The sequence below is a fragment of the Mixophyes fleayi genome, chromosome 3 (assembly GCF_038048845.1).
Source record: "Mixophyes fleayi isolate aMixFle1 chromosome 3, aMixFle1.hap1, whole genome shotgun sequence".
Lineage (NCBI taxonomy): Eukaryota > Metazoa > Chordata > Amphibia > Anura > Limnodynastidae > Mixophyes > Mixophyes fleayi.
The window spans coordinates 104,529,718-104,673,896 of NC_134404.1; the positions used below are offsets into that span (position 1 = coordinate 104,529,718).

General features: G+C 39.9%; 1 protein-coding gene across 4 annotated transcripts; it reads right to left on the reverse strand.

The window, feature by feature from the left end:
• Positions 1-3,147: 3,147 nt before the first annotated feature.
• GOLIM4 (golgi integral membrane protein 4) lies at positions 3,148-92,559 on the reverse strand. 4 transcript variants are annotated; one of them, XM_075202087.1, is made up of 16 exons: positions 92,016-92,559; positions 41,553-41,627; positions 38,511-38,560; positions 36,295-36,348; positions 33,874-34,024; positions 29,856-29,938; positions 25,011-25,094; positions 23,703-23,855; positions 21,434-21,802; positions 18,980-19,218; positions 17,326-17,405; positions 13,738-13,829; positions 11,629-11,784; positions 11,052-11,120; positions 9,945-10,010; positions 3,148-8,289 (listed from the first exon to the last, which is right to left on the reverse strand). In XM_075202087.1, the coding sequence occupies exons 1-16, from the start codon at positions 92,200-92,202 to the stop codon at positions 8,140-8,142; spliced, it is 2,058 nt and encodes a 685-aa protein (XP_075058188.1). In that variant the 5' UTR covers positions 92,203-92,559; the 3' UTR covers positions 3,148-8,139. The 4 variants fall into 4 exon arrangements, with proteins under 4 accessions (XP_075058188.1, XP_075058187.1, XP_075058189.1 ...); XM_075202086.1 differs by having other exon boundaries at positions 13,717-13,829; XM_075202088.1 differs by lacking the exon at positions 25,011-25,094 and having other exon boundaries at positions 13,717-13,829.
• Between the last annotated feature and the right edge of the window lie 51,620 nt (positions 92,560-144,179).

Genomic DNA, 144,179 nt, shown 5'->3' on the forward strand with positions numbered 1-144,179 from the left:
ATTTGCCCAATTCCCACTAACTATAGACTGATCAATAACTATAGACAAATGTTTGATTTGCTGCTATGGGTTAAAACCCATTTTTGCCATTAATATACATAGTACACCGGCTATTAAAATATTTAACCAGAAGATGAATAAAGTTATTTTTATATAATAAATAATAATACAAATCATACTACAGATGAAAAATATTAATAGGTTTTTTCTATACTTTAAGATGATTGGATTTAAACACCAGATAGAAAAATTAAAATGTTTACAAGTGAATGCACAACGCAAGACAGTTATCAGATACAGAATGGCAAGACATATATTCTCTCAAAGCAGTACGGTTTAAATATTTAAAAAATTCGATGGGAAGAGGAAAAATACCCTTTTGTAGGCTGGATTAAGTAGGCATAGTAAATACTTCCACAAGCCAATCTTTTAATATGGCTTATATAGGATAATATAAAATCCACAATGATTGTTTTGTTATAACGGATGCAAACATGAAATTTACTGAAAGTAAATATAATGTTTCAGACCGTAAATCCTGAACATATATATTTTGTGGCAATGAGATTTATAGCGGATCCTCTATCCTAGGAAAGTCACTGCTTATAGCAACTTTATATGTTTTTTCATTATATCTTTTTATACCTTTATATATTTGTCCACGGACAATTTATTGCTTTACACTGGGTCAGCAAATTACCTGCGCTGTCTTTTTCTTTCTCGATTGTTAACTTTTAGTAAGGTCACAGACTACCAATACAGTTGTGAAATTGTAGCATCCTAATCCCCTGCGCCGTGATTTTTAGATTGTGGCAGATACTTCCATATGTAAAGCAGAACAATAGGTACAGCCAGGGCCGGATTTACCGCTAGGCAACCTAGGCACCTGCCTAGGGCCTAGCGGCTCTCGGGGGGCACAGCTGGAGGGGACAGGAGCAATTTAAAAAAAAATAAAAATCCCCCCCCCCCACGACTCGTGCGGGGGGGGGGGGGGCTGTGCCGCGAATTGGGGGAGGGGGGTGTCGGGTGCCGCAAATCGGGTCCCGGCAGCCTCTTCTCCTCTCAGTGTCTCAGTGATAGAGAGAGGAGGAGAGGCTGCCGGGACCCGACGAGCCATCACGTGACTCTTTTTTTTTTTCCCCATCATCTGGACTGACGGAGGAGGAGCAGCGCGCAATAGAAAGGTAAGTAAAACAAGTGACAGAAGCGGTGATGGTGAAGGGGCACAGAAGTGGTGATGGTGATGGGCACAGAGGTGGTGATGGTGACGAGGCACAGAGGTGGTGATGGGCACAGAGGTGGTGATGGTGAAGAGGCACAGAGGTGGTGATGGTGAAGGGCACAGAGGTGGTAATGGGCACAGAGGTGGTGATGGTGAAGGGCACAGAGGTGGTGGTGGTGAAGGGGCACAGAATTGGTGATGGTGATTGGCACAGAGGTGGTGATGGTGAAGGGCACAGAGGTGGTGATGGTACAGAGGTGGTGATTGGCACAGAAGTGGTGATGGTGAAGGGCACAGAGGTGGTGATTGGCACAGAAGTGGTGATGGTGAAGGGCACAGAGGTGGTGATGGTGATTGGCACAGAGGTGGTGATGGTGATGGGCACAGAGGTGATGGTGAAAGGGCACATGTGATATTGTGAAGGGGCAAAAGTGACAATGAAGGGGCACAGTGTGATGATAGAGGGACAAAAGTGACAAGAGCACATACTTGGATTTATGCGTATTATTTTTGCAAACAACTTAAGTAAGTATTTCTGCCCTGACTTCAATATTTATTAAGTTGTTTTGACCCAACTACTTAAAAAAACGGGACTGCTTGGTAATTATTTAGTGTTGCCTTTTTCTGCAGCAGGGTGGCCTTGCTCTTTTCACATGTTAGGTACGCCCCCAAAGATGCAAGCCACGCCCTCACCTCCTTTTGCGGCACATGCTTTCATATCTACTTAACTATAGGGGTATATGGTAGGCTGCAAAAATATAGTGCTATGGATTGTTTCAGGGAGGGGGCCCAAAAAACAGTATCCTGCCTAGGGCCCTATGAGGTCTAAATCCGGCTCTGGGTACAGCTTCCTTATAAATTAAATATCTAACTGGGAAGATCCTTATTTAAACCTGAAATACAGCTTATCCCCTTCTCAATAATGTGTTGTTTCTCTTACTACCAGTCATCATGTATAGAATTGCCATCCGTTAATATAAATGAGTAATGTCATTGAAGTAAAGCAGCTTTACAACTTTCCCATCAATCACGGTGTCTTACAAAGTGATGTGTAAATAAGGAAACCGTTTATAAAACGGATATGTTTTGAAAACACATTGTTGGCAGTGTTATTGTGTAAGACATTACACTGTATTGACTCATTTCCTTGAACAGCTTTCAAACACTTAAGGGCATATTTAATTGTTGGTGAATACGCCACAAATCTCACAGCGCTCACTATTATCATTATTACGGTAACAGTGAGTGGTAATACCATTATTATGGTAATAGTGAGTGGTAATACCGTTATTACGGTAATAGTGAGTGGTAATACCGTTATTACGGTATTAGTGAGTGGTAATACCATTATTACGGTAATAGTGAGTGGTAATACCGTTATTACGGTAATAGTGAGTGGTAATATCATTATTACGGTAATAGTGAGTGGTAATACCGTTATTACGGTAGTTTTCTCGCTGGATTTCAGCTCGCAGCTCCCTGAGCCGCAAGCCGAAACCCAGCTTACTATTACCGTAATAACGGTAGTAGTTTTAACGCCGCGGGGAATTCAAAAGAATTGAATATGCCCCTTAGTTTCTTAGATTGAGAACCATAGAAAATCAAAGTGGCTAGAATAAATTAAGTTTTCCTTCCTGAACATATCAGACTGGGGGGTTGGTGAAACTTTGTGCCCACAGTAATGATAATTCTAACCATCCGTATCTAAAACCCTGTTTATCTGTGTTTCCCTGACGTTCCCGTTTTACCCAGATATTTTAAACAATCCCCAGGGAGCCACAAGTTGTCTGCCTCAATGTACTGTGGTATAGGTGATGCAGGCTTACAATCTGTCAGTCTTCTGGACAGTACTTCTACCTCTGCGACTATACAGTATGCTGGGAGGTATACAGATATGTAGGCTGAGAAAGGAGAATCCACAGCAGTTTTATGGTAACCTGATAAACATTTTATTGTTGGAAGTCCATCTATTGCTTCCTGTATAGGAAGCAACATTGTTGGGAGTTAGACTGCAGAACCATTTTAATGCCAGAAATATCAATGAAAATACAAACTAAACATAAAAAAATCTTTGTTTTCTGAAACACTTATGTACATATTATACATTTTACAAAACAAAGAAACAACCTTTACTTCTTATTTAAATATAAAATGATGACAATTTATTTCTTGCCTGCCAATGTAAAAACAGATGCGACTTTCCTATGTTTAATCAGCAGCACCTAAAGAAACACATAAAACCTCACACATTATAAAATAGAATAAAGAACAGTAACGTTGCATAGGTGCGATAAGCTTCCCAATGCCGCATAGAGCTTGGAGGTACAAGGAGACTATTACAAGAGATAAACCAGTCTGCAGCACTTCAGTTTGCTGAATTATTTGCAATATTAGGGCTGTGTCAATTTTCCAAACTTTTATACCTGGGTCAACCAAATTTAGGGTTTTTTTTATAATAAAAAAAATACTTAAAAACGTAAGTTGTTATTTTTGTTTTAAAAAAAAAAAGGTACAAAAAGACATTATTAACCACAATTGTAAAAATAACAAATAATTCCCTCTGAATAAAGTTACTGTATTTTGGTTCACAAATTAATTTGTGAGCTCTGAAAGAGCCAAAATATAATGGCTTTCGAACTGTTTTTGTTTAGCACTAATTACAAGGATGATTGCACAGTTCATTTTCCTATCTTGCTTGTTCTCTAGCATCATAGTTCCTTCATATATGTAATTCAAATAAATGAAAGTCATGTGAAAAGACATACAATGCCTAAAAGTATAATAGGCAGATCAAACTAATCAACTACATTGCAAATAGTTTTGCTTAATATTTTTAATGTACAAAAAACAGCAATTGCTTTGTTTTTAAAGCTTGATGGGAATAAATCAAATCCTGCACGTTATGTAAATATTGAATCAAACCATTTTAAAAAAACAAACAAAAAAAATCCCCAAAGATTTGTTCTACTTATGTAGAGTATTGTTTTGTTCCCACAACCTATGACTCACTTCAGCTATATCCCTTATATTAAAGTGTTTACATAAGGTAGTAGTGAAATGTATATTATTGATCCCCGATTGTGACAGTTTTTGTTCTTGATACCTGTGTTCGTCTAGAATGAAGGCTATAAATTGTTGTTTTACAGAACAACTAAATGAGAATTATGGCAACAGGTTGAAACTCAGTAAGGCATTTATGGTGTAACACTGTTCCTCAGTTTTTGGTAAATTATTCAATATAAATAATGTATTCTTTGCAATATATTTGGGCACAATGTATTACATATGTTTAGAAGAAACGTAGGCAAGATGTGGAAATTTGGATACTGAGGGAGTACAAGTCCCAGCATGTACTGCTAGGATCTTTTAGTTTCCAAGCTGATGAGACGTTACTTAATGTTTGGTTAATTAGAGATCTTAAGTATGCCTGCTCTTTTTAGATAATTTTACAGCAGTTTAATACAAAAGATTTAGAGTACAGTTATTTACCAACAAGTCAAATGTTCATAGAATATATATATATGAGGGATCAGAGAAAGTATACATCGGTGTTCTATGTGTTTATGCTCCTCAGTCTGAACCCAATGACATCCAATTATCTATAAATATATATTAAAATAATTATGTGCAATCCAACTCCAGTTTAGTACCATTTTAGAGACTGTTGATTTGCGCACAACAGTAATCAAGATCTGAGGTAAAGAGTATTATTTTAGAATTACCATCAACCGTTTAAGATGGTGTCATACAGTATGTAAATACACTTGCATAACCTGAATTGCTGCTGATTAGAAAGCACTACAGGCAACAAGATATAGCACATTCATTACCATTCTAAACTGTACCATAAGATGAGCTACAGGCACAGTGCAGATCATTTCCAACAAGGACACAGTTAATGGTGGTACAAGAGAAAATCACTGACAAAGTCAAAGCGCTATGTGGAAAAAGGTGATCTATCTGTATCATCAGCTTTAAGACTCAAAGTGGTATAACGTTCCACACTTTAGGGGAACATTAGTATTTAGGACTGAAGATGACTGCTTATTACAGTGCAGGGGCAAGAAACACAGAATGCCAGTCACGTATCCCGTGCTGCCTAGCTTTCTTCACTAGTGCCAAATTTGACTATGTTAAGAATTTGTTCTACTGCTTTGGGGTCATTTAAAAAATGTACATCTCTTCTAGAAGAAGGTTATTAACCGCATAGTGACACCAATACTCCTGACTGCTAAGGTAGAAAGCTGTGCAAGGTCTAGTTCTAAGGTGACTCACCTATGCATTTGTAAATAACTCCGTGCACTACTTAGAACAATCTCAGTGCATTATACAAAATTGTAAAAACGCATGCAAGTAAAAGATATAACTCGCATGTAATGTGTAATTCCAACCATTATGCACTGAGGGTAAACACCCATCTAGCTAACAACACTGCTGAAGATTCAAAATATTAAAAGTGTCCACTTTCACTTTCTCCATAAATGCTCAGTAAAATAACTTGTATTCTACTCATATATACTAATGCTAACATGGGGAGCAGGGATTACCATGTGAAAAAAAAAGAATAAAAAAAGTACCAAGTGTTGAAATTACTTTCAAAATAATATAACACTCACTTGGCTACACACAATCCAACATGGAAGTACCTTTACTTTCTCATAAAGACGAGATAAAAGAACAAAACTTTTTCATTAAAATGTCCATTTAAAATAGACAATTAAAGTCTATGAGCAGTGGGTTGTGACCTACTAATGTGAAACACCTGGGGGTAAATGTATGAATCTCCGGATTCTTCATCTCCGGCGTGTTCAGCGCTTAAATTTAAAGCAGCGCTGCATTGTAAAGGGAAACTTCCCTTTACAATGCAGCGCAGCTTTAAATTTAAGCGCTGAAGAGGCTGAACACGCCTGAGATGAAGAATCCGGAGATTCATACATTTACCCCCTGATCTGAAATATAATCAAATTTCAAACTGAAAAACAATTTACTTTCTATAAGTTTCACATAACTTACTCTGGCAACCTTTGTACAGTAAGAAAATGCTTCCAATCATCTCACATTCAGCAGTGCCAAGGAGACTAACAATGTTTTATATGTCAGAGTAACATAAGAGACACTTTGTAGTAATACTACAGCCTTTCAGTGCACAACTCCACACTCTATAACTGTACAGTCCTGGATTTGAGGAATGATCATGGTTAATTAAGATTCCGTGAACAAATATTTCAAATAAGTCATTTTCTAGTGAGACTGTCATAAGGAAAAAAGATCTAATATTAACCATACTTGCCAACTTTTAAAACCTGTTCTCCGGAAGCAAGTGTAGGGGGGATGTGGTGACGCTGTCGCTTCACCATAGCCCTGCCCCCTCTACTATTAAAAAACCGAAATTTGCATCATTGCATTGCGAGGGCGTGACTTAATATGCGCAATTGCATGACATGATTAAGCCTCGCCACCACAAGTGTCCGGGAGGCTGTCTACTCTTCCGGGAGGATTCCCCGAAATTCGGAAGCCTCCTGGAAATTCCGGGAGAGTAGGCAACTCTTTTGACAGGACTATAAAGTCTGTGAAGTAACCCATACGTTTTGCTTTGGTAATATTACACAGCATGCTGTCTGTACTATCCACCAGAAAAAGAAGACTGTCTTAGGAGAGGGGTGCTACTCTGTCTAGAACTGGCAAGCCAGAACTTCTATGGCTGCTTGGTTGCAAGTCTCCAAGGGCACAGAAATGTTCTTTACAGACTGCAGACCGGTGGATTCCTACACAAGGACTGAGGCATCCACGTAAGAATAACTAGGTATTATGAATTATAATTAACGTTATCATATACCTTAATCATTTAGGACAGTGTCCTAAATATGTGCAATCTGGCTTCATCTAAATGGTGAAAGGATTGCACCATCCTGCTGTACCCTAAAAGAGCTGCAGTTTAATGTCAGGGTAGGAATAAACAATGAATCTTACCTTCCTAATTTGTGGTTTAGTTTTCTTTTCAGTAACAGATAACAATTAACCAAAATGTCTCCATGTGCTAGGGTCTATTAGACAGAATAGCAGACTCAGGGCTATATTTTCTGAACACCTCAATCACCTTTCTGCATGATACATTTTAGAGTCTCAATTTATGCTATTGCTGCCCTTTGGCAATGGAAACTGCTCTTCCATGAATAGAATGAAGTAATGGTCATATTAATGTACAATGTAACAGAGAAGCTGAATATAACTAAAACTATGTATTTTGAGTGAAGAAGGCATTGCTTAGACAGCAGAGACCTTTGTTGTATGGACTATGCACATACAGGTCCTGCTTCTCAGTTATAATGAGTGCTATTGTCATAGCAGAAGAGGTACTCACAGGGGCCCTAAGGATATATTATGACACATTATTTTATCATTCTGCGTATGGTTTAAGTCATTTGCAACAGCGTTGCTCCTCTTGACGTACTTTCATTCCCCTAAAGGTTTATTTAGATCATGATTGCATAATTGTTTCAAGAAGACCTTGATTACTGGATATATTACAAATAATAAATATAGCAGGTACATGTCTGAACTCCCTCTAATAAAAGGGACGTAAGGCACAGAACTACACTGTCCTAAAACAGAGTGCAAGTCACTGATCTATAAGATGGTAGTACTCAATACTACTATATACTGCATTGTTGTGCGTAGGAGGACGTCCTCTCCTACATATTTCCACTCCACTCACCAAAAGGATTGCTAATAACAGCCTTCTGCAAGCCTTTGCATTCAGAAGTTTTAGGTAAAGCCTAGAGTTAATAAAAAGAAGCATCATGTAATAAAATACAGCTTTTCTATAAATGATTCATGTGATCTAATACAAAAATATAAAAGGAATAGGACAGAAAAAGGCCAGCTTGGAATTTGTAATGTGTGGGTTTTACAGGACATCACATTTCTGCCCGACGCTTGCTTTTTGCTCCAGCACCTACATCTTCCTCTTCTTCCTCCTCTTCTTCATAGTTATCCTCATGGTTTTCTTTCTGCTCTTCATGTAGAGCTTCATGTTTCCTCTCTGCGCCAATCTGCTTTCCCCCATCCTGCCAGGAAGCAAAATTAGAGATCAGTAGGTGAAATCGCCTGCACAGTGTATGAAAATGCAACCTATTCGAACCAGTGACACTCATCTGTGTCAAACAATAGAGGTTAGTGTATTAGTATAGTACCTAGATATCATCACCATATAGCACCACTAATTCTGCAGCGCTGTACAGAGAATTCACTCACATCAGTCCCTGCCCCATTGGGGCTTACAGTCTAAATTCCCTAACACACACACACACACACACACACACACACACACAGACACAGACTAGGGTCAATTTGTTAGCAGCCAAATAACCTACCAGTATGTTTTTGGAGTGTGAGAGGAAACCGGGGAACCCGGAGGAAACCCACGCAAACACAGGGAGAGCATACAAACTCCACACAGATAAGGCCATGGTTGGGAATTGAACTCATGACCCCAGTGCTGTGAGGCAGAAGTGCTAACCACTTAGCCACCAAGCTGTCCCAAGATATGACAATGACAATCATTAGGACATTTAGCTGATTCTGTTACATAAAGAAAAATGTCTTTGGATGCTATAATCTTTATCATCTGCCCTCTTTCTACCTCTCCAGTGTTCCCCCCAGCACCTATTTCCCGAGTGCTCCACCCGGCTGTTTTACTTACCACCCGGCTCTTGGAGCCCAATAGAGGCCTATTATAATAGAATAAACCATTGTTTATCCTCTTAGAACAGGTAATATGTGAGTACTACAGCCAGCAGTGTGTGTTACACCACTGACCACCAGTCTGACCAGTCCTGGCAGGTGTGGGCAATAATCTCCAACAGTTTTCAATATTATTGCAACGTACTACACTGCCCTCACCCGGCAACTTCTTAATGCCACCCGGCTGGCAACATTTTCTGGGGAGAACACTGCTCTCACAAAGAGGAAGTGATACTGAAGGAAAGAAACTCCACAGAAAGTGGCCACAGGTGGTTCCTTGTGAGGTGGTCATGTGACTGTCTGCCATATGTGACATATGCAAAGTATTAAACACCCAAGAAAGTTACGTACTAACTGTGCTAGATGAAGAACTCCCAGCAGTGTTTAGGTTCAGAGACAATGTAAGGAAACTGGGTTACTGGGTATCTGCCTTGTAATATGCCAATCACTCGGAGTTAAAGCAAACAGATTTTATTATGAGTTGTGTTTTTTTCTAATTAACAATGTTTAAATTGTAACTTGTGCATTATAGGACTTTGGTCAAGGTCACTACATAAATACAAAAAGAGAAATATTTTGCCAATACACCCTATTAGTACCCAATTAGTAGAACTACGAAGTCTCGGGCAAGGATGCTCCAAGGAACAGCAAATACTAGTACCTGCTGATGCTGCACCCAATGCTTTTCCTCGGCTAATAGCTAGAAGTTTGACTGTACATTGCCTATATTGAAGGGTTGTCATTGGAATTAACTAGACAAGTGGGAGCAGCTGTCATATCCGCTACAGCCTCAATGCAGACAACTTACATTCAAACTTCCTTGTTGCTGTTAGCAAAGAAGTAGTATCTGGTGCAGTAGCGGTGGTGAACACGGGCAGCGGGCACTTTATTGGCAAAAATATTACTGTTATCTGGACTTTTCTTTTAAGATTTCATATAAAACTTGACACCAAGTTATGTTTCTCCCCATGGTCCTTACATTTTCCCCATATGGTTCTTCAGCATTTTGTTCTCTTTTTCTTTCTTCTGTCAGATCTTCTTGGACCTAAATACATATAGGTAACCATTAAATACGTCAGTCTAATTTAAGATTAAGGATTTAATTATTTTCATATATCCAATGCCAACTAATGTCTGTAAATATTCACCTGACAATGCTGTAACTACTAACATGTTTTGCTTAGTATTCAACACGGGGTCCAGTGCTAGATGACAAACAAAATCAATACAGGGCTCCCAAGAGTACAGGGGTGATGGGCAGCAAACATAGTCCAGTACAGTAAGGACGTGGTTATGTAATCCCGACTTAGGTAGACCTTGACGTAGACTCATGGACACCTGTCAGGTGGCATATATCTTGCAGGTGCAGCTAGACACACTAATGATGATGACAATTAGCAGTATCAGCTAGTTGCTTCTGATTGGCGTCTTATTTCACTTAATTTAATTATATTTTATATGGTAAACAGGAGTATCACATTTATTAATAACACTGTCAATACACTATTCTCTGTTGTGTATATCACACTTAATTACATTATTATATTGCACAAATAGGGCAATGTAACTTTTGCATTGGCTACTGAAAGAGTTAATTACCTACAGGTTGTATTTTACGATTCCCGGCTCTGAACAGAGCAGGGATCAGAATAAGTGAAGCACTATGGTTGAACGGTGCATGTGCAGTGCAAGTTCTGGCAGGGCCTGCTACTACCACTGTCAAGCCACATATGCGTGTTGTAGAGCTGGACTAACATACAGTGTACAAGTGCGTCCAACTCTACATGAGCCCCTTTGTGAGTAAGTTATGTGTAGTTTGGACACAAGTGCTGTTAATTCTGAACAGAATCTATGCAACCGGGACTTCAGTCTCACAAACAATGAATACACTTATTCCTAGTAATCTTAGATGAACCATAAATTACGCTGCCAGTCATCAAATTAGCTGCAGTCACTTGACTCTTGTACACGTTGGTTTCATGTAAACAGGGAGCATCATATCTGGATTATTGCATTTTGAATTTCAAATCACTTTGCTGGTGTTAATTTGTGTGGTGTTAATAAAATAATTATAATTTATGTATACCTCCTCCTCTCCTTCCTCCTGATACTGTTCGTCAACATTATCCTCTTGCTGGTCAGGATTCCCAGCCATCTTTAACAACAAAGAACATGACATAAGAATGTTATGAAACCACATGAAATGCATGCTTCAAATGGCATTACAGTCGGTGCGCTTGGTCGTTTAAACAAAACTAACAGGTGAGATTGCCACACACTTAATTTACTCTTTCAATTCTCTGAAGTGTTTGCACATTTAATATACTGCTGCAAACTGCGCACTTCCAGCATTAGTTAGACTTCTTGCTGTTAAGACCATAAGCTGAAATTATTTTCATTGTATTATTATTTGTGATGCAGAGTAAACAGGAGAATGTCATTAAAATAATTACAGTGTCTTGCGGTAATATACAAAAAAAAAGTCGCTAGCCATTTGATTTGCAAGTGAAGCATAACACTGTATTTTCCTGGAGTATCTGCTTGGAAAGCAGGATGAAGTCTGTGGGTTTCCTGGCTTTCTCTTAGGCTCTTGTTTTGTGGAGTTCTTCTGCCTCCAAGTGCCTTCCACTGGCACTTTACTTAGTAATGCCAAAACTTATTACCACTAAATGCTCTTGTTTCTCTGCCTGGCTCTGCTTCTGCCTCTGCTCTTCATTTTCATCTGGCAGGTTCTCCTCTCGCTCTTGTTCTGCCTCCTCAAATTCATCTTCCCCTTGGTTATTGGGATCATCTGCCGGGTTGACATCCTCTGCCGCAGCCTGGCGTATGGGCATAAATCATGTTACCATCACGTTGGAAACGCATTTATTACACTAGCTTAATCTCCTTTGTCTCCTATGTTCCATTCACACAAAGGAAATATTCATTGTTTACACTAAATAAAGCACCAAGCTTTAATTACCACTGAGATCACAGTAAACAAAAAGACTTATCACATACTATGTTCCTAAAAATTCTCATTGCAGATGACATTTCCTAATTGAAATATGATTTTATTGCCAAGGAGCTGGCTGTACTAATTCATATTATATTTACATAAGTAACTGCATGATTTATGTTTCATCGTCCTTACAGGTCTCTTCTAAATTGGGGTTATTTGTAGTATAAAATATCAGTTTAAACATTTTGAGAATGTTTTGTCTAACAGAACCAATCTGTCAAGAGAGCAAAACAAAAAAAAAAAGAATATACCCCATTGTTCCTGTTGGACATGAAGTGAGATTGTATGGATCTGCAGGGAATATCATGAAAATAGTTTGTTTTCTGTTGTATGCTTTTAAATATATAGTAGTGTTCCGTACTTAACGTTACAAGAGATAAAATTGTAGACACAACAGTCAGTCCCTACTTGTATCTCTTCTTCTAGGTACTCAAGGCTCACCTCTCCCTACGCTATGGACATACATTATTGGTTAATGTACTTCAATACAGCTACCTACTGCTTTCCAGTACAGTGAGAAGTGGCAAGACAATAAAGACAAGGGCGTAGAGCTACAGATATCACAATCAAAGCTCCATCACGCTGGATCATTTATTCCCAACAATAAGCAGTAAAAATAAGAACCTTTGCACAAACCTGTTTTTATAGAAGACACTTATGACTGTGCTCTCTAACTGGCCTATTCATCGCTCTGCAGTGATACGGCTCATTTTCTAGCACCACTTATTGCATCAATAAAGAATAAATTATTGCCACAATTTATTAATAAGATATTGATACTCGCCAGTCCGGCGACACAGGCCAGGAGCGGTAAGGTTTAACTTACCACTACGCTGGGCCAGTCTCAGCGACTAGCTGGTTCACACATGCACAGTGGAACTGAAAGCCCAGGCTTGGACTTTCAGTTTCACGAAGATAAAAAATAAATTCTAAAATAAAATATTAAAAATATTGTAAAGTTATTAACTATTGAAAAGAATGCTTTATTGAAATAATAAGGCATTTTTTTATTTTATTCTTTTGCTATCACAATCCTGAGACAGCGGAGTGCAGAAGCAGGATTGCACCAGGAAAGCTTCCACAGACGAGATTTGGCAAATCTTTTCTCCGTTGGGGGCCACCGCCAGCGATGGCACTGCTTTCATAGCATAGACAGAGAGAATTCCTACTATCCCTAACACCCTTTTTGCGCTGGAAATAGTGTTTTTCTCCTTTTGATAAATAGCCACATAAATCTAACCTACATACAGATGAAGCAAAGATAACAGCAATGAAAGGTTTACAATGGCGCAGGACTAGCTGGAGGATCATATGAAAGTATAGTTTAGCTGTGAAAATCTCAGGGAATTTCATTGCATTGAAAAAAACGTAATGTGCCATGGCACCATAATAAACCCTGCTCCATCTGTATATTATTCATCATTTTGATGATGGTGTCTGTTTAATGGCTATACTTACAGCTGCTCTGCACAGCCTCGGTAATAGGGTTAAACTGTCTGAAACCAATCAATGAACAAGATTAAAATGCTTCATTAGACCTCTGTGCGTGCTATCATCAGACACACAGTCAGGGTTACTGCCACCTGCATTTAAGGCATAGTGACATTCCATCTGTTGTATTTCACAACATTCCGCTTGCTGCTAAGCTTTTCATTAACTTAGTTTGACCAATATGAAAAGGTTCTCTCATCTCACTGATCTCCATATATCATCATGCCTTCTACTTACAGCACTGCAATATATCACACACCTCATGTCGCTCTCTGCTCACAGCCTCTGGATCCATGGCTTGATCCTCATTTGCATCTTTTGCTGCATCATCTACGTCTTCTGCTTCATCGTGGTGATTGTCCCTTTCATAGGCTGGAATAAAATGCCACGACATTAGGTGTATATATTATATGAAGAAAATAATGTGGGTCTGATGGTGTATGTGGTGTGACCAGCCAAGTGATCATGATGCTTTATCCTCAATTCTGTTCCTGTCAGTGTGATCACTTAACTATCAGCCCCCAGCACTATGCAAATTAGAAATGGTGATGGAGCAAGTTATTAGATGAATGGCCTCTGACACTATTTAACTGGATGTAACTGAGACAAGAGGACCATTGTATAGGATTACCTTTCTAAATGGGTTTTACTATGGAGAACTTGTGTATTAACATTTACAGAAATCACCTGCTTCTGCAGTGAAATAATAAAATGATAAAGCCATAGCCCAGGTTAATAAGATGTAGAGTATACTACATTGTATAAACCCTAGGTGCAATAAATATATGCACAACCTAAATTAATACCATGACATACGATAACATATAAACTGGGGGTTATTTATGATGTTGCAAACTTAGGTTTCCGCTTTGAATATGCAAACAATATGCCCTTTTGTCTAGATCATTTTGAACCATTGCAGCTCCTGAGTAGCAGTTTCCCTGTACATGAAGGTTCAAAGATGAAAAGTCAATGTACAACTTCCTCATTTACAGCGTTGTTCACTTGCATGGCACTATAAAAGAAAGTCGCACAGTCAGAGATATAGTTACCATCCCTCTACGTGAAAGGGCAACACCCCATGAGGATACAAACTAACATTATTGGACAACCACTAAATTCATATTTTATATATTAACCTTGCTTACTTTCATTCATTTTCAGTGCTTAAAGGCTGCTACCTTCATCCCACTGAAGGGTCATTCTCGGTTAGCAGAGTATTTCAATAGAACCTTGGATGGAATTATACAGCAACATCCAGGAGTCTATATCCCGCTCTCCATTACGTAATTGTATTTCAGTTATTGCCTTTGCTGCACATGGAGTAATAAAGGTGAGACAATCTCTTTTTCTGAGCTTTTGCTTTGCTGCATTGTGAGCGATAAATACAGCCTGCAGCTCTGCACTGCAGTGATCTTACATTTGTAACCAGAGGACACAACCAAATGTTTCATTGTCAATAATTAAAAACTGTTCTAATACAAAACAAAACACTTCTACAACCAGTTGTCTGTGCTTAACCAGGATTGGCAAGTCAAATTATTTCTTAAATGCTTATATTTTTAATTTCTGAAATAAAACCGTGATAAAAATAGAAATGGCCGTATATTCCAATCAAAACCTAAAATGTCCCAAGTGAGCAGAAAAGATATATAGATGTAATAGGCTAGTATATAACACCTACAATACCTGCTGGTGGACCTACTGTTGTCTGGCTCCACATTAGACACACTAAGGGGTATATTTACTAAACTGTGGGTTTGAAAAAATGGAGATGTTGCCTATAGCAACCAATCAGATTCTAGCTGTCAAATTGTAGAAGGTACTAAATAAATGATAACAAGAATCTGATTGGCTGCTATAGGCAACATCTCCACTTTTCCAAACCCACAGTTTAGTAAATATACCCCTAAGATTGTGTAAAAACTACACTGGGCAAAGGTGTTCTTCTACCCTCTATGACCAGGTCAATAGTTGGATATCATCATCATCAACAGCTATTTATAGAGCGCCACTAATTCCGCAGCGATGTACAGAGAACTCATTCACTGCCTCATTGGAGCTTACAGTCTAAATTCCCTAAGATACACACAGACACACACACACACACACACACACAGTGACTAGGGTCAATTTTGATAGCAGCCAATTAACCTATTAGTATGTTTTTGGATATGAGCCTGTTTAACTGGGAATTTAATTTGTTGTCTTTAACAGCAGTATTTTGGGAACAGATAAAGCATTATTTTAGTACCATATTGGAATGAATATTTTTTATTTTATTTTATGGGCTTTAAAAATAGATAAAAAAAAGGACATAAATCATAATAATAAACATATTTGTCATGATAATTCCAAAAATTACTTTTAAGTAAGTTACAAAACTGCATAAAATGTAACCAGCCAGTTCTCCAGAGAGAAGAGATACCACATATATGTACATTTTTACACCATATGATTGAGTTATAGGGATTAGAATTGGTTGAAGCAATTTTCGAAGCTTATTTTTTACTTGAAAGTATATTGTAACTGAAATCTTTGTGGAGACATTCTTAGCATGGGAGTTAGTGGAGATATTGCTGATAGTTGGAAGACAAATATTAAGGCAATATTCCTAATTTTGCAGGATTGGGGCTATATGTAATCTGCATAATTTTTATGCATTTGTGCATGCAAAATCCTTTAGTGTCATGGGAAATGGTTGACATCTTTTTGGATGGATAAAAAGCGACCTGGGTGGAGAGGGGACCATTTTTTATTTATTTAAGCTTTATTAATCTATTTGCTACCATGACAAGGTCACCTAAAACTAGTAAAGTAAGGGGGACACGATCAATGCCCACCCTGTATCTCTGCAGAAATAGATCACTCGCTAATGCTAGCTGACATCGCATCCAAAAATAGGTCACTACTATCTGTGATATTGCAAATCAAAAGTGGGAAGCTGGATTAGATCTTCTCTGCCCTGACATGACTGGGCACAGATAGGTGTTAGGAAGGTATGGTGATGTAAGGGAAATAATAGTAAGACAATCATTCTTTTTAACCCTCCCAAAACACTAGCTGAAATGGTTGTCCCAAAAGACAGAGGGAAATGCACATTTTGTACAAGTATACCAAACATAGAACATAGATTTTAGAGTTTACACATCTGAATTCCATTTGCCAATGTGGCTGTGACCCCACTCTGTATAACACGGGTGACAGTAATACACTGTGGGCTATAAGTGGTCTAGTGAATGTCAGGAGCAAAAGTGTACTGTGGCCATGGTCGTAGCAGTGTATACTGGAAGCATGAGAGCTGGACTTCACCTGACATCACAGTGACTTGTGTCTGTTATGTATTCACATCGGAAGATGAAAGATGCATATAAAAATGCGTGTTTTTATAATGCTTTTTTTTACATTACTTTTAAGATTTGATTTAATTCAGTTGACAGAATGGGAACAGATTAAAAATACAACTTGCTACACTGGAAATAGGAAAATACAATATACCGTCAAGACATAAAGGGGAATTGTGCCATAAAAGGCATTTTTTTTTCTATTTTACAGCATTTTTCATCTTGTTTTCATGTGTCCAAATGCCTGGAAACCAGATAGAAATGGCATACGTATGGCTTCAAGCCAAAGACACTGCACATTTGACCATTTATTTGTGTTAGTTTACCATACAAAATTTTCCCATCCCTCCACTTGTATTGATGTATATTAAATAAGCTTTCTGCTGATTTCTGCGCACAAGAAACTCTCCTCCTCGTACAATATACTGTGGTTCTGGCATTGGGGCCTTGGTAAAACAATGGGACAAGTGGTTCTTAGTTTGGTCACATTAAGTTTTTACAGCAGGCAGGAAGGCAAAACCTACCTCCCCCTTCTTCCTGCAAATGCTGCTCCTCCTCTCCTTGTACAATGTCATGGTCCATATTATCGTAATGTGCTTGTTCCCTAGAATTGCAGGAAAAGATTTTTCAGACATAGCTGCTTAACAAAATCTAATATAATTTGTTCAGAGATGTATTTACCACATAAAGCAAAATGATCAGATGTGGTGCGTTTCCATCTAGCTACAGTATATATATCAGTTTATTTTAGTTCATCTGTAGGGAGCCACAGCGCTCCACAGCACCGGACAATAGGGAAAAAGGACAAATAAAATATCCCTATACAAGGTTAATATATAAATGCATACATGAAAGCAACTTTGCACGACAAAGCTTACACTCTAATTGCAAGAACTGAAACAAGAGGAATAAGTGTGGCTCAGAGTGAAGATTAGGCCAGCTATCAGTGTGGACTGGTGAAGCAGCCTAGGCGGCAGTATGGCAACCGCAAAAAAGAGATGGGTTTTCAGGGAGCATTTAAAGATTTGACAGCTGTGGGAGAGTCTGATCGGGCTTGGTGGGCAATTCCATAAAGGGGTAGCAGCACGGGAGAAGTCGTTTAGAGTTGGTTATCGGAGGCAAGGGACAGGTCAGAGGTAGATCTAACAGGGTTGGTGTAGAGATTTGGAGCATTGTGCATCACGTGTTGGAGCATTATTTACAGCAGCATTTATAATGGATTGTGTGGGGATAGATGGGGGGGAATTCCAGATAGGCGGTGGTTGCAGTAGTCAAGGTGGGAGATGATGAGAGAATGAAAAAGAGTATTTTGGTAGCCTAATTTGAAGATTGAGACAAGAGGACTGTGAGAATGACTGGATTTGAAAAGTAACCGTGTGTAGAGTCAAATTAGAAAATAAAGTAGCGGGCTTGGGAGACAAGAGAAAATTATGGTGTTAACTAACTGTGAGGGAGATTTGAGGGGAAGTGATGATTTAGAACATGACAAGCTCTGTTTTGGACATGTTAAGCTATGGACAGCTGTGCGGTGAAAGAAGAGAGGCAGTTGGTCACACAAGAGAGTAAGGAAGGGGAGAGGGTCATGGGGGGGGATGTCAGTGGAGGAGAGATTTGACGTTGTCATAGTAGAGGTGGTACCAGTTTTGATATATTGTTTGGTTTGAAAAAAAAATAACTGCAATAACTTGCACCAGAGTAATAAATAGATAGTAATAAAGGAGCGAACAGATCAATTGTGTAGTTCAAACTCCAAAGTTGGGGATGATTTGTGTAAAAGATGGGTCTGAAAACATGATCAACCAATAACCACATCCACATATTTTATCATCTGTAAAAAGAGTGGACCTCCTGTGATGCAGTCATTCAGCAAGCCTGCCGAATACATATTTGTGGCCACTTAGAAGATACGCAGATGCAAAAATCAGATGCAAAGATCCAACAGTTTCAAAATAAGCAAAAAAAAAACCCCCAACAGTTTTCTAAGTCTGCAAAAAAATTGTAATAACCTAATAAAAAAAACCTCCACTCGAAAACCCTCCAAAATCAAAACAAAAAAGCTTCACATTTTCAAGAGAGTCTCTTTAAAAGTATATTGCACTTTTCTTGTACATAACTCTTTTACTATAAGCTAGTAGATTGCTACCAATAGCACATATAATTAAAGGCATTATTCCAAACCTTAGCTTCTCTGCAATGTGGGTTTCTTTGTACTTGTTTTGCCTCTCCATCTCCAGGTCATTTTCATGCATTTGCTGCTGTCGTAGGATGTGTTCTTTCAGCCTGTGCTGGTACAGTGAGTCCTGCTTCTCTTTGAGGATTCTGGCTTGTTCCTCTTGCTGGGCTGCCAGCTTCTGCTGCAGCAACTGTTCCTTGTAGGCAGCTTTATACTTGCTTTGAGGCTTAGGTGTTTGATCTCTCTGTCCCATAAGACCAACAATGAAGAGAAAAAAAAAATAGAAATGACATGGGTTGTTGAAATAGTTTAATTGTACATTTCATAATAGTAGTGAACTACTGTGTTGTCTACAAACACAAAGGGATTATACAAAGGTAATTTCTAAAGTACAAAAATACGTCCCTGCAGTGCAAATGCTGTTTTGTGATGTACATTTTCTTGCAGAATTTAGGCCGTTTTACAGGAAGTAATGTGGGACAAGACCTTTAAATGAGATTCCAGGACTGGAGAGGGGGCATTTACATTGGAATTCCCTGGTAAGAGGGGTTGTACGGTATACTTTCCCTCCAAGGGATGACTTTTATGTGTGTTTAAGAGGTGCTAGTAATTGGGAATTGTTATATGCTGTCAATGGGATAGCCTTTGAACCATCCAGGCGCACATGTGACATTCCTAATAAAGGCAGTGCAGAGGTCTGATCACTCTCGATTGGCATAAGATATAAGTAGAACAAGCAATATTTTGGATGTAATGAACGGGGTGGTATTAAGGTGCTAGTAGGCAGGACTTTAAAGTTACTTTTCTGTTTTCACAATTACTAACATGTACACCAGGCCTGTCCAACCTGCGGCCCTCCAGATGTTTGTGAAACTACAAGTCCCAGCATGCCCTTCCAGCTATCAACAGGTTGTCTACTGGCAAAGCATGCTGGGGCTTGTAGTTTCACAACACCTGGAGGGCCGCAGGTTGGACAGGCCTGATGTACACTTTATATGCACCTGCAATATTACAAAAGTAAGCTCATTCCTACTCTCTGGTTCTTGAAGGTGAAGTGAGGGAGTTTACTCACGTATGCGCTAGGCACACCTGCTTATGAAAAAAATGCACTGCATTTTAGCCTTTTAATCTATCAAAAACTCATTAGCAAAGACTCTCTCTTCAGTAAGTTAAAAATACAGTATATGGGCCTGATTCATCAACAAACGCAAAGAACGTAATGTACTTTTTTTAATCAATGCATGTACAACAGGCATACGCACGTCTGTATTCAACAAGGAGCGGATGTAAAGATACGCCTGTTGCTGAATAAAAAGCCTCAAAAGAACGCACAGAAATAAACAAAACATTTTCACTTAATGTTACCTGTTAATAATATAGTCATTAATGATGAAATATAAAAATAAAAAAAAAATTCTTCATAAAATACATTAGGATGTTATTGATGTGTACAGTACATAAAATTATTTTTTACCGCTGTTCCTGACTGGAAACACATGTTCTTACTTAAATACGCAACAATCATCACCTGTAATCACAACTTACACCAGACTTGTAGCTGGTGCAAGTGATGCGACTGAAAATCACGTACCTTAGAGATGCCCAAAGCTTAAATCAGACGCTGCTGCGTGTGCTAGAGATTGTCACACCCTTTCTGTACATTGACTACATGCATACGCCCAGTCCCCTCCCTGTTACATCCCTTAAATCGTAGGCTGTAGTAAGGGTCCTTGACATGCTCGAAGATTAATTGAACGTTGCTGCGTTCTCTGGCATATGCTTGGTTTCTGGGCATAAGCAGTGTTACACAAAATATGGCACATATCAGCATTTACATGCCTTAATGAATCAGGCACCATGTCTTTTCTTCCTGGTTTTTCTTCCATCTCAGAATCCTCCCTTTGATGTTATAAGGACTCTACATTGTCAACCACATGGGCATGTGGTTGACAATTTGCCTGCTTTTGTTCCAATTCATAACGTCATATAAATAATATACATTTGCAGTTCATTAAATCTGCCCACAATGTGCAATAGTCACTCCAATGCCTATACAGATACTTTGAACCTGAAAATAATGATATCTTGTTTGAAAAGTGGTGTAATTCTCTAAAACAAATATACGCTGGTGATATCTGATCCATCACTACTATCTATCTAAGTGACACTCTGCCTTCATTTATACCCCTAAATGGACAAATACTGCTTTATTGTACATTATTTGAGGTCACTGTACTTCTAAACAGATCAAATTTTCCTCTGACAAACGTAAATTAGACTGTTCCTATTTTCACTCACTAATGTGTGAAGATGTATATAAATTAATCCATGAAAACAGTTGTGATAAAATAGGTAAATATATGGAACAGAGAAGTCTAACTATGAAAATATGCTGTTATTTCTGCGCTACTCGTTAGATATAACTCTGGCCCAAATAGTGCAATAGTTCTGTTCCTCACCTCAGCATGTTCCTGTTTTTGCATCATGTTGGTCTCTTCATCTTCTTCTTCATTTCCTACAGGTCTCTGATCATGTTCTGGCAGCCTTTGCTGCTCCTGTTCCTCTTGCACCTGATCCTGTTCTTCCACCAAGCGTTCCGGCTTCCCCACCTGCTCCATCTCTTCCTCCTCCAGCTCCTTTTTATGTTCCTCTTCTACCTCCACAGGACGCTCTGTGACTGGCCCAGTATCCTGCAGTGGACCCGTGTCCTCATCTGCCTTATGACGTTCAATCTTCTCTGTGTCCTGATGTTCAACCTTTTCATTAGCAGCCTTTCTCTGTGTGACTGTACCTTCATGTTCAGTCTCTTGCTGTGCCTGAATGTTTGTCTGCAGACGTGAGCCCCACACACATTCATTAGCAAGCAATATGCTCATATCTGTGTAATCCCATGCTAAACAGATTCAGATTTAGTGTTACTCAAATTTTATTTTTACTCTTTTAAATATAAAACTTCAGCTGGCACAGTGTATGTGCTTCTTAACTCCTGGACAGATGATCTGGACAGTCATGACTAATCTACAGTATCGCAGAACCCAAGAAACATTTTTGTGATTGCACCTGATAAGAAATACACTTTTATTTCTATACATTTCCAAGTCAGATTATGTTTCTTGTATTTGAAGAAGTAAAACATACTGAGTGTTATTTACCAACCAAGTACAAATGAGCTGGTGCAAGATCCTGTAAAAAGTAAGGTAAGCATCTAATACTATTGCAATAGGTTTTGCAGATTTGCACTTTGTTGAAAATAATTCTCAGTGACTGCTTTTCCAATTCTTCAGCAAAACTGCATATATTTACATAACAGTAGTATACAAGGGGATAGGAGGAAAATGACTGATACAATCATTTCATTTAAAAAAACATTTAATGATATACTATTAACAAATTCTTTCTATGTATTACAGTGAATATTTGAAGAAGTCACAATTATAGATCAGTATGTGGTCTACATATATATGGAGTAATGTCACAGTCTACTTGACATATTTATTATTAATCGAGCGGTGGCCACCGTACTGTAACTAAGCAGTGGTTCACACTATTTAGTGGCCATGGTATGGTAATAATTAGAGATGGCAAATAGACTAATGCTGACCTGACTGGATCAGGAGTGTGAGAAAGAGAATGATCCTGGAGATCATTGTTGCCTGTACATTTTTATATTTAATTTTAAATTTGTTCTGGAGGAGCTCAGAAACCAGAGCGTGGCTGCTCAGTGCCAAACGTGGTCAGGGACAGTAATGACATAACGGACATACCATGCTTTGTCATTTCTGCTTTGTCATATAGCAGTACCAGTTTAGACACAGTTGCGGCTGCAGCTCTGGTAGTGAGGGAAGGAAATATTTAAATGTTAACAAATCTGCATTAGAACATCAGAGTAAAACTGAGAAAAGCGTTTTACTTTTATATTTCATATGTGAACTGTTAATTTTTAGGGCCTAATGCGGAATTGAACTTACGCCAGTTTGTGCAATGTAAACTAAGCAAATTTGCACTCCGCATGCCCCCAAAGAAAACGGGTGCATATGTGCCGCTGCAGACTTGCGTGCCACTGACACCTGCGCCTCCTTACGACTGGAGTGACGGGACTGGGGAAGGAAGGGCTAGACATAGGCCAAGAACAGTAAGGGTGTGTTCACGCAAATGAGGCTCATGCAGAAACACACATCTATGCCTCTTAGGAGTTCTACAGGGCAGGTCCAAATACACGTTGACGATAACTTGGCGTAAACCAGACACATATGCTCCTGATGGGGAGCCCGACGCATCTTGAGATGTATACCGCTTTGCATATGGGTTGAAATATGTTATTTTTACATGCATAGTTTTTTTGTTGCATAATTTACGGCCATTTTGCAAGGAACCCAGCATCAGAGTTCGTGTGTCTTTTCAGCCTTTAAAAAAGATGGAAATTGAAGGGGATTAACCTGCACATGCATTATCATTTAAATAGCTCAAAAAGGAGGGAAATCTCCAGCTACATATTAAGAGGTACTCAGTAAAAGTGGGCATACCGGGTTGAAGAGGGCATCCCAGGGTAGGGTGTGGGCTGATAATGTAACACATTGCCATCATCGGCCAGGAATACCCCACAGCAACCGCATTAAATGGATACTTGGATTTTTACTTGAAACAAATTATTGCCAGTTTACTAAAACTAGTGTTTGAGGTCTCTCTGTCTTCAGCATGGCAAGCCCATCCATCCCCAGTAGCACTTACCTCTGCTATCTTATTGTGTATGACAACTTCTTGTATACTTGAAACTGATGGTACGATTCTAGGCATTGTGGCTTTTGTACTAATTTCTGCTTGTCGAAGACTTGAAACTTTATTCAAAGCATGCTTAAGCTGCACAAATTCTTCTACTTGTTTCTGAAAAATAAATAGTAGTAGAAGAGCTGTTTTTTAATGTCATTACACTAGAGTCCAATAGCGAAGTTAATCAATGCCATAACATTATTTGCACATCCAAGTATGGCTGACTCCATTCAGCAGGTTTGGCATCAGTGAGAAGAGGAGAGTGCTGATCGGAGGTACTGTAACTGTTCCCTTAAACATCAGAATTGTAAAAGAATGAAAGATACACCAGACCGACAGATGAGCATTGTACGTTCAGGCAAAGCAGCAAAGGAACAACTGTCAAAGGGATTTCTTGGTTTAGGATTTATCGAAAATAAATTAAAGTCATGTAATCCTGCGGCCTGATGCAGGGAAGGTTAAATCTTTTTCAAATGTCGACAGACTGTAAGTTGACATAGAGTTAGGGCTGTTTCTCAGCATTCAAGAGCGGGCTGAGCAGTAGCTTCCAAAAAGAGACAAATTTCTCCAAAGCATCTATTCTGAAATGAGGAATATAAATCCAAACTGAGTGCCATAATCCCTTTAACATTTCCTTCCACTTGCTAGAAAGATGTGTTATGCAGAAGAACAAAAGACAAATGATTAGATCAAATTAGTATTGCATATTTGAGTAATACATTTTACACATTTATTAGCAATGTAACACAATAGAGCATTGTCTGGTAATGAGTATCTTTGGAGTTATATTTTTGTAATAATTAATAAGCCTAAATGTACAGACTAGTGGACATCCTTGAACCTTCTGAATTGTAGCTTATATTACAACAGGCTGATATTCACCTCCTCCACCCATGCAGTGTGGATGTCTTCTTCACTGTTGCTACTTGGATAGAGACAAATATAATGCGATCTTCTATAACAGTCAAACGAGTGTATACAATTAATCACACTCAAATTAAAACTCTGCTTCCGTTAGTTTACATACAGTGTTAACCCTCTCCCACAGTCACGTGCATTTAATACAGAGGGGTGAAGTAAAAGGAAAGAATCTTTTGCATTTCCCCATGCTTGTTTAGTGTTATCTATGCATAGATCCCCTGTTACTACAGCAGAGGACACTGCAGCCAGGATTCCAAAGGTTAGAGGAGGCCAATTCCACATGCAAGCTGAGCAGTGAGGCGACTGAACTGCCAGAAAGGGAAAAAATAATTGTCATTTTCTTCTGACCTGTGCAGCAGCCAGTGCACTCTTGTGGTTGTCCAAGCTCATTGCAACTTGTTCGTGTTGAGAAAGCAAGTTCATATGTTGCTGCTACATTGAAAGAAGAAGGCTTCCATGATGTATGTAGCTACATAATTATGAATGAGCATTGCAAGATAAGGGAAAGGCAACATTTTAGAAACTTGCAAAGCTTACCTGTCATGACTTTAGAGAACAAATAAACAATCTTGTAGTTATTTTTTCCCCGTTTCATGTGGAAAAGGGAATTACAAGATTAATTTATATTTTCAGTTAGCTTACCAGAAAAGATTAAATACTGCCACTCTTGTGAAAAATCCTATAGGCTTTAAAACAGGGCCACTCTTCAGCTATTAAATTCTAAACATAATATGCTCTGTCTCGACCTTGAGCTGGTGCACAACATTTATTAACCCTTAAAACCCACAGTAGAGATAAAAAAAATATTTTGTGCTTCAATTTACTTCTTAGAACTATTTGTTTTATGTTTTAGGGGTTTATATATTATAAATTTACATATATTAGAGGTTATATTACGGTTGCCACATTTTGCTAGGTCAAGACCGGACAAGTTTAAGAAAGCAAACGCCAAGCCCAGTTCTGCCCCAAAAACTGAGAAATCAGCTCAATTTGTAGAACAGGACAGATGGACTATAAAAAGCAGAAGTGTTGCATTATTCCAGCACTAAATGGTAAAAACTACTAATATACGCAGTGCTGTGGACGATCTTTTCAAGTATAATCCTGATTGTTAAGATTGTGTTAGGGAAAATAAAAAGCAATCCAGATATAAACCTGCTTGTTCTGGGCATGTCCAATGCTTCCTTTTGGATCAAAATTTGTAAGAGATGAAATGTATTTGCTCTAACTGCACAAGAAGATGTTGTGAAGTGATGATTAAGATATGAAAATAAAATGTCATCTTAGCAAATTAAAACGTCTCCACATAGCAAAAATATTGACCAGCTACAAAGTATCACCAATAAAAGTATCTTTGCAGCAAGGACACAAACTGTATACCTTTTAACATATGTGGATTCAGACCTGGAAAGCTGCCTGTGACTCCTCCATAGTTCTTAACACTAGCCCAGTTCATACTTGCCTACTTCTGAAAAGCAATTTCAGGGAAAATGTGCAAAGAACACTTATGAGAGGAGCATAGCGCTGAAGGGGGCTTCTCCTGCCCGGTCTAGCTCCACCCATGGGTATATCTTACGCAAATGGGTATAATACTCCCCTCTCCTCCTCAACTCCTCTCACCCCACCATCCTTCCTCTTGCTATCTCTTAGCCCCCTCCCCTCATCCCTTCACTCTCACACCTCGTCTTCTCCACTGATCATCCAATCAGCATCCAGCGCATACATCATTTGAGTGACGTTGCGGTGCCTCTTAGCAGTGCAGGAGGCATCTGGGAGAGTAGGCAACTATGATATAACAGTGAGTTCAGCTCTAGGTCTACACTGTATACAGGACAGTGACATTGAAGGGTCACTTAAGATTTTTATGTATAAAACAGCAGGTGGTAAGGACAAAATTATACCCCTGATAAGGTTCAGGAGGACGAAGCATGTAAGGGTTTTGTCCTCATTTATTTGATATCTGTTAGAGATCTTTCACTGGCAGCGTGGCTTCTGTGGAACATTATTACCTGCTGGTCCGGATCACCTCCCTGAAGTCAAAAACATTGCGGACACAGATAAGCCCTGTTTTAGTTTATTTTTGGAAGAGTTTATTGTTTGAAATATAACCTGTCAAAAGCTTTTACACATGGGCGGTTGTTTTCGACCTTTATTTTCTTCATAGTGAATGAAGTGATCTTAGGTGAGGAGTGAGGATTCTGTTAACAGCAACTTTCATCAAGCGTTTGACACAAACGCCATTTTTATTTGAAAAACGTACGCTGATTCCTTAGTTCTATATATATTTCCTTAATCACTACAACATGAGCGCCCTTTTTCCAATATATATATATATATATATATATATGCGCACACACACACACGGAAAGCAATATATATTGGGTTCACTTACATACAGGTCTGAGACATACGTGTCACAAAGTTGACGTAAGGAATGTAATTTAACGTACATGCTTTCAGTTGTCTCTTCCACAGCAACAAGAAGGCTGACAAGGAGGTAGAGAGAGAGGGAGGGAGAGAGAGAGAGGGAGAGAGAGAGATCCAACTATACATAAGGTCCTCTACCCCAGAAGACAGTAACCCGGTCTGATTATCTGACATATGGCGAAGAATACAAGTAATTGCACTTTAATTTCAGTCAAAAAGAGACTGTGTGAAAATCTAAAGGGACAGGCAAGCAATTTTTGGAAAATACTGCATATCTCAAAACGTTATGAATTCTGATATGGGATCTTGTCCACTGATTAAGGAAGCTACATTCTGCCCATCTCCTGCACCAGGAGGAAATATGGAGGATATAATCAAAAGCTCTGCTACAAGCCACTGCGGCTCAGTAGAAAGCTACCAGTGCAGTGCAGCAACTTGCTCCCTTCCTATCCAGGGAATCGCAAAAGAATATTTTGACCTAAGCCTGGTCGATGCTAAGGATTATGATAAGCCAATACTGAAATCCTGACTTGTTTGGGCGTCACAGTGTCGGTCCAGACACAAGGGGCTAGATTTACTAAGCTGCGGGTTTGAAAAAGTGGGGATGTTGCCTATAGCAACCAATCAGATTCTAGCTTTCATTTATTTAGTACCTTCTACAAAATGACAGCTAGAATCTGATTGGTTGCCATAGGCAACATCCCCACTTTCTCAAACCCGCAGCTTAGTAAATCTAGCCCAAAGTGTTTATCGATTTCCATGTATTTTGCATATGCTGTGAGATCCAGAAGGAAGATTCCGTATATCAACATGATGTCTACATGTTATGAGCTCTGATCAAACTTCTATCTGGTACACATATTACCACACAGAATCATCTTGCTTTATTTTAATAATAGTACACTATGAGGCGCCTTGTTGTTTCATTGTCCTAGTGATAGATAGATAGAGATTATATATATATATATATATATATATATATATATATATATATATATACACACACACACACACACACACACACATAAGTGCTGGGAAATAGATTGAATACAGATATGTATCTCAGAGGCTTCTGCCTTGTACGTTAAAACCCCAGGGAGATTGTCGTGTTTGGGAAAACTTGCTCACAGTGTGTTTTCAGCGTTAGGAAAAACTGGTGAGGATTCCTGGGGTTGTAAATGGATAGAGAAGTGTGGGCTCCATTCACATGGCCCATTTTGGGTTCTCCAGAGAGCTAGCAAGTTGCTGGCTAATCAGGGATTGCACCAGATGAGGTACAGTTAAAAGGCTGCTAGGCAGTTCATTGAGTCTCTCATTTCCTGGGGAGAAGGTCAGATGCTTCCTGAGAGACACTGCAATGTATGACCAGTAAGTGCTGTTGTTTTGTGTGGGTGAGTGAGACATAGGGCTAGATTTACTAAGCTGCGGGTTTAAAAAAGTGGGGATGTCGCCTATAGCAACCAGATTCTAGCTTTCATTTATTTAGTACTTTCTACATAATGACAGCTAGAATCTGATTGGATGCTATAGGTAACATCCCCACTTTTCAAATCCACAGCTTAGTAAATCTAGTCCATAAAGTCTTACACTAAGCTAAGATTTTGCTTTAAGCTTTAACTGAGGCTAGTTATACCATAACACAGGAATGGTGAGCTTTACCTGGATGAAGGGCAGCCATCTAACCCCAGGAGAGGGTAACCCCAATAAGATCCTATGTAGAATATACACACAGGCAGAATATGTGTAAAAAGTGATAAATCTCAGAGGATCTATTAACTTGTAAACTGTCAGCATTCTGTGTGCGCGTGTGTGTGTGCATGGTGGCAGGCAAAGCAGTCCCCAGGAGAGTTATTCTAAAAATAGAAAAATCTTTATTGAGATGTAAAAAATGGGCCTGTGGGTTTGACAGCAGTGTCATGTCCCAAAAGAGCAACTGTAAGTTGCATATGAACATATGCTGTGTGGAGATTTCTATTTAATACAAGATGCAATGAATAGTCAGCTGCAGTACAAGGAAACTGCCATTAACAAGACATTTCCTGGTAGTTAATAGATGTGGACTACATATCTGTTACATGTCATGGACATAGTCAATTCACTGGAATTAGGATCTCATACAGAATTTGCACAGTCAGCAGCCAAATGTTACTTTCATGGCAAATAAAAATAATTGCATTTGTGTCAAACTCATAACATTGCTCCCTATGCAATAAAAGTGACCCAGTATTCTAATTTAAATAGGAAACCGAACTTAACTGATAAAATCAGTTTATTTTTACAATTGTTTTTTATTCATTTGTTGTGGTCATACAAAAATAAAACCGTACATTCACAACCTGAAACAATAACCTATTAATAGAAGATCTACAATGTATGGAATATACTTTAGATAAACAAATAACTAGTTCTATCTAAATTAATTTTATAAGAACTATTACATTAATTGATATACACTTTCCATGCAGTGTTTTCCAACATATGAGCATTACTTTTAGTAAGTTGTCTTGCTAGTTTTTCATTATTATATCCGTTAGTGATAAAAAAAAAAATAGGTATCTTCTTTTGAAGACATCCTGAATAGTTGAAATCTACATACACATTAAGATACAGGACAAAAATAATGTTTTAGTTACTTTACACAAATAAAGCTTTAACCTTAGACATAAGGACTATGTTAAACAACTGTACTGTCCATTATAATTATTTATTTTGTTTGTTGCTAGTGACATATTCTGTTTGAAAATCATGAAGAGTCAGAATTCTTACCTTGACATCATGTAGCTGAGTGTGGACATCTTGGTGGGCTTTCCTCAGCTGTTTATTCTCTTCTCTCAGGTTGTAGATGCTTTCTGTCATATGCAATACAGACAGCATGAATACAGCTGATCTTTACATACAGCCCCCTGGATTGCTCTCACTGGCTCTGCCATCATCTATACGGCCATACTACAAGGGGTCTCTTGGTCAATCATTGGTAGACCACATTTGTTAGTCAGGCTGGTTGTTTTGGGATCACCCAGAGTGGTGCCTGGTCAAAACCTACCACCAAAGTGGGTGACTAATTTGGAGCTTGGACCGTAAGGTCCTAGTTAAGGGATAGATGTAGGCAACTAGTAGTTCAATAGAAACTAGACTCAAGACATTAGGCAGGATCTTGCTGGACATATATACGGGTTCATTTAGAGTTGGCATCAAGGCCCATCTTTGGACCTTGATTCTAGCGAGGCGGTACAGAGGAGGGGGTGCGTCAGCATAGGTGAAGCACAGAAAAGGTGTGTTTATGAACTTGCACTCTACCTAGAGGTAGAGACAGACGCAGATAAACCTGTCAGGAGGTATATCTGTTGCAGGTGCTCTACTCCAGCAGCGAAATGTTTTAAATAAACAAAAAAATTGTGCTCCCCCAGAGTGCTCCCAGCACCAGCGCACAGAGCCTAGGCTGGTATCGGCAATTGTCCTGCGCTGAACAGGCTATGGCTGGTTGACATTATGACAGGGGGACTCCACACTGCAGGTTTCCTTGTTCTAATGTCACCAGCCTAGACTGTCATAGCCTAGTGCAAGTAGGGGCATTTGCAGGGAACCAAAGTGCTGTTTGTTCTCGTGCTGCTTTGAAAAGCATGCACACTCCTTTACGGGTTTATTGTGAATTGCACATGCTTCTGGCGTACATACAGGCAACTCTCAATGAGCCCCATAATTACACAATTGGGGAGCAATAGGTTGGCTGCATCTGCTTTATAAGGTACTAAATTATAGAATGTTAGGTCTGTACAGAAATAATAAAAATGCAGCATTTAAACTCTTTAATTACAGAAATCATGCAAATCTTTCCATTTTACAAAGATCGTTGAACACTCTCTTACGTAAAATATCACTGCATTTTTGTAGACCGCAATAAAAAAAAACCTGACACTTCTCACTTTAGTAACAACTGTTAAATTGGTTAAGAAGCAAATTATTATGATCAGTACAAAAGGTAAATGTGGTTTCAGTGAAACATCACAATAAATGGGTATACCTGACAAGTGAAATGGCTGGTGCACAATTGCTTATCTAAACGTCAAACGTAAAAGACGCTGTAGAGAATCTCAAGTGTACACATGTACTTATTGATTTAGAATACAATTAATTTGCTGTAATCTGTCACAATGATGTGACAGATTATAGCTCATGTTATACAAGTCAGTGTGTGTGGCGATGCAGTGACATATATTGACATTTTTGACCACGTAATAATAGAAGCCAAAAGAGAAAACCTAAAAGTCTGAAAATCATAGCCATAACTACCAGTGGCATATAGTACAACTCACTATAATTATATAATAAAAGTCTTCAAAAGCTGCAATACATTTTTGTTAAAGCTTAACCTTCCCAAACAGAATATTTGCATGTATGTATAGTTTATTTATGCAGTGCTTGCAAAGACAATGAAAAATAAGGGTATTTATTCAACAGTAACAAAAAGAAATTTGAGTCGCCTGTCCTAAAGAGCTTACACTCGAAAGGGAAAACATACTGACAACCGAAAGAACTATGAGTGCAATATTTCTTACCTAGGGAGGATGTCGGATACATTTAACAACTGAGAAAATTCTATGTGGGTTTAACAAAGTACATGTGTAGTTGTCCCAAGAGCTTGCACTTCAAGCAATGCACTTTTATGAATCACAGACTTGGTTCTGGTAAAATTAAATGGGTTTTTCACTTCATATCTGAATGTTGACATACTTGCTACAAGAGTAATCAGCAGTCGGCATTCATTAAGAGCTGTAGCGTCTGATCTCTTCTGCTCAGGAGAGACCCGAACAGCGGCAAGGGCGATCAGCAGAAGTGTCAGCAGCATGTCAGTACAACAAATGGTTGGGGTCCCAGGGGAGAGAGCCCATCAAATTACATTTATAGGGAAGTGTAAATTTTTGCTAACATTTAAATATAAAGTGGAAAGCCCTTTTAAAGTCTTTAGTTGAAAGCAAATTGTCAATTGCCAATTCATATTTTTGCATTACAATAGTTAATGACCTAAATTAATGGAAAGATGTAAACTCTGGAACAGATAGAACTTGAAAAAGCCAAATATAGTGTGTATTGTTCTAGTCAATACGTCTTTAAATAAATGCCAAAAACTCAAACTCGTCTATTATAGGTGAAACTGGGGCTTCAATATAAACAAATATTGTTCCTCTGTGCTTCAACACTTTCTTTTCCTGAGGAAGCGTGGAGGTTCCACGTGGAATGGGCAGAGAAGCTTGGTCTATCCGTCCGTGGTGAGATTAAAGAATCACCACCACAGATATCAATTGGGGCCCCTAGTCCACACAGCCAGAAGCCCAGATTTAATTACACAACGATCAGTTTAATTGGTTTCCAAATAAAATCATTCTTGATGTAACTTTCCTGACTTTGGAGGACTTTTCCATCCACACAGAGTTCTATAAAATATTCACCTTAACCTGCATAGGAAAGTAGAATATTTATTTCTTTAGGGGCTGCATCTAACCAATTTTCTAGGCGAGTACAATTATTTTACTCTATCACAGCACGTGACACAGTGGTTAGCATTGTTAGCTCATGAGGTCATTTCCAACCAGGGACCTATCTAAGTGGAGTTTGTATGTTCGTGTTTGCGCGGGTTTCCAGCAGTACTGGTCGGTTAAATGGCTTATGACAAAAAAGGTCAGCGTGTGTGTGTATATGTTGTAGGGATTTAGACTGTAAGCTTACATGGGGCAGGTACTGATGTGAATGACTACATACTCTATGTACAGCTCTGCATATACTGTGATTGGCACCATGTAAATAAGCAATAATAATAATAATAATAATAAATATTATGACACAGACATTTCCTGCACTTCCATCTGTGGATGAACAATCAACCCCAGAGAACACACACAATCTGTTTGAAGCAGGACTAAACCTTCCTTCTTCCAAGCTCGCTCACCCTTCTCTTCACCTTGCATTCTTCTCTGTCCTCCTTTTCTTGGCTTTTCCTTTCCCACTTCTTGCTTAGCCCATTTTGGAACTAGCCACTCCACCCCTCTCTACTCTTCTTCTCTTTCCTGCCTCTATGTTGTCTTCAAATCTTGGCCACTTAATGCAACTAATTTTTCATACCCTGCATGGGGGCGTTGTGTTGGTAAGCTGGTCGCCGTTATTGTTTACTACTCATTACTGTATATGAATACTCTTAATGCCGGTTGTATTTTTCCATGACCTTACAATCATAAAATAACAGAGTATCAGCTCATGAGCACAAGCCCGTCTTTAGGGAAGTGTTGATGCACAGATGAACAACGGTCTAATTTTTTTGTATTAAAAAATTATGTTTTGGGTGTAAAGTTTTTATGAAATGCTCAACACTGTGAGCAAAACTGTATCAGTTTCTGGAAATCACTGCTGCCCCTGTTTTGGGGGGTTCTTCCCCAACTCCCTTTAGTTGATTTAGTGATGACTTTTACAAAGCAAACTGATAAATCTTAAGCAAGTTAGTTGGCAAAATTAGATTGGATACGTAAAACGGTTTCTCTTTAATAAAGCATGATGTGTTATGTTAATACACTTGGGGGTAAATGTATCAAGCTGAGAGTTTTCCGGCGGGTTTCAGAAACCAATCAGATTTTAGCTATCATTTATTTAGTACATTCTACAAAATAATAGCTAGAATCTGATTGGTTGCTATAGGCAACATCTCCACTTTTCAAACCCGCCGGAAAACTCTCAGCTTGATACATTTGCCCCTTGGTGTAATAAAATAAAGAAGATTTACTGCATGCTCACTCACCTTTGAGCTTTGACATTTCCTGCTCCTTTTCTTGCTGCAGCCCGAGATATTTCTCTTTGTGATCACTAAAGGTTTTTGTTAGGTCCTCTCCCAGTTTCTGGTGTTCTACCTGCAGCTCACTGTGTTTCTTCCTTAATTCTTCATGTTGACTCTTTAAAAATAGAAATCAATACATATAAAAACCATATTTGAATTTACAAGGCAGATGTAGTCGTAAATGACTATAAGAAAATAGCACAACCAGGGGGTTTATGAATGTAGTAGGAAAGGTATTTTAGATTTTTAATTTTGAGACTAAACAGAAATTTTGGGAGGGATAGATATTCACACATTGAACAACACTGCAAAAAGTGGTGAAATAGAGAGAGAGAAAAAGACAGGCAGTTCTGTGATTTTACCGCAGGCAGACTAGTCATTGATGTAGCATGTGGCAGACAGGGCTCAGATCATATTTTTACACACTTTGGCAAACACATCTATTGTCCCAGATATATTATATATCTAAGGAACAAGCTTGGGAAGTGCTTTCTGGATTTTGTGTCCTGTGTTCTGCTTTACAATTGACAGCTCCACTTCAATGCTTTTGTTTAAAAAAAACCTTTCTGCATAAACTCTTTTATTACTGCAACTTGCTGCCGTATATGGTTTCCAGGGACAAGCAGGTGGGTGGATTAGCTTAGCTGTGCAAGTTCTGAAATGAAATACAAGCAACTCTGACCTACAAAAACAGGCTTAAATGCCCTAGTTTTTGTGCTGGGGCTGGAAAATATGCACGGCTAAAGTGATTTTAGGACTCCTGTTACCCAGGAAGACTGGGAGACATCATCAGTGATAGACTTGCATTGATGTGCCACTCTCAGTGCAGAGGACCCACAAGTCAAAGAGACAGAGTGAAAAGCCAGTGGTCCAACTGGGCAGCAGTCCAAAGTGCCAGAGTGTATGTGCCATCAACATAACTGATCTGCATCCGGTTACATAACAAAGCTGCCCCCCACAGTGGACATTACTGTCAAGATCCTGCATTGCTGTGTGACTCACACAGTAATACAGACATGCTGGATTTTTTGGGTAGCTCTGCTGAGGCAGGGTTCTATAAGGCGCAGACAAAATCCTTTTACATTTTAGTAAGGGGCAACTGTGTTTGGCAGAGGTGAGCAGAGACTGGGGCAACATATTCACTTATGAGCTTGTGCGATTTCACTTTTAATGACAGGTTTGGATTATTCCACAAACTGAATAAATCAGAGGATGAGCTGAATATTAGCTGATGTTAGTTTGCCCATATGCTGCTGTTCCCTTAGTTAGTATAACTTGTAATGAGCGCATATAATGATTGTTTGGCGAGTGTTTTTCTCTAAAATACTGCTGTTGGTGCTTTAAAATTATTATTATTTTTGTAGATTTGTAAGGCGCCACAGTGCTCCGCAGCGCCATACAATAGGGAAAACAGCACATACATAAAACTGGGACATACAAGTAAACAAAATAAACACAGACATGAAAACAAAGGGTATGGAGGACCCTGCTCATTAGAGAGCTTACATTCTAAGTGGAGGAGGGCACAGCTGAAACAACAGGAGCGAGTGTGGCTCAGAGTGGAGATTGGGACAGTTGTGAGGGTGCATTAGCGTGAATAGTGTTATCGGGGATAAGGTCACCTCTAAAAAGATGATGGGTTTTCAAAAAGCGTCTAAAGATTTGAAGGCTGTGGGAAAGTCTGATTAAGTCTGAGTTGAAAGTCTGATTCAACCAAGTATTTCAATTTGATAAATCAGATATTATACTTTAAAGTACCTGTGTGACACCACCATGAAGTTACACCCTGCTAATGACATCTTTTGTTACAGGTTAATGTTTCATGTGATTGTTTGCTCGGATATAGTAACAAGTACAAGTGTGCACGGGTTGGGTTCGTTTTTCCGACAATGGTGTGAGCGACAACCACTACATAGACAAAGAAATTCCGATGACAAGAAGCGCGACAATGATGAAATGAAGTCTTACGAGAAAACCCCCTAAGCACCTTTCCGATGAGTCCCCAAAGCAGACTGCTATCAATTCCGAAGATGCAGCATGCCGGGACTACAGCTGGACGTCATCAAACAGAGCGACATGGATATTTCTAAGTTTAAAGCGGCGATGGCAGGACCCGGACAATCTACTGTTTAATGCAAAGGGTTAGATTAAATAGTAGAGTGGCCGTGTCCTGCCATCGCCGCTTTAAATGTAGAAATATCCAGGTCGCTCTGTTTGATGACGTCCAACCGAAATCCCGTCATTGTTGCGCTTCTTGTCATCGGAATTTCTTTGCCTATGTACTGACTGTCGCTCACACCATTGTCGGACAAACGAATCCCACCGGTGTGCACACTAATGTAGACTGATGCTACAACAGAGGTTGACAAATAAACAGGTACTTACCTTTAACATTTGGTGCTGTATGCTGAGTGCATTATATCTGGTATTTGAATCTTGCTGTGCAATAAAGATAAAATATGTTAAACTTACTAAAGTCCTCATTTACATTATGTCAGCAGAAGAAAAATATATCAACTGTAGAAAATGCAGTGTAAAAGATAGTCTATGTATTTTAGCTACGCAAGCATGACAATACGAAATGTAAAGAATGTAATAATCTTTGCGGTGCACAAGATAAAGGATAGAAGAGATAGTGGTCTGCAACATACTCTATCCATTTATCACACAGTTATTTCAAAGACACGTATCATTAGTGATATGGAAATGACAGTTGTACAATTGCTATTCTAGATTCTTGGATACAAATCTGCTACTTATTCTCTCATAATTTTGTCATTACCTGTCCTTTTTTTTCCTGGTAGAACTGCTTGATCCAACAAAAAAAAAAAAAAAAGAAGAAAAAAAATGAGGGAGAGAGAAGACAAGAGAATAAGAGAGAAAAACAAAAAGAGAAGGAGAGAGAAAAGCAGAGAGGAAAAGAGAGGGAGATAGGGATGGAGAAAATAAGAGGGAGAGAAAGGCCGATTGAGTTTCCAAGCAGCTAGATTTAGATCGACACTTCTAAAGTACCTCTCTCTCTTGGGGATTCACACGGTGTTAATGCAATGTTTTTTCCACTCTGTCTGGTTTAGAAAATGGGATCTACTTAATATAAAAGTTTATTTTCAGAGGTATTTTAAATTCCATACAGTTGTGATGCGAATATGCCTTTATACTTTTGGTCTTTTTTGGGGTGTTCTGCATTAGTGTCAGGATATATACTCAGTTTCCAGGTTTATAATACTTTATAATAATACTCTGTATTTGATTAAGATTGTGGATCACAAGTACTAGTCTTTTATGCCATGGAAAATTAATATTGGAGTCAAGCACTAAGTTTCTTCTTCAGATAAAGTCATTCTTTTCTGTTTGCATTACACATAAAGTAATATATACTAGCCTTTGTATGTTACCACAACAATGTATCCAAACTGAAGTGAAATATAAAAAATATTATACAACAGTGCAGATAAAATTGTATCACTATTTGCAGTCCTACTTCAGTAAATTAGAGCTTTATGGGGCATATTCAATTGTTAGTTTTCCGCGCCGCGGAAAAACTAGTACAGTTAATACGGTAATATGTAGCTGGATTTCAGCTCGAGGCTCAGGGAGCTGCGAGCTGAAATCCAGCGAGTAAATTAACGTATTAACTGTTTTTCCGCGCACTATTACCGTAATAACGGTAATCGTGCGCGGACCGCGAGATTTTCTGCGTTTCCGCCGAGAATTGAATATGCACCCAAGGATGTTGCTAGATAAATGTAACATTTTTGTCATATAAAATATAATTTGGTTTCTCATATATTTGTTATAAAGTTGATCTTTTTTTCCATTGCTTATTTGAGTATCATCAACAGAAAATTCTGAGGGATTATTTTCCTTTTAAAAAATATTGGGTTACATTCCTTCAGAAAGTGTTAAAAATGATGAATCTAATTAAGTCACCAATCTTTGTAACTTAACGTAAAATGAAAAGTTACTTGTTATGAAATTCCACACTATATAAGTCTTGGTAACAGAGAAATGAGCAATGAAGGAGATATGTATGGTCCTGTTTATATTGGAGGGTGCCCATGGTTTACCTTCAAGTAACACGTGGCTCTTTTTGGCTATGGTGCACAAGGTGTTGCACACATAGGGGCATATTCAATTGTCGGCAGAAACGCCAAAAATCTTGCGGCGTGCGCACTATTACCGTTATTACGTATAGTGCGTGTAAAAACAGTTATTATGGTAGTTTTCTCGCTGGATTTCAGCTCGCAGCTCCCTTACGGTAGTAGTTTTAACACCGCAGAAAATGGCGACAATTGAATATGCCCCAGAATGTGTTACCCTGTATCACTTGTATGGTTTATGCATATTTATGTACTTCATATCTGTCTATCTTTGATTTCACTTTCAAACCTCTGCCTACATCTCATGGACTCTGCACTTGACGCTCCTACAACGTTTCTTATTCGGCTTAACCATGCAATTTAAAATGAGTGAGTAAGTCAATGAACACTGCCATCATAGTTATTTGTATTTTTAAAACAAAACATGAGCAAAACTTGCCTAGATGCAGATAAAAAAAAAAAAACATTTCTATTCGCTGTGTTATATTCTTTGTTACTTACCCTTCCTTTATTCAATGTTTCTTGTGCTTCTAATTTATAAACAAGATGATCTAGAAAAAAGAAATACAAATATGAAGGATACAAAGCAGGATATATTTTCATTATTTGGCATTTTTAAGAAGGGTATGTCCTTGATAGTGACAATATTTTAGTTTTCCAAATGTACCTAGCTATTATCCCTGCACGGCAGTGGCATTGCTTTCTGTAAAGAACAGACTAGGGCAGTGGTTCCCAAACTTTTCCAGTTCGCGGCGCCCTTAGAGTCTCCATAATTTTTTCAAGGCACCCCTCCAAAATAATTACCTAGCAGTCCCGTTTTATAAGTAGTCAAAAAAACGTAAAGGTATTTAGGCCAGGATAGAAATACTTATTTAGTTGTATGCAAAAATAGTACACATAAATCCAAGGGAAAATAATATTTTTATATATATTTTATATATTTTTTTCAATTATATTTCTGCATCCACACACTCTGTGCCCCCTTCATCCACACACTCTGTGCCCCCTTCATCCACACACTCTGTGCCCCCTTCATCCACACACTCTGCCCCCTCTGCATCCACACACTCTGCCCCCTCTGCATCCACACACTCTGCCCCCTCTGCATCCACACACTCTGCCCCCTCTGCATCCACACACTCTGCCCCCTCTGCATCCACACACTCTGCACCCTCTGCATCCACTCACTCTGCACCCTCTGCATCCACTCACTCTGCACCCTCTGCATCTGCCCCCTCTGAATCTTCACTCTGCCCCCTCTGAATCTTCACTCTGCCCCCTCTGCATCCCGCCAAGGCCAGGAAGAGAAGAAGGCAAACAAACAAAAAAATAACTTGCCAATCCGACGGCGCAGGGGACCCAGCATCCTCTCTCCTCCCGTTTCTCACTGAATATGTCGAGTGTGATGACCTCAGTGAGAAGCCAGGAAGGAGGAGGATGCTGGGTCCTGGTCATCGCCGGATTGGTAAGTTTTTTTGTTTTTTTTCTCCTGTTCCTGTGCACGGCACCCCTGTGACAGCGCCGCGGCACCCCTGGGAGCCACGGCGCACAGTTTGGGAACCTAGGGACTAGGGGATTCCAAGTAAATCATTAGAGAATATCCCCCGCACAAGAATTTTTTTTTCTTTTTCTCTTATAATATTTTACACACAATATTTCGCTTTTTAATTATTAAATTCATTTTTAATGCATATCAATAAAAATTTTGGTTTTATGAGTTATGTTTATGTATTATTCATCTTCAAAAATCCCCTCAATGATATGGAATAATTAACCAGTATTGGACTAAATATTTACGTCTTTAGTGTACCTTCGCTGGAAGTAGTACTGCTTTTCTTTTTTATTCTATTGATTCCAAGTAAATATCAGCACTTTGTGACATGTCACATTACATTTTTCATATGATCTGAACATATTTTAAACAGTTGGCTCACAGCCATTTTTAGATTGTGACATGTTTATAGGAGTCTAAAGAAAATGCCATAGGCAGGCAACATGTGAACTGCACTTTGTTCTGGAACTACCTGCTAGTAACTGAGGTACAACAGCTGCAGATATATGGGTCTGTGAAGCTTTAAATAAACTAGTAAATCACCCGACAGGAAATAAATAGAAACAATGCCTATATCCTCCTGACAGTCCAGGCCACATATCATGTTACAAATACAGATTTTGAGTTAATTACTAAATTACAAATATCCACTTTAAAGCCTTCCTAGTGCTGAAAGTTCTGTATAAAGTTCTGACTATATAGTTCTTCTCTATTGCACAACAGGACATATATTTGCATCAATATCTTTTGAGAAGTACACATTAAATTGTTTTCCACCACTAGATGGCAGCAGTAAGGCGCATACATCTTTCCAGTAGCAAGACATTTTAATATCTAAATGCTAAATTTGCCAGAAAAAAAAAAAAACTCAAAAAGAATAATGACTAGCAAAAACTTTAAGAAATCTTGTCTCGCTGATGACTTGAGTTTTGCTGCGTTTTGGAAAAATGGTCTCTTCTACAGCCATGTGACAACACAAATAAAATTCACATTCTTTCAGCCGATAAGACCAAATGCAATTTCACAGTTTACTGGTCAGAAACTAAATAATTAATTGCCTCATTTGCATAGAAAATGTGTAGTTAAGTTTGCATGCCTTATATATCCAGGTAGTTTGGAATACAATGCTGTCCAAATTGTGTAAAATGTATGTATCCTTTTCTTACACACAAAAAGGTGGACTTATTCAGCTGCTGTAGTTTAATAAACAAGTCATCTTTTGCTGGTGAACACATGCCGTTTAAATAAAAGTTCAGAAATAATAATTACCACTGAATACAAAGTAAGGGTTATTCTAAGAATACACTGAGAATGCACAGGAAAGCTTTAGTATCAGATGGCAAAAAAAATGAAAAAATAATAGTATATATTGTAATACTAAATTAATTTTGCATAGAATGTCCCTACATACCTTCTGGAGTGTTAAAATTGTCTCTTTAAACAGCAGCAGATAAAATTATTTAATTGATGATGGACATGTACAACTCTTTGAAGCTAAATAGATTAAATAAATAGTTCTGCATCCTGCCTATGGGCATCACGGTGGCTCAGTGGTTAGCACTTCTGCATCACAGAACTGTGATCATGAGTTCAATTCCCGACCATGGCCTTATCTGTGTGGAGTTTGTAAGTTCTCCCTGTGTTTGCGTGGGTTTCCTCCAGGTGCTCTGGTTTCCTCCCACACTCCAAAAACATACTGGTAGGTTAATTGGCTGCAAACAAATTTACCCTAGTCTCCATGTCTGTGTGTGTCTGTGTGTGTCTGTGTGTGTGTGTGTGTGTGTGTGTGTGTGTGTGTTAGGGAATTTAGACTGCAAGCTCCAATGGGGCAGGGACTGATGTGAATGAGTTCTCTGTACAGCGCTGCGGAATTAGTGGCGCTATATAAATAAATGGTGATGATGATGATGCCTTCTTACAAGTGGGATGAGAAAATAGATGGTTGCAACACATTTAATGTGACACTGTCACAACAGCATGTGATCATTTACCTTCTCGTGATTTCTTGAGTTCAAGTCTTTCCTTTTGTAAAGATTTTTCCAGCCTTGACCGGTGTTCATATACCACTGAAAAGAAAGTTTACATTTATAAGATAACCATGCCAATGAGTAGAATATTGTCATGTTTCTTCTAGCTAAGAGTGAGATGTCCATATTATGGCTGGTGCCAGCAACTACATCACCAATGTACAAGACATCTAAACAGCAAGCCCCAGGGTGGATTACATGTATCCCCCATCCAGACCAGATATACTGGATTGTTTTCAATATGCAGGAAAGCGCTTTACATGCAATGTAATTAACACCAGAAAAGACTTAGTCCAGGGCAGAAAAACGATGTCTGCTAAATATCTCTCAATTTTTAACAGTGTAATAAGCTTATAGAGAATTTGAGAATGTAAGCAAAATGCAGCAGTGAGAACGCAAAAATCCAGTAACGGCTTCAAAAAAGCAACAGTATATATTAAGATTAGGACACATCGGACTAAGGCTAGGTACACACTGGAGGTTTGTCAGCCAATCATCAGACCAATCACCCGATAAATGATGGCTCTGCCACATACTGTGGGCAGCACGGTGGCTAAGTGGTTAGCACTTCTGCCTCGCAGCGCTGGGGTCATGAGTTCAATTCCCGACCATGGCCTTATCTGTGAGGAGTTTGTATGTTCTCCCCGTGTTTGCGTGGGTTTCCTCCGGGTGCTCCGGTTTCCTCCCACACTCCAAAAACATACTAGTAGGTTAATTGGCTGCTAACAAAATTGACCTTAGTCTCTCTCTCTGTCTGTGTGTGTGTGTGTGTGTGTGTTAGGGAATTTAGACTGTAAGCTCCAATGGGTGATGATGATGATGATACTGCATTAGTGTGTATAGTTACACAATGAACGACAGTCATTCCAAGGTACCAAATGTTGTGTCATTTGGTTGGTCGTACTGTTTAATAATCTCGTTCTAATCACCTTCTGATCATGCAGTGTGTATGCACTCACGATCTCCATAGAGTTTACAGAGTCATGGTCTTTTCTGCCAATGCCAGCAATGAACAGAACATGACTAAATATAGAGAGCGCAGTAGATGGAATAATTTGTTTGTTTGGTCCGAGACTGAATATTTAGTTTCAGAGTCACAGAAACTAAATTAGTAAATGACACGTGGACAAGTGACTATTGTGCCGTCATTCTCCAAACAACTAGAGGACCAGATGAAGAGCACAGATCTGAAAGTAAATCAGTCGACCTTCAGTCGTAGGTACAATCGTAGATAACAGATTGGTTGGGAAATTCTCCAGCGTGTACCTAGCCTTAAAGAGACAACATGTCTTCAAATGTTAAGAAAAGAACAGCAATTTTTATAAAGGAAGAGACATTTGCATGGAAAAGCTGTAAGATAGCTTTACCTAAACAAAATTTCTCCTTCCAGCTCACCAAACCTCAGCTGTTTCAATGTACTGAGTTTTCCACAAGTCCAACACCGAATTGAACTTATAGCTGTTTTACATCTGATTAGATCTAAAAAAAAATCCATGTGCAATCTGAATATAACTACATATCTCAACCGTGTGCTCCTATACAGGCTCTTCAGAAGATAGAAAAATATCATATTTTGGAATATACAATCTTTACCTTTTAAATACATATACACAAGGTGGTTCTACAAGCATTGAAATTGAACTAACTGCGATCCTACAAACCCTGGCATATTGAAAGAGTCAGTTCCTTTTTATTTCATTAGAGGGAGTGGGTGGCTGCCTGCACAGATATCACCTCTTCTTACTTAATACACGATTCAGAGCACAATAGGGAATTATCACTTAAGTGTTCGGATTTTTCATGGACCTGGTAGTTCAGAAAATGAAGGAATAAATTGGTGTAGCTTTGAGTCTGAAGAAGCTTTGCAATCAAGGTTTGATTGTAATTTGAAGACAACTCAAGCTGTTTTTTACCATATGTTCATTTTTACAATCCATAAAAGGGTGATTTGATAACCTACTGCAAAATAGCTTAGTAAGTTTCAATCCTGCATGGAACTTTCTCACATACTCAAGGAAGGTGAGAGGTTACACCCTTTTGTAAATCGTCTGAATCTGGTCATAACCTTTATTCTGGAAAGACTAACACAGCGTACTGAATAACATTTGTAACATAGGTAGCATTCCACAGGCTGCACTGCCATCTACACCAGAGGAGAGCAGCAACTCCTAGCTTTACAGCTGCTCTGGAACTACTAATCCCAGCATGTCCTGCCAGCCTTAAATAACAAAGATACTGGATTCAAATCTAGATCCGGATGCCAACAGTGTCACACATGTCCAAATATACCATGTAGACATAGAAGCAAGCACAATCATACATCATATGAATCACAAGTATGATGTGGCCCCAATGATATCACAACAAATGAAGACTCAACATGTAATTTGGTTCAGAACATATGTTCTAAATCTGTAATGGAAATCTAACGACATCAGGGGCATGAGAGCAAAAACCAAAACAGGGATTGGAAGATCTTGTGTGGAACACGTACCTCCAAGATACATCCAATGGAAGGTATGTGGAGTACTCGATTACACACATATTCATTTTACAGTACACATCCACCCCAAGAGTGAGAGGGGGAGAGCGAGAGGGGGAGAGAGAGACTAGGGTAAATTTTTTGATAGCAGCTAATTAACCTACTAGTATGTTTTTGGAGTTTGGGAGGAAACTGGAGCACCCGGAGGAAACCCACGCAAACATGGGAGAACATACAAACTCCACACAGATATGGCCATGGTCGGGAACTGAACTCATGACCCCAGCGCTGAGAGGTAGAAGTGCTAACCACTTAGCCACGTGCTGCCCCAAACATAAATTCCCATAATTATTAGGGGGTTTTTTTAACAATCTGGGACATTGCGTGTACTTGGGTGTAATTTAAACTTTCTTTAACTATTCTGAACAGTTAAAGTTATAATCTCACTTTACAATTGCAGGGATTATGAATTATGGACTACAAAGTACCCCCTTGGTTTCTGTGTATGTTTTGCATGATAATTTCCAGCAGGAACAAACATAGACTTTTTATCTGTTTGTAGTCTCGTTGTTTTATGAGTTTCTATGTGACCATTTGAACTACAGGTTAACCAATAAAGAAAGGGCAGCTTTGAATGAATTAGAAAAGATGAGATTATTGTCATTAGGATAATTATAATAGTCTCAAATCTTCACCTTGTGTTCTCAATGTTCTGCATTTTATTAGAAGCATGAGAGAAATCATGTTATTGCTTATTACTGTTCATTTGTGGAAGTGGGCAGCTCTGCATGAACATTTAACAGCACAACAAGGTCCCAACACATTTGTCACCATACTCCCGATTTAGCTCTTTGCCCATCACATTTCAATTGACCAGGTCAGGAGAAGACCCAGGGGAGAAAAATGCTGTGCATGCATCACAAAACTCATACTTGTACCCCACAAGTGGAGGGGTGTCAACACTAGGTCTCACTATGTTGAGTGCAGAGAGAGATTAATAGCAAGCAGGACTTGTGAACCGTTACAGCTCAGGAATTGAAGGGGGCAGGGAGGAATTAGGATATACACTGTAAGCAATAACATTACACCACTATACAAGTATTATTTAAACACTGGAGATGTGATCAAATTGCCTTGGTGTCTTGAAATGTCACCTGGGGGGGGTCATTAATTAGTTGGGGTTGGGTACTAAGGTGCGAATAACGAAAACCTGACAGCACTTACCCCAACATGGTCAGCGCAACCCTCTGATTCTCGACATACTGGTAATCTCAACTGTTTGAAAAACTGACCTCCATCAATTGCGATCCATCAACATTCCGGCACCTCAGAATGACGTCACTTTCAAGGGCGACACTATTATTCCTGCTGTTTAGGGGGCAATGCAAGGAGGCGCTGCCTGTACAATATACAAGCCTTTGTGAAAAACATTGTACACGCAGCGCCTCCTTGCATCGCAATTGTTGGAGGTCAGTTTTTCAAACAGTTGAGATTACCAGTATGTCGAGAAACAGAGGTTCGCGCTGACCATGTTGGGGTAAGTGTTGTCGGGGTTTCGTTAGTCGGTTTAATGACTACCACCGAATTAGCTGTTGGTGGTTGACGAAATGGCTGAGGGAGGTAAGGAATTGGCTGGGGTTGATGAAATGGCTGGTGGAGGTCAAGATATCTGTTTTATGTGGCGTTCATGAGGATGCTCTGTGTATTGTGTAGTGGTCATAAGGATGTTCTCTGTGGTCTCAGTAGTAACTAGAATGCTAAATACCAGTCAGATGGGGCTGGTAGATGTTAGAATTTGATTATAGCTCGTTGACAACAAATGTTCATATATTTTAATGTCTAGCTATACCTGTGCTAGAAGGTAGATTTATCTGGCCATACATTCTTATAATACTATTTTTGCATATTTTCAAAACAGGACCCCAAATTTCCAGAAGCCACCCAAAGGCAACAAAGGTGCAAGAGCAAGCAAGAGAGAACAACAGGTAAGAGAGAATGGTACAGTCTGTCTAAATCTGAATTCTGTAGAATATGTCTGAATATTCATATCCTAAGGTATTCCTATATGCCTCTACACTGGTGTGTGTGTAGTGGTGGTGCTGCTATGGATATATTAGCCCAGGGCCGCCGAAACCCTTAACCAGGCCCTGATGATTCCACTTGTAAATTATATGTATATGACTGATAATAATGAATTGGGGGAAAACAAAACTATAGAAGAGTGTATGTAACGTGTTTTGTGTAACAAATATATATATATATATATATTATAGTCTAGCATAAACTAAAACTTAAACCACTATATTCGGTTGATGTAGTTTACTTTGGCTTCTAGTTGTCGACGTAAGCGAAGACATCTGTAAAAGACAGTTTGTTATGTGTGGTATTTGAACCTCTCTATGGTATAAATATCAAACGGAACATAAACGGAACATAAAGTGTAAACCTCTAGTGGTTAAGTGATAATTACATAACTAAATTGCAAGTATGTGTACATGTATGTATGTATGTATGTATGTGTGTATGTGCGTGCAGTAGACACCAATGGATTCTTTCCACCCTGATTGACCAAGATAGTTATATTTCATTAGATTTTACTTAGAACACTTAGAAAGCAGACACTAATCTACTCAATGTTATATTGGCACGAAAATTATCTTCAGTATCTCACCATGTTTTTGTTTCGCAGAATGTCACGTAGATAATGCTTCTAAATTACAACCATATTTCCAGCCAATAAATGGAGATTGCTAGACTGCATGCAGTAGACAACAGACTATACTTAGACTGGTCTATTTCACTACACCTTTATACAACCATTAGCTATCCAACCGATGGCAAGGATGGGCAAACTTTGGCAGTCCTGTTCTGTCAAATACACCTTGTAGTAATGCAGCCTGTTGCTGGCTGAGCATTATGGGAGATGTAGCTCATTAACAGCAGGAATATGGAAACTTTTTCATCTCTAGTCTTAATAATACTGTATGTCCGCTGCTTTATGCGGTGCTTTGCACTATACATCGCGGTCCTCAGAAATGCTCCACCTGGAGAAGTGCAGGGTTAGAGCATGTAGATCAGCATTCAAATTGCAAATTTAAAATTGCATTCCCTGAAAACAATTCTGCTATAATAAACTGTCATAAAGGTGATGGAAATCTAATAGATTTCTCCTCTGCTGCGCTGTGGAAACAGTGTAATATTCTCACTATAACCACAGAGGAAGGAACAGATATGTTTCTGAACATTTATTGTTCCACATACATCTGGTGCAATTGGGGGAAAGACGTGTGGAACACTAACGCAATAAGACAGACTACAGGTTTGTTTAGGGTAAAACACGAATACTGAATACGGAATAGCATAGAAACTCTTCAACATGTTTCTTTTTTTAATAAGCATTGCCAGGATTTAAAATCTTCATATAAGGTTATAGCTAGATATTAAATACAATATATAAAAATATAGAGATATGACATGAATGCAATGCCATGAATCCCCTGCGTCCAATTATCTGCAAATATTCATTTTTAAAGCCTCAAAGTTGTCTCACTGACCACACTGTACTGGAAAAAATTATTATTTTAGACTTACAGTTTTTTAGCGCCTATACCTGCTCCAGGCTACAAGTCTGTTCACATCTGCTCTCTTCTGCCTCATCTACTGAAAGGTCACCACTACAGAATGGCGAGATCCATATAATTCTAGATCATTTGTCCTCAATAATTTTTAATTTATTTTACTGTAGCTCCTGCAATCTTAATATATTAACTATACTGTTCAAATAAATGTGCGCTTTACTACTTTTAGCTACATGTTCAAATAATATATATATATATATGAACAATTTCTTTATGGTCACATTATGGAAGCAATATGTGTCACCAAAAATCTCTCTGCAATGTGTGGTTCTTCAATGGTTGTGGAACCAAAAGTGTATTGTCAAGTGCCAAAAACCAATTCATGCATTCTTATTATGATAACATTGCATATATATACTGTAAAATGGGTATAAACATGGATAGATGGATAGGGTGTCTGCAGGTTAGATGGATATGCAGTAATTTAAACGCTAGACGAAAAATAAAATTAAATCACATTTATCCATTGTAATATATATTTTGTAACTTAACTGTACATTTATTATTTGAAATATTACACAAGTAACAGAAGTGACATGAGTAAATGACATTGTTTAAATCAAGACTTCAAAAGGAAAGGTCAGACTGCAGAGGCAATGAAAACAAGATGAGCAACATTTTGCCCTATAGCAGCTAAGTGCAAACCCTGACCTCTGTTTGGCTACTACAATGGCAAAGAATGTCTCATCAGGGCAGCAGATTCTTTTAGATCTGGTTAATAAACCATCCATAGTATTATAAAACTCATACTTGAACAACAAGTCCAGTCTGGGAACTAAAGTTACCAGTGTATTCACTCAAATCCAGACCCCAGGGATAGATTAAATCAGGATGCATGTTTGACACATGGTAAAACATGACATGTGACTTAATGGAGTATTCAGGCTGCAACATTTCTGACCCTTACCACTGCATTTGCTGTTGGGTTATATGTACCCCAGTCTGGCATTTAATATCACAGACTTATAACCTGGGGCCAGCTACACATACACAGCACGTCATAAAGCTGCACACGATATCTAGTGTAGTTGTTCATACTTTTGCACTACGGTATATGCACAGAGTAAATTGACGAGGTCTAAAAAATACTGTGCTCCCAGCCTGATGGAATATTTCCAGAGCCCTTTGCCATCTCTGAGACTCCACGCTCCTCAGAGACTCTTTAATCCTGTGGGGAGGAGGACAGCCATACAGGAAATTAAAAACACGCTTTGCTGTTGTGGAACATTATTTAGATTTATTATGGAAAGTCCATGATGAGAGGGATAAAGAACTGATAATGTGACTTAACAGGTTGGAAGAAAACTACATATGGAGGACCCGGTAAAATATCTCCAGAAGGGCTATCCCCGAGGGAATGATTAACCTCAGACGTTACACAGCCCATCAGTTGTAACAAGAGTTCCTTGCTATCTAATCGAAACAATTGGGTCACTGAGATCTAAACCAGAGTAGAGCTGTGATTATATGGTTCTATCATGGTCAGTGAAAGGAGATCATGTCGGCAACATTGCTGACCCTGGAAAATACCTACAATTATTTAGACATTGTACCATCCACACTTGAGATATATTGCAATCAGTGCCCTAATACTTATATTGATGGGGTTATACTTGCAAACTTTCTTTCTATCAAGTTAATAAATGATATAATTTAGAAAGGGTCTCCAGATCCTTAAATCCCATCATTTGATTCTACCAACCGAAGCACAGTCTTTACAAGATATTCCCCACAGGCATCTACCAGCCCAAAGCAACAGCGTAGGAGACTTTCTGAGAAGAGGTTACTAATGCACAGCCATGATATTACTTACACAGATGGACCTCTCTAAAGCAGACTGTTAGGGTCCTATAAGGTAAATGTATCAGAGTTGTCCCTCTTTGTAACATCCTTGCCCTACGGCTATATGTCTGCTTACTGATATGAATCGGTTTCCTTTGGCAATTGCTTGACTAACTAATCTATAAAGCATTTTGTACTTAAGTACTATGATGACAAGGAGACTTTCATTAAGCTATTCCGATGCCAATAAGATTTTATTGTCTTCACTCTGTACACATATTAAATGGTATAAAATCACAAAACAGACTATATATGTATCTATTATCTGACTTGCAATTCCACCAAATGCTGATTGTGCTGCCGATCTATGAATTTAGCGTTACTAAAATACAGATGTTCTGTTGATTTTACCGCATCTTATCTGTCAGTTCTATGTGATTTCCTTGATGGATGGGGGAGGGGGGGCGGGGGTTGTGCTCTACTCTTATGTTGCAAGAGCAGCATTAACAAAGGTTATCCCTCCCTTAAAACAATATTATATAACACAAGTTCAGCGCTCATTGACTAGTAAGAAGACTTAGGGGGGTATTCAATTGTTAGCGAGATGCGTTAAAATTTCGCGCTCGAAAAAAAAAAAAAACACGCTCGTTTTTTCCTGTTCGAGCGCGCGTTTAAAAAAAAAAACAAACCCTCAATTCAATAGTTTTTTTGCATGCATCCCCTCGCGCTCTATTATTGGTCCTAGCGAGTTTGAAATGAGGAGTGGTTAAGGCACTCCTTTTACTATAAAAAAATAAAAGTAAATTAATGCAATCAAGAATGGCCCCAGCACTGCAAAGGAGATTGGGCCCCTACACTGCAATGAAGAAGGGCCCCAGCACTGCACAAGAGAATGGGCCCCCACACTGCAATGAAGAAGGGCCCCAGCACTGCAAGCAACAATGCCGCCCCCCTGTACAGCAGAATTAAAGATTTTACAAGGAGGTAAATTTTTTGAAATTTACAAACATTTCTTGAACACTAGCCAAGCATGGACATTTGTAAGGTACAAATATTTGTGGGACAGTGGGCAAGCCGGACCTTTCTTCGAAGGTACAAATATTTGTTGGGACTTTGCGTAAATGAGCGTGTGTAAGTAAAGCATCATAAAACTGAGGATTTCGTCCATGGTGAGTATTTTTTTATTTTTTTTTAATAAAAATCTATGGTGTACATGAGGGTGTTTACTGTATTTCTTGGGGTTTTATTATTTTTAATAAAGATTTGTGGTTGGAATGAGGGTGTTGTGCTTTTATTTAACATTTTGCTTTGTGGAACTACAGATCACAGCCAGCCGTGGGTGTAAGAGCATGTTGGCACTTGTGGTTCTACTACAAGTGCAAACATGCCCTGGGTGCTATGGGTACGCTGGTGCTTGTAGTTAGACAAGTAGCAGCATGCCCACACTATTTAGGACAACATGGCTGGCTGGGACTTGTAGTTCCACAAATCAAATTTTTTTTTTTTTTATCCAAAATCCCCATTTATTACCCTACTACCCATAGCCCAGGGGTAGTAGGAAGAGCCCTAGTGCTATCGGCACTGGCCTGGGTGTCCCTAGGGGGGTGGCCCGCTTACATTTTTCAGCGGACCACAATCCCTAGGGAATCCAGGCCAGCGCTGAACAGTCTGTGGGAGTTTAGTCATTATGGCCGTGGGACCCAAACTGTGTTCCCCCCCCCCCCCCCCTGTTATAGTGCCTATCACCCCGGCTGGTTTGCCTAGTGCTGGTTCAATAAAATTAGGGGGAACCCTACGTCAAATTTTTCACACATTAATAGCCTGCCAGCACTAGGGCGAAGACTAAATAGAGTGGGGAGCAAACGATTTTGCTTTTAAAAAAAAAAATCATGATACTTTGGCACAACCACCCCCCCCCTTAAAAACAAAAAAATAATATAAAAAAGTTTAAATACATGCACCACTATGGTTTTTTCTAAAGGGGGAAATTTCCAAAAATTATTCATTATTATACACTTTTTTAAGTACTTTTCTGTTTTTTAGGTTATTTTTATGAACTTTTACACCTATTTTTTCAGTTTAATGTATATTTTTTTTAACTTAATAAAAAAAAATTTTCTCTGAGCAGACCAAGGAGGAGCGAGATGAAACAGCCGATTTGCCTGTTTCACACTCAGCGTTAAAAAAACAATTGAATAGCTTTTTCCGCTAAGGGTTTGCAGCCAGCCTATACTTTAACATTGACAAACGCTTGGACCGCGATAACACCGTTTCGGTAAAAAAAAAAAAAAGATTAGAATTGCGTGAGCAGTTTTCGCGCTCGAAAATAAGGTAAAATAGCAAAAAAATGAATTAGCACGCTCGAACTTCCAAACTCGCTAACAATTGAATACCCCACTTACAATGATATCAAATGGTAAAAGTCTATAGATGTTGGTTAATACACTTATCTAAAAACGTATATCCTGATATAAACAAGAGGAACCTCTAAAATGATACTTCTTTTAATAAATGCATAGTTATCAAACAACCAATGCTCCAATTTACAATTAATCAGTAAAATAGAGAAATAAAACACCAAAACCACCAAAAAACACGTGTGCACACGCTTCACGCTTATAGTTAATAGCAATATCTAAATCATATATCTATCTATATACACTATATATATATATATATATATATATATATATATATATATATATATATATATATATATATTAGGGATGTGCACCGGCGACTTTTGAGGTCTCGTGTTTTGTGTTTTGGATCCGGATTTTCGTTATTTTTGAGGTTCGGATTTGTCTCGCAAAACACTTGACGAAAGGTCTCGGTTCGGATTTAAGGTATTGGATTCGGATTTTTTTTGAAAAAAACATAAAAAGTTTAAAAATCAAGTTTTTGGGCTTATTTTCACTCCTAGGCTATTATTAACCTCAATAACATTCAATAACAAGCATTTCCACTAATTTACAGTGTATTCTGAACACCTCACAATATAGTTATTAGTCCAAAACGTTGCAACAAGGTATCTTTCTGGACTGCGTAGAGGAGTGGGTCACCACAATATATATTAAAAACCCTGAACTTTTATGATTCGCACCAATAATTGTACCTGGACTGCGTAGAGGAGTGGGTCACCACAATATCTTAAAAACCCTGAACTTTTATGAATCGCACCAATAAATGTACCTGGACTGCGTAGAGGAGTGGGTCACCACAATATATTAAAAACCCTGAACTTTTATGAATCGCACCAATAAATGTACCTGGACTGCGTAGAGGAGTGGGTCACCACAATATATTAAAAACCCTGAACTTTTATGAATCGCACCAATAAATGTACCTGGACTGCGTAGAGGAGTGGGTCACCACAATATATTAAAAACCCTGAACTTTTATGAATCGCACCAATAAATGTACCTGGACTGCGTAGAGGAGTGGGTCACCACAATATCTTAAAAACCCTGAACTTTTATGAATCGCACCAATAAATGTACCTGGACTGCGTAGAGGAGTGGGTCACCACAATATATATAATAAGAAAACCATCAACTTGTTTGATTCGCACCAATAAATGTACCTGGACTGCGTAGAGGAGTGGGTCACCACAATATATTAAAAACCCTGAACTTTTATGAATCGCACCAATAAATGTACCTGGACTGCCTAGAGGAGTGGGCACTGGGCACCACAATAAAATATATAAAAAACCTTCAACAGGTCTGCATTACACTACACATACGGCTGCTCCTCCATCCTCTCCATCATATACATGTTGGAGTTTTAGCGTGTGACAACCTCTTGTTTTTGATAATGTCAGTGCATTTTGAATATTTTTCAATTTGCCCCACACCACTGAATGTACTTTATCTATGATACGCATCTATCTATCTTGACTGCGTAGTGTGGTGGCCCCGGTACACAATTTGGTACCGAGGCCACAATATAATTAAAAAACCCTCCACGTGTCAGAATTCCACCAAACAAGTATCTGGACTGCGTAGTGGGGTGGCCCCGGTACCCAACTTGATACCGGGGCCACAATAAAATAAATACACCCTCCACGTGTCAGAATTCCACCAAACAAGTATCTGGACTGCGTAGTGGGGTGGCCCCGGTACCCAACTTGATACCGGGGCCACAATAAAATAAATACACCCTCCACGTGTCGGAATTCCACCAAACAAGTATCTGGACTGCATAGTGGGGTGGCCCCGGTACCCAATTTGATACCGGGGCCACAATACCTCCTCAAAACATGCTCCAGACAATTCGTCATTGACAGACCCCAGACAGACAGGGTCGTAGTGTTATTGTTTGACTTTGTAAACCCAAAAAAATGTCCCTGTTGCACTTGCACATAGTCGTGCAATGAAGACTGACTTTTTCATTTAAAGGCACGATCTTTCAAGTGTAGTGTTTGTAAGTCTAAGTCATATTATACTTTTGGTAAAATTGGTTTTTTTTGTTCCTCTTTATGGTAATTAATTAGTAATAGAATTAAAGTAGGAAATAGAATTAAATAGAATTAAAGTAGGAAATAGAGTGGTATAGAGTTGTAGTGTGGTATAGATAGAGTGGTCCACACAATATAATAATAAAACCCTCAACTGGTCTGAATTCCACCAAACAAGTATCTTGACTGCGTAGTGTGGTGGCCCCGGTACACAATTTGGTACCGAGGCCACAATATAATTTAAAAACCCTCCACGTGTCGGAATTCCACCAAACAAGTATCTGGACTGCATAGTGGGGTGGCCCCGGTACCCAATTTGATACCGGGGCCACATTACCTCCTCCAATTTCCAAGTGTAGTGTTTATAACATCTTAACACTACACTAATTCTAGCACGTCAAAACCTCTTGTTTTAAATAATGACAGGGCATTTAACTTTTGATTAAATTTATTGAATTTGTTGGCATTTTCTTTTACTTTTTGAACATGGCAAACGACTGTTGAATGGTCACATAATGCCAAAAAAAAAGGTGCAAGATGGAATTGTCCTTGGGCCCTCCCACCCACCCTTATGTTGTTGAAATAGGACATGCACACTTTAACAAACCAATCATTTCAGCGACAGGGCCTACCAAACAACTGTGGCTGAAATGATTGGTTTGTTTGGGCCCCCACACCAATAAAACAATTCATCTCTCCCTGTACAAACTAAACAGGCTCTACTGAGGAAAGATGTCGTCCTTATCCTCAACCTCTGATTCCTCTCCCCCTACAGTGTGTACTTCCTCCTCCTCACACATTATCAATTCGTCCCCGCTGGACTCCACAACCACAGTCCCTCTGTACTGTCTGGAGGGCAGTGCTGTACTTCATTGAGGAATTGATTATTCATTTTTATAAACATCATTTTTTCAACGTTGTGAGGAAGCAACCTCCTTCGCCGCTCACTGACCAGGTTCCCCGCTGCACTAAAAACTCTTTCCGAGTACACACTGGAGGGGGGACAACTCAGTTAAAAAATAGAGCCAGTTTGTACAGGGGCTTCCAAACTGCCTTTTGGAGTTCTACCACGTCACTACCTCTAGTTAATTTAGATTGCAAGGCTTGTAAATATAAATACTTTGAAGATAAAAAAAAGCAGGCTGCACAGACTGTGGAGCTAGAAAGTGAAATTAAATGGACCACGTTACTTTGGTGGCTATCTATGCCCCCCCCCCCCCCCCGCCCTACACTTGTAGTTGAATATAAATAAAGCAGCCTGCATAGACTGTAGAACTAGCAATTCAAATATACAAAGAAATGGACAAAGGCAGTTTGGTATCTGTCTGCATCAGATCCCCTCTCCACTAGGAGTAAAACAGAAAACTTTTCAGCCGTTATATAATCTAGAATATAAATAGAAATTGAGAAATGCAATTTGGTATCTGTCTGCATCATAATCATCAACATCCTCCTCAGCGCCAGCTACATCAATATCCTCCTCCCAGTGCACAACATTCACACCTTCATTAGCCAAATCTGTAACTGGACTGTGGGTGATCCTTCCAGCATATGCAGAGGGCGTGCTGCAAATGCTGGATGGAGTCACCTCTTCCCGTACAGTGATGGGAAGGTCAGGGTTCACAACCAACAACACCCTTGGACTCGCCTTGGGGATTTGTGATGTCATCTGTTTAGAAGGCAGAGTTCTTTGCTGTTTTGTTGTTGTTGCTGACAGCATAACTCTCTTAAATTTTTTGTAGGGGGGGGGAGGAGGGCTTTGATCCTTGGGTGAAGTTGGACCACTAGTCATGAACACGGGACAGGGCCTAAGCCGTTCCTTGCCACTACTTGTCGTAATTGGCATATTGCCAACTTTACGTTTCTCCTCAGATGATTTTAAGTTTCTTTTTTTGCTGTTTTTTGAGAACTTGGGCTTTTTGGATTTTACATGCCCTGTACTAGGAGATTGGGCATCGTGCTTGCCAGACGACGTTGATGGCATTTCATCGTCTATGTCATGACTAGTGGCAGCAGCTTCAGCATTAGGAGGAAGTGGGTCTTGATCTTTCCCTACTTTATCCTCCAAATTTTTGCTCTCCATTATATGTAGCACAAGATACTGCAGAATGTGTGAACTTGGTAATATTGCAGTACCAATGGACTTATAATGCTGGATTGGTTTTGCAAATTTGGTTATAATTATTATATAATTTTTTTTTTTTTAAATTTTTTATTTTTTTTTACTTTTTTTTTATTTTTTACAAACTTGGGAATAATGGGGAAATAACTATGCCCTTAGAAGCACAGAGCACAGGACACAGCACCACTGGACTGAACAGGACACGGCACAGGACCCAGCAGCACTACGGAACTCAGCAGGACAGAGCACAGGACACAGCACCACTGGACTGATACTGCAGAATGTGTAAACTTTGTAATATTGCAGTACCACTGGACTTTTACTGCTGAATGTGTGAACTTGGTAATATTGCAGTACCAATGGGCTTATACTGCAGGATTGGTTGTGAAAATTTTGTGGTAATTAAAAAATATTAAAGTAGTTTTTGGTATTTTATAAAAAAAACTTTTTTTTATTTTTTTAAACACAGGGGAATATTGGGGAAATAACTATGCCCTTAGAAGCACAGAGCACAGGACACAGCACCACTGGACTGAACAGGACACAGCACAGGACCCAGCAGCACCACTGACCTCAGAAGGACAGAGCACAGCACACAGCACCACTGGACTGATACTGCAGAACACAGCACAGCACAGCACAGCACAGCACAGCACAGCACTAAACAGCACAGCACTAAACAGCACAGAACTAAACAGCACAGAACTAAACAGCACAGAACTAAACAGCACAGAGGACCACCTAACACACCCTCCCTCTACCCTGATCAATGCCCGAGTGAAGATGGCGGCGACTAGCGGGGAATTTATAGGATCCGAGTATCGCGAGATCCGACAACGGGATTATGAGTCAGAGCCTCAGTTTCACTTTTGAATTTGGCGCCAATACCCGGATCTGTCTCGGATCCGACTCGGATCCGCAACGTTCGGGTGGGCTCGGATTTCAGAAATCCGAGCGCGCTCATCCCTAATATATATATATATATATATATATATATATATTAGTGTGTGTGTGTATAAAGTCCATATAGATAATGTATACTTGCATGCGACGAGTATTGTTTAATGTTGATTTTATTATGTCTGGCCATGTAATCTCATATAAAGTGAATGGACTGAATCAACCCTGCAAATAGTAAATGTACTTTGACGCAAACTTAGGCTGTAAAGGCAGTCATTCTCTGCATGCAGGATGGTAAGCCTCCCCACTTTCTTGATTGGAGCCTACTTATTTATGTAATGTACATATGATGTTAGGACTGTAAGCCATATGTATTTGTTAGAAGTAAATATAGCAAACATTTATGATCAGAATACAAAAGCATGTCCCTTAAGTCTTTTTTTGACTGCCTACAGAATGTCTGTAGTAACTTCTTTATCATTAGAGGTAATTTCACTGTACCCACTTCTCAAGTAATCCTATCTCCCAGATGCCATTCATGCCTCTCACTCAGCTTGAAAAGGTTAGCCAACTCCTAGCTAGTTTTGAATTAGAGGATGCATGGCACAGCTTATTTTCAGAAGACAAGGTACTTACTTTTTATTTGGCTGTACAATTATAACACTAATTATTTGGCTGCACAAGAACGAGTTAGCTACTAAAACATTCATGTTTCACATTTAATGCCATAATGTAGGCAGATACTCTCTCTTACTGATGTTCTGACAAGCAAATATATTATTTTCCCCTACACTGTAGTTCCCGGTCAGTTACTGTCCGACCTAAGTTTTGACCACTCATAAAATATTAGGACAAGTTTTGGCCACACGTCTAAATGCTTTTTTTACCTAATTTGATATTGCCCAAACAGATGGGATTCATACCATGTAAGCTGGCTCCCGACACTAGAAGGGTCTTATAATGTACTTTATTATTGTGAAACATGGAGTGTTCTCTTGCTGTCATGAACAATTTATATAGAATTAGCTTCGGATAGCCTTGACTGCCACATTCATATTATATTCTTCTGATAACAGGCTTGTCTCCAGCTTCCAAGTCACAGGTTAAAGAACTATAGCAAAAAATTTGATTGGGACCATTTAGATCTTCGACTATAAAGATAAATAATAGCACATAAAAAGGCTTCCCGTTATCCCCATTACTTTTTTGCCTTGGAATAAAACCCCTAGCAGCAGCTATTAGATACTATAGGAATATCTCAAAATATTGGGGAAAGGGGCAGTGGTCGAAGTGGAAATTTATTTAGTGGTTGTTTGGAAAGTGTAAGTGAATGGAAATTCATAGTTTTACAATCACAAAGCAGTAGGAGAAGTGGCGGTATGGCATACCACAGTATACCAGCTCACTTCCACCACTGGGAAGGGTTATATAAATACTCTTTGTTCGCTGACCATTTACCTAGACCTATGACCAGCTTTCAATCTTGCATGTCGCTAGTCATTGCTTATAGGTGTTTGATTGTTTATCAGGGTTGTGTATCAATGTGTCTAAAACTGAAGCATTAAGCAACACTTTATTCCCTTCATTAGTCAAGTAATTAGATCTAATAGTCCTGTTTGTGTGGAAGCAATAATGGTTTAGTTACCTAGGAGTCAAAATGACCTTTAGATTATATGAGTAACTTCTTACCTATGCTATATAAATGTTTATGACCATCTTATGGTCACAAACCAGAATTAGAAATCACCATTTCTCAGAGAAATCCTTGTTAACCGTGTCACGGCACAATCACTATTTTACCCAAGGGCTGCAATCCACAGATTTATTATAGCAGCAGCCACAGGGTTTTTCCAGAGCACAAAACCTCCTATATGGAAGAGGGATCATGTCTTGTCACATCATGTTGCATCATTACTAGGTCCACGGAGAAAAATGAAGTTTATCTGCTATACTTCCAATATGCAGATTGGAGTAGTTTCCTTCCTTAACAGAACTCTGGTTATCCCAAATTGCTTTCATAAGACAACGGTTATAAATATTTAGGTAACTGACCTGACCCACAAATATGAGGAACGACGAGCAGATAATTTGTAAACATGCAAAAGCCTCTAGAAATGTGGTTCAAAGTCTTAAATCGGTGGTACAAACACCTGAACAAGTTGTAATATGCAAATATAAATGCAGTCATCTGTGGGCTCAAAAATGAAATGACAAAGGGTCTTTATTTTATATTTGGTGGACAAACCCAATATTGCATTCATATTGACATAACAGAAATGCATCTACCATTCACCCCAGTTTTAGCACTTTTACTTAAGAACCTGATGACTGCTCATGTAAGGGCTGAAAAGAATTCCAGACTATATTATTAGCAACCTGATTAGGCATTGTGTGGCTGTACTTCAACTGGATCAGATCAAGATAAATGAAAAACTGTTAAGTCTATTAAACGATATATGTGATGCATTTTTATGTATCTGGGCTTGTATGCAATAAGGGATCTTGTGATGCAGAACCAAACCATATTACCAATGTTTCCCTCTACCCTTCTGTTTATGAGGTGTAAAAAGGCTGTATTGTGTGAAGTTTAGGTTAAATACTTGGTATTTACATTGGCTGTTTAGCTGAATTATATATTGTATAGGAATTTCAACATTTTAAAACATGTATTAAAACAATTAATGCATTCTTATTTTTGGTCTAGAACTGGAAGAACTAGAACTGGAAGTACTTTATTAATTAGAATACTTAGATCTGTCCATCATTCAGAGCAAACGTTTGCCCTCGGCAAAAGACACAATCGAGCTGCACAAAGCCATGTGCAACTTCATAAAACCTGGTACACAATTGTTTGACATTACAGAAGTTGAACTGTATACTCTGTATAATATTGAATTTTGCACTTCCTGTGCATTATTGTATTTTTGGGTGTGCAAAATTCAGGTACAGTAGTTTAGCTTAAAATATACGATGCATTAATTTTTTAAAGTTATATGACATATGCAGCTTTTTTTTTTTGTTACAGCTATTATTAGTACTGCCTATAATATTCAGTCTGCTATATTTTTTGGACCTCCAATGCCCATAAAAGCCTGGCAGTGCTGCTTGGAAGGAAGAGCTTAAAGATTGAGCACTCAATACATAGTGAATTTAGCTATTTGCATAAACAGCCCTTTAGCTCTATGTGTTCTGCTGAAAAGGCAGAACTTGCCAAGAGAGGTCTAGCCAGAAGTGCTTTATTTTGTCCCAGCTGAACAGAGCTTTATTTCAAAGAGGTTGAAGAAGACGCTTGTGTACCCAAATAGTTTTTTATGTGTGTTTATTCCCCAAAGTATACACCAATTCCTATGCAGCCAGTACTCTAGACAGACCGCAACACTGCAGAAAAGTATCTTACACCATCCTAATTGTTCATCGCTATCAGATCTCTTATTCTACATGTCTCACAGAGCTGTCTTGACTGAAAAGTCTTAAACAAAACAATGGTAACAATTATGTGAAGAAAAATGCAAAATGTGACTGCTTAAATTAACTCCACACACTCTGTAACCAGTTTGTGTTTAATAATGTAGAGTGAGCTATGCGTTTTATAGAGCAAAATGTTAGATTCAGTCCTCTGTAAAGGTCATTTCTCTGGTCTTTTTTACATATTGATTTTTCATGCATAATAATATACAACATATAAATGTAATCTGCAAACAATTTACAAATATGAAATAAAAGAGGAGAAAAAAAAATAATAGCATAAAACAATGCATATTATGTGATAAAGACTATAGATTGGAAGAGCCATGGAAATAACTAGATATTTGTGGGCCTGTGGGAAGAGGTCTTCTAGAGATCCCAAATGGCTGTAGATTTGGAAGATTCTCCCATATCTGCTACAACCAACTTTTTTTTTTTTTTTAAATCACAACAATTATGGCTGATATCATTATCTTTCTTTATAGCAGCAATAATCAGACAGCATGCAAAGGTAATAAATTCAATCATGGTATGTGGTATGCACATAACTCAATAATGCATATACATGTCCCTGACGTCATGCAAAACCCTGGCACTTCTCTTTCAGTATTATACATATACACAAGACTGATCAATTGGCAGAGAAAAAATCATTAGCAATGTGCTCTGGAGCACACTGCTATAGAAGGCTGCAATGAGTTGGTTGTTAGGGGCATGAGCTGCTGCATTGCTCACATTGGCTGGCATTAGAATGAGAGTCCAATCCTGATTTCCTATATTTTCATCTTCCAGACTTCTGCTCCACTCCCACCCTCCCTTTGGTGCCAGGGTCAGTAGCACATGCAATGCCCATACTCCTTGCTGCATGGAAATAACCTTTAAAAATATAAAGAGGAATAATTTTACTCCACAAAAAAATAAAATACTGCAAACACTGGTGACATCTATATATAGCTCTAAAAATCCCAGTGATGGGCGACTTGAAATATCTGGAGTGGCACGTGTGCAGCCTGTTGTCCACCACTGCTCTGTGCATTTGAAGTTGACCATATTTAGAAGTTTATAGAGGTGTGAAATGCACCCAGCAAGGTCCATTATAGTATAAAACCATGAATTCAAAATTTTACTTCTGTCAAAGGACTAAAATTTAGAGAAGCCTATGTATGGACATAGTTCTACATAACAGGAATAGACAGATTACAATGTTCACTGAGAAGTGCATCCTGGCAGTCAGAGCCAGTTCCTGTCTTCTATAGCTATCCATCTTCTCCAGGAAATTATCTCTGGATGACCGCCCCAACTCCATGCAACCTACTGAGAAAATCAGTTCCTGTTTGTTTTGTATAGGTTCAAACACTATGAAAATTACTGTGGCCAAAGAAGCTCTCACCAAAAGCTAATGTTTTTTTTCCAATTGACTCCCATATTAGCATTTTGATTTTATAAACTTGTCAAGTCAGAGTTGAGCAAGTTAGGCAATAAATCTTCACAATCTGTCACTTTTTGAATAAGCAGATCTTCCCTGTTTTAATAAAGATAGCACTAAAGTCATTAAATAATCTGAAAAAGGCAGTTGAGTGGTTAATACAAGACGCATATACCCTATTAGGTAAATTAAATTCTAATTCAACTGACCAATTCTGCCAAGAAATTTTCACATTGTTAAACATGACGTGTGGAAACAGACACCACTAAAGACCGAGATCCATTTCCTATGAGTTTCTATAGATGTGCATTCATTACTACATCTTACCTTTTTGTCGATACAGTAGATTTCCAATTCCCATCAGCTCAGCAAGGCCCTGCTTATTTCAAGCTTTCTAAAAATGTACTGTAAATTAGCCAGTAGCTGGAGCCCTAAGCCTGTAATGAGCACCTGCAATAGTAGAAAACAATTAGCCTGTCCTGAGTGCGCTACAATTTGTTTCCCAGTGCTCGTGTAAATTACTGACTGCACGTTTAGCCAATAACCATTCTTTTATACAAGCCACCCGCAATGACAGAGACACTCCTCTTGGGAGAAAAAGATCATCTGCACTGTATAGCAAATCTAAATGCTTATTTGTTAATAGCACTGACACAGTAACCTAGAATTCTGGGAAGCAAGTCATATCTAAGATATCTAATAGCTTATTTAAGAAAGCTTGTGGTATGCAGTGCCCTTCTGGTAATGTAATGTACTGGGGGTATGTGCAAGATAGAGTAATAACAAGTGAAGGGGTAGGTAATTAATCAGGGTCCATAAGACTATCTAACCATTTAAGATTGAGGCATTGTAGAGGGAGGCATTGCTATGGTGCAGTTATAATTTAGGGTGCAGTTTTATGTTTAGATTATTTTTAAAGCCCAATATTTTACAGTAGTTGCACAAGAGGGGATAGTGATACATATATTACATGAGATAAAATAGAAGCATCAAAAGTAAAACCATGGACAATAATTACAGACAAGGGGCCTGATTCATTAAGCATCTTAACTGAAGAGGTATCTTATTTCAGTCTCCTGGACAAAACCATGTTACAATACAAGGGGTACAAACTAGTTTTCTGTTTTGCACATAAGTTAAATACTGACTGTTTTTTCATGTCTTTTTGGCTGTACCTATAGCACATCTATTCAACTTCTCCCTTTTCGAAGGGACCCTTCCCAAACTGTAGAAGATTGCACATGTTATCCCACTGTAAATCTGGAGTTCCCTTTGATATAAACACCTACAGGCCTATATCTCTTCTCCCAGTACTATCAAAAGTTTTGGAAAAATCATGATTGCCCAGCCGAAGTCCTTCTTAGATGACATTAACCTATCAAACCCATTCGGCATTCGGCTTCAGATCATAGTACAAATATTACTAATATATGGCCAACGTGACTAATGACTGACAGCTGGAGATAGAGGACAAAAAGTTTGTCTGCATTGTTTTTCTAGACAATAAAGCCCCTGACACGGTCAACCACAACCTCCTCTTTTCATAATTAAAAGTATTGGTTTAGACTCTCTTTGCTTTGGTTCCACAACTACCTTCTTATCAGGCACCAATAACATTATCCCTCAAAAAATAAGGTTTCACCCAGGCATGCATTATACACACAATAAAGACTTGAGCATCAATGAGATGTCATCTGTTTGCAAATGATCTACCCAAGCCACTCCAGTCTGCATGTAGTGACTTGCAAGCTGGCTTCAACAAACTTTAATACTAACTCCTTAGTAAACATAATGCATCAATGCCAAAAAGACTAAGGATATGCTATTTTCATCTATTAACTATGTAGTCTAGCCTGCTCTACTCCCTATCACTATCCTCCTAGGCAGTTGTTGAAGTGGAAATTTATAAGTGCTGGTATGCAATTTCTACTTTGAAATGAACGCACAGAAGCCTGAAATAAATTTTAGACGCATTTTAACAGTACATAGTGTAAAATAAAACATATGAAATGAAGCAAGGCTATCCACATTGTGTCCCCCACTTCTCTGCCCCTCCACCTCTCCCTCCTGTCTCCTTTGTGTACTTATATTCTCCCTCATATCTCCATATTATCATAAAACTATCCAAAATATCTCCCTTATACCTTCCATGTTACTTTATCTTTTCCTTTATCAGTTTCCTTTCTCTCTTCATCGCACTGTGCCCCCTCCTCCTCCTCCATCGCACTGTGCCCCCTCCTCCTCCTTCATCCCACTGTGCCCCCTCCTCCTCCTTCCTCCCACTGTGCCCCCTCCTCCTCCTTCCTCCCACTGTGCCCCCTCCTCCTCCTTCATCCCACTGTGCCCCCACCTCCTCCTTCATCCCACTGTGCCCCCTCCTCCTCCTTCATCCCACTGTGCCCCCTCCTCCTCCTTCATCCCACTGTGCCCCCTCCTCCTCCTCCTTCATCCCACTGTGCCCCCTCCTCCTCCTCCTTCATCCCACTGTGCCCCCTCCTCCTTCTTCATCCCACTGCGCACCCTCCCCCTTCATCCCACTGTGCACCCTCCTCCTTCATCCCACTGTGCACCCTTCCCCTTCATCCCACTGTGCACCCTCCTCCTTCATCTCACTGTGCACCCTCCCCCTTCATCCCACTGTGCACCCTCCTCCTTCATCGCACAGTGCACCCTCCTCCTTCATCGCACAGTGCACCCTCCTCCTTCATCGCACAGTGCACCCTCCTCCTTCATCGCACAGTGCACCCTCCTCCTTCATCGCACTGTGCCCCTTCCATACATCACACTGTGCCCTCATTCATCACTTTGTCCCCTTCTGTTCTATACTTGCCTTTCTATGACCTTCTTTCTTCTGTCTTCTTCGGTGTTTGGATCCTCTCTGCTCCCTGCTCCATTGTCACTGACTGTCGGACGTGATGTCATCACGTCCCAACAGACAGTTGGAATGGAGAAGAGAGCAGAGCTGAGCAGGGAACCGCTGCTGAATGCAGAATCGGTGAACAAGCGGAGAAGGCAGGCGAAGCAGAGCGCCTCTTAGGCAGGGCGCTCCCTTGCTTTACCTAACCCGCTTACAGCTAGCCCTGACTGTGAACAAAAGTGACATACTGCCACAGTTTGAGCACTGTCTCTAGGAGAAAACCTGGAATTTGTACCACAATTCAAATACCTGGAAGTAAATGTATCAAGCTAAGAGTTAAGAGAATATTGTGTCCGTACAATATTTCACTATTGTGATCTTATTTCCTTTTTTATATATGTGTGTTACATCAGAGAATATATCTACTAAGAGAAATCCTATTACATGAGAAGCCATCTGATTATAAGTATATTTGATTTAATTATTTTATGGGATATTGATTGGGTCAGAGAGAACTCCTCATTTTGTTTTTAAATCATTTATTTAGTACATTCTACAAAATGATAACTAGAATCTGATTGGTTGATAAAGGCAACATCTCCACTTTTCAAACCTGCCAGAAAGTCAACTTGATACATTTAGCCCTGGTGTTTTGTCCTGACTTCATTCAAACTCTCCTTTGCCAACCACATGAAGGATTTGTTTAAAAAAACAAAAAACAAAAAAAACACTGATGTAGAGACCAGGGGCCTGACTCAGAGTTGAATATAAATTAGGCGTATTTCTGTTCCAAAAATTGTATGCAATAAAAGAGCGTATTTCGCCCATATTCAGAGCAGTACGCATCTCAAGATAGCTCTGAATTAGTTGCACAATTGACAGACTTACACACTTTCATAACTGCTTGTTATATGTAGCCATAGGTTGGACCTCCCTCCACTACAGACAAACTTAATAGGCAACTTTCCTGACATAAAAATCTATCACAGGTAAACTCTCACAGTAAAATGTTGATTTTCTGTCTCCTAATATGCTGGGAAGCTATGTCCACAGAAGCAGGTCACTGCATTTCTCTGAAAATACCCAATACACTAACATGTTTCTGATGGGTGGTGAACGTTTTTCCGGCTCCCATTAATGCCGACAAAACTTGTCAAAATTCAGATTATTATAAGGCTGACAAGGAGGAAATAGACTTACCATATAACAGACATACAACATTCCCCACACGCTTAATTCCTGGCAGATGTAAACTGCGACTTTCTAAAATGTCTCTAGCGCGAATTACGTCAGTTACTATGGCCACAGTGAGATTGATAGTTTTAAAGCGGCAATGGGCGGACCACCTGGATTATATTGTACATTGCCGCTTAAAACCGTCAATCTCACTCTGGCCATATTAACGGACACCATTCGCGCTAGAAACATTTTAGAAAGTCACAATTTAAATCTGCTGGGAATTAAGCGTGTGGAGAATGTTGTCTGTCTGTTACATGGCAAGTGTCTATTTCCTCCTTGTCAGCCTTATACTAATCGGAATTTCTACGTTGGTCTAAGTTTTGGCAGCATTATTGGAGCTGAAATAATGACTACCACCGGTTTCTGACAACACATGTCCTTTTTGATATTAAAATATACCCATTACATCCTAACCATAACTGATCTCACTCACATTCTTATACTTCCACTACACACACTAGAGGATATTTACTAGAATTGCATAGACATATAAATATGTAGTAACCAGACTCTCTGGAAGGCATCACCAATTTAATGCAACCCTGCTATGTTCCCTTCTGCCCTGCTATACTACACAGCCTCTGGGGGCCTGCCACCCTTATACATAACCCATGCTGCACATACTACTATAGCTTCCACCTGGTGGTACTAGACACGCCCCCGGGTGGCACTACATATTCCCAAGGGTGGAGCTAGAAACGCCTCTTGATCAGAGAAAGACACGCCCCCGCGCCTGTATTATTACTTGCCCATCTCCCTGAAATTATTTTTCACAAGTTGTCACGTATGTTTTTATATTTTGCTCTTATTTATATGCTCGTATATTTACTGATATCACTAACCTCAAACCTGCAGTGGTAAATTGGAAATTTTCAGTTACAGTTGAGGATCCTTGGTACTCAAAATGAAATTTAATTTTGGTCAAGAAAAAAAAATATTAGTCAATTTAAAAAAAAAAAACCAACAACAACTCGACAGCCCTGAGTTTGCAATGAAAAAAAAAAATGTTCTTACACCAAATCCATCTCCAAAAAAATTGGCAAAAACATAACAAAACTCACTGCTACAATGATATATTGTAGACTAGACAGGCATGTGAATTTGTGACAGTGCATATCCATTTAGAACTATATGATACATTCCAGATAGGAATGAAAGATATAGGGATTGGGGCACTTCTGCTCAAAAAGAGGACAATTTGGAGGTATGCTGTTTTACATGTGCCCATCATCATACAGAAAATGTAAAAGCAACTCACTTCTGTGTATCATATTTCTGAAGAGATTAATGAGCATAAGGAAAATCAAAGCTTATTAAAACTTCAGTAGCTACAGAAATTATTGGAATTAGTTAGAAGGTTGGCAGTTACAACAGATCAAAGTCTATTTGTTTTTTACTCAGCAGTCTTTGGAGTCTGTTTATTTACTGCAATAAATCCAGTGAACTTTTTTTTTTTTTTTTAAACACCTTCCATGGCTATATATACATGTAACAAATTCACAGTTTCCACAGAATGTTGTCCAAAGTGAAGACGACACGAGGGTGCGACTCCGAAACACAGGATAACAAATTAAATATGTTTATTTGAGAGAAATCGCTCAGCAATTAGTATGTCATGAAGGATATTTTTGTACAGTTTGGTATTAAATTTACATGAAACATTTAATAAATAAATACTACTGGAAAGGAAAATGAATCGTTCCCATATTCTTGCCAATTAGTTTGTGGGTGGAAAAATACTGCTTGGTATTGGATCTCCTGCAGTACTTGTCAATGTGAGGTTATTAAATGAAGACATACTTTTGTCTTTCACAACATTGCAAATGTTAATTGGTCTCCTTCTGAAATACTGTGTGTGTAAATATCCTTTTTACATACTATATATACACCAACAAGAGCCAATAGCATTTTTATAAAAAAATTAAAATAAAAAAGGTAATGCTGTATTAAATATATCTTGATAAGGAGAATTAAGCTGGGTACACACTACACTGTTTTCATCCAATAATCGGCTCAATTAGCCGACATACGACCGCTCGTTCAAAAGTCGGGTCAGTGTGTGCAGTGACACGATGGTCGAAAGTCTGCCCAAATGGACGATTGTCGCCTCATTTGGTTGGTTGTACCGTTTAATATTTTAGTTCCAATCTCGTTTCCGCTGTGTAGTGTGTATAAACTTCCGACCGATCCACAGCAGTGAGTACGAAATTACAGTCATTGCTCATGACAACATGGCTGTAAAAAGGTCGCTAACGGGACGTCCGCTCTTCCCTTTCTCGTCCTAAACAAGGCTAGTGTGTATGCAGTCCATGGACCTGAGCGATCGGACCACCGATCGCATGTAAAATCTCTCGGCATAAAAAGTTGGTTGAAATTTCTGTAGTGTGTACCCAGCTTTACAGATCAGTATTTACATAGCAGTCCTGGACTGAAATACAAATGACTTGCACACTTCCTCTGCCCCCACCCCCCATCAAGTTTATTGAGACTCTGCAAGTACCAAAGGGTTTCAGCTCTGTTTCCTTTACGAAATAGCTGTAATATGTTTAAGGGACCCAGCCATGCTTCACTTATAAGCAAAAGCATATGTATCCACATACATCTAAATTGTTGTGAAATGCCTTTTAGCTCATATATCTGCTTCATGCAAATTACAGATCATTGGTCAACCTTGTGCCAAAAAATATTTTCATCTCTTGAATGTTTTTTTTTATTTTTTATATTGCTAAGCATGGTAGGAGGGTTACTGGAGCGCCCCCCCAGCCCTGGCCGAAATGCACTTTTTCCAGTGAGGGAGACGCACCTCCTTAAGATCAAAGTCCCTGCTCTAACCACAGTAGGAATCAAAATAGACATAGGGGTACTGGAGAGCGTCTTCCCTGCGCACACACTAACATCAGATGGGGGTGTTAGAGATCCCAACACCGGCTCTATGTGGAACAATGGGAAGACGCTCTTGTTGCTCCCATATATGGTCATTGCAGCAGAACATTGGATGACTCAGTTAAGATATGTGTACATTTCATACCAAAACTATGGGGCTTTTCTTCATTTTAAATAAATCGGTTACCAAATAGCAACATTTTGGTTTCATATTATAACCCCAACAATAAACAGAATTCAGGCTTTAAATATCCCCCCGCCCAACACACACACTTTCATGAAGACCACCGATATTAATAGAAGCCTCAAAACTCTCCTACACACATAAAAAAGCCACTTCTAGCACATGGTCTGACATAGTTTGCTTTGCTTTTTTCAAACAGCTAGGACCAATTTTATTTGTGCACATCAATTCATGAACGGCAAGGAGTCCATTAAAAATGACCAAACAGTGCAAGAGAACATCGCTAATGTCTATATTTACATGCATACTGCAAAAGCATATACAGAATTTATTTTAGCTAGGAACTGTACGCAAATATTAGTAATTCACACACAGCATTTGCACACTAGCGATATCGGTTCAATCAGCCATTACATGTCCCTGAGCAATAGATTAGTTATAAAATCATGATCTGACTCCCTTATTAGTGTGAAAGTATTGTTTATTAAGTAACACATGGGTAATAAAGATAACACACAAAAAAAAGAATACAACTTTGTCTATGAACTAGTAAGACTGCAGTTCGTTTCTGAACAAGACATTTTTGTGGAAGATAAAATATTTAGGAAGCATGACTTGCATAATGTTTTACTTTTGCATTTTGGGTAAATAAAGTCTACACTTTTTATAATATGAATTTTAAAAGTTCCCCACAATTTATACTAGGGATGAGCGCACTCGGATTTATGAAATCCGAGCCCACCCGAACGTTGCGGATCCGAGTCGGATCCGAGACAGATCCGGGTATTGGCGCCAAATTCAAATGTGAAACTGAGGCTCTGACTCATAATCCCGTTGTCGGATCTCGCGATACTCGGATCCTATAAATTCCCCGCTAGTCGCCGCCATCTTCACTCGGGCATTGATCAGGGTAGAGGGAGGGTGTCTTAGGTGGTCCTCTGTCCTGGTAGATCTCGTGCTGTGCTGTTTAGTTCTGTGCTGTGCTGTTTAGTTCTGTGCTGTGCTGTGCTGTGCTGTGCTGTGTTCTGCAGTACCAAGTTCACACATTCAGCAGTAAAAGTCCAGTGGTACTGCAATATTACAAAGTTTACACATTCTGCAGTATCAGTCCAGTGGTGCTGTGTCCTGTGCTCTGTCCTGCTGAGTTCCGTAGTGCTGCTGGGTCCTGTGCCGTGTCCTGTTCAGTCCAGGGGTGCTGTGTCCTGTGCTCTGTGCTTCTAAGGGCATAGTTATTTCCCCATTATTCCCAAGTTTTTAAAAAATAAAAAAAAGTAAAAAAAAATAAAAAATTAAAAAATAAATAAATAAATATAATAATTATAACCAAATTTGCAAAACCAATCCAGCAGTATAAGTCCATTGGTACTGCAATATTACAAAGTTCACACATTCTGCAGTATCAGTCCAGTGGTGCTGTGTCCTGTGCTCTGTCCTGCTGAGTTCCGTAGTGCTGCTGGGTCCTGTGCCGTGTCCTGTTCAGTCCAGTGGTGCTGTGTCCTGTGCTCTGTGCTTCTAAGGGCATAGTTATTTCCCCACTATTCCCAAGTTTTTTAAAAATAAAAAAAAGTAAAAAAAAATAAAAAATTTAAAAAAAAAAAAATATATAATAATTATAACCAAATTTGCAAAACCAATCCAGCAGTATAAGTCCATTGGTACTGCAATATTACAAAGTTCACACATTCTGCAGTATCAGTCCAGTGGTGCTGTGTCCTGTGCTCTGTCCTGCTGAGGTCCGTAGTGCTGCTGGGTCCTGTGCCGTGTCCTGTTCAGTCCAGTGGTGCTGTGTCCTGTGCTCTGTGCTTCTAAGGGCATAGTTATTTCCCCATTATTCCCAAGTTTTTAAAAAATAAAAAAAAGTAAAAAAAAATAAAAAATTAAAAAATAAATAAATAAATATAATAATTATAACCAAATTTGCAAAACCAATCCAGCAGTATAAGTCCATTGGTACTGCAATATTACAAAGTTCACACATTCTGCAGTATCAGTCCAGTGGTGCTGTGTCCTGTGCTCTGTCCTGCTGAGTTCCGTAGTGCTGCTGGGTCCTGTGCCGTGTCCTGTTCAGTCCAGTGCTGCTGTGTCCTGTGCTCTGTGCTTCTAAGGGCATAGTTATTTCCCCACTATTCCCAAGTTTTTTAAAAATAAAAAAAAGTAAAAAAAAATAAAAAATTTAAAAAAAAAAAAAATATATAATAATTATAACCAAATTTGCAAAACCAATCCAGCAGTATAAGTCCATTGGTACTGCAATATTACCAAGTTCACACATTCTGCAGTATCTTGTGCTACATATAATGGAGACCAAAAATTTGGAGGATAAAGTAGGGAAAGATCAAGACCCACTTCCTCTTAATGCTGAAGCTGCTGCCACTAGTCATGACATAGACGATGAAATGCCATCAACGTCGTCTTCCAAGCCCGATGCCCAATCTCGTAGTACCGGGCATGTAAAATCCAAAAAGCCCAAGTTAAGAAAAAGTAGCAAAAAGAGAAACTTAAAATCATCTGAGGAGAAACGTAAAGTTGCCAATATGCCATTTACGACACGGAGTGGCAAGGAACGGCTTAGGCCCTGGCCCGTGTTCATGACTAGTGGTTCAGCTTCACCCACGGATCTTAGCCCTCCTCCTCCTCCCCCCCCCCCTACAAAAAATTGAAGAGAGTTATGCTGTCAGCAACAAAACAGCAAACAACTCTGCCTTCTAAAGAGAAATTATCACAAATCCACAAGGCGAGTCCAAGGATGTTGGTGGTTGTCAAGCCTGACCTTCCCATCACTGTACGGGAAGAGGTGGCTCGGGAGGAGGCTATTGATGATGTAGCTGGCGCTGTGGAGGAACTTGATGATGAGGATGGTGATGTGGTTATTGTAAATGAGGCACCAGGGGGGGAAACAGCTGATGTCCATGGGATGAAAAAGCCCATCGTCATGCCTGGTCAGAAGACCAAAAAATGCACCTCTTCGGTCTGGAGTTATTTTTGTCCAAATCCAGACAACCAATGTATGGCCATATGTAGCTTATGTAAAGCTCAAATAAGCAGGGGTAAGGATCTTGCCCACCTAGGAACATCCTCCCTTATACGTCACCTGAATAACCTTCATAGTTCAGTGGTTAGTTCAGGAACTGGGGCTAGGACCCTCATCGGTACAGGGACACCTAAATCCCGTGGTCCAGTTGGATACACACCAGCAACACCCTCCTCGTCAACTTCCTCCACAATCTCCATCAGATTCAGTCCTGCAGCCCAAGTCAGCAGCCAGACTGAGTCCTCCTCAATACGGGATTCATCCGAGGAATCCTGCAGCGGTACGCCTACTACTGCCACTGCTGCTGTTGCTGCTGTTAGTCGTCATCTTCCCAGAGGGGAAGTCGTAAGACCGCTAAGTCTTTCACAAAACAATTGACCGTCCAACAGTCGTTTGCCATGACCACAAAATACGATAGTAGTCACCCTATTGCAAAGCGTATAACTGCGGCTGTAACTGCAATGTTGGTGTTAGACGTGCGCCCGGTGTCCGCCATCAGTGGAGTGGGATTTAGAGGGTTGATGGAGGTATTGTGTCCCCGGTACCAAATCCCCTCGAGATTCCACTTCACTAGGCAGGCGATACCAAAAATGTACAGAGAAGTACGATCAAGTGTCCTCAGTGCTCTTAAAAATGCGGTTGTACCCACTGTCCACTTAACCACGGACATGTGGACAAGTGGTTCTGGGCAAACGAAGGACTATATGACTGTGACAGCCCACTGGGTAGATGCATCCCCTTCCGCAGCAACAGCAACAGCTGCATCAGTAGCAGCATCTACAAAATGGCTGCTCGTGCAAAGGCAGGCAACATTGTGTATTACAGGCTTTAATAAGAGGCACAACGCTGACAACATATTAGAGAAAATGAGGGAAATTATCTCCCAGTGGCTTACCCCACTTAGACTCTCATGGGGATTTGTGGTGTCAGACAATGCCAGTAACATTGTGCGGGCATTAAATATGGGCAATTTCCAGCACGTCCCATGTTTTGCCCACACCATTAATTTGGTGGTGCAGCATTACCTCAAGAGTGACAGGGGTGTGCAGGAGATGCTTGCGGTGGCGCGCAAAATTGCTGGACACTTTCGGCATTCAGCCAGTGCCTACCGCAGACTAGAGGCACATCAAAAAAGCATGAACCTGCCCTGCCATCACCTCAAACAAGAGGTTGTGACGCGCTGGAACTCCACCCTCTATATGCTGCAGAGGATGGAGGAGCAGCAAAAGGCCATTCAGGCCTACACAGCCACCTACGACATAGGCAAAGGAGTGGGGATGCGCCTCAGTCAAGCGCAGTGGAGACTGATTTCCGTGTTGTGCAAGGTTCTGCAGCCATTTGAACTTGCCACACGAGAAGTCAGTTCCGACACTGCCAGCTTGAGTCAGGTCATTCCCCTGATCAGGCTGTTGCAGAAGCAGCTGGAGAAAGTGAGGGAGGAGCTGGTAAGCCATTGCGATTACATCAAGCATGTAGCTCTTGTGGATGTAGCCCTTCGTACGCTTTGCCAGGATCCGAGGGTGGTCACTCTTTTAAAGTCAGAGGAATACATTCTGGCCACCGTGCTCGATCCTCGGTTTAAAGCGTATGTTGTGTCTCTGTTTCCGGCGGACACAAGTCTACAGCGGTGCAAAGACCTGCTGGTCAGGAGATTGTCCTCTGAAGAGGACCGTGACATGCCAACAGCTCCACCCTCATTTTCTTCCACATCTATGGCTGCGAGGAAAAAGCTCAGTTTTCCCAAAAGAGGCACTGGCGGGGATGCTGATAACATCTGGTCCGGACTGAAGGACCTGCCAACCATTGCAGACATGTCTACTCTCGCTGCATTGGATGCTGTCACAATAGAAAAAATTGTGGATGATTACTTTGCTGACACCATCCAAGTAGACATGTCAGACAGTCCATATTGTTACTGGCAGGAAAAAAAGGCAGTTTGGAAGCCCCTGTACAAACTGGCTCTATTTTACCTGAGTTGTCCCCCCTCCAGTGTGTACTCGGAAAGAGTTTTTAGTGCAGCGGGGAACCTGGTCAGTGAGCGGCGAAGGAGGTTGCTTCCTCACAACGTTGAAAAAATGATGTTTATAAAAATGAATAATCAATTCCTCAATGAAGTACAGCACTGCCCTCCAGATACTACAGAGGGACCTGTGGTTGTGGAGTCCAGCGGGGACGAATTGATAATGTGTGATGAGGAGGAAGTACACACTGTAGGGGGAGAGGAATCAGAGGTTGAGGATGAGGACGACATCTTGCCTCAGTAGAGCCTGTTTAGTCTGTACAGGGAGAGATGAATAGCTTTTTTGGTGTGGGGGCCCAAACAAACCAATCATTTCAGCCAAAGTTGTTTGGTAGGCCCTGTCGCTGAAATGATTGGTTTGTTAAAGTGTGCATGTCCTATTTCAACAACATAAGGGTGGGTGTGAGGGCCCAAGGACAATTCCATCTTGGAACTTTTTTTTTGGCATTATATGACCAATCAACAGTCGTTTGCCATGTTCAAAAAGTAAAACCAAATTTTAAAAAATTCAAGAAATTAAACCAAAAGTTAAATGCCGTGTCATAATTTAAAACAAGAGTTTTTGACGTGCTCTAAAACTACTGTATTGTTGTTTATATTTTATAAACACTACACTTGAAAGCTTGAGTCTTTCAATAAAAAAGTAACTGTCCATTGCACGAATATTTGCAACAGGGACAATTTTAGGGTTAAGAAAGCCAACTAATAACACTTCGACGCTGTCTGTCTTTATAAACACTACACTTGGAAGTTGGAGGAGGTATTGTGGCCCCGGCACCAAATTTACTACCGGGGCCACTCCACTGTGCAGTCCATATTTAGGTGTATCAGATATTAAACAACGGTGACAGTTGATGCCCAATTTTTTAATTATATTGTGGCCTCGGTACCAAATTGTGTACCGGGGCCACCACACTACGCAGTCCAGATACTTGTTTGGTGGAATTCAGACCAGTTGAGGGTTTTATTATTATATTGTGGGGACCACTCTATCTATACCACACTACAACTCTATACCACTCTATTTCATACTTTAATTCTATTTAATACTTTAATTCTATTTCATACTTTAATTCTATTTAATACTTTAATTCTATTTCATACTTTAATTCTATTTAATACTTTAATTCTATTACTAATTACCATAAAGAGGAACTTCCGCTTCTATTTAATACTTTAATTCTATTAGTAGTTACCATAAAGAGGAACAAAATAAACCAATTTTACCAAAAGTATAATATGACTTAGACTTACAAACACTACACTTGAAAGATGGTGCCTTTAAATGAAAAAGTCAGTCTTCATTGCACGACTATGTGCAACAGGGACAGTTTTTTGGTTTACAAAGTCAACCAATAACACTTGGACCCTGTCTGTCTTTAACATACTTGATGGGATCTCAATGACGAATTGTCTGTACCATGTTTGGAGGAGGTTTTGTGGCCCCGGTATCAAATTGGGTACCGGGGCCACCCCACTACGCAGTCCAGATACTTGTTTGGGGGAATTCTGACACGTGGAGGGTGTATTTATTTTATTGTGGCCCCGGTATCAAATTGGGTACCGGGGCCACCCCACTACGCAGTCCAGATACTTGTTTGGTGGAATTCTGACACGTGGAGGGTTTTTTAATTATATTGTGGCCTCGGTACCAAATTGTGTACCGGGGCCACCACACTACGCAGTCAAGATAGATAGATGCGTATCATAGATAAAGTACATTCAGTGGTGTGGGCCAAATTGAAAAATATTCAAAATGCACTGACATTATCAAAAACAAGAGGTTGTCACACGCTAAAACTCCAACATGTATATGATGGAGAGGATGGAGGAGCAGCCGTATGTGTAGTGTAATGCAGACCTGTTGAAGGTTTTTTATATATTTTATTGTGGTGCCCAGTGCCCACTCCTCTAGGCAGTCCAGGTACATTTATTGGTGCGATTCATAAAAGTTCAGGGTTTTTAATATATTGTGGTGACCCACTCCTCTACGCAGTCCAGGTACATTTATTGGTGCGAATCAAACAAGTTGATGGTTTTCTTATTATATATATTGTGGTGACCCACTCCTCTACGCAGTCCAGGTACATTTATTGGTGCGATTCATAAAAGTTCAGGGTTTTTAATATATTGTGGTGACCCACTCCTCTACGCAGTCCAGGTACATTTATTGGTGCGAATCATAAAAGTTCAGGGTTTTTAATATATTGTGGTGACCCACTCCTCTACGCAGTCCAGGTACATTTATTGGTGCGAATCAAACAAGTTGATGGTTTTCTTATTATATATATTGTGGTGACCCACTCCTCTAGGCAGTCCAGGTACATTTTTTGGTGCAATTCATAAAAGTTCAGGGTTTTTAATATATTGTGGTGACCCACTCCTCTACGCAGTCCAGGTACATTTATTGGTGCGAATCAAACAAGTTGATGGTTTTCTTATTATATATATTGTGGTGACCCACTCCTCTACGCAGTCCAGGTACATTTATTGGTGCGATTCATAAAAGTTCAGGGTTTTTAATATATTGTGGTGACCCACTCCTCTACGCAGTCCAGGTACATTTATTGGTGCGAATCAAACAAGTTGATGGTTTTCTTATTATATATATTGTGGTGACCCACTCCTCTACGCAGTCCAGGTACATTTATTGGTGCGATTCATAAAAGTTCAGGGTTTTTAATATATTGTGGTGACCCACTCCTCTACGCAGTCCAGGTACATTTATTGGTGCGAATCAAACAAGTTGATGGTTTTCTTATTATATATATTGTGGTGACCCACTCCTCTACGCAGTCCAGGTACATTTATTGGTGCGATTCATAAAAGTTCAGGGTTTTTAATATATTGTGGTGACCCACTCCTCTACACAGTCCAGGTACATTTATTGGTGCGAATCATAAAAGTTCAGGGTTTTTAATATATTGTGGTGACCCACTCCTCTACGCAGTCCAGGTACATTTATTGGTGCGAATCAAACAAGTTGATGGTTTTCTTATTATATATATTGTGGTGACCCACTCCTCTAGGCAGTCCAGGTACATTTTTTGGTGCGATTCATAAAAGTTCAGGGTTTTTAATATATTGTGGTGACCCACTCCTCTACGCAGTCCAGGTACATTTATTGGTGCGAATCATAAAAGTTCAGGGTTTTTAATATATTGTGGTGACCCACTCCTCTATGCAGTCCAGGTACATTTATTGGTGCGAATCAAACAAGTTGATGGTTTTCTTATTATATATATTGTGGTGACCCACTCCTCTACGCAGTCCAGAAAGATACCTTGTTGCAACGTTTTGGACTAATAACTATATTGTGAGGTGTTCAGAATACACTGTAAATTAGTGGAAATGCTTGTTATTGAATGTTATTGAGGTTAATAATAGCCTAGGAGTGAAAATAAGCCCAAAAACTTGATTTTTAAACTTTTTATGTTTTTTTCAAAAAAAATCCGAATCCAAAACCTTAAATCCGAACCGAGACCTTTCGTCAAGTGTTTTGCGAGACAAATCCGAACCCCAAAAATAACGAAAATCCGGATCCAAAACACAAAACACGAGACCTCAAAAGTCGCCGGTGCACATCCCTAATTTATACCAACCACAGGGTTGTGTTATCTTTTAGAAATGAGCTATTTGTGAGAATAGGTTAGTGTCATATAGTTCAATTGACAGGTTAAAAAAAAAATAATTGTTACAATTCAGCAGAAGTATACTGTGTCCTCACTTATAAATAGATGGAAGTAACTTTTCACAGAATCATTTGGCTACAACACCATGGCTGCCCCTACAAGACGTCACATACTTGGCTCACACAAAGCAGAATAAGTTCAATCAATGTAGAGATCATCTGCATCTTGCTTGGTATAGATGAGAAATTAGATTATAACCTTCATCGTGCTCTATTTTTCAAAGAGCTTGTATCAGACCACAATCATTAAAGCAACTATGGGATCACTAGGGTTTTCTTTGCATCGTCACGGATGTAGTGGATGTAGATTAACAAAGGCTTGTTTTTTTACCCTGACTGATTTCTCAGAATAAATCTTTACACCGCTGTGTTTCTAAAGAACTGGAAGTTGCTCTATTAGTGAGGAGAGTAAACAGTAGAGAGAAGCAGAGATGGACAAGCATTTTTGAAGATAATGTTGATTTGGTAGAAAAGAGAAAGTTGGGCTTTATATTTGCATTTGTAATTTCTGTAGCACAGACCCTTCCTTTAAAGAAGCACTTCCAGGTAGGGTGAAAAACTCACCCTAGCTGGGGCACTATTCACCGAAGCCCCTTAGGCTGGTATGTAGACGTTTTTCTTGAAGTGTCCTGGTTCGTCTTACTCTGGCAGTGCAATGTTAAACAAAAATAGCCTATGGGCAACACACCTGTTCATTACGTGATCATTTTTAATTTCTTGTGCAGCAACAAAGTTACTTTCTCAAAATTAATCTCTAATTAGGAGCCTGGGACTGTGTCCTGCATAAGGCGAGCAGATATTCCTTGAGGTCTAATACTTACCTGCCCATAACTTGGAATATCAACATGACACTCATGAAGATTGCTCCACGAAGACCTAAATAATCTAGATCAGTTTAGATGTGTATATATGATACCTGATTTTTAGACTTGAACCTTTGTATCCTGCATTACCAGCTGACTCTACTGGTGGAGACAATTACATGAACACAGCATGTAGACATTAAGGAAGCAGCAGTGCTATAATGATTCACTCAGTTAAGGTTCCATAAGCTTGAAAGGGTGAGGATGAAAGCATTTGTTTGTTTAACTTTGGTAACATCACTGTGTGCTATTGTTATACAAACAGTGCAATGTTCATATATACAGGTCAAAAGAAACAAAAAGAAAACTTTTTTAAAAAAGTATTTATTTGTGAGTTTGTGGTGAAGAAAGAATGAAATAGAAAATAGCATGATATTGTGAACAGCCCTAAGAAGAGAAGTGTAAATATATATACTTAATTGGCAGACAAACAGACTTGTTCTAGTCCATTGACCAAGCAGAACACTTTCACAGAGTACAATTTATGAAACAAAACATTTAAAATGGCACTGTACCGACATATACATTTTTAATACTGATAAGTGTTTATGTATGTTAGGGGATTTAGACTGTAAACTCCAATGGAGTAGGGAGTGACATGAGTGAGTAAACCGCTTACGGAGGACCTCATACCTTTACCATATTTAACCTTTACCAGAGTTAACTTAACAAACTAAAATAACGACACAGAGACTTGAATTGGCGTTTGAAAGGTCAGGTAATTTATTAAAGGCGAATCTGCTGGGAAAAAATTGGTGGCCAATCTAAGCAGACCAATCAGCCTCCAGGCCACACCTACAAGTTGTAAATTTCGTCCAAACTAATTTGGACCCGACTAGGCGTAAAATGCCAAACTCCCCCATTTTGCACATTAGCTGAGGCCCACCCGCCTAAGCGGAGCCCCCTAACCCCGAAGGGCTATTGTGACTAATTGCCCAATCCCTTTAAGGGGAGAGTGCCTACTATGCCTTAAATGTAACCAAATTGGCCGCTGATTGGGCTGCTTACCGCCCCTTGTAAATATTAGTATGAAACACTTAGATGACAGCCAACAATTACTTACTCCCATACTAAGAACAGGGAATGGGTGGGTGGGTAAAATCTCCAGATGGTAAGAGGAAGTAGAATCCTCTTCCTATATGTTATAAGCCTCTCTGAAATGCTAAGCCCTCCCCTTCCGTCCTTCCTGATTGGATGACTCAGATTTCCACTACCACCCAAATAAGTTAACTCCTGCTATGCCTGTACTTTTTCATCTGTCTGCCCCCGCAGCGTTTATATCACCTCGGTCCAATTCCACCCCTCTGTTATATTTCTCTGTACAGCACTGCGTAATTAGTGGTGATATTTGAATAAAGGATGATGATGATGGTGTAAAATCTTGGCCTCCTGAGATAAATGTAAAAATTTGCCACTTACATGGAAACTTTGCTCTTTAGGGGGTCTATTTAGGAAAGGTAGAAAAGCCATAAATTTAAGGCTTCTCCCTATTTAACAGTCCCCTGGCCAATGAAGACTATGACAGCTTTGGTTAGGAGCCTCCGGTGAGCTTCCTCGTGCTAGGCCCATTTAACAAGAACAGTATTTGTACAAGAATGACAAAAGCAGAGGCTCCCCGCCCAAAAGAAATGTTTTATTATTTAAATAAAGCTTTTTTTTCCCTTTTGTAAAACTAATTATTATTTTTCTATTCTCTAATGTTTTTTAAAAATTATTATTTTAATTTTGGCTTCCAGTTCCATGCAAAATATTGTAGTTATGATAGATTTTCTATTGCCGTTACTAGCAGCGATAGAAAATCATCCATATTGCACAACCTTTTTGAATAGACCCTTAGATGTCCTTTCGGAAAACATGGTGGAGGAGACTAGACCTCGCTCATAGAGGTACACATTCATTCACCAACAATGTTTGTTGCATTTTTAGAAATATTCACCTGCTGAAGGCATTCCTTTAATCTACCAACCTGAACCAATAGTGTAGAAGGTGGGTATTGTTCTGTACTATTAAATAAATAAATATTTGTTTTTATTTTTTCCAGAGTCCTTCTGTATTGCACAATATAAATAATTATGATACTTTCCTTTGTGTCACTATAGTAAAAGCAATGGTCCAATGTTCCCTCTAATTTTTTTTAAACATGCAAACAACAACTCCTGTGGGTACGATGAGAATTATGTGGCGTAAGAAGCAAAATGTAAACATGCACATTCTGTACCAGATACATAACAATTGCCAATTTCCTATACAGCAAATATAGTCACTCGCAAAGTATCGTCCTCTGCACACATTTAGTGGAGGATAAATCCGAAGACACTTAGCTAATAACTAGGCTACTAATAAAACTATATATATGTTCGCACTGAATGCCGGACGTAACAAGATGTCGTCACGCCCGATATTCAGTGAGGAGCGGCGCAGAGAGGAGCAAATAAGAAGAAAGAAGAGAAGAGAAGAAGCCAATAACAAGGTAAGAAAAGGTACAGAGGCATGTGGAGGAAAGCAGGATGGTGCATAGTGATGGAGGGAGGAAGGGGGGAGCAGCATGACACAGAGTGATGAAAGGGGAGGGGGGGGGAGTAGCAGCATGGCACAGGGTGATGAAGGGGGAGCAAAAACAGCATGGCACAGGATACACTGAACAGGGAACCCTGCCATTACTAGCCATACGTTGCACAGATACACCACCTGGCTGCATACATATGCTACACAGATCCTGCCAACCCCAGCAATAGGTTGCAATAAGATTTCCCTGGCCCAGCCTTATTTTGCAGAGATCCCCACCCTGAACTAACCATACGGTTGTGACAGGATGGACCGCCTATGCCATCCTGTTTGTTGTTGCTGGGAACCGGCTGGGCTTACTTTGCCACCGTTCCCTTACGTTATCCCAAATGCGCCCTCTAACCTTAGTAGGAGGGGCTTGCAAATGTTGCCACCACTGGACTCCTTACAGTCATCCAGTACCGGGCTTCTTCTGGGTAACTGACGCTACTAGTGTACCCAGTTACTGGTGTACCTGGGCTGGTACTCCTGACCTCTTTCTATGGATCAGGGTTGCTGTGGATGGATCCCTCCTGGCCTATTACACTGGCCAGAGCTGCTGGGTAGCGGGCAGAGCGGTGGTACCGGAAAGCTGGGTCCAAACCTTAGAACAGCAGGGAACGGATTAGAGTTGGGTCTAATCTGTAGGTCACAGGGATAGAGAAGTTTCCAAGCAGGTCTTTGAAGCAAGTGATGTTAATTTGCTCACACTGGTTGAAGGTACCAGTGAGCAGGTCAGATGAAACAAGAAGAACAATTTTCAATACAAAACAGTGCTTTTTTTTTTTATATAGTTTTGGACACAGCCTCACAGGATAAGCCAGCCCCCTGAGGTCTGAGCTATTTTTAGAATCAGGATTCAATATGTTTACCCAAACATGGATTTACGTGCAGTGCAAAGCTAACAATATTTACACTTATCTGTGATATCCTAACACTTGCTGTGATTTCCTGCATCTTGTTTTAGACACAGGAAATCTAACAGCAAGTCTTCAGGTGCTGGACCCTCACACATCAAAAGGTCTAATTAACATGCAATTAACATTGGTCCTTTCTTCAGACAGTTGCAGAATTCACTTTTCCAAAGAAAAGTTACAAAACCCCAAACAAGTAATTTCCCTACCCCAAAATACACAAAAGCCTTACTCAACAAAGGCTTCTTGCATCAGGTATATACCTCTGAAATAAAGCATTTCCTCTAGCAAAGTTAAAACAAAAAAAAAAAAAAAATTCTCCCCTGGTCTGCAATATAAATAAGCGCCATACACTATTTCCTTTAAATAAATTTATACCATAAGTTATTTATAAGTGATCCAGTCACAACGATCCACAAAGACTACCCCTCAGTGTCAGTCATAAGTTGCAAGTTGCACAAAGACTCCCTTCTGCCATACATTGCACAGGTATGCCCCAGAACCAGTAACATATAGCAGAGACGTCTCTCAATGCCAGCCATACATTTTTAAAAGATGCCCCTCCAGAGTCAACCAAACATTTCACAGAGAATACCTCTCCTTTATTTCTAGTACTATGTCACTTAACTGGTTCTCATTGCCTTCAGGTCAAAAATGTGCTGCCAGGTGCCTTCAGGGTCAGAACACTACAAGAGCTTTTCTGAATATAGAGATGTACGCTAGCGTTGAATGAAATCAGAGCCTCCACAGTGCACATACATGATGGAGGAAGTTCCTCAACAAGGAACTCGGGTTTGGATTTGTGAGGGAATGTTGATTTGTGAGGGAATGTTGATTGGATCCAATTAATGAAATCATGTCAGAATTTGTTCTGTTATTTTGCCTTGCAACATTCTATACAAATAATAAAATTGTCACTCCAGATTGGTAAAGACTTTTTCCAGAATATTTAGAATGTGAATGTCAGGGAACCTTGTACACGCTCTCCTTACAGGTACAGGCTAGTTCTCCTGGATCTTCCAGGTGTTGTTCCAGTAAAATTTTCCAGTAAATAACCCAGTGTTTTATATGCAGATGCCATCGGATACCCATTTTTGATTTGCTTAAGGCAGTATATTATTTAGTTCACATGACTGTGATGAAACACGTTGTTACATCCCCACCACATTCCTGACTTGCGCCTTCACTCCACGAACCGCCTCAGAACACCTTCGTCTTAGGCCAAGGGAACGTAGACAGTATGGGTGAGAGACACTGCAGCTGCAGACAGATCTATTCGTGCTCTCCTTCTATACCATGAATGTGAGTACATACTTATTTGTAGACAATACTGAGTTTCTAGACTTACTTCACTACCCCTCTTTACTTTATATAGTGTCCAAGCACAATATCACCAATAACAATGGAGAGAGACGGAGAAACATTGGACAAAAAGTCTAAGAGTTCCTTATATGCTTTCACTAACCTGACTAAATGAGAGTATAAAATTTTGTTTTTAAATTAATAAAACTGAGTGTTAACGTACTTCACCTTTGCCACACTTCTTTTGTCTTTTCCTCTTCCGCAATCCATTGCCACCTTGGCGACAGAGTGACAATTAAATGAACAACCCAAAAAGAAGTACAACACATCAGGGATGCAAAGGACCTATCAGAGAACAATTAACTGTGGGTACATCACTATCTTGTTTTTCCTATGTTTGATTTTCCCACATCTTCATGATCACTGTGACCTATTGGTTTGGAAAGACAACAGGTTCTGAACAGATTCTGAACACAGTAAATACCCCTAAAGGATAACCCTGGTATATTGATACCCAAAACCAGTCTCTGACTGGGAACATACACATTTAAATGTGACATTTTTTGTGGCATTAATCCTCTATATTCACTGTAAGACTAAATCTATGAGGACCTGTGATTAAGAGACACATTATTTAACTCATGCCATTTGAAGTGATTATTACTCTCATATATCCTGCCACCTAGCTTCATTCTCAATCATTTGTCTTTAGTTGTGTAGTATCAGATGCAATTGAATTGAAGTGATTGTAGCGCTTGATTAGTAGATCTATACTTTTTCCATACTATTTAGTTCTGCCATAGGGCAAAGATGTTCAGTAGTGAGATCCAGGCCTTTGGTCACTTTTACACATGACAGTTGTTAAGTTTACCTGTGTTGCTTCAACTTAACATGCATGAAGGGAGACCACAGAAAATGAAGCAGTGCTAGGATCACTGAACAGTATGGCAACACGTATCATTTACATGGACAGCACTGAAAAATGGAGCAAAAACCAAAACAGAAGAGGTCCAACCTTCTTATATTGTGGTCCATGCTCTGATATTCACTGCTGCTCATGATATAAAAATGTTTTAGGATTTCTGAAAATGAAAATCATACAGGATTTGCATTTTGTTCACCATTAACATTTAACATGAGGGAATATGCCCATTTACATCAAGTTCTTTGCTTCTTTATTTTCACGAAAAAAGTAGATCCCATATTAAATACATTTAACAACATCCTAGCTATTCATATTTCATCTACATATATTTAAGTAGATTTTCTTCTCCCTTTACTCATGCCTCAAAGCTCTACAAATTAATTAGTTATAGAAATTAAACATTAATGAGCACTAATCCCTAAATGGCGAAACAGGGGTCAGGTGACGTGTGTGAAGCATAACAAGGACATCTAGCGAGATATTGTCCATCTATGCAACAGAATAAACAAACACTTCCTTATTTTGCCAGGGTCAACAAACATCACTAGTTTTGCAACTAGAGGGTGAAAAAAGCAAAAAAAGATATTCTTCTGGTCTATACAGAAAACAGTAGGAAAACAATGGAAATTTTCCTGATTCAGTTCAAACTTACAGACACTGTCTTGTCACTAACATGTAAACTGTGAGCCAACAATAATGCCTCTGACATTCTCCTTATTTAATTATTTAGCAATGCTCCTCACAGTGCCTACAGAAATAAAGGGTTGGTGATCACGGCTGTGTGCAAGACATCATTATTGAACAGTAGCAATTGTTTACTTTTTTTCTCTGTTTTAAGCAACTTTATGGATATTTATGATTTGTAATTAAAGATCCTATAAATACAGTGTGGGTGTAGATAGATAGATTTTCGCATAATCTTCACATGACAGCTCATACATTTAGTACATACTTGCCAACTCTCTCGGAATGTCAGGGAGACTCCCAAAATTCGGGTTGGTCTCACGGACTCCCGGGAAGGCTGGCAAATCTCCTGCATCCCGCAATTTCTGGGGCTAAAATGACGTGATTCACTGTGAATCGCATAATTTTGTCCACGCCCCCCGCGACAAAACGGCAAATTTGACACGGGGGGCGGGGCCAAAATGACAATTCACTGTGCCCCGCCCTTCCCACCCTCTAGACACGCCCCTCCCCCCTCTAGACACGCCCCTCCCCCAGATACAACTTGCCTACGGTAGGCAAGTATGATTTAGTATGGAACAGTGCTTCTTTCACACAATTTCTGAAAGGGGATATAAAAGAAACATACCAGCTGAGGGCACACATTACATGTGAGTAAACCCTGAAGGAATTTGACACAACGATCACATTTGCTGGCAGCTCTACACACAGAATAAACAAAGTAATGTGCACCTGAGTCTACATGATTCCCATTATATAACGGTTATGACAAAACTCTGTGCACACGACATGTGGGTGTAAAAGGGTTGATCAGAACAAAACCACATGGTCTCTCTTAAATTAACTAATATCTCCCCAAAATCTCTCACTCACTATTAAACACAAAGTCCTGCCGCCAATAAGATTTAGTTCTACAGCGGACACTATTAGGAACATTTCAGTTACTCCTGACTGACCCTAAAATGGAAGCACAAGCTCATTTATTGCTGCATAAATGTAGTGTTATAAAACCGAAGTGTGACACATTGATTAAGAATACAAATGGGATTTAATATGACAAAAAAAATAATTACAATGTATATTGAATAAGAACGGTGATAACAAATATACATCAATACAAAACAGTTTTTTTAAAAACTAAAAATTGAAAAAAAGCCCTCACAGAAACAGAAGAAATACGCAGACATAATTTTCAATCTACGGAAGGATAGAAGATGGACAGTTTCTCAACAGTGTCACACGCCGGCCCCGCGGACGAGCAAAGACGTTGTTACCGTCCTCCTGTAAGCGGTGATCATGGTGTACTAACTTCATTATCGGATCAACATCCACCATCTAGTCTCTTGATCTGCGCATGTGCTACCAATTACTCTCCCTTATGACCTCCTACCTGTTCCCATTGGTTCTAGCATATTGGAGCACTATTTAAACCTCCCATTTCCTTCTATCCGATGCCTGTTCTTTGAGTTACTCACTCTCAGTAAGGATCTGGCTTCCTTCGGTCTGACTCACCTGTTGTTGCTTTGTACGAACGTCCTGGATCAGCTGAATTCCTCTCTGCCGCTAATAGAACGGCTTGCTGCACCTGTACTCACCTGCTGCTGCTTCGAATCACCATCTAGGGATCAGCTAAGTTCTACTCCACTACTGCTTCTATACTTGAACTGCGGCTGTACCAGTAACTCATCCGGTGCTCTGAATCACCATCTACGGATCAGCTAAGTTCTATTCCATTAATGCCTCTGTTTGAACTGCCGCTGTGTCAGTGATTCACCTGCTGTGCTTTGAGTTACCATCTACGGATCAGCTAAAGTTCCACTCCATTACTGCCTGTATTGAACTGCCGCTGTACCAGTAATTCATCTGCTGTTGCTCTGAGTTACCACTTGCGAATCAGCTAGTTTTACTTCATCATCACTTCTATTGGAACTGTTGCTGTACCAGTAATTCAACTGCTGTTGCTCAGAGTTACCAACCACGGATCAGCTAGTTCTACTTCATCATCACTTCCATTTGAACTGTTGCTGTACCAGTAATTCACCTGCTGTTGCTCTGAATTACCAACTACGGATCAGCTAGTTCTACTCCGCTATTGCTCTCATTCAACTGCAGCTGTATCAGTATCCATTTGAGGTTGTCCTGATGTACCATCTACTTCTCAGCTATTCTATTTCAGCATTGCTTCTATTTGTACCATCGCTGAACCAAGGAATCTCCTGTTGTTACATCCAGTTACTGCTTACAGTCTTGCCACTCCATTTCCACTTCCGCTACACCATCATTACTCTGCATTCCTATGAGACTGATCTTATCGTCATTACCTTCAGTGTCTCTCTGACTGGCCATCACCACTCCGCTGTATCAAGCTCCACTTTTTACTCTGCCAATACTCATTCAGGCAACCACGACCTGCGGGATAGTAGCAGCGAAGTCCATTCCCTCTTGCGAGGGTCACTGGCGAAAACCACCTACCCGTTAGACTCCGCGCCCCTGAATGAGTTCTACCCTTTGGCAGGTACAAGGGATCCATTAAATATCATTCGGATTCGTAACAAACAGCAAGATGAACCCCCCCAATATAAAAGATAATTTCTAAAACTAATTAATTCATTTTTAAAAGTTTGTTCAAACCGCTCTCCTCTGACATAACAATTTTTTTTACAACTGCCGATTTATTTAGTAACCATTTTGCTCCTGGATTTTTAAAGTTTCTTCTGGAACATAGCTAAAATATGGCCTTCATTTCACTAAATATGTACACATATACATATGAAGCATGATTATGTTATGTAGATTCCCTGGGGAGAAATATTATCCCTATTGGCTTCTTATTTGGCTAGTTCCAGTAGTTACAAACTTACACAGTGGTCTTCTCAAACATGGATTATAGAAAGTATTGTTTTTATCCATTATGCTTCCCATTAGGGTTATACACTGAATTTGGGTTGGCCCAAAAATGTCCTTTCTAGCCAAAAGGAATCTCAGACAAAATTTTTGGATTTGTGAGGCTCCTAACTGGGCAATAAAAAGAGTCGACTGCACTTCTCTTTACTGAATAAACATGCAAGGTCAAGTGATATAAAGTGACCCACTGAAGCAGCCTCTACTTCTTCAAAATACATTAATCTCTTGTTTGTTTACACACAGTGATTTGCTGGAAACCATGTTACCTAATTATGTTCAGATTTTCGGATAAATAATGAACACATTAATATATTTTCCCATTTATCCTTTCTAGGCTATAGTCATGGCAATGACCAGGCGCGGGCTGGCAGAAGTCAGCCCGGGGGGCGCACGCCGCATAGTGTGATGTGGCCACATCACATTTATCGCCGGTTTTTATATATTTCTCCCGGGGGGCGGCCGGCCGGCCTACCGACCGGCACTAACAGCTGTAGTTCTGAGCAGCCCAGAGGGCCGATGCCCCCCTGCCCCAGCCCGCCCCTGGCAATGACCAGTAATCTCGAATATTCAGCAACAATGTAAGTGTTCATGTGCAAACACACGTCTATATAGAATACAATTCTATATCATGTCATGTGAATGACTTAGCCTTGTATAATCCTTTGTTTATGAATAAATTAATAAGAAATCCCAGACTCCACTTGAACATTCTGGGGGAGATTCAATTGCTGGCGATGTGCTGCGCGGACATAACCGCAATGTCTGGCTGCGCACATTGCCAGCCATAAGTCTAGGAATCTCTGCTCATTTTTCTATGGGGTGCAAGGAAAAATGAGTGGAGGTTCCTGCCATAACATCGGTGCAATATGTCTTCTTGGACGTTAGGGGACACATAGTGCGGAATTGAATCTCCTCTGTGTCAGTGGTCAAAGTGGAAATTTAGATGTGCTAGGTATCCCCCTCTCTCCTTCCCTACCTGCTCTCACACATCCTACTGCCCCCTCCTTCATCAGTGTGCCTCCTCCATTGATATCAGTGTGCCCCCCTCCATTGATATCAGTGTGCCCCCCCCCCTTCACCAGTTTGCCCTCTCCTTCATTACATAGTTACTCTCCGGCTTTCCCAGATATAACAGGAAATGGACGCGGGGAAAGAGGGAGCAATGTGACAGTTGATTGGCCGAATAGATCACACTACTGCGCTGCTGGAGCTCCGCCCCCACTGATGACACATCATGTGCCTGACTTTTCACTGTGTACTTGTATTACTGCAGAGCCAGTACCCGCGACCAAACCTCCACCCCCCCCCCCCCCCCATGCGGGATAGCAGCCTAGCCCGAGGAACCGCACTGCACGTGCCCAGAAACAGACTATATGCCTGTGAACAAAAGAACACCCAATTCATCTTCCAGAGCAAAGAACACTTATGTCAGCCTATGATTATAGGTGTAATGGGGAGGGAAATGGGCACATGCACGTTGCAATTGTACAGTAAGGGTGTGCCAAGCTCAAGTGAACACAGCAGCACCCAATTCAAGAGTTGGGCATCTCTAAGGTAGGTGATTTTCACTTGTATCACACGCACCAGTTACAGGTCTGGTGCCGATTACTAATGATGAGTCACGTATGCATGCTACAACATGTGTTTGCAATCAAGAGCAACTGTAGATGAATGTTTTTCATGTGGAAATTTTTTTTTTTCCCTTTAATTACTATATTATTAATATAGCGTTCTGCTGTTCTTAATCTGTAAAATGGAAATAAACCTGAAATATTTACATAGAAGATGAACTGTATTGTCTTGCCTGTCCTTGCCTGTCCTTACAGAAAAGCTTTTGTTAATCTTAAAATTGTTTAGAAGTTACCAAGTCTGCACTGGGAAAAAAAACACAGCCCTGGCAAACAAGCCATACCTGCCATTCATGCAAGCGCCCAAGGCTTTATCAAACATTAAGCACAATGCAGTTGTGTACATGTATTGGCATCACTGTGAATTCAGTAGAAGGAGCCAATCGCAGAGCAGAGAGAGACTAATGCAATATTGCAGCAGATAGACCAGTATTAAAGTGTGTGGACAGAAAACGACTGACTGAAATTGATTGGGTCATTATTGGGCATGTTAGTAAATGTGGTTGGAAGATAGCCGCTGATACCGCAGAAGGCTTGTGTGCGCCCCAACCACACTTGACAGTCGCAATGGAAGTGCAGCCTATTGTCCAGAAGGGCTAGATGGATGGATCTTGTCCAATTTGTGGAGCTAAATTGAATATTTATCCTGTTGCCCAGCAATCTCTTCAAGCAACTGGATTGGCTCCTATGTAGTTGACTTAAGGGGCCCATTTAAAAGAAAGAACTTGTGAGGTCATACTTATACTCTGAGGCACACCAGACCATGTGGGAAAACTCACAGTTGCCAAACAGCCATTATTGCCATAGAAGTTACTAAAAGCATGCTACCATATATCATTTAAAGTCCATTGCATACCCCTTTACTGCCTTTGAAGAGGTTGACCATCCAAATCTACAGTTTTTGTGGTATTCCAAATTTCAACATTCTCTTTCAGTCTGTGGCATGACATTCTGGGACTTGTAGTTAAACACCACGTGGAGAGTCAAATGTTACTTAACCCTCATACAAATCATCAAATCAGAAGTAATTATGGATTTCTGTTAACACAGAAATGCACAAGGCTGCAGGTTTCAAATATCTTTAGAAGATATGCAAGAAGTACTGTATACCCATATGGTAATAAAAAAAATAGAAATCATATCTTTTATGAAGATCAAACACAAATAGATTTTGTTGCATTGCATGTGAAATGTGATATCATGCAGACTATTTTAAGCTTCCAAATACCTATTTCTATTGTAACATATTTAATTGTCCAAAAAAAAAATAACGTAAACATCCTGTAATATTGTCAAGAACATTTCTGACATAATGCAATTTTTTTTTTTTTAGCATCATATTTTTTTTAAGTTATTTCTTCTGTTATTCATGACTGTATTAATGATTCAAGGAATATTTGCATTGTAGGCCTTACTTATTTCACTATGCCCAAGAATACCGTTCGTGTGTTGTATTTTAAGGCATACTGCTACCCTCTTTAATTGAAAACATACACAGCAATCCAGAGGACTTAATGTACCATAAACATGATGCACTGCTGAGGAGTCAATTTTAAAATGCTCCCAGGTTGATTTGGGAGGGGGTGTGTCCTAGCTCACACCTCTAAATTCCAGTGTAACAATAATGCAGTCTGATGTTTCTGTGCTACATGCAAAAGCAGTCAGTAGTTTCCCTGCATGAAAATAAAGTAAATGCATTTACACCGCTTGCAACATTGTTTGTCAACAGCAAGTTTGCTTCTTTTTTGCTCTGCTCCCAACTCTAAATGAGGCCCTCTGTGTTTCCCAGAATATGTACACGTCTGTTAGCCTACAGGGGGAGGAGGAGTAGAGGACAGAAAAGTTTACTTTAGAGGTAGGAGCTCTCTCTGACATTCCTTTCAGATAAGCGGATGTACAGCTAGATCATCTGCAAACATTTTCCCCATAGCCACATACTAGATTCTTCCTCCTAGTCAACATGCAATGTAAATATAATATTTGCCATCCATTTACATTACAGTGAGTGTTCCCTTTGGGATAGTAAATCTCAGTCCTATTCTGCAATGTTCAGTCATTAGGAGTTCTCTTCCTATTTTTACACATGTTTAATATGCACAAAGTCAAATACTATTCTCATGGGCTTAAAAAGATGGACTGCGTTGAACATCACAAACAAAATAGTTTATATCTTGCGGACATGGCTTCTATAGGTATCAATATGACAGACCATGCATAACCCTTTATTTTCAAGGCCTTAGTATATAGGATAATATTTACAATATAGTTGTCAGAATATGTAACTACAAAACAGATGTGCAAATTACATGACAACCTCTCTCTATTTTACAGTTGTGGAACTTGTAGTGGTAGCATGCCCTGTCTGGCAGAGCATGCTGGGACTTGTAGTTCCACAACAACTGAAGAGCCAGTATGCCTAGCCAAATGTAGTTGCATGCTGATAATTGGTTATTCTGTATGACTATTGAACATATGCACACATACCTTGTAGCTGTGCAGAGAGTGACTCCTGGTGCTGCTGATACTTAAGTGCTATTGCCTCAGCTTTCTTCAGCTGACTCTGTAACTCATAGTTCACCATAGCTCCATAGATGAATGCAATGATCACAGCTACAAAGGCAAGAGCCTGGAATATCCTCTTCTGTCTTCTGGAGCACATACCGTTTCCCATAGTCTCATGGGCTGAGCTGGAGGGCACACTCCTGCTTACACTAGCGCAGCTGCTGGCTGTGCAAGGACTTCAGTCATCTTGCAGTATGTGGCAGCCACACGACAGCTTCTCCTAACTTTACTTCTTCACAGTGCAGCGCTGCAGACTTGTACTTCCCCGGGAGTGCGGCGCTGGCAGGGGATTAGCATGCTACTCCGTTATCACTCTGCTGTGCAAGGAGAGCCCCTACTCCAGTCTGTTATTTGTTGCCACTCAGAGGTTGCACCTAAACAAAGGAAGGCTGGCTCCTATTAGACATCGCTGCAATGTGAACTGCACAGTATTCAGGGCCTCTAGCTCTATCCTCTGACTCTCGCTTTTTTTCTCCTTTTTTTTTTTTTTGACACTGCTTTATTAGAATTTAACAGAAGACAACACAGTCAGAGCTATCAGCAGTCATTGGATTTCAAGGGACATAAACAGACTTAAAAATGTAGCAATAAGCAAGAACAAAATGTAAATATTCCACAGCTTCTGCCTCTCCCATATCCCCTCTCTCTGCCTACCTACCTCTCTCCCTCTCTGAGTTATTTTTATAAACTGAAGTGTATGTATGGGACATACTAAAAGAAATGACTGCTCCAGACTTCTAAAAGGAATGACAATTGGCTATAATGAAAGTAAATACAACATCTAAGTATCTTTTATAAAATCTTACACTTACAGTTATATCTTCAACACACTTATAGATATTTGGTCATGGTTTACATGCAGGCAGCATGGTGGCTAAGTGGTTAGCACTTCTGCACTGGGGTCATGAGTTCAATTCCCGACCATGGGCCTGATTCATTAAGGATCTTAACTTAAGAAACTTCTTATTTAAGTCTCCTGGACAAAACCATGTTGCAATGCAAGGGATGTAAATGAGTATTCTGTTTTGCACTTAAGTTAAATACTGACTGTTTTTTCATGTAGCACACAAATATCAACTTTAAATTTCAGTGTACAAATAAGATATCAAGTATTTGTGTGCTACATGAAAAAACAGTCAATATTTAACTTATGTGCAAAACAGAATACTAATTTGCACCCCTTGCATTGTAACATGGTTTTGTCCAGGATACTTAAATAAGAAGTTTCTTAAGTTAAGATCCTTAATGATTCAAGCCCTGTGTCCTTATTTGTGTTGAGTTTGTATGTTCTCCCCGTGATTGCGTGGGTGTCCTCAGGGTGCTCCAGTTTCCTCCCACACTCCAAAAACATACTGGTAGGTTAATTGGCTGCTATTAAATTGACCTTAGTGTCTCTTGGTCTGTCTGTGTATGTTAGGGAATTTAGACTGTAAGCCCCAGTGGGGCAGGGACTGATGAGTTCTCTGTACAGCGCTGTGGAATTAGTGGCACTATATAAATAAATGGTGATGATGTGGAATGACAGCCAATTAGTATGGAATGACAGCTGTTATACACCATGTCAATAAAGAAATGTCAAAAACTGCTGTTTTGTCACGGTAAATACCCGTTTCTGCCAGAACCCCTAATCGCACACACTAAATCCTTTACATATGTGCTCCCCCATATGTGTACCCCACTACACAAGTGTCATAATGTGGAATGATGGCCAATTACTCTGGAATGACAGGTGTTTTATATGCCTTCTGAATGACACAAAAATATATTGGAGATAATAGTCCAAACCATAAAAGGAATAAAATACAAGCAAGTGAAGGTATTCACACAAGTCTGGAATAAGATGCATTGTTTAAGAAGAGTTCTAGTTGGCAGCAAACCATAAATGGTCAATATCCAGTTGAGGCGTCAAGGCTGGTGGCCATCCAGAGAATGGTTAGATCCAAACATAAGATTAAGACGGGCAACAATCCAAGGAATAGTCTAAGTCAGGCAAAGGACTTCCATGCTCTGCTACCTCTGAGGTCTTGGAGATCATCCTTATTCTTTTAATGTAATGCACTTTGTACCTTCCAATTTTTTTTTGTGGGTAAGTGGTTTTAGAAGTGCGCTTTGTCCAATGTAATAAAATATTTAACAGAACAAAAAGTGCCAAACTAGACAATACGGATGTCTCCTCATTGTCATGATTAGTTCAAAACTGTTATGATCTTATATCTTTGTGTGCATTTTACCCTGTGTTATTATTTGCCTTGTTTCCCTGTGTGTATATTACCCTGCAGTACCTGTGATCCTCCAGAAGTGCTGCTGTTCGGCCTTTTCCTACTATCAGGGGTTAACTACCACTGCTAATTATCAGCCACACCTGTCTGTGGCCTATTTATGCCTGCTTGTTCCAGAAGCCTTTGCTGGTCATTGATGTTCCTAGCCTGCTCATGTGTGTCTCTGTTCCTGATTTACCTGCATGTTTCTGGCTGCTGCTGCAAACTGGTTTCAGTTAAGTCATCTGCTGCATGTCTTTATTATTTACTGCTTGTTTGCCAAGATCTGGAAATCCATTGTTCCATTCAGTCTGAACTGTTAATGTTTATTTTTGCCTTACCTGGACTATACTTTTCTGCAATAAACAGTTTAAAACGTTTATATCACGTGTCTGGCTCCATGGCTGTAATTAGGAAGAGTTTGTGAACAGAACCCTAACAAAAACATAATAAATCAATTAGTATTTAAGGAGAATGGTGTGAAAGTTTTAAGTGACTATTTATGGAAGAGATCTAAGCCATAAATCCTGGGAAAACGGCCATTATTATGGCAAAATGAGGGATCAGACCCAGGGGCGGGTCTAGACTTTTCTTTTTTGTGGGGGTGGGGCTGTTTGGTGATTGTATCCTGACTCCTGCCCTTTATGGTCTTGACTCCTCCCCATGTTTTCTTCAGACCCCATTAACTTTTTATCTTTCACTTTACACGTTTAGCCCCCTTGTTATATACCAATGTCAGTCAGGCACTGTACATCTCATGTAACTAACGTGTTACATGTCACAACACATGTTATCTGTCTCATTTTGTATCATTCAGAGATCAAGTAATGAAATTAATGATGAAAAAATGTGTCACGAAAGCAATGTGCAATACACTTTCCTTCAAAATAATACACCCCATAGTTATGACTTGTCAAAGCCTCATGCTGCCAAGATTTTATCATTCAGTGGTAAGTATAAATGCATCACCACACATGGAAATGACAGGACACAGGTTACAGGGGAGGGCTGCTGGGCTATGTCCCCTCTCCGTATGCATGCTTCCATAGCCCCACATATGCACAGCTCTGGGGTCATGTAACACCTCCCATTGGTTCACTGTTTGGTAAATTTAGACCAAAAATTAGACAGAAACTGACGCATACTTGTGTCTCCAGGTCTGAAAAAATGCAGTTTTAATTTGGAAATTTCTTGTGACTTCTGTTTACTGCTCCCTTCTTGCCTATACAGATGATATCTAGTGCCCCCCCCCTCCCCCACACAGCAATGGACATGGCAACTTTGAACAAGGCGATGCTATTGATAGCATGTTGTATCTTCAACACTGAGCCATAGCGCTAGACATTTCACTCCCCTATGTTTTGGTGGGGGTGATAGTCGGCACATGAAACACTTCCCTATTTACGTCTGTTTGTGTATAATATATTACTATAGGTTCTATTTTACTTAGTCTTTCAAGTACCACATAACTTCCAACCCCAATTTCTGAAGTGATCTGTATTACAAAATATGAATATAACATTCCCTGCTTGCATAAAGATGTCATAAATATGTCACCATTATAAGAACGTTTGTAGGGTGAGGGCACATCCCATTTTTAGCCATGTTACATTAAGGTGACAGCGCCTGCTGTATATATTCTATAGTTCTGGGATGTTGAGAATTTATCAAGACTCTGAGGGGCATATTCAATTAGCTTTTAGATTCGCGGTAACGCGCGTTACCCCGAAAAGTGCGCGTTCTTGCGGGTATTACGGTACCGCATTAACGCGGATTTTCGTTCGCAACCCTATGGGTTGCGAACGAAAATCCACGTTATTGCGGTACCGTGTATTACGTTTCGCGGCTGTTCCGGCGCGTTGCCGCGAATCCAAAAGCTAATTGAATATGCCCCTGAGGTAAGAATTACTACCTGTAATAATCTACCTGTTAGATAAATACATAGTCAATACTCCCAACTGACCTTGCAGTCGGACCAAATCCTGACTAAGCGAGACAGTCACCCAAATTCGGGACTGCCCCACCAGATTTGGGACAGTTGGCAGACTCTCCTTATCTCTTCTACTTGCCATTTTCACTACCTACATCTACTGGTTTCTTTAGCTTAGTTGTTGCTTGTCTGGATCCTGGAATGTTGGGGCCTTATTTAGAAAAAAACAGGTACATGAAACTTAGAAAGCTCCAACCAGCCCTGACATTAAATTAATAGAACCCACATTTAATATTGGCCTCATTTAATAAATAGGTTTATTTTCCTTCCCTCAAACACCAGCAAAAAAATAATAGTATTTATGTTTAATATAGCTATTTCTCACAACCATCCCCAACATTAAATAATTCATATTTACATTGAATAAAAAACCCTGCTCCCCAAACTCCACATTCAAATCGGTGATGGTCAAATTTCCGATGGAAGAAATTCTGACACTTATCCTGCCGAGATGAAAATGCTGACGGGGTAAATCATCATCATTTATTTATATAGCGCCAACATATTCCGTAGCGCTTTACAATTGGGGACAAACGTAAAAAACGAATAAACAAACTGGGTAAAACAGACCAAGAGGTGAGAAGGCCCTGCTCGCAAGCTTACAATCTATGCCGACATTTCCATTTGCCTGACACTGATAAACTTCAGACAGTGTGATTGCAGACAGTGACAATCGCAATGCCAACATTAAATGAGCAATGCCTGCAGGTCCGGCAGCTATACAGCTGCTGGGTCCACCAGTACGTAACAGTGTTAGAAATAAAACTACTCCCCCTCTCCCAAAACACCTAAAAATATGTGCTGGCAGCCAGTGGACCTGGCGGAAATACAGCCAATTGCACAAAGTGTTGAAATAAACCATACCCCCACTCCCCAATCAGATTAACCTTATTGCTGCCAGCCTAGTGCTGGTATTAGCAAAATCAAGAGGGCGAATCATGGGGTTCCTGAATTTTACTAGAGCTTTGCCAGCTGGAGCTGGTGGCACTAAAGCATGACACCATATTGTGAGCTCCCTCAGTGTAGATGATTTGGTTTTCTACCACAAAGTCTTTTAATGGTGCCTCTTGGTAGGAGTCTAGAGAAGCTACTCGGAGTTTTGCAACATGGAGCAGTGTATGGACTGATCCACCTAGAATGTGTGGCAGAGAAATGCTAGTGGGTGACTATGATGCACTAGTTCTACATGTGCACTGACTTTAGCAGATCTAATCTACCCGGTGCGTCTGCACAAGAGCGGAGGTACTGGCCACTCAAAGCTCAGTGGAGAGTGCAATTAGCTGAAAACTGAAAGAATGGTCACATGAAACATACAGGCCATTTGTCTGCACACTGTCAGTTTTATTCATCACAATATTACAGGAAAATAATCTACATCAGAGTTTCTTAACTCCAGTCCTCATGCACCCCCAACAGCTCGTGTTTTCAGGATTTCTTTAATCATGCAAAGGTGACTTAGGGGTATATTTACTAAACTGCGGCTTTGAAAAAGAGGAGTTGTTGCCTATGGCAATCAATCAGAGTTTAGTTATCATTTATTTTGTACATTGTAGAAAATGACAGCTAGAATCTGATTGGTTGCTATAGGCAACATCTCCACTTTTTCAAACCGGCAGTTTAGTAAATATACCCTTTAGCCTACTTGGCTAGGTCAGTAATTATTCTACATGTTCCACAGACAGAAATCCTAGGGGTGCGTGAGGACTGGAGTTAAGAAACACAGATCTACATTAATATTGGACAGTTAATTTAGGAAATTTGCCATACGTGCACTGTCAGTGCTTAAATCTGATTTTGCATGAGCACATGGGTAATGTCCACATAAGACATACAAGGCATACAAAAGGGCAACAATCATATCTTGCAGAAAATTCTGGGCAGATGTATGCATGTTGGGTGTATGTGTTTGCACAGAACACAGCCTTGTGTGAATGTGCAATATGAGACAGTTTTATAGTGCATTTTTGCCCATCGTAAAATGAACCCATATGTGGATAAACCCTTTTTTTTTAATAAAACTGGTCTAGTTGGGAAATGCAAAACACATGTACATAGAAAATAGATCCTGTATAGAAATAATCTTTACCATCAAATTCTTTTTCAGCATTACATTACACAAATTCTCCAAAGATTCTCTGTTATCTGCTCTGGCCTTATGACCTGATTAAAATCATTGAGATGTGGTAAAAAAAAAAAAAGGGTTCTTGCCCTTGGGGCTAGATTTACTAAGCTGAGGGTTTGAAAAAGGGGGGATGTTGCCTGTAGCAACCAATCAGATTCTAGCTGTCATTTTGTAGAAAGTACTAAATAAATGAAAGCTAGAATCTGATTGGTTGCTATAGGCAACATCCCCACTTTTTCAGACCCGCAGCTTAGTAAATCTAGCCCTTGGTCTCCACATCTCCCTTGTCTTTGCACTTCAATCTAATCCTGTAAATTGCTCCCACAATCCTCTGGCACAGGCTCAGCTTGCTCTAGTTCTTTCCCCAACTTTTATACATCCCATTTCTAGTTTATAAGTGTTTTGGGATTAACTCATACCTCATACTGTGCTGCAGACCCTTTGTGGTGCCTCATCATCATCATCATCATCATCATTTATTTATATAGCGCCAGCAAATTACATAGCGCTTTAGAATTGGGAACAAACATCAATAAAACAATACTGGATAATACATACAGACATAGAGGTGCCCTGTAGAGAGTTTTGAATGGGAACTTGCAACAAGTTGAAAAGATTAACTCTTTATTTATTATTATTAAATAAATATTTATTTTTATTTTATTGTGCAATCTGATAGTTCAGTTAAAGCCATATGGGCCATGCAGACTACTGAAAAAGTGTGCTTCCCTTGTTTAAATTACTATGGCTGTGATCAGGCGCGGGCTGGGATGCTGCAGGCCGGGGGCGCACAGGCGGCCGCATCTCATTACAGGGGATGCGGCCGCGTCAATGATGACGCGGCCGCATCCCGTCATGCGATGCGGCCGCCTGTGCGCTGACGCGGCCGCAGAAAAAAATCAGAAGAAATTGCATTGGGGGGCGGCCGGCCGGCCTATCCCCCGGCCCTAAAAGCGCAAAATCTGAGCGGCCCGGGGGGCCGATGCCCCCCTGCCTCCCGGCCCAGCCCGCCTCTGGCTGTGATGCCAAAAAGGGACATGTGGAGAATATCAGGGGTTAGGACGAAACAAAAAAGTTCTGTTGTCAGTGGGAATTCCAGTTTTTGCCAGGAATAATGTTTTGTTGCCCTTTCATATGGCCCATAAATGTGAAACAAACAAAAACAGCTTTTTATTGGATATACACAATCGAAATCTAAACATGTAATGCTTAATTTATATCAGGCATCTGTTTTATGTATTATTTTTCTCCCATGACAGATCCTCCAAACAGTTACAATTAGGGGTTTGTTGTCATATATTAATTCTGCGGTCACTTACTGGGAATGAATGTCTCTTACTACACAGGACACTCTGTAATGCAAGCAGTCACATTCTGACCGACATTCCACAATACGGCACTTTCTATGTCAGATCCTTTTTTTTTATATTTTATTTTTACCTGTCACTGGTAAAGATAAATAAATAAGGGAATAAGAAAGATCAACTGATGTGAGTCTATGGAGGGGATGGTGTAGAAGTGGAGGCAGGGGCGGACCTAGACTTTATTTTTAGGGGGGGTGATTTACCATAGTCACGCCTCCCCTTCATTCTGATTGGCTGGTCTCGATTCACCGGGAATCGCTGCATTTTGGATTTAATCTGCCCACTTCACTAGGAAGTGAGCAGATGCGGGAGACTGTCATACTCTCCCGGGAGTCCGGAAGCCCAAACCAAACTGCCCCTTTGATCAGTGACTTAAATTTAAAAAGGTATGCTTGTGCTCCTAGGGGGTAGGATTAAGGGCTCCAAGTGGAGGTTCAAGTAAATAGGGGGGTAGGATTAAGGGCTCCAAGTGGAGGTTCAAGTAAATAGGGGGGTAGGATTAAGGGCTCCAAAGGTTGTGTGTCTATCTAGACAGGTAACACTTGTGATCCGTCTGACTACATGCCAAGCAGGAGTTGGTATGTGGCAATGTTCTATGAGCATATAGTAAAGCAGTAACTTGTAAGCTGCATAATGTAAAGGAGATTCATTTTTACTTACATTTAATATTAGACAAACATAGCTTTACATTTTCACAGGCCTTTGCTGTCAGAGATACAGTTATACTGCACACATTATTTTTTAATTCTCTTTTTCACTATTTCTTGTCTTGACTACTGCAACTTCCTACTATATTACCTTCCCCTCTTCAATCTGTCCTTAATGCCGCGGTCAGACTGATCTTTCTCTTACCATTGCGCCACTCTGCAAATCTCTGCACTGGATCCATCTTTACTCCAGAGTTCAGTTCAAGCTTCTCACCTTCAAACCCCTAATCAATTCCTCCCATTCATACCTGTTTGAACCCATTACAAGATACACTCAGAGTTGCCCTCTGTGTTCTGCCTCTGACCTATTCCTTTCCCCTCTTTCTGCTCCCCACTTATGGAACTATCAATTCTGCCTGACTAGACTCTCTCCCAACCTTCAATATACATCACTCACACAAAACCCAACTCTTCACTATAAATAATCCTATCCTACCCCCACATGATAATACTCCCTCTGTATGTCCTACCAGCTCCATCCCATGAGCACTCTGGGTCCCATGGGACTCCTATTGTCTCAGCATTGTCCTCTCCCCCTAGATTGTAAGCTCTCATGAGCAGGGCCGTCTCCACCCTTTGTCTCAACTCTGCATCTCCTTCACCTGTACTTGTCCTCTGTCATGCATGATTGCATTTTATACATAATTGCCAACTTATGGCAAGTATGATCTGGGAGAAACCGGGGGCAGGTGGGCGTGCAGGGGGTGGGGCTTCATTGCATCATTTTGGCCCCGCCCCACTGTAAAATTACGCGTTTGCATCATTACGTCACGGGAGCGATTTTCGATTCACCGGGAATCGCTGCATTTTAGATTTAATCCTGACCACTTCACTTGGAAGTGAGCAGATGCGGGAGACTGTCATACTCTCCCGGTAGTCCGGGAGACCCACCCAGAATTTGGAAGTCTCCCGGACATTCCAGGAGAGTTGGCAAGTAGGATTTTATATGGTTTGTAAATCTGACTGTCCTGCACTGTGTGGCACCTTACAAACAAACAATGTTGATGATTATTATTGTTATTTTTGGCAAGTGCTTAAAAATCATCACTGCCTTTACTGTGATGCAGTAGTTTATAGGCACCAGACTTGACTTCACCTGCTTTGTCATCAAGCCAAATAGCAGGTCTTACGTGTCTTCCAAAACACATTCACATGCACTATAGAATACCTTTTGCTTTACTTGGTTACTAAATGTAACAAGGTCGGTTAGCTAGAGATTGCACCCTTACTGCTAATTCCTGAGAATCGCTTTCTATATGAGAAGCTGAAGAACATTTTATATATAGATTTAAAATATATAGGAACTTATTACTAACTACACTGCAACAATCAAGTATATTCCACCAAAAGATTTTTGGCTACTCAATAAACTCACTTCACAGTGTATAAATTCACACATATGTGAGGATTTGTCTGTTTTGTTATAGCAACTAGCAGAGACTGCCATCTACTGGCCAACTGCAAGGCTTTCCATATTGATGGGATTGTATAGTTAGAGCAATTGACTATGTCCTCATAAATCTAACACATCTGAGATTAGTATCAGCCATGTGGTTAAATAAATTATGACTGGCCTGCATCACTGGCGGCGAAAAATCTAAATATTGTGGGTGCTAATTCATCAAACCTCATCCACCATCTGCAAGGCAGAGCTCACTGGTAGAGTCATGAATTTATTAGTGATACACACAATGCAGTATTTATGCTCTAGCACAGGATTAAACAAACCTGCTCAGCTGTAACTAGCTAAGAGCTTGATGTGTTTTGCTTAGGACCATATTTTGTGAGCTATGATGTTCTACAGGATATCATTTTGGATTTTCCCTTCCAGATATTCCCTTGCAGTAACATCAAATAAAAAATTCAATCGTGTATACAATACACTTAGCCAACATGTGTAAAGATTATCCTTTTGGAGCAAAATCCAGAATATGCATGAATCCTAGTATTCTCAGTGATCAAGTTATATTATAAGTTTTTTTCATGTAGCATACAAATATAAATTTTAAATTTCAGTGTACAAATAAGTTATCAAGTATTTGTGTGCTACATGAAAAAACAATCAGTATTTAACTTATGTGCAAAACAGAAAACTAATTTGCACCCCTTGCATTGTAACATGGTTTTGTCCAGGAGACTGAAATAAGAAGTTTCTGAAGTTAAGATCCTTAATGAATCAGGCCCCTAGGTTATGAGATAAAGGAGATGGAGAACATAACATATTAAAAGTATTATTTACTTGCATCTATCGACTCCCAAATCTATATCTCTTCCTCTGACCTATCTCCTTCCGTACTATTTTGTGTAACCAACTATCTTTCTGCTATCGTCACATGGATGTCCCAATGCTACCTAAAGCTTAAAATGTTCAATTTATCATCTTCCCTCCTGCCAGAGTCACCTCCTCCCCTTAAATCTCCCTCACTGTCAATAACATCACAAGTTCCCATGCCCATTGCCTTGGTGTCACCTTTGAATCCACCCTATGCTTTATTCCTCACATCCAGACTCGATCCCGGTCCTGTCAACTCCACATTATAACATTGCCAGAATACAACCTTTTCTTACCCAAACTGCTACCAAAACACTTGTCTATTCTCTCATCATCTCCCATCTTGACTACAGCAGATTCCTGCTATCTGGCATTCTCGACACCCATGAATACCCATCCATCCTAAATGCTGCTGCAAGACTGATCTTCCTCTCTTACCACTCCACATTTTCTGCACCACTTTGCAAATCCTTACACTGGCTCCATGTGTCTTCCACAATCCAATTCAAATTATTCACCCTTATCTAGAAAGACCTCAACACTACCACCACTTCATATATCTCAAATCTCATATCAAAACTCTCCCTCATGCCCTTAGATCTACCTCTGACCTGCGCCTTGTCTCGTCTCTGGTAACCACCTTTCACTTCCGACCACAAGACTTCTCCCGTGCTGCTCCCCACTTATGGAATTCTCTACCACGCTCAATCAGACTTTCCCACAGCCTTCAAACCTTTAGCCGTCTCTTTGAAAACTCATCTTGTTTTTAGAGGTGACCTTTTCCTCGATAACACTATTCACACTAATGCACCCTCACAACTGTCCCAATCTCCACTCTGAACCACATTTGCTCCTCTTGTTTCAGCTGTGGCCTTTTTCACTTAATGTGAGATCTCTAATGAGCAGGGTCCTTTATACCCTTTGTTTTCATGTCTGCATTTATTTTGTCTGTCTTATATGTCCTTGTTTTATGTATGTACTGTTAACCCTACTATACAGCGCTGTGGAGCACTGTGGTGCATTACAAATCTACGATAATAATGATACTGTGAAAATTATTGTTACGAGCCGCGGCGGCTCTGGCCACCGATGCGACTCACTTCCGGGCACTGCTCAGCGTCCCGGTCGTCGTCATGACGACCGGGACGTAATTTTCTCTAGCTCCCGGTCGTTGCCTAGGCAACGGTCGAGACGCTCATTACTCGCAGCGCCGCGGCCCGGCATCTAGGGCACCCTGGGCGCTTGCGCTCATTATTATGATTATAGCCCAGCTGGGCTAGATTACCTCCAGTGCAGGAGGAATTCTGATTGGTGGCCATCCGTTTATAAGGCAGGAAGGGACAAGCCCTCTCTGCCGGTTATATTTCCTGCTTGCCATACTAGCCTGCTGTGTACCTTTGCTCTCTGAGTACCTTTTGAATTCTGACTACTGTTGCCGACCCCTGCTTTGTTTACTGACTACGTTTGTTTGCCTGTGCCCATTCACCTTTGCCTGAACTCCTACGCTGCTGATTTGCCTGTGACCTCAGACCCCTGTTTTGTGTTCTGGATATTGTCTGCTGCCGGCCTCGACCCTTGCCTGGACCTCACTCTGCTATTGCTCCTACCCTCTATCGCTGGGTTCCCCTCAGTCTGCGCACAATTCACGACCCTTAGCTGTCTGCGGCCAAACCTGTCCCACCACTAGGGGCTCCAGCGAAAACCAGACTTCTGAGCAGACTCCGGGTTTTGTGTTGCGGGCTGTTGGGGTTCCTAACAATTATAACAATTTTTATTTTTATACAGTTAATGAAACTCCAGAAAATTATCCCAAAATATAACACTCATTCTTCCAGGTATGAGAATAGCAAATACTATGTATTCTTTGTGTCAGAGCACAGTATGGGCAGATAGTTACAGACCTCAAGGGATAACATTCATGATCAAACAACTGATTCCTATCACAGTATTGCTGCAAATAGGTGATAAACAGGAGAGGTGTGGCCGAGGAAATGTTGCAGCGCTACACTTTGCGCAGCGGACTGTTTTGCTGTTTTTGTTTTGTCCATATCTCTTTTTTGATGCAATTACAGACCACAGACTGTAAATATGTCTCCATGTAAAATAAAATATAAGATTTTCATATCGGCAGCGTTTTTGGAAAAATATTACTATATATCTATAATGTAGTCAGTCAGGATTATTTAATATTCTTAATAAGTAATGATCATATTATCTGTATTAAAGTAAGTAAACCAAACATATAAGTTGATTCAATATAAAAAGTAAATTTAGTAAAATTCACCATCATTGTCTCTATTTCTTTCAAGATTCAGTGTCCAAACCATGAATCATCATCACCATTTACAGAGAATATTTATCATTTACATCAGTCCCTGCCTCATTGGAGCTTACAGTCTAATTTCCCTAACATACAGACAGACACACACTGACTAGGGTCAATTTTGACAGCAGCCAGTTAACCTACTGGTATGTTGTTTGGGAGTGTGGGAGGAAACCGGAGCACCCAGAGGAAACCTAAGCAATCATGTGGAGAACATACAAACCAGTCTGTCTGGCAGAAGTTCTAGCCACTTAGCCACCATGCTGTCCTTGCAGCTTAGAACTTACGTTATAATTGTGGAATCTTGGGATTGCCCGTTTCACCCTTGAGCCCACATTGTAACAATATCTTAAATCTATTCACATATATTCATATTAGGACATTTATGTACACAACAATGTGACTGAACAGCTGCAGGCTTGCTTCAACAGCTCTGGTTTTTAACAATCATGATCTATCCAATTTATATAGGAAAATGTTTAACTATTAGAAACATTTCCAGCTGATATGGTGCCTCCCCATCTCCCTTTCACCTAAAACATGTCTCCTGGACAAAACCATGTTACAATGCATAGTATTCTGTTTTGCACATGAGTTAAATACTGGCTGTTTTTTCATGTAGCACACACATACTTGATAGCTTATTTGTACACTGACATTTAAAGTTGATATTTGTGTGCTACATGAAAAAACAGTCAGTATTTAACTCATGTGCAAAACAGAATACTAATTTGCACCCCTTGCATTGTACCATGGTTTTGTCCAGGAGACTGCAATAAGAAGTTTCTCAAGTTAAGATCCTTAATGAATCAGGCCCGTTGTTGGGAAGGGGCGGTCACCTGTTTGCGCTGATGTTATGAGTCCTGTAAAGTTTTTTGTATGAAATAATTTTTTTTAGCAAACTTTCTCATGATATATTTGTCATTTCTCATCTGAACTTTGACATTTAAGCTTAGTGATTGGTGTAAAAACCCATACAGACCACTTTCTTCAGGGAGAGCATTATAAAACTGTTTGAGTCATGTTCATCATCAAAATAGATGCAATATGAACAGTCTCCAAAATAGACCACAGAATGTATCTTTCTTGATGAAAACATGTCTGTTCTTGTATTATAATGTTTAAACTCTTTAATGAATCTGCCTGGAGCTGTTGCAAGTATTTCTCTAGCAGGTAAAAAAAAACGTCTATATAATTGCATGTTTGCTGATGAGATGTTTAATTTATTCTGCAGTGATAAACCAGCATTTGGGGGTACTGTACACCATATGACATTTCAACTGATTATAATAATGTTGCTTGGCTGGTAAGTAATGTTATGTCATTGCTCAGGCATAGAAATTTATGCATTGCAATGATAAATGTTGAGTGTTGTCATCCTAGTTGGGTGTAATAAGATAAATCATTCTGCTTCCAAGTTTTCATTATAGTAAAAATAAGGCCCTGGAGCCATTTTGATTGAGAGGAAAATGTGATTTTCTGCATTTGGTTATTTTTTAGTGTGAATACCTATCGCTGCATTCTGTTTGGCTATTTCAAAGTTCATTATGATAATATATGATCTAAAATTGTAATATAAAAATAATTATCACTGATGAAACTTCATTTATATAAGTATCAAATGCAAAGTAGATCAGTTTGCGCTTTGGCTAATGCTGACTATTCACGTAAATTATCATAGTACCTACAGAGAACTCTCACTAATGATACCAACACAAGGAATAATCGCATGAATACACACATTTTGATTTAGATGTTAATATTGTACAACAGTCTTTGCCCTACAGAAATTTTCAGACCTGACTGATCAAATTTGTAAAATAAATGTCCTCATCAGGTTGTTTTACATCATTTTATAGCCACAAACACAAGCATATATGTTTCATCTGTTTGACATAGGGCCAATCAAAGTATTATGTGTGTGGGTAGCTCTAGTGCGCATCAATGCAGAATTACATGGCATGGGAATATTAGCAAAAGCCACTCCCTTTTCCAGAAATGACAAATAAGCCATAGATCATATTTAGCTACAGTCAAACCTAGCTACCTGATAGTTGTCATCATCACCATCATCATTTATTTATATAGCGCCACTAATTCCACAGCACTGTACAGAGAACTCATTCCCTGCCCCATTGGAGCTTACAGTCTAAATTCCCTAATATATACACACACACACACACACACACACACACACACACACAGACACAATCTAGGGTTAATTTGTTAGCAGCCAATTAACCTACCAGTATGTTTTTGGAGTGTGGGAGGAAACCGGAGCCCCGGAGGAAACCCACGCAAACACAGGGAGAACATACAAACTCCTCACAGAAAAGGCCATGGTCAGGAATTGAACTCATGACCCCAGTGCCGTGAGGCAGAAGTTCTAACCACTAGGACACCGTGCTACCTGATAGTTGTCATGTGAGTTTATTTATTTAGTGTATATAGTACATGAACCACAACTAGGATCTGGCATAATAAAAAGGCTGACATTTCCCAGAAGGATGACCCTCATTTCTCAGTAATTGTGGGTGGTTTCAGACTGGGCTCTCACTCACCTTGTATGAAAAGGTGCTATGTAATGCTCACTGTAAGTTGCTGATTAGTATGGGCACTTAGATTTGTGACGCTAGGTTGGTGGTTTGTATGCAAAGCCTGGTGCAACCACACATATAAAAACATTTTAATAATTTTAGATCTAAATTCTTATGGAAGAGTAAGCACAGAACTCATGATTTAAGGTATGTGCACAGAGGCATTTTTAAACAGCCCGTGTACTGTTCTCTGTTTTACATTTTTGGATGCAGGAGAAGAAATACTTAAGTGTGCACATAGGGCCCAATTCATTAAGGAACGCAAGTCCATTTAAGTGGCGTATTTTACATCTTTTCACTCTGCTCAGGCGCAAAACTAAAATATACACTAAAGAACGCAATTCATGTTCACATGTAAATGACTCTTCCAACAGTCTGCGATTAAAAGGGTGGAACGGGGAGGGAAAGGGGTGTAACCACATAGTCAGTGGAGAGTAACAGCGTGCCAAGCTCCAGCGCATGCAGCAGCGTCCGCTTCAAGCTTTGGGCATCTGTTTTTCAGTCGTATCACTTGCACCAGATACAATGCAGGTGTAAGTACCGAGTGATAGTGATGACGGTCGTATGTGCATGCTAAAACATGTGTTTGCAATCACAAGCAATGATCAAAATGCATTTTATTTTAAATGCATAATATTTATTTATTTTTTATATTTTTAAGCAGACAACATCCTGATAAATACGACAAGTGCTATATAGGCCGTATTCAACAAGAGATGTTTCTTCAGATCCGCTTGTAGTTGAATGGGGACATGTGTATGCCTGATTTACCTGCATGTTAACAAAAAAGTACATAACGTTCTTTCTGCGAGCCTTCATGAATCAGGCCCATAATGTTTTTTTAAAAATAGTATAAATGAGGATGAAAGAAAGTAAAGAAAGAGCTAATTTCTTCTGTCCAATTTCATGATCAGTTTTGATAAAATTATTGTTCCCACTAATATATTTTGTGACAGGGATCAGTGATCCTTGTTAGCTTTCATCTGCTGCTTCCAAAAGCACAAAAATATAAAACAGGCGGAATGCACCAATCTGTGTGAACATATCATTACGAGTAGATTAATTAAAGTGTGATTTAAGTTTTAACTGACATTTTTCTGGTGGTTTTAAAACCGCTGGATTTATTAAAAGCCAAACCGCTAGAAAACAAGCTGAAAAGCACAGTTTAACAAAACACCACATTACAAATTGCCATCTCGATTTTTAGCATGATAAAAATATAAGCTGCCTCCAAAAACATTTTTTTCCATAAATCCTTTATCTATAAACAAGCAGGTCACAGCTAGGCCCTGGTGTGATTCTTGTCGCAACTATTAGAAAAAGACACTAAAAACAAACTAAAAAAATGCTTGCTCTAGTATTCTGACAATGCAACATGTTCCACACACAACTGTTCATTCTTCACTATTTGAAATTCCGAAAAAAGAAGTTGTTCCTGTTAAGATATATCTCTTTTTAAGCCGTTAAAAGAAAAGCAATGAAAACAATTAAGTATGTTGAACTATACGATGATATAACTTTAAGGCATTAACATAATATTATGTTACAGTGTTGATTGAGTAGGTTGGTTTGCTATGTTTTCGCATCAGTGTTAGACAGCAGGATGGCTCAGCGGTTAGCACTTCTGCCTCACAGCACTGGGGTCATGAGTTGCTATATAAATAAAAGATGATGGTGAGTACCGCCAAGTGAAAATCTAGTTGACTTTCTTAACTGTTACAATATAGCACTGCATCTTGTGTATATGTTTGCTTTAATTAAATTAAATTAAAGTAAATATTTTAAACTCACAGCCAGCTTGGTTCCCATGGTAGGTAGTTATATGGGAATTTATCAGCAACTTACTACAATTTAATTTATTCTGGTTAATTATAAGGTTGTTTCTCTTTTATCTATGAAATAATTTTTTTGCCCCCTTGACAGCAGTTTATCATCTGACCAGAGATTGCTGGAACTCCATAAAGTTTAAGTGAATTGTGTGTGTCATCTATTGTTACAGGTGTTTGACTTTTGAGTATCTTTTTGCAGTATTTTAAATTGCAAATGACGTCCAATATAACCGTGCAAATGTATATCTGGTCAACTAATTGTCATCTTTATTACTAAAATGTAAATTGTGGTACAAAAAAAATCTGTTATAAAACATTTAATACTACACATTCACCAGCTGATGGTGCTAGATTGCAACTTAGCACTACATAAATCATTCATTAAAGTATGTACCATTTCTTTTAACATTCACCTGCAAATTTAAAGTACATTCTCCTTTTGTACTTTGCACTTCTGATATAATAAATGAATTACAGGGCCAAATTCAGGGCATGTCTTAGGGTCCAAAATTTTAAGTGGTACAGGAATACATTTAATATTTTCTATATAAATTTAGATAAGAGAGCTATATTGGCATGTACATAAGGCATGATTTTCATGTGCTCATACTCTATGCAATGTGCTTCAGCACATTGTGGGTGCAGCTTTGACTCCTAAAAAGGGAATAATTTATTGCTATGGAGAACAGGTCCATAATACACACAGATGCTCTTTTATAATGCAGGATAGACCATGGATGCAGCTTACAATATTTTCTTGCTTCCATGCATTCAGTGTTATTTATTTTTGCTGGGTACATGTGACAGAATGCATTGACACACACACACACACACACACACTTGTTTTTATTGCATCGTGAGGACCTATGTTTGGAACATGTTGCATTAGGACACCCCTTTCTTAATGCCCTGTCAACAGAACAAATATATGGGTATGTGTAGGACATATTTGTCACCAGAGTTACCACTTGAGATTTACAGTTTGACTATACTCAAAGTACAGGCATGGACTCCATGGTGGGGGAAGTTTCATTTATTTCGACCATCTGATCTGAGGACATCCACTTTCCCACATACACAGACACATAGCCCTGGAGGTTACATCCCTGGTCAACCACTGCATATCATTTCAACAAGTTTGATGTTTCTCTAAAGCTGTTATGCAGTTCTTTATGTAGAAGTTCACCCCCAACCAGTTCCGCTATGAGCATGCAATGCGGTCACTCTTCTCAGGCACCTGGAATGTATGGATAAACTTGATCATTTGCTTCTCCACAGGTTGAGGAGTTTTGAGAGAGTGGCAACGTGCTTTCGAAGCTTTGTGGAAAACAGCCTATAGGGATGTTTGGTCTCACACTCTTGGGCAAACAGGCGAATGCAATCGGAGCCTCGGAAGTGTGATAAGGTAGCTGGTTTGGCAAATGTAGACATTTTGGGCAGCCACTCCACATTCTTCATGCTTCTCTGCGAGAAGTTCCATTGTGCCGTGCATGGCTGCTATCAGCAGGAAGGGGACATTTCACTCTCGTTTTCCCCGGATTTCAATCCAAGTTAAGTGCCGGAAGAGCTTCCTCTCAACCCCGGAAAGTGCTAGGGCAACATCTTCGTGGAGAAACAAAATATACTTTGAGGAGAAAATAGTCATCAACATCTTGGAAACTTCCCCTTCCCTTCTTCAGTTGAACAAGATCACCTGTGCAAGGGTGACTTTTGCAAGAAGTAACCAGTTGTTAAGTGTAGGTTTGGTGGATAGACTGCTGCGGTAGGCTTGCTGCTTCTCATCGACATACAAGTGCATCTTTATCACATCTTCCATGAAAGGTAAAAACTGAAGCATGTTTCACTTGGACTCCTTCAGAATTTTCAAGGTAGCCGAAGAGATCAACTTGTTCCATCTTGCCTCATAGATCTTCCTGAAGTTTCATGCATTTTCAACCACAGCAATGCAGCCCTCCATCATGGCTCGGCACTCCACAATGCTTGCCATCTTTTGCAGGCGTTGCCCGACCTTCAATGCAAGCAAGGGCATCCTAAATGTACCTGTCTGCTCGTCATGGCCAGCTACCAGCTTTACATTGTCTACTACGTACAGAAAGTTCAATGGGATGGTAAAGTCTTCCCACCTCTCCAAAGAAGTAGCTCTTCTGGCCTGTAGTAGTAGCCTGACCATTTCTCTAAGCTTCTTACAGATGTTCTCGTGCCTGCCAACATCTGAACCAACCCAGTTAATGAGATGCTGCCCCATCTGCATGATGCACCAGTCATTTCTGACTGCGAGTAAGATTTCATCTGGTGTCATGTCTCTCCAGAGCTTCTAAAAGCCACCACTGATATCAGGTGGAACAGGCTGAGCAAAGGCCCTTTGCTTTAGCTTACATCTCTTCATGTGTTGCCACAGGTATTTTCTTGCAAACAAGCCTTGGCAGGCTGCACAGTGCGTAAAGCCTTCGGGATCCATCTCTTTGGCTGGAAGTTTGCACGTTACTAGAATGCCATGTCTTGTCCTCATCTCCTATTGCAAAGAAGGCACCGTTCTTTCGAGAGCTTGGGGAATTTCATGGCCCAGACTACTTCAGTTTCATTACGGTGAACATGCTTCATATGATGGCCTATTTTTGAGTGGGTTTTCTCACAGTTCAGACAGTACTGCTTTTTGTTATACTCCCCGGAGCCATATTTCTGGAAAGCACATCTGCAGACACTGCACCGTCTTTCAGTCAATCTGTGCTTAAAACCCCGCTGCCAGCAGGTCGAGAATAGTCGTGCGTAGAACAAATCTCTAGGTACCTGCACTTTGCTCCACTGCTGGACAGTGGCGCATCACCGCTAGTGCCTGAACTGCTCTTCTCTGAGGTGCTAGTGGCATACTCATCTCCACTGCTCTCGAGTCTCTGGTGGGGTCTGTCATGCACCAGTATCCCCACTCTACTTTCAGCAGCAGTCAGATGCGACCATGTCTCCCCCCATCCAGTGTAAAAAGCGCAGGAACGCTGCTTGTGCATGTTTACGTATGACCTCCACATCGGACACACTCCCACTTTTGATCTGACAAGTGATTCGCGGGGACGTGCCAGATTTTCATGCCGAGCATCAGCAAGGTCACCTGCATTGATTAGCCTTGGGAAGCTTTGTGGGGACCTCATTTTTTTGTTCCCACTATGTCTAAGGTCCCCACAGTGTTGGTGTGGAAACAGGTCGATGTCCCCCCCCCCACACACACACACACACACACACACACACACACAATGCAGTACACATCCAACAGTTCAGATTTTTACACATTTTTCTTTTTCGCAAAGGGACATTGATTCATGAGAAATAGGCTTGGAATGGTCAGATTGGATCATAGTTTAGGCAGATTGGTACTTTTGCCTTATGTTTTAATTAGGAATGTTGACATCTACTACATGGCACTGTAGATCTAGGCATTCTATTGTCTCAGGTGGTAACTGGTGGTGCACTTCTTGCCCCCTATAAAAAACATCCACAATTTCTATTTGAGAGGTGTACAAATATACTCAAATAGAAATATTTTCCTTTTATTTATTGTAATATAAACCACAAACTTAGACTTTTTTGACAAACTTAATTTATAGTAAAAAAAAGATGAAAACAGAATACAAATGCAGAGTTCAACCAGCTGTTGCACATAATTGCGTTAATAAATATAATTGTCTCATTCTAGAACTACTAAACCGGCATTAAAAACAATGAGCATATGGCCCTTTAAACAGTCAGATGATTATCCCATCTTGAGTAATGATAAAGCTTTTGTTATGAACAAAGTAATGCAAAATAATATTTCTCACAACCTTTTATTTTCTAACATATTCAATGACCCATATCCTTGAGCAACAGATCAAGTAATTCTCTTTCGCTTTATAATACTCAAGTTTGCCAATCATAAAGAAGAAAGATGATTAAATATAAAGACGGGCTAACCAGTCAGTCAGGAAACACAATATGCTTCTCACAAATGTTTAGCTGATGAGCTAAAGCTAATAAAGCAGAGAATTAAATAACATATCAATCTTATGCATGAAAAGTATTACATTGCTTCCATTTATTCCTTTAATCGCTAATATTTTGGACCAGTCCCATTCGCTCATTTGCAAAGTGAGGTTCTCCAGGAAGAATTTTGTTTAATTTTTCACTTTACCCAAGTGAATTTTATATTTTTTTTTCCAAGATTTCCCAAATTATAACTGTCCCTGGCCCCAAAACTGGACCCCCAGTCATTGACAGCAATGGCCCAACAATGGCAGAATGCTCAGCAACCATCTTTAATTGTCTTTAATATATAGCTATTCTGATATATGGGATCTCCAGATTGCCTCTTTATAAATGGCTCAAAGGTAAGAAAGGGTTAAAGTATATTACCTAAAAACTGATATTTCTCTTGATAACACAATAGTAAACCCTATGCCTCTATCTCACAGCCTCAGTGACAGTTCTTTGTTACCAATTCCTATGTAACTCCAAGGGGTAAATGTATCATCCTCCGATTTTTTCATCTGGCCGGAAATCCGCGACTTTGCATTGAAAATTTAAAGCGGCGATGGCTTGTAAAGGCAAGTTTGCCTTTACAAGCCATCACCGCTTTAAATTTTCAATGCAAAGTCGCGGATTTCCGGCCAGATGAAAAAATCGGAGGATGATACATTTACCCCCAAATCTTCTTACATGCAAGAAGTATCTCCAGCATATGCATGTAAAATTCTGAATTCATGCACTCCTATTCTCCCTGTAATTTATCATTTCCAGGTCATGCGCACCCCCATGGCCAGGGCCAGGACCGTTGCTCTGTCTCCGAGGACAGTTATGAGTGGTTTCAGTGGTTGGGTAGCAATCGCCACCCCTAGCAGGGGCTTGCTGCCGGCGGCTGCACACTATGTGCAGATCCGTTCAGCAGAGAGAGTTAGGGAGAGAGTCCTGCCCAACTGCTCTGATTGACACAATCAGAGCAGCCGGGCAGGACTCTCTCCCTATCTCTCTCTGCTGAACGGATCTGCACATAGTGTGCAGCCGTCAGCAGCCTTAGGTGTCAAAAAGGGGGCGAGGCTAAATCCCCCCCCCCTAAATTGCCCCTGGTACAATTAACTTCTGGATCCGCCCCTGTTGGGTAGGTACTTTGAACTTGTTGCGTTCACATGACAGATTTAAACTTCCTTTTTATTGCTTGGTCTATATGTAATAGGGGTTTGTTCCTGCAGTAATTAACCATTAAAGCAGGGGCAATGTGGAAAGCCAACTGCTCCATACATGCTGGTTCCACTCCTCTGAGTACAGGACTTCAGGACATTGCAAACAGATTATTATTATTATTATTATTATTAATAATGTAATTTCCACAGGTTCTGTCACAGGACAATCGTACAAATACAGAAAAGACATAACTAATACAGTGAACACTTAAGTAGCAAAAAGAAGTATAACTAAAAACAAAACAAAAAAAATTATTTGTAGAGGCAGTCACAGAATGTAGTAAATGTCATGACAAAGAAATATGAGGCAGACTGACTGTAGACAGACAGACAGACAGACAGACAATAGACAGACATGAGGCAATAGCCAGAGAGGAAGAGAGGACCCTGCCCTTGAGAATAAGATGGAGATGGTGGGCAAAGGAAGAGGAGGTGGTGGACAAGATGGTCAAGAGGAGGCTATATATGTGAACATAAAAAGTTGAGCTTTGAGGGAACGTTTGAAGGGTTGTAGGTTGGGGGTGAGTTGGATGTAGTGCGGTAAGGAGTTTGTATGGTGGTGGGCAGCATGGGACAAGTCTAGAATCAGGAGTGGGAAGAAGTAATAAGAGGTGAAGACAGCTGTAGGTCAGAGGCATAGTGAAGTGGCCGGGTGGGGGTGTACCTTGAGATGAGGTCAGAGATGTAAGGGGGAGGTGTATTGGTGAGGGCTTTGTAAGTGAGTGTGAGGAGTTTGAACTAATAGGGAGCCAGTGAATGTAATTACAGAGAGGAGCAGCTGAAAAAGGAGTGACGGGAGAGGAAGATGAGCCTAGTCACATCATTCTGGATGGATTGAAGTGGCTAAAGTGGGAGTCAGTTCAGCCATTCAGAAGGAGGCCACAGTAGTCAAGATAAGATGAGGGAAAGAACGAGGATTTGGTTTACTTCTAGTTAGAGGAAGAGGCGGATTTTAGTAATAAAGGATGAAGCGGCAGGACTCAGTGAGGGACTGGATATGAGGTGTAAAGCTGAGGGCAGAGTCAAGGGTTACTCAAGGGTGCGTGTTTGGGAGACAGAAGAGAGCATGATGTTATCAGACGTGAGGGAAATGCCGGGAGGGATCAGAACATTGACAGGGAGAAAGATGATAAGCGATTTGTGAGATATCCAAGTAGAAACACTGAGCTACTGAGCTATAGCCTGTGTCTGTCAGCATTTCTAATGTACCTTTACCATACATAGTTGTTCTATCCAGATAAGCCATTATAAAATTATTTTTAATGTATGATGATAAACCCCACCCTTTCAAGCACCTGCTATCAAGCTATAAATTGATGAGCAACTTCCACTTTTGTTTAATTTGTGTGAGAAGAATGTTGCTATAGTAGCTGATAGAGAGTGCTGGTGCTGTATTGCCATTGGAGGCACCTTTTGGGGTACCTCTTGGTAAGTTAGCTCTCAATTTAAAAACACATATATGTATGACACTTTACTACTAGATACACCCCCACCCAAACAAGGAACAATATCCTCTAACTATGCTTTACTGAGGACTATTTTAAATTATACTAAAGTTAACTCAGGTCTGGGTAGGTGGGTGACCTACTTTCCCCAATTGACTGAGGAGTTTTTGAAGGCGTTAGCTACCTCAATTAAGCTTTTTCCGGCCTCCACCTACGCGGAAATGTTCCTTAATATTTTCCATACCTATCACCACATCGTAGTCATACAATCTGTCTCTCTGATGACTCTAGATGCCCTAAATGTGATGAATCGCAGGCTGATCTATATCACTGTCTATGGGCCTGTCCTGTAATTAAAGCCTTCTGGATGCGCATATGGAGATTCGCAATGACATATTTAGTGAATTATTTACCACTTACTCCTGACATTGCTTCTCAGACAATCCTGGTATCCAGTATTTCTCAGCTAATCCTGGTATCCAGTATCCAGTGCTTCTCAGCTAATCCTTGTATCCAGTATCCAGTGCTTCTCAAATAATCCTGCTATCCAGTATCCAGTGCTTCTGAGCTAATCCTGGCATCCAGTGTCCTATGCTTCTCAAATAATCCTGGTATCTAGTATCCTGTGCTTCTCAGCTAATCCTGGAATCCAGTATCCAGTGCTTTTAAATAATCCTGGTATCCAGTATCCAATGCTTCTCAGCTAATCCTGGCATCCAGTTTCCTGTGCTTCTCAAATAATCATGGTATACAGTATCCAGTGCTTCTCAGCTAATCCAGGTATCCAGTGTCCTATGCTTCTTAGCTTATCTTGGTATCCAGTGCCTTTCAGCTATCCTTGTTACCAGTATTCTGTATCTAGAACACCTCTTCAGTTGCCTGATTCCTATGTTAGGAACTGCTCTGCTCTCTCTGATATCTCCTGTTACCGGTAAACACCCGCTTTACCTGTCATCGTCATCATCATCATTTATTTATATAGCGCCACTAATTCCGCAGCGCTGTACAGAGAACTCATTCACATCAGTCCCTGCCCCATTAGAGCTTACAGTCTAAATTCCCTAGAATAGACACACACTCACACAGACAGACAGACAAAGAGGGATACAGACAGACAGAGACTAGCGTAAATTTTTGATAGCAGCCAATTAATCTACCAGTATGTTTTTTTTGGGAGTGTGGGAGGAAACCGGAGTACCTGGAGGAAACCCACGCAAACACAGGGAGAACATACAAACTCCACACAGATAAGGCCATGGTCGGGATTCGAACTCATGACCCCAGTGCTGTGAGGCAGAAATGCTAACCACTAGGCCCCTGTGCTGTCAGTCTCATCTGGTATCCATCTAGAGAACCGTAACCTGCATGGTGCTAGCAGTGAAGACCAAACCTCCTTGCAGTTGTCCCTGCCAAAGACCTTTGCCATGTAAGACGCTGCACCTCTATGGTAGGTGGAGTTGAATCTAGCAGATTGGGAGAATTCTACCACTCCTGTGTGCTCTGTGACATACCTGCAGTCTTAACTGAACAGCCCCTCTACCTGTTTGTTAATTCATCAGTTTGTTAATTCATCAGTTTGTCGACCTCTTCCCTTCACTTTACAGCAATTCGAGTTTGAGTAGTAAACAGTTTTGGGCAAGAGAGTTCTAGTGCGCAAACCAGCAATTCCCTTCTTACTGGTCTTCTCTAAACTAGACTTTCCCCTACAATCTATTGTGAATGCAAGGACTAGTCCAATTATAATACACTTCGGAGGCCGTATGGGGCGATCCTCTAACCTTCAAGGTTGCACATTACCCTTAATCTCAGCAGTAAGTTAAAAATAATACTTTTAATCAAAGAAAGAGACATATATCTATAATAACATGTCAGCAAGCATTTTAAACAAGTGTTACAAGCTATAATAAACAAATCTGACAGTAAGCTAGAAGGAAGTGAAGGCTCGGAGTGACACAAATGGCTCATTGTACACTTGTGGCCCTAGGGCCATGTGTTGCCTGTCACTGGGCTAGACTAAATTTCCTTGCTAAATGTTCCTCTACTACTGCTCCACTATGCCAGTCTCTACCTTAGTTGCCTGTATTTTACCAAAAATACTTCTACTTATGTTCAAAATCATTAAAAAAATTGCACCTATATCTCTTTATCTGACCCAAAATATCTTCCAACTCAATCCGTCCACTCTACCCAAGATCTGTATCTCTCACCATCACCCATTGCTTGAACCATTCTTGTTACAGAACTAGTTACATTATTTTCAGGCTGCACAAACCCTGAGGAGTTTTTTCCCTGATATTCAAGGCTTTCTTCTAGTCTTCAAACCTTCAAGTCTTCCCTGAAAACACATCTCATTAGGCAAACTTATCAGTAAATGTTCATTAGTAAAATAATGTTAATATGGATATCATCAGTAACTGAGTAATAAGGTCTGTTGTCATTGATATTATGTATTAAGGAATGTGCTGCAAACAGGGAATCGCACAGACAATCATTAGAAATATATGAAATAGAAAGCACTAGAAAAAGTAATTGCATATGCACAAGCCTTGACCTTACACTCTCCCCGGTCCCAACCATAATATTCCTGTTTGCAACTCTATTAGGAAGCTTTAATGGTCTAAGATTATCTTGATTTTATGAACATCAATTAGAATATACCAGAATCATAGTAAAAAGACTAGGTCATATGGGTGATTTTTGTCTTTCAAATTTGGTGCATAAAAAATAGTTATGTGAGGAAATTGAGAAAAGACTAAACCCAGAGTTTAAGTAACTGATGTTTGGTTTCTAAAAAGGAACTAGTGACGTAATATTCTATTCTACAAAGCATCTCATCAGATATTTGCATTCTGGAAAGGTAATGTTAGATAATTCAAGGCAAGATAGAAGCAAGAAATATGTAGAAAACATCCAGAGTAGCTGATGATCAGATACAGCGGAAACACAGCTTGCAACTGATTAATGAGTACAGTAAAAAGTCACTAGTAATGGCAGTCTCAAACAGTTGTAGTAATAAAGATCTTCAGAGACACTGGCAGACTATTATACATCAAACAATATAATAACAGTTCTGATAGTAGACAATAGTACTCACAGATGCAATCTTGGAAATGGATAATATAAAATATTCCTAATTTCATGGAGGTAGCAAAATATTAAACGCAACTGAGACAAGCTCAGAGTCCCTCAGTGCATTAGCAGTAGGCAGATAGATGTAGAAAGATGTCTTTCCTAGCCAGCTGACAATTTTTTCATATAAGCAGTTCTATGCTCAAGCTGCAGTACTCACAGAAGAATTCAAAGTAAGCTGGATGCCAAAAGGCTTGGAGTAGTAGTGCTATTTGCTAAGGTAGAGAGTCAGAGTTCAAACAGAAACAGGTAACTGAAGAATCTCAGAGAGCAGCTGTTCAGGAGTCTATAGCTCAGAGAAACCTTTATCACTGACACACAATGCAAAGATCAGGAGGTGGTTTTAAATGCCAAAGGTCCAATCAGGTCAGAAGATAAACAGATCCTAAATTAATGAGACAGGTGTGAAATATACACAGTCAGTGATTTATACTCATCAGAGTTATAAAGACAGTCCCAATAACCTAACAGGTAATTTCAAAAAGTTTAAGACATCCTTTCCCTAATTAGACAATCAGTACAATACACAATAACACAATACCATAATGACAACCCCCAAAACATATTCTCTGTGTAAAAGTGTGACATTCAGCTGAATATCACTGACTGGTGTTAGCGCTACTAACCTGAGAGGCGCGGAGTCTAACACACCACCGGTGTTCACCAGGGACCCCCGCAAGGAGTTTTGGGCTTGGCTGCATGGGATGTGCAGGTCGCGGTTCTCCCAGGAAGTCACCAGTGCAGCGAATATGGTAGTCAGACAGGTCGAGTCGAAACCAAGGAAGCGAGGTACCACGGAGAGTAGGCAAGAGTAGTCAGGGACGGTCCAAAGGTCAATACCAGTGCGGGCAGCGAAGTACAAGGGAAATCTGGAAGAGAGGTCAAACAAGCCAAGGAGTCTATACACAGGAGTTCAGGAACAGGAATGCAAACTAAATGCTGGAGCAGGGTAGAACCAATACTCTGGCACTAGACATGTGTCAGAGGCTGCTTTAAGTACTCTAAGGTGCCTCCTGATTGGGTTAGGGAGATTTAGGCGGTTTAGACATGCTGGCTGCAGACAGGTGAGTAGAGATAGAGTTCTGCTGCTAGGCAACAGGACGTGGATTGCGGATAGAAGGTGCCCATCTCCGGCGCCTGTGGAGAGCACGGAGACAGCACCTGACACTGAATAACCTTGTTAATTCACTACAGCCTATTGAGTGTAAATGTAAAATGCTACTTACATTGATACAAACAATTGCCTGGTCCGCAAGCTCTTTGAGAAGCTGAAGCTCTGAATAAGATGTTTGACTCCATCAGAAAGCTGATCTGTTGGTTAGTGTCATTCTTGAGCCAGTCAGGAGAAATAAGCTGCAGAGTCTAACAATCCAGATCCAGCTACTTGTCTACAAGGGTCTGGTCTTGATGCTCTACTTAGCTCATGGTCTCGAAAGGATGCAAAGAGTGAAAGTGGGCAGTCTTGGTTCCATCTTGCAATAATCATCAGTCTCTTAGCTGGTTCCCAAAAAATGGTCAGATTATCATATTATCAGGTCCTCCCTTACAATGCTACTTCTCAAATGCCACTAGATATCTCGTCATCTATGATGTGGCTTCATTTGCATAGTCTTGCTCAGAGAACCTAAGCTAACCTATGCTAATTACTACCTAAAATACTGTATCTTTCATTGATATGGGGATTGTGTTTCGCTTAAATATGCAATATGGTATCAATAAATGGGAATGCCAGTAGTTTATAGAAGACTTCAAATATTTCAATTAAGGTATCAATATGTACACCAACGGTAAGTGAAATAAAAAGCCTACCAATGAAAAAATAGCACTGAATTACTAACATCACAGACACTAACATGATTTGACACATTAACTCAGCTCTATAATAAATGTTATTATACAGAGATGTGTTTGACACTATAATCATCCTCATCAGTTTGTCAGGAAATCATATCACTATGTGGTTTCCTGTTTGCCCCAAATGCAAAAATGAGATATTGTCTGCAGGATGAGAATATTTAAATTATATAAAGTGTTGGAGAGCATGTATTTAAGGGAAAGTTTCCTGCTTTCCTGGAGGGTGCTCAGCATTTTTCTCCACACAAAAGGAACTAATTTTTCCATGTGCTCTGGTGACAAATATTGGCATGCAATTGTGCAAATAAAAAGGCAGAGCAAGTTCACATTTTATGTGGCCTTAGGGTCTCATTTAGAGTCGGACGCAATTTACACTGAAATCGTAAGTGTAAATTGCATCCCGTAATTTACACAGTATTTAGAGTGGCACGGGTCTTTAGATCCGTGCGACTTAGAATACTGTGCAAATTTCACAAATACGTCTCTTAATCTGCTTTATTGGCAAGTGTATCATGCACAAGCTCTGTAAAGCAGATAATAAAAAAAATTTTGTAAAAAATAAATAATTCCCCCCCCCCCCCCTTAAATAGCACAGGGGTTGGTTATGCTGTTTGAGAGGGGGTGCACACCTTTTTTACTTTGTTTATTTATTACATCAAGGTCTCTTGCACCAGCTGAAAGCACTCACAAACGTTACACCACCTAGAGACCTATTTGCGGTTGCTTTCAACTCAAAATAGCACGTAAAGAGCGTGAACCCGCCTTTTCATTGCTAGGCTCACCCTTTACCTCCCCGTTCCACCTCCCTAATTGCAGAGAGGTGCAATAGGGAGATCCGTCTCAGTCGCAGTGCAAACTGTGATCGATCTTTGGGCAAAAGTGCTTTTTGCGCTAAACAAAAGGACTTGCGTCAGACTCTAAATGAGGCCCTTAGTGTACAATGTTCTGGAACATGTCTTTCACTTAAGATATTACAACAAATTGAAGCATAAACTAATTACATTATCCCATTAAAAGAAAATCTTGGTTTACTTCTTTGGAATTAGATCAGGTACTTATACGTAGAGTCTGTACTTTGAACTGACATTATTAGAAAACATGTAAAAGGGTTACTTTACTAGTATCATTGATTTGCAGTAACTTTTCATATATTTTATAAGGAGAGTGGTTCTAGTGTTATCAAAGGAAACAGAAGCCTCTGGCTGGAGAAGGGGTTAAAACAAGCCAACTGCAGAAGGATTTGGTTTTTGACATAAAGGTAGATATACAAACGATCTATTGGAATGCTAGTACATGAAAGAAAAGCAGCCACAGAACTTGAATACAGGAGACTGGGCTGGAAGAAATGATATAATGTAGAATGAAATGCAGGAACATTGAGATCTCATAGAGATAAATAAGAGTAAGACTGAGACTACAGCAGTTGTGATAATCTAAAATACCAGAATACCAATTCATCAAAGAGGTAAATATAAATGTGATTAGTTTGGAACTTAGGGAGGAAATGTAGCACTCACAGAAAGGAATGCATATAATACAGAGACAATAACCCACAGTCAGCTAAGGCAGAATAAAAAGTTAATTTGTAAACAGGCAAGGATTAGAATACAGCAATCACAGTCCACAGACAAGTTGCAACAATGGCGTTACAAGAGCTTTTCAAATAACTTGCAAGCAATTGGACAAACAGAATTTCCTCAGATATGCTGTCTTATATACAGTATATTCTATTGGTATTTTCCCTTACTTTATATTTAGATTCTTCATCTCGTGTACATCAATTTCAAACTTTGTTTTCTTCTACTTACTCTGTGCAAAAAGATGGTCTTTTACATCGCTGCAGGCAGTTCTTCATTTTTTTTCTTAACCCCAGACCAGAAAACAAGAAAAATCTATATTTGTCTCTTTCCTTTGTCCCCTGCTTCTCTCTCTCTCAGTTTCTCAAACCACCTTTGTGCTCATCCCAATTCTAACTCTCTCGTGCAACTACACTGATTGGTCACCTCATCATAGTTGTAAGAATTTTACTTTCAACTACCCAGCCAATCAGAGCTCAGAGTGGTTCCCATCAGCTGTGCTGAGAAAAAATCTGCTTGATGCTGGTGCTGATTAACTCTGCTGATATTGTAGAATGGTGCCTCCCTGATGCAGAGCCTGTGAAGAGGACAAAGAGGAGAAGAAGATGTCACTTACGAAGTGGAGGTAAGTGATCCCTTCCATCTGTATTACTCAGCATTATTGTCAGCAAATCTGTCAATAATGCAGCGAATCTGTACAGGTCGGTGAGTCAATCATGGCTCACCTGCAGCCACTTGAAGCCAATTGCGGCAAGCCATGTAGTTAAGCCCCACCCCCTTCACTGGTGTCATAAGACCAGGCTGTCGGAGAAGAAGAAAAACCAAAAGAAAAGGCACAGGAGTGCAAAGGGGACAGAAGAGAGATGCCAGAAGAACAGAAAGAAGAGCCCTCAGCAAGTGTCCAAAGAAAGCAAAGTTTTTTTCAATCAAGAGAAATGCCAATTTGGCAATTTGGAAAACAGGCGTGGCCAGCTAGAGACATTGTAGGAGATGGAAACAGCAGAAAAAAGGTCTGTTTCCTATGTGAACAGGTAAGTATGGTTCCAATGTTCTTTTCCCCTTGCCTCTCTCACTTATGTGGGGCACAAGGTCCATGGCACATTTCAGGCACTAGTCCCAAGCAGCAATACTGGGCACAAGACCTGTGGAACCAGTAAAGATATTGTAGGGCCTTTAGTCATTTATCTGTGGCACATTCTATATTCAGGCTTAAGAACCTGTGGGGTACAGTTTGTATGCCTGTGGCCAATGTAATTCAGGCACTTGGCCTGTTAGGACAATCATTGGCACTAGGCCTAACATCGGTAGGAAGTAGCCCTGTGATTGTGAGACCAAGTCCGGTCTGGTCCCATTTGTATGTTTAATTCCAGGTGGCCATTTTGTTCCCTTACCCTCATAGTCAGGCCTACATTAAAGATAGACTTTTGAGGTGCTTTCATGTAACAGGATCAAGTAGTCAGCCACCCATTAAAGATAATCATCTGGTAGTGTACTCTATTGTCCATTGTTGTGCTGATTTTAACAGTGGGGATTGTAGAAAGAGTAGTACTCTACACCTCTTGCTAGAAGTTAATGCTGGTGTAATTAGCACTAGAGTGGGTAGTATATACTAGCTCTGTAGACAGCTCTGTGGGAGGGTTGTTGTGTATAGTCTCTTTTTCTATGCGCCACTCCTGAGAGTCGCAGACAACCATTAAGCAGAGACAGTGACTACACAGTGTGTATATCTGTTTGGTCTTGACTTTCTCTTGGAGGGTCCCTCACCATCTGATGATAGAAATATTTGTAAAGAGTATTATATATGAAGCCAAAGCGTCTGTAAGGAGTAACATCATTTAAAAAAAAACAACTCTCTGTGAAAAGAAACCGTGAGAAAAGCGGTATTGGCATAATCAAACTCTGGTTCTTGTGAGTAAACCTGAGAAACTATCATATCCTTATATTACATAAACCTGAAGTGAAAGGGAGATATAAATTTAACACCAGCATCAGTATAAATATTTATTTCATGGACTGGGATATAGATCAATTCAAGATATCATCTGCATCAGTATAAATGTTTATTTCAGAGACTGTGATATAGGACCATTCAATATATATTATCTGAGTCATTAGAAATACTTATTTCAGATACTGAATTATATATCAATTAATTATATCTTCTGCATCGTTAGTGATATGAAATTCAAATACATATCTGGAGAAAATAAAATGTACATAAAACTAAGTGAGAAGTAGCTACCAACGGTTCTATAAGTGCACCAATGACAGATTGGCCTGGAAGTGAGGGACATTGCAAGAATCAATACTGTGAACTGTGAAACAGTGTTATAATATTAATAAGGTAATATTTATTCTATTATATTAATAATGTAATTTAGTATTACTTTCAGGCTATTATAAAGTAATTTAGTGTGATTTGATCTATATATAGGTGTTAGACATAGTGATATTTTATAGTGAGTTAGGAATAGTTTATAATGGAAATGTTGTAGTCTATTAGAAATAACATAATATCAAAATTATTAATCTATCTATAGTGAGTCTAATACTCAACCTCATAAAAGTGTTTGTGATTTTAATTATTATTTATTCCTTAATTGTATATCTATTTAAAATATAGATTTTCAAAGTAAGTATTTTTGTAACAAAGATAAATCCTATTGTGTGTCAGAGTTGTGCGACGTGTGTGTGGTTATAGGGGGTCCCCAAGTCGCCCCTAGTGGTCATTACATCCACTTCCATACATACCAGGAGCCACTGCATGTGAAAAGTAAGTGATACACAAACAACAATTTGACATGTACAGTACACCCCTTAGTCGGAACAAGCAGGTGTTACATGTGATACTGTATCTATGGGCAGCCCTGTTCTAGACAACTTTGCTCTGCGCCTATTATTGGAAAACCATCACAATATTGAATATTCCGACTCTTGGTTTCAGGTGAAGGCTATTTGCGGTATGTGTGATGGGATGGGTATATTTTAATAATGACATCTGCATGAAAGGGGTAGTTGTCCTTTAAGCACTACCTACTTGCATTTATGTGGTCCAGCATCTCATTAAAATAACTTTTCCATTGTACATAGTCATTTAACTGCTTGTTTCACTCTCATATTGCAATTTAACAGCTTAATTTAATTACCTGGTTTCCAGTGCACATATCTATACACCATACACTTTCTGTAATTTTCTGACAGCCAATGGCTCACTGGGACTTGTAGTAACACTGTGGGAGATAGGTTGTCTAAGACAGTTTTATAGCAATAATAAAGTGTTAACCGCAGTGATATAACTCATGTTTCAAGAAGTGACATTTTTGCTAGTTATTCCTGTCAAAAGATCTTGCAGCAACTGAGGTATTTTGATTTCTCAAGCCTATGTGGCCCAGTTTGTTTCTCTCTGCCTATAAATATCTAAGACTGGCTGATAGGTGTGTCAGGAAGATGAATTTCCAGTCCTGACAGTTGATAAATTGCTAAGGAAACAACACAGAAAGACAATTTAGTTTTGTTATGTTAAAGGCAACTAAATATGAAGTTTATCCAACACACAAAATTATTTTGTGTTCCTTGTAGCTAACTGAACTTATTGTGCACGGTCAGCCCTTTTTGGCCCTTCCATTGTCCTTTGATAGTTCTACAGACGGGAAGGCTCAACCTTATTTTAAAAACTGCTGTAAGTAATGTATTCTTTTCAATAGGAAACTTTTTAGGTTTACTGGTCATTAAATTGCACATCACTGGTATTCTGCAATCTGCCAGCTCCACTTTCAGTGATGGTTACATGGAAAAAAAAAAATATTCAGCAAAGAAGTGATGAAAATATTTAAGATGACTAAGTTCTGTAGAAAAATAGAATTCTTAGAAGATCCCAAGTCTGTGAATTTATTAGGGGCATTGAGAGGGGGTAGGATAGATATCCGGGACGGTGCCTCCTTTCGAGGGATGGCAGTGACGACTATAGTGGAGGCGGATGGGATACAGCTCCATCTATACATTTGCAGCTTCATCAGCGCTGAACTGTGGGCGGGAGAGGTAGCTGCATGGACCAACAGCTTCCTATTGGTCACTGAGGTCACACCACTCCTAGGCTGCGTACACAACTCTGGCTTTTCCCGAAACCTGAGGGGGTCAGCCTGGAGAGGTCTGTGTGCTCATAACTACAAGGATGCGCATACAGCTCTGGCTTTGCCTGGGCTGCACAATCGCCCTAGGGAGTTTTAGGGCTCACAGTTACCAGGATAAACTTTTAGAACCGACAGTATAGAGGCCGTCACCTTTAGCAGCTTCCTTTCACATAGAGTTTTATGTGCTTGCAGGAGCTTAGATGCCCCTAGGACTTAAGCTCTAGCGTAGTAGAAGTTTATCCTTGGCGGCAACAGATAGGATGATAGCAGGTAACTCGTAGCAAGCCAAGGTCAGTGGCGAATTACCTTCCTGACCACTGATTGGGTGATGTGTGTATTTAAGGCAGGGAGGGTCCTATGTGCATTTAAGGCACACATCATCCAATCTGTGGCAAGGACAGTAATTAGCCACTGAAGGCTCATAATAGGTTAATAACCCCCTACCAAGCGCACGAGCCCAGCTGCCCTCATGCTGGGACTAGTGTGCACAGTAAACAATGAGCCATGGCGGCTCGATGCACTGCCAAAGCTCGCGACAGAGTCTCAAACAGGGGAGAGCTGACAAATATTAGCCCGTGGGGCAACACTCTACTCAGCAGCCTATTTTGAACATTTTACAGCAACAAAATGCAGGTGACCCAGTGACCCAGCCCACGGCAGCCCACATTGGGGCCGGCCCTGGGGGCATATTTCCCCCTGCTCCTCAGCCTAGCCTGCCCCTGGTCCCAAAGAAGTAGCCACAGGTTGCTCGTTGGCAGCTCTAGGTATTCCCAGGAGCAGTAATTCTCTGTAAATAAATATACTGCAATAAAAATGTAATGGCTAGTGAAATTTATTGTAGTGAAAAAAACTTCTCATATTTAAAAAGACCATTCACAATTTATAGGTTGAAGAAGGTTTAAGATTCCCTGCACTTGTCTATGCTGACCCTTAGATAATTTGTGCTCTGATATTAATCTATTAATGATTACTCTCATATATGGTGTATATATTTCAAGGTAGTCCTCCTGAGTTTATTTATGTTGTATTTTCTCTATAGTAGTGTAAGTTATGCTGGCAGGCAAATTATGTTCTACGATTTGGTAATTTTTGATTCAATTGGCCAATCATTGCACTGTGTGTAGGCTAAGCCATCATTCTCAACTTCCAAATGCAATCCAATCTGATCCAATTTGACTTCATATGAAGTTAAATTTTGTGTAACCTTGTGGAGCTTCTATTTAGGACTCAGACACACTTGAGTATCAGCAGGTATACGAGAACAGCATTCATTGCAGATTAGACATGGACTCATAAATCTGTTGGGCTCATTCAACATCACTTGATTGGGTAAGTGGTAAAAGGGATATTCAGCTTAAACTTAGACACACCTAAATTCCAATATCTCTAGCTTACTACCTACCTCTGCTCCAATTCCTGTTTTAAAACACTCAGGTCCAGTGCTCTCTCTCAACTTTACCTTAAGGCAAAGGACACCTTACATGTCATAATTGGCCTGATATTCACTCGGAGGGGGCATTACACTCTTCCCCTTTTGGCATAATACAAAACAGATACACCCAAGATGGTCATTAACCTGATACACACCCAGACACACAATACATTGCACATATAGAGATCACAAGTCACTGACCAAAAGGCTGCGCCCTTTGTCTATTCCCATCACAATTTGACTAGTTTTTAGGTGCTCTCCACCAGGTAAACTCAGACTTGTGGAGTGTGTTGGAGTGGGGCATGAATGGCCCAGCAGGAAAATGCAGTTGGAGCCCATATAATAGTGGGTGGACCTCCATAAAGCTGTCAGAGAGGCATGACCAGCAACTTAAGAGGGTGAAGGGAAAGAACAATAATTGCCCTGGTAAGTCACGTCAGTGATTCTAATTTCCTTGTGGAAAAATGTCAGAAAGCAAGAATAAACACTCAGGTGATCAGGTCAGTGATTCATCTATTCTTCCGACACATGCAGGACAAATGCAGGATCTCTATAGGAAGAGATTTCTGCGCCGCCCCACCAGAGTGGCCATGACCATCATCCAACAAGCATCGCTAGCACATTAGTCAGTGCAAGATAGTTACTCTCCAACCCCTTCCAAATTAATTCAAATGCAGGAATGATGCTGTGTGCACTACTGTTGAATGCAGCTCCCCTTTATAAGCAGAACACTGTGAAGCAGGACATGCCTCCCAGCTGTCCTTGCAGTGGGGACAAAGTCCTAACTGAGCAGTACAGTCACCCAAAATAATGACTGCCCAATCAGGGTTGTTGGCAGATGTCCCTCTCTTATCTACTTGTTCTTGCAGCTTTCACTACCCTCTGCTGCTGGTGTCTTAAGCTCAGTTTCTGCTTGTCTGAATCCTGGAATGTTTGGGCCCTGTTTGAAAAAAGGCTAGGTACATTAAATATGTAATATCTAGCAATGAGTGATCCCTCTAATCCTCCCTCCCCCAAACCAGCCCCAATGTTAAATCAATAGCGACCATACTTAGTAAATAGGCCGCTCTATCTACAACCAACCCCAAAATTAAATTAATTGTATTTGCATTTAATAAATAGTTGTATTTGCCTCCCAACCTATCCTACATTAAATTAATAGTATTTATACTTAATAAATAAACAAACATACCCATTTCCTCCCCAAACAGCTACAACATTAAATAATTCATATTCACAATTAGTAAATAGCCCTTCTTCTCCCCAAACTCAGCCCCATATTCAATTTCCCCCCCCCCCCGCCCCCACAAGCCACACCAGCATTAAAAAATAGTCAATTTACCCTGCCTTAAATTAATAAGCACTACCATGACCCCCCTTTTAAATTAAATAGTCCCCACCATCAAATAAACTACCCCTACCAGTAAATTGATGAATCTCACCCACTGTTAAATGACTAGCCCTCACACTCACAATAAAATTAATAGTACAAGCACTTCTACCCTCATTACATAAAAAAATAAAAGATAAAGGGTAGAAAACTAAAATAATATACAGAAATGGATCAAGGACTGGCGCTAATGAACAGGTGAGCAGCCTAGGAAACACAACAGGAAAACAACTAAACTCTCCAAACAAATGTGAGAAATACAAGCAATAGTGTGTACCTTGAGCGCTCACTCTCCCAAATATTATTATCAATAGAGGAAATTCCTCTTTAGAAATCGATGTACATCATCTTCATTGTATGACACTGAGAAATAAATGAAAACATAACACACATAGGGTAATATCGTTTAACCACATAAATTGTGAAGTCCCCAGTGAGATGTAAGAAAAGAACTCTAGATGTAAATCCCACAAGAAATGTGAATACTTCTTCCAAAGTGTGTACATGATGAAACACCCTCTTCATTTAAGGTGTAGCACACAAAAGAAAGGTCCCTTAGGAAATCTGCTTACAAGACCGTGGTAGTTATGAGACTACAAAAAGAGGAGTAGATGACATCAAACGCTGTCTCTTGAAATCCTTCAACACTTATCATATAAAACAGGAAAAAGGCATATCTAGTGTAATACCATTTATTTACATTATGAAATATTAAAAGAATATGCACCAATGGGCATCACATAAAACCAATCCATAAAATTGTAGTCCTAAATCATACAAAATAGTTTTTATGGAGTCGCATATAACAGAGCACGAGATGGTATCACCGGGAGTGTGTTCCTTCTGCTGATGCCAAAAAGCTTCGGTATGTAGATGAAAGGTTCACCACGCTAGACCGACGCGTTTTAGCTCCAATCTTGAGTCTTTGTCAAGGTATGGGGTTGTGAGGTTAGTCCAGTACAACTTAAAGTCCCTCAATTAGTCTCCAATGGGTGAATCAGTGTTACAGTTGAAAATGAGACTTGACACACACTGGAATAGACATGCGCGATCATTCCAAAGAGAGGCTTGGTAGTGGACCCGGAGGAGAGCGGTAATTACGGTTCTCACAGAAGATAATAAACATAAGGCAGTGGACGCAAAATGGAACATCCAGCATCATAAATGTACATGAAACAAAAAAACAGTAATTACAATCACATATGAAATATAAACACTAAACAAACAACAGAAACTAAGTGTTGATATTATAAAAACCATTTAAGTGCAAAATCAGTATTAAGGCCAATTGGAAACAAGATTTCAAGTTGGTAAATCAATTTCATCTCGGCCTTTGCTAGTCTTCGGAGGGTATTTCGATATCTCCAATGACTTTCAACTCTTTCTATCCCCAAAATACATTTGATCTCCCCTGGGTTACAGTGCTGTACTGATTTAAAATGCTCAGAAAGAGTATGGGACTCTAGCCTCTTAAGGATGTTATAAATATGTTCTCTCACTCTCACTTTGAATGGCCGAGTGGTCCTCCCCACATTAATTTTATTGCAAGTGCATTCAATAGCATATATTATCAGTGGCGGATCCAGGGGGGGGCGATCGGGGCGATCGCCCCCCCTAGCAGGGGCTTGCTGCCGACAGCTACACACTGTGCAGGTCCGTTCAGCAGTGACAGTGTGCTGCCCGGCTGCTCTGATTGTGTTTTAAACACAATCAGAGCAGCGGGACAGCACACTGTCACTGCTGAACGGACCTGCACATACTGTGCAGCCGCCGGCAGCCTCAGAAGGCAGAAAGGGGGCGGGGCCTAAATCGCCCCCCCCTACATCGCCCGGGGTATAGTCATTTTCTAGATCCGCCCCTGTATATTATATTGATCATGTTACAAGTTATAAATTGATTAATCCGATACACCTGATTGCCAACTGTAAAGTTTTCCATTTTATTAGATGTATAGGAAGTGTTACTACACATCATACACATCCCACATCTATAAAAAACAATACTTTTAATGTTTTTGTTTTTTTTTGATCTTCGAAGATTTATCAGGAAGTTAACTGTGAAGAAGTTTTTCTCAACACAGAATAAGGAGGGTGCCAATTTCGTTGCCAATGCAGAAACAGGCATCACTAAGAAATTTAAGAAAAAATCCCATATGAAGGGGAGTTTCATTGAAACCTTCAGCAAGATTGTGCTAGATGACATTGAGAAATTATATAACAAAGGGAATAATAAACAGATATGTAATTTGAGTTACAAAGAGACAGACGCTCAAAAATCTTAAGGAAAATAAGAACATAATTACAAAACTTGCTGATAAAGGTGGGGGTGTTGTAATAATGGATGTAGATCAGTATGACAACAAGATCAATAAACAACTAAATGAAGGGGGAACTTATAAGAAACTCAAAAGTGATCCAACTAATAAGATCATAAATAAGTTTCTAATTATGCTCACCAAATATGTGAATTTGGGAGGATAGATCAAGAACTAAAGGATTACATTGTTATTCCAGACCCCATGATTCTGGTGATTTATGTACTTTCTAAGGTACATAAGGACCCTTTAAATCAACCAGGCAGACCTATTATTGCCGGGACAGGGTCCATTACAATGAACTTATCTGAAGTAATAGTAATAGTAATCACTCCTATAATACTTTTGTCTTCTTTGACACAAAAGTATTTAACATCACACTGAATTTAGCACAACCTTTTTAGTTGATCTAAGTTATCTAAAGTTCGAGAGCTTTTGGCACATTTTCTAACGTTAGATTTATTACAACAAACCGGTTTGAGAAACAGTTTTAAGAAATTCTAGCATTTATTATTTATCATGTTACGCAGCACTAGAGCATTTCTGGTTATAATGTTATTTCATTTATAGAGAGTGAGAATTGCATTTAATATAAGGAATAAAAGGTACTGTTGCATTCAGTTGGTCAATGTTGACAGATTTCCAAGGACAGAAATTTGCATTTTTACAGCTTAACAATAAAGATGAAAATAAATGGCACAGTATATCAAGATGCAAATGTTCATCTTTGGTTTAACACACAGCCAACAAGACAAATTTCACATTTCATGTTTAATAACACAAAACTGAAAGTAATGTGGCAACAGTAGTAACACCTACATTGGAAACGTAAAAAAAATTAAGAGGACTGGGATGTAGCCAGCATTTGCCAACCTTTCCCTATAAACATAGTCATCTCATTAGATTCATATATGACCGCAATATTTTGACTTTACTATATTGATTATACACACTAGGTAGCCAGTTTATTAGGTATAGCTCTTGTTCCCAGATTTGGGTGGAATATCAAGTGTAAAACATGGCCCGAAGAGATTACACAAATGATCGAGTGGGTTCCCAAAAAGTCTCTTATGAATAAATCCTTTTTGTAGACTAGCAGCATACTGTCCGCCAAAAACACACTGCCAGTGGGAGGAAACAAGATGGAACTGAGTAGTTAAAGCTGCATGCAGGAAGTTGGGAGCTTACTGGATCATATGAACATCAGATCAGACCAGAGTAAATAATATTTTGGGATCAGAAGTTACTCTTTAAAGCAGGTAGGTGAGTACCAATGGTTTGTGTGTATGGGTAGAACAAAAGATTTAAGTGACTGAACACTGCAGGGTGTTGAAACATCAGCGTGAATACTAATACTACTGGGGTTACCTATATGATGTCAGATGTTTATTGAGACCTGAAATAACACCTAGCCAATGGTGGACCTATCAGAAGCACGCGGTCATACTGCCCGATTACAACAGTGGTGCTGAAAGAGACTAATTAAAATACATTTCACATCTCGTCAAAGATTAGATTTCCAATAATAATAATTTTAACTCCTAGGTGGGCACAGGAATAGCCCCATGTCTGATGTATCCCAGTTCTTTCTGTTTCATGCTGATGGGAGGACCAGGGCATGGAGAAAACTAAATGACTCCAGGGATCCAGCTTTCACAAGTAAACAAGACTGTTGTTTGTTTCAGAGTAATGGTGTGGGTTTATTATCATGAACACATTAGGTCAGCTCAAACAATTGGAAAAACATTTGAATACCACATCTGCCAATGGGCCTTTAAGCAAGACAATAGCACAAGGCTCAGAAAGTTGAAGTATGAGAGGGAACAGACCTAGTGTGACACATTGTGAGACATTAGATGGCATAGGTTAGTGTCTCTGTGCTGTTATTTTAACAACTCGTTATGTCCATTTCATGGTTCTGTGTGCATATTTGGAAACAGCTTGTTGTCAGGTAGACCTCTTGGATTAATATTCTATAATGGTGGAGCAATAAAAAGGGGCATACATCCCAATTACTGCCCCCATAACAACTAAGCTAATGCTAACTATGATCCAATTATTAAAAAATAATTGGATAGAGATGTGTCCAAAGTGGATGTGAGCAGACGTGTAGCTGCAGTTCTCCAGATCCCATAGACACGTACTTCATCTTTTTCTGGATAATCCTGTCACTGTTTTCCTTCTCACAAGCTTGATATCCCTTCCTGAACCTCATGAGGAATGCCAGCTAAAAACCTGAATCACTGATGAAGCTGACAGTCTTTTACATCTTCTACATACCACAAAATGAGTTTCCCATTTGAATGGCTCTCTCCTCAGCAACAGATCTGTTATGGAGAGGAGATTACTATAAACCATCAGATTTCCCTATTACTGTAGTCAAGCCTTTTGAGTTTCTCCATACCCTGCGATGTAATATCCAGTGTGATTTTAAAACTATTCTAACTGAGGTTAAATCAGGTATTGCCTCTTCAGTAAGATGCATAGCATAGATTGCATTCAAGATTCAGAAACTTCAAAGCAAAGTTTTGGAAATGTCAAATAAGTCACTGGAAAATGAAGATCAATTATGTAGAAATTACCTTCCTATAAGAGATATGTCAGAAGAGGATGAAAAGGACAAGTTAGTAACTTGCCTCACAACTCTCTTTAAGTAACTTTTACATCACTACTGAGCCCCCAGACTTCCCAAAACTAAATGTGTCTCTAGGGATCTAATTCTTTAGACTACATTTTTACTATGTGAAAAAAGATCTACTTAAAGCAGTGAGAGTCCGCAAACATCGTTATGAGCCATATAATGGGCTATCAGTCTTTAAAAAAAATTCTCCATACACAGACACAGAGAATTTGGCATAGCTAGTGAAACTCTACTTAGTGAACTTAATAATAGAATTTTTACTGAAGAAATTATAGAGACATAGAAATGGTCAGTCATGGCACAGTCATTAAACCCCAGGTCCAGATGGAATTTCTAATCTTACTATAAATCTTTTCAGCACTTACTTGCAAAATTGCCCCATCTAATAAAGCCTGTCTTGACTAGAACATATAGCAACAGTTAAAATAATGATCCTCCCAAAAAAAACAACTCCACAAGCACCACCCTGTACATATTTAGCCAGTTGCCAGGGTACTCAGCTGTTTCTTGACACTTGCACTAGTTAAACTGGACTGGGAGATCTAGGGCCTGATTCATTAAGAAAAGTAAATAAAAAAATAAGACACTTTGCACCTGGGCAAAACCATGTTGCATTGGATGGGGAGCTAAATTTAAAATGCAGGTACAAATTTATATTTGGGGTAGGGCATATACTAGATCAACTTTAAATGTCAGTGTAAAAATTAGAGATGGGCGGGTCCGGTTCTCCGAGAACCGAACCCACCCGAACTTTGGGTATCCGAGTACCGAGCTGAGCAGCTCGGTACTCTTCCGCCCATTCCGAATCCAAATCGAGGCCGAACGTCATTGTGACGTCGTCGGATCTCGGGGCTCGGTTCTCGCGATACTTCAACTTTATAAATACACGCCTCCACAGCAATCCATCGCCATTTGACAGAGGGAGAGAGCAGGGTGTAGTCATAGGCTAATTAGAGCAGGGACAGAGAATACAATATTGTTCTTGCAATTGCTCTAACCAAAATCGCTAGTGCAGAGAGGAGGATAAAGGTTTATTATTTTTTCTTCATATTTGGCACTCCCCAGCGCTTTTGGGGTGTCCCCCATAATTGTGCATAAATATTTCTGGCTGTCAAAAGTCATATCTGTCAGCAGTATCTACTAAATAATTTTTAGCACTCCTCAGTGCTTTTGGGGTGTCCTCCCTAATTGTGCATTAATATTTCTGGCTGTCAAAAATCATATCTGTCAGCAGTATCTACTAAATAATTTTTAGCACTCCTCAGTGCTTTTGGGGTGTCCTCCCTAATTGTGCATTAATATTTCTGGCTGTCAAAAGTCATATCTGTCAGCAGTATCTACTAAATAATTTTTAGCACTCCTCAGTGCTTTTGGGGTGTCCTCCCTAATTGTGCATTAATATTTCTGGCTGTCAAAAGTCATATCTGTCAGCAGTATCTACTAAATAATTTTTAGCACTCCTCAGTGCTTTTGGGGTGTCCTCCCTAATTGTGCATTAATATTTCTGGCTGTCAAAAGTCATATCTGTCAGCAGTATCTACTAAATAATTTTAAGCACTCCTCAGTGCTTTTGGGGTGTCCTCCCTAATTGTGCATTAATATTTCTGGCTGTCAAAAGTCATATCTGTCAGCAGTATCTACTAAATAATTTTTAGCACTCCTCAGTGCTTTTGGGGTGTCCTCCCTAATTGTGCATTAATATTTCTGGCTGTCAAAAGTCATATCTGTCAGCAGTATCTACTAAATAATTTTTAGCACTCCTCAGTGCTTTTGGGGTGTCCTCCCTAATTGTGCATTAATATTTCTGGCTGTTAAAAGTCATAACTGTCAGCAGTATCTACTAAATAATTTTTAGCACTCCTCAGTGCTTTTGGGGTGTCCTCCCTAATTGTGCATTAATATTTCTGGCTGTCAAAAGTCATATCTGTCAGCAGTATCTACTAAATAATTTTTAGCACTCCTCAGTGCTTTTGGGGTGTCCTCCCTAATTGTGCATTAATATTTCTGGCTGTCAAAAGTCATATCTGTCAGCAGTATCTACTAAATAATTTTTAGCACTCCCCAGTGGTTTGCGCTCAGAATGGATTCAAAGCAGTCCACATATGATCTGAATGAGCAACCAGGTTCTGTCACCAGTCCTGATGTTAGTGTTCCCAGTACGTCATCTGGCCAAGGCGATGTCAAACAACAGAGTGTTTTCAAATTAGTGCAAAAAACAAAAACCAAAAAAAAATTTACTGTATTGAAGCGAAAAAGAAGTGTAACTGAGCAAAAGTTAAGTGACGATAAAAAAAAAATTGCAAGCATGCCATTCTACACACGCAGTGGCAAAGAGAGAATGAGGCCTTCACCTTTGGCTATTAGTGGCAGATCCCAAAAAGTTACCCAGCCTATAATTGGTGCACAACTACTGTTACGCGTCAAAGCCGAGCTGCAAGATAACAGTGAGGCATTACAGGAGAATATTTGCTCTGATTCACAAATGACAACAATCCCTGTGGAGAGTCCATCCAACAGTGGGATGTCTAATCGTGAGCATTCTGCTGATGTGTGCCTTAATAGCCCGAGTGTAGCCGGTGATACCCAAATTGAGGATGCCACTTTGGAATTAGAAGAGGATGAGGGGGAGATTTGTGTAGGCGACGAGGGCGCTAATGATGATGTTGATGATTATGATGCAGACAGATACCAAATTGCCTTTCTCAATTTCTATTTATATTCTAGATTATATAACGGCTGAATAGTTTTCTATTTTACTCCTAGTGGAGAGAGGATCTGATGCAGACAGATACCAAACTGCCTTTGTCCATTTCAATTTATATTGTACAGTATATAACGGCTGAATTTATTAGTATTTTATACAAGTGGAGGGGGGCCTAGAGAGACAGAAACCAAACTGGCTTTCTCCATGTCAATTAATATTGTACAGTCTATAACGGCTGGATTTTTTTGTATTTTATACAAGTGGAGGGGGGCCTAGAGAGACAGAAACCAAACTGTCTTTCTCCATGTCAATTAATATTGTACAGTCTATAATGGCTGAATTTTTTAGTATTTTATACAAGTGGAGGGGGGCCTAGAGAGACAGAAACCAAACTGGCTTTCTCCATGTCAATTAATATTGTACAGTCTATAATGGCTGAATTTTTTGGTATTTTATACAAGTGGAGGGGGGCCTTGAGAGACAGAAACCAAACTGGCTTTTTCCATTTCTTTACATATTTAACTATAAGTGTAGGGTGTAATATACATTCAAAGACGATGGCTGCATTGCCAATATGCATAGATGGAGAGGAAGACAATCTGTTTTGTGTGTAGAATAGGCCTACCAACGAAGAATTAAACTGTTTTTTTGGATGATTTATTACCTCAACAATTAGATTACTTGTCTCTAAAACAGTTGGAGCACTAAATTGGGTTAATTTAGGCCCAAAAACATGGATTTTCCAAAAAAATAGCAAAACAAAACCAAACAAAACCAAAACCAAAACCAAAACACGCAATGGCAGTTTTGCAAAACCAAAACCAAAACCAAAACACGACGGTAATCCAGATCCAAAACCGAATCCAAAACCAAAACACGGGGGTCAGTGACCATCTCTAGTAAAAAAAAAGTTATCAAGTATTTGTGTGCTACATGAAAAAACAGTCAGTATTTTTCTTACATGCAAAATAATAAACTAATATGCACCCCTTGCATTGTAACATGGTTTTGTCCAGGGGAAAACTTACTTATTTTTTGGCTAACTTTCCTTAATGAATCAGGCCTGTAATGTTTAAATCTTCCAGCCAGACTTACTTCCAGAACTTTGTCCCTTGCACCACTTCTGAGGCAAGTTCAGCTTCAGGAGATTTGCAGCCAGATCCCAGGTACATGCCAGGTTGTCTACCCCTCCGAATCACACACACATGCTCAGAAGAAGCCCCCGCAGAGTGCCCAGGAGGACAGAACTGCATCTCCGATAACCAAAGTTTTATATGGGACTCGACAGTGCAATGTTCTGCCCCTGCTCTCGTGAGTTTGTCTGTGACAGGACAATGCATCCCCACTATCACTGCAAAAATTACTATGGACAACAACCCATAAATGTATGTCATTTTGTAGAAAGATAACAGAGGGATGGGATTAGCTTGAGGTAACATAAACGCTGAGGGGGCAGGTAAAAGAAAGTAACAGTATAGCAAGAGTTAACTCCACTGGGGGGCAGGGGTCAGCCAATCAGCAGCAACGTAGGGGGCAGGATTACAGGAATGTAGTGGGGGAAGCAGGATAAGGTACAGATACCAGCAGTCAGCTTCCCCTTTCATTGTCTGGAGAGTTTTGTAGAGGTCCTGCCCTGCTCTGCTCGGCTGATCAGGGGAGTTACATATGGTATATATGTTCCTATATTGTGCTGTTTCTTTTTCTTGCTGTCCTCTGTGTTCAGCCGGTTTCCCCCCCCCCCCCTTTTTTTATTTTTTTTTTATTTTTTGGGTTATTTGTTTTTTTTTTCAGTTGGCTTGGCAGTCCTGGGAAGGGCTTGTTCATCGAGGGAGTCCGTAGGTATGCCCGATCAGGAGCGCATACTGTTTTCTTGTTGGGTGGCATTGTTTACATGTGGGTACATTGAAGCCCTATTTGTTGTCAGCTTTGGCAGGTATGACCTGCTGTAGGCAGTTGCACGGTGGTCAGGAGGTTGCAAGCAGGTTTGAGCTCGCAGGGCATTAAGGGGTTGGCTTAGAATGTTTAGATAGATTGTTGGCCGGTCTTGTGAACATCATTCCGGAGGTAGCTAGTGATGTGTTTTGAGGCTGCTTGGATTAGGTTGGCTGTTGCTCTGGCCTTTTTGTTGTTTGGAACATTCAGAATAAGTAAAGTGGTGGCGCCCCCCAGATTGGTGAGCGGGGCGGGTTATGTTGCAAGAATGTTGTGGTAAGAGCGAAAGCATGACATGGAAAATACATAGATTTGAGACTGATCCGCTGGGGTGAGGGCGGTGGATTACCTTGCATCGCAACAGGGACAGTGTAGTTTGGCCAATTGAGCTTGCTAGGCTGTATTCGGTCATGCCTCCCCCCCCCTCCCCTGGTGGTAATTGGCTTAGACACCGTGATGGGTACCCCTCGCAAGGTACTAGTTTTCAGCTGTCTTTGAAGTGCGCTGCGAAGCTTGGCTTGAATACCGCAGGTTATGGGCTCATTCCTTCAGAATAGGAGCAGGTAGAGTGGCGGCAGAAGTTCGTCCACCTAGTGAGCTTTAGTGTATTGCTGCAATTTCGGGAGGTTGACTTATGACATAGGTTGCTTACCTAGTTAAAAGGGGGCGCGGAGGGTTTCACCATTTTCTTTTCTTCGGGGGCCTGATTGGCTGTTGGCACCCCGGGGTTTCTGGTTTTACCTCCGCATGGGTCACCCTATCTCGCACAAACAATGGTGTGCCTTTCCGCTATTTATTAAGTGTGTATTACATCCCTGGTTGACACACATCTCAATCCACATTGCAGGTTTTTGGCAGGATGGGCAAAGTATTTGGCTGGTTGGCCATTCAGTCGGCTTTGGATCAGTAAAAGTGGGCCCGCTCATGTATTCAGATGTATTCAGGTTACTGGAATTGAAGTGTCTCTTAGTTCACCGGCCACTTGTCTCTTTGGGCTCCGATTGAAGGGGAAAGTTAATAAACTGACAAAAATGTACATTTCACAGTTATTGATGTTGGCTAAGGTCTGTATAGCGAGGCTGTGGTTGGCCCCGACGAGTCCCACGGTTAAAAATTGGAAGGCACTGGTCAATACCACCATAAGGCACGAGATATTTGTTTATACTAGCAGACAGGCTCTGAAGGAATTTGAGAATATATGGTACAGATGGTTAGAGTCTCCATTCTATCCTATGTCATCTAGTACAGATGCTTTATCTACTTAAATGTATGGCTACCGCAGTTCTTATAATAAGTATCTAAGTCCATGTAATAAACCCTGCATGTGTAACATACTTATGTATAAGCATTTACGATGTATGATCCTGAATGAATATAGCACATTTATTATTATTATGCTTTAATGTAATCTTGTAAATTCCGTCATTTAATTCTGATATGTATGCGATTGTTTTTCTTTTTGTTGTTTAGTATGTTTATATCTTAAAAAATTTCAATAAAAATACTGGATTTAAAAAAAAAAAAAAAAAGTGGGCCCGCTCATAACTGGGCCAGATCCCCCCAGGCAAGTTTGGTGGATAGGACACAGGGGGACGCTATTAAGGTGCTAATGAATAGCGAAGTGAGATCTAGGCGCCCTTCTTACAACCCCCTCGGGGGCAGCAATTTTGGTAAGGGTAGGTCTGGAACCCATAGTAGTATCCAAGCAGTTATGAGGGTAATTAAGCTTCAGTGGCCAGCGGTGCACCTCATCTGGGTACATTGGTTCAGATGCAGGGTTGTCGGTTTTGGTAGAGCAGATTTTCAGCGCTTTGGCTATGAGAGGTCAGTGGGTGGCGGGCTCGGTTTCCTAGCGGGAACCCAGCTGTGGCGGTAAGCAGCCCAGTCAGCGAACAGTTGGTCACATTCAAGACGTGGTTGGACTCTCCCCTAAAGGGATTGGGCAATTAGTGAGAATAACCCTTCGGGGTTATGGGGCTCCGCTTAGGCGGGTGTGCCTCAGCCTTACCCAATCTATTGGGGCGGGGATTATAGCGCATGGGTGTGACCTAGGGGCTGATTTGTCTGCTTATATTTGCCACCTCTTCTCAATATATTGATAATCTCAATAAATTGCTGACCTTTCATTTTAGCCAAAACAAGTCTCCGTGTCTTTATTTCTTAGTGGTATATTAACTCTGTCAGTAACAATGTAAAGGTAAGATGTCGCCCGTTAAGCGGATTATGCACAAAATAAATGAAAGCTAGAATCTGAATGGTTGCTATAGGCGACATCTTTACTTTTTCTAACCCGAAGTTTAGTAAATATACCCCTTAGTCTTTTTGTCTCCAATTTTGCTCCCAAAACTTGTGAATACTTAAGTCTCAACTACGGGCCATAACTTAGTGCAAAAATACAGATATTTCTTTTTAACATGTTATAGAACAAATTCAGGTATTACATTTATGTCTCAGTATAGTACTTTATATAATTATTTACATTGGCATTGGTAAAACTCTTTTGGCTACTTCTAGACATACTTTTTTCTCTTTTTAAAAATGTCCTAGGCTTTTTTCCCCATCAATTTCTTTGCTCCCAGTTGAAATACCTCACCATCATCACTGGTACTTCTATGATGAAGGACACTCCCTATTTATGAATATAGGAACAGATTCATGATTACCAAATCATTAATATACATCCCCCAAACAAAATTAATGAATGCAAATAATTACTGCTATCCCTACTACATAGAGAATTCCTGTCACACATTACACCACCTACATTATGGTCACTGTTATCACCTGTTTCCTCTTCCTGCATTCACTGGCTGGTCTGAACTGAGCAGGCACACACCTGGTTTGCTCAATACTTCCTGCATCCTCTTGATTGGCTAATTGCCTGTCAGCTTTGTCTATTTAAAGCACCTGCTTCTCTACCAAGTTGCCAGATATTCAGGTCTACTCTCCTGTTCAGATGTCCTGTTATCTGGCTCCTGTTTGCTACCTGTTTTTTGAAGTCTTCAGCACATCTACCCACAGATCATCGCTACCAGTCTCCAGTATAACCTGCATACTCGCCTGCATTTCCTGACTCTCAGTACTCTTCGGTCTGGGAGCAGCTAACTCCAAACTCCCTTGCCGGAGCCCCTGGCTAACGCCTCCATCACCGTTAGCCTCTTGGGAGGTAATATCACGTGAGCCAGATGTACGGGCAGTCCTCTGACCCTAACTCAGTGACAATTCCAATCAGAAGACTGCACCCCTGGACACAACCTCTGTCTCTTTAAAAACAAGACACCTAACAGTGACTTTTCACCACATCCCTAAAGAAGGCGGACCTACCACAGAAATGTGTTGGAAGGAACCAACCAATCATGTTAGATCACATACAACCCTACCACTTTCGGGTTTTGCGTTCCACAGTGGGACACATCGGAGGCCAAGAACACATATAGCATCTGTGAGCACCGCTGAAACACTTTTTAGACTCTCGATATTGAGTCTGTATATATTGATAAACCAGTGTAATGAAAAAATAAACATTTTAATCAAACAGAAATTGCTTGTGGTGTACAAACACTTAAGCCTATAGACATACATACAATTTACTCTAAACATAACTTTCGCTCTTAATATTACAAAACCTTTGCTTTTGATTCTGAATGTAATACTATATATTCTTTTAAATCAAAAACTGTTCCTAACTGCTGTTTTCAGATCTCTCCACAGGTGTTCTAAAAGATTTAGATCTGGACTCATTTATGGGCTGTTACAAATGCCGGATTTGGAGATCTGGACCAGGACTCTTGGGTATAGCTGGCTTAGTAGATGAGTAGTTGAAGTTGGGGGCCTTGAGGAAGATCTTGCTAATCTGGGTCTTACCCGGAAGGGTGGTAGGCTTCTGTGGTTACTGTTGGCCTGAGACACAAAATCAGAACTGGAGTCTGAACCAGAGAACTCAGGATTAGAACCAATCATGGGACACTCAGGGCCGCGACCTGTACCCAGGCACTCAGACCTGAAACACACTACAAGAATGAAGCTGGACTGAACCACAGGAGACTCAGAACTGGCACCCGGAGAAACAACCAATGAGAGACTGAACCCACTGTGAAGTCTGTGGGATGGATGCTGGAGGAGGATGCCGTTTACAGGACAATAGGCACTTCGTACTGCTGACAGTATATACGGCAGTCTAGAACAGAGCACTTGGTAATACTGGTAGAAGATACTGCAGACAGGAATGGTGCACTTGGTAATACAGGTAGAAGATACTGCAGACAGGAACAGTGCACTTGATAATGCTGGTAGAAGATACTGCAGACAGGAACTGTGCACTTGGTAATGCAGGTAGAAGATACTGCAGACAGGAACTGTGCACTTGGTAATGCAGGTAGAAGATACTATAAGGGTCTAAATGGCCCATTGAAACACAACAAAGTTTTTATTTCGCTTAAGCAGATGGTGGGCAATGGGTTCTTGGTGGCAAAAAGTACCCTAAATTGCACTCCATGGGGTAAAGGTATCAAGCTTCGAATTTTTCAGAGATTAAAAATTGCGTCAAATCGTGGGTGATAACCCATGATTTTAGTCCCCAAGTTGTGAAATGTATTAAGTTCATTTTATACTCTGATCTTCAAAATCGCTGTGTCCACGTCACCGAGGATGGCGACGCTAATGATGGGTATATGACAAAGAGGGTTATTTGCTACACCTCTCTTACATAGGGACAGGAGGGATCCCAAAGGGTCTGCAGGTTCTGTGAAAAAAACCATTAATTATTTATATAAAAATATAGCTTGTAATAAGATTGTAATAAGAAGAATTTAAATAAGTATGGTTGGATGTACTCTTAAAGTGATAATTAGTCTCTAAATTCCAAAATGTTGT

What these genes read in the sequence shown, in the direction of transcription:
- GOLIM4 (XM_075202086.1), bottom strand. Translation starts at nt 92,202, where the DNA reads ATGGGAAACGGTATGTGCTCCAGAAGACAGAAGAGGATATTCCAGGCT. An exon ending in AAAAACAGGAACATGCTGAG is followed by an intron (nt 19,219 to 21,433) that starts GTGAGGAACAGA and finishes CTTATGGGACAG; the next exon opens with AGAGATCAAACACCTAAGCC. An exon ending in CACATTGCAGAGAAGCTAAG is followed by an intron (nt 17,406 to 18,979) that starts GTTTGGAATAAT and finishes CTGCAATTCTAG; the next exon opens with GGAACAAGCACATTACGATA.